Source organism: Malania oleifera, chromosome 3, assembly GCF_029873635.1.
Source record: "Malania oleifera isolate guangnan ecotype guangnan chromosome 3, ASM2987363v1, whole genome shotgun sequence".
NCBI lineage: Eukaryota > Viridiplantae > Streptophyta > Magnoliopsida > Santalales > Ximeniaceae > Malania > Malania oleifera.
This window is the reverse complement of record NC_080419.1, coordinates 98468180-98612358: the sequence shown is the minus strand read 5'-3', so window position 1 is coordinate 98612358 and position 144179 is coordinate 98468180. Positions and strand designations below refer to the sequence as shown.

General features: G+C 36.2%; 1 protein-coding gene across 15 annotated transcripts; it reads right to left on the bottom strand.

Moving 5' to 3' along the window:
• Positions 1 to 38026: 38026 nt before the first annotated feature.
• LOC131150781 (transcriptional corepressor LEUNIG) lies at positions 38027 to 112806 on the bottom strand. Of its 15 annotated transcripts, none has more exons than XM_058101730.1 (19): positions 112572 to 112806; positions 112052 to 112178; positions 111531 to 111628; positions 111313 to 111422; positions 109381 to 109818; positions 109215 to 109303; positions 108659 to 108737; positions 108454 to 108529; positions 96721 to 96770; positions 84600 to 84914; positions 84233 to 84442; positions 81432 to 81677; positions 81202 to 81346; positions 79479 to 79588; positions 79220 to 79369; positions 71956 to 72111; positions 71698 to 71814; positions 39950 to 40156; positions 38027 to 38468 (listed from the first exon to the last, which is right to left on the bottom strand). In XM_058101730.1, the coding sequence occupies exons 2-19, from the start codon at positions 112081 to 112083 to the stop codon at positions 38325 to 38327; spliced, it is 2772 nt and encodes a 923-aa protein (XP_057957713.1). In that variant the 5' UTR covers positions 112084 to 112178; positions 112572 to 112806; the 3' UTR covers positions 38027 to 38324. The 15 variants fall into 15 exon arrangements, with proteins under 15 accessions (XP_057957713.1, XP_057957710.1, XP_057957708.1 ...); XM_058101727.1 differs by having other exon boundaries at positions 112508 to 112704; XM_058101725.1 differs by having other exon boundaries at positions 108659 to 108740; positions 112572 to 112699.
• Between the last annotated feature and the right edge of the window lie 31373 nt (positions 112807 to 144179).

Genomic DNA, 144179 nt, shown 5'->3' with positions numbered 1-144179 from the left:
CCACTCTTGGGATTGCACCAAAGCTAACAGTATGTTGGAAATGTTATTATTTCAAAGAATATGTATGGCATTTCAGTAATTTTTAGAAGACCATAAAGGGTACAAATGTTAAAGAAATTTCCAGTAAATTATAATATGATAGCCAGTGCAAATGCTGAGATATGATAGCCGGCGCAGATGCCGCGATCAGTTTTATTTTGATGATTTATTCAGAAATTATGAAACGACAATTTTTATTTAGAAGATATGTAAAAGCTAGATTTTATTACAAAAATATGAAAATGTTATTTACGAACAGAAAAATATTATGTGAAATGTATTATCTCATAACAGAACTCGGATGGTTACGTATATTAAGAGAACGATAACATAGCTAGTTAATCAGATCAGTGTAGTAGGATACCCACTGAGTGCCAACCCCCAAAGGTTGTCAGTGAGTAGGTAGGGCGGACCAGATTGGGTATAGCCAATAGTGCAACCACACTATTTAGGAAGTGTAGGATGGTGGCCGATTTTCCTGGAAGTGTAGGCGGTGTAATAGGATACCCATTGAGTTACTGACCCCTAAAGGTTGTTGGTGTAGTAAGCAAGGTAGGCCATGTTAGGTGGGAAATTGTGCATAGTTATGTTATGTTTGACTTAACCTAGTAGGCCAGCCAGCGTTAAATCAAGCCTACGGGACGCACAACCCGGTTCATGAGGGGTGGAGTCATGATACACATATTTACATCTAGGGTATAATTTTAGTAAAATATAGATTTACTAGATGATTTTTAAGATACAAGCAATTATATCACAATATATAAAATATAAATCTTGCACAAGACATAAAATAAAGAGCATAAGGAAGAGAATCTTAACACCAATGTTTTAATGTGGTTCGGCACCCAGCCTACGTCCACGCCTTGAGACACACTCAAGGATTCCACAATCTATCCACTATAAACTCCTTCACCGGCGGAGAAGCCTTTACAACCCGGGAACCAATCCCTTAGCGCTCACCAAGAGCTGCAAGGTTCACCAAGAATCTTCACATGGGAACCAATCTCTTTTGCTCACCAAAATCTACAAGGTTCATCAAGAATCCTTGCAATTTGGTTCACCAAGAACCTTCAATACAACAAGACGATGAAAAATGATTTACAAAAAAAATGCTCCTTGAATGAGTTGATAATTGATACAATCAAAATCTCACATAAATCCCCCCAAGAAATGATTCATAACAAGATTAATAAGCAAGATAGATGTTGAGCACAAGAATGATGAACTAAAATGAAGTGTGCTTGTGAATGATATGTAATAACTAAAATCAATGTGTAAAAAAGAGTCTTTGGACTTGTATTTATAGGCAAAATGGGTTACTAGCCATTTTATCGTCGTTGGGCTTGTAAATAACTGCTTACTTTAAAAACTAGTCATTTATAGTCATTGGGAACTAAATCCCGATGTAAATCGTCAACTATTTGACCCAATTCATAGACTAATTTACCCAATTCGTCTTCTAATTACCCCAATTAGTCAACTATTTCAGCTGGAATATATTATGCTTGAAATCGTCTACTAATTAACCCAAATCATTGATTAATTACCCAAATAAGAAAAAGTCAACAACATGAAAGTTGTGGGTTTTTTTCTTGGTTTTCCATAGATACCAAGATTGCTTTTTTTGAAATTTTTTAGCAGAAGTTATGCTTCAAATACAGAAGGGTATATAGGAAATTTGACAAGTGCATAACTGAGGTTTTAAACCCAACCATGACCAAGTTTGTAAAAGATTATAACACTAATATGATTTAAAACTTGTCCTTATGAAAATATACTTAATTTTCTTGAATCTTTAGGTACATAAAAATAGTTTTGACTCAACTGGGACCAAGTATATTAAAGTTCACAATACTAAGACCACTTAACACTTGTCCCATTATTAATCAAAGTTGAGTATAGGATTTTTTCACATAAGTCATGATTTTTCCTTCAAAAAATCGTAAGTATGAAACAATGAAAAACTTTTTTTTTCATTTAAGTAATATCCTATATACTCTTATATCCTAGTATGCATATGCAATTTGCTAAACTCTTGCTCAATAATCATGCGTGAAACAAAACCGCAAAAGTTACAATAGTTCCTATCTCAAACACTCTCCAGTACATATAATTCTATATTAGCTTCCTTGGATGTGCTTGAGTTCTTCCGAGTGAGTTTCTTTTTGATCTTTCCTACTCAAACATCTACTCGGTTCGATCTTTGCCTTTGAACCAGTACCTGTACTTAATGTGATATGCAAAGATAGGATACACTTGGAACTATAAATAGGTTAATATCATCAAAACAAATTAAATATGATTATGTAGTCACTAAGGCTAACAATCTCCCCCTTTTTGATGATGTCTAACATATTAAGACTTTACTTAATCTTTGCATTTGAGTTTGTACTTATCATAGCTTGATATGCCAAGATTAGTTTACCTAAAACCACCAATGGATTGTTATCATCAAAACATGACAAATAAGATCATGTAACCACCAAGGCTAATAATCTCTCTCTTTTTTATGATGGCAAACCATTGGTGTTTTTACAGGATATTATTGAAAGCTCCCCTTTAATTTATCTATATGATTTGAATAAGATATAAGTTTTGCTCCCCCTTACTATATGGATATAAGGCACAATTAAATCATTCAACTAGATATTTCATATCTATTAGAGCTATAGCATGCAATACATTATTAGAAAGTTCATTTAAGATAAAACAATAAGCAAATTGAACTTTCATCAGAGTTGTACTTAATACACCAATCTATAATACACTTATCCCCCCACATAACAAACATCACATAACTTCTCCTCCTTTGATCATCATAAAAAAGAGAGGTACTACTCATTTAGCTTAAAATGACCTAAAAGCATTTCTAAGACCAGTTTCCATGTTGGTGAGGCGAGTATGTGTTAAACTAAAATGTCAACCTGCCTCGATTGATTTCTGTCAACGATTTTCTCAAAAACCGTCGACGGTATGGTGCAGAACCAAACCATTTGAAGTACTCGATTGGCTTTAATGAATATTTCCATAAATGATAATGCTACAAAAATTAGAAGAATAAGGATGATTGATCAAGGATTGATTAAATGCTTTATGAGTGGGGCTTATAATTAAAGTATGGAATAGATACTCTTACAAAGGATATTTCAACAAAGGATAATAAGAGTATTTAGAAGAAATTCTTTCTTCTTTTTGAATCAACCATACTTTGGTGAATGCTTTGACAATTATTTGCATTACACAACATATTTATGCCCATGGTTGAGTATGGGTTTTATTATATAAGCATTAATGTTCATTTGAAGAACCCACTAATGCTTTGAGATGTTGATGAGGTTATTTCCTTCTTATTCTATGGAGTTTCATATATGATTCCCAAAGCGACACTTTACATGATTCAAGTGAGTTAAGGATAAGATCTAGTCCGCTCATCACATAGCAATCAGAGGTTTCCATTATTTCCACTGTAGAGGACAAATTTTCCTCTAACGGTAAGAGACAATGATTTATGTGGCAAGTTAGTAGCTCTAGAATATGCCCTTATAAGTATTAGAAAAATATATGATATTTAATTTTCCCAAGTATTTTGTTGGGCACTTGAAGCTTTTGTTGAGTAAATATCTTACAAAGTGAATCTTAGATGAGAGGTAGATAATTCCTATGTCAAGATAACCTTTTATTGAATTACTTTGATATTGTTTCTAGATTAGCATCCAAATAATGGGTCATATATTCCTTTGGAGGGAATGCTTATCATTTTTGAGTATAGCTCAAGATCTATTTTGCCTATTTAGTATATTATCATAAATGGTCATTTTCTATAAAGACTTCATGCTTGTGATTTAAGCGTGATAAGTTTGTCCTTACAATTTGGCGATGAGCATTCAGGGATATACAAAACTTTCTTTAACAATGCTGTTGATTAATAGGAGACATGTTCTCCCAATTAGCCAATAATGGGAAGGTACTCTTGAAACTAAACATATGCTCACAATTTGATCAAGAATATCATACAACAAATAGATACTTCATCACAAAATTAATTGTAATTTGGCAAACCTTTTCCTATAGAAAAGAATGCTCTTGTATTAACAATGGTTAAGGAGTTTTTCATAGGTCAAGCATAGAGGGAACATTCTATCTTGAGTTACTATAGATGCAAATAGGAACTCCAAATTAAATGCCTCTAATTTAGCAAGGAAGGATGTCTATTAGTATGCACTCGCCGATTACTGCTTTAGAATCGATCATGATGATTAGTGCTTTTATCTAGAATTCACTAGTAGAGTTTGATATGTTGATTTCTCAGTGATGAATCATACAAAAAGATGAGTTTAGGATTGGATGGTGCGTAGTGCCCATGTTGTTATGATTAATTCCCCTAAAACTCAACTTCATGTATATGAGGGATAAAATATGCTATACCTTAGATATATACTCACTATGTATCCAAAATTAAGCATATATCATCAAAAAATATATAACTAAGGAAGTCATCTCTTGTCCATAAGAGATACATAATCATAATTAACGTGTTTTGATGATATTAACCTATTTGTAATTACAAGTGTATCATATCTTTGCAGATCACGTTAAGTTCAGGTACTAGTTCAAAGGCAAAGATCAGACCGAGTAGACGTTCGAGTAGGAAAGATCAAAATGACACTCACTCGGAAGAACTCAAGCACATCCAAGGAAGCTAATGTAGAATTATAAGTAATGGGGAGTGTTTAAGGTAGGAACATTGTAACTCTTGCAGTTTTGTTTCACGCATGATTATTGAACAAGAGTTAAGCAAACTGTATATGCATACTAGGACATAAGAGTATATAGGATATCACTTAAATGAAAAATAATTTTTTCATTGTTTCATACTTAATATTTTTCAAAGGAAAAATCATGACTTATATGAAAATATCCTATACTCAACTTTGATTAAAATTGGACAAGTGTTAAGTGGCCTTAGTATTGTGAACTTTAATAAACTTGGTCCCAGTTGAATCAAAACTATTTTTATGTACCTAAAGATTCAAGAAAATCAAGTATAGTTTCTTAAGTACAAGTTTTAAATCATATTAGTGTTATAATCTTTTACAAACTTGGTCCTAGTTGAGTTTAAAATCTCAGTTATGTACCTATCAAATTTCCTGAATACCCTTCGATATTTGGGGCATAAATTTTGCTAGAAAATTCCAAAAAAAAAAAAAAAACGATATTGGTATCTACGGAAAGTTAAGAAAAAATTTCACAACTTTCATGTTAATGATTTTTTTCTTATTTTGGTAATTAGTCCACAATTTGGGGTAATTTGTCGACGATTTCAAGCAGAATATAGCCCAACTGAAACAGTCGACTAATTGGGATAATTAGTTGATAAATTGGGTAAATTAGTCGATGAATTGGGTCAAATAGTCAACGATTTGCATCAGGATTTAGTTCCCAACAGCTATAAACGGTTAGTTTTCAAAGTAAACAATTATTTTACAAGCCCAACGACCATAAAACAGCTAGTAACCCATTTTGCCTATAAATACAAGTCCAAAGACTTGTTTTACGCATTGATTTTAGTTATTACATATCATTCACAAGCACACTTCGTTTTAATTCATCATTCTTGTGCTCAACATCTCTCTTGCTTATTAATCTTGTTGTGAATCATTAGTTGGAGAGATTTGTGTGAGGTTTTCATTGTATCAATTATCAGCTCATTCAAGGAGCATTTGTTTTATAAATCATTTTTCCTCATCTTGTTATATTGAAGGTTCTTGGTGAATTGAATTGTAAGGATTCTTGGTAAACCTTGCAGCTCTTGGTGAGCGAAAGGGATTGGTTCTTGTATGAAGATTCTTGGTGAACCTTGCGACTCTTGGTGAGCGTTAAGGGATTGGTTCTCGAGCTGTAAAGACTTCTCCGCCGGTAAAGGAGTTTATAGTGGATAGATTGTTGAATCCTTGAGTGTGTTTCAGGGTGTAGATGTAGACTAGGTGTCGAACCACGTTAAAACATCGGTGTTAAGCTTCTCTTCCCTATACTCTTTATTTTATATCTTGTGCATGATTTAAATTTTATATATTGTGATATAATTGCTTGTATCTAGCCAAGATATATATTTTGTAGAGAAAAATAAAAATATGCAAAAGAGTCCATTCACCCCCTCCCCCCTCTAGACTCTACTCCTAGGCCAACAGTTTATAACATGCAAAATTGATCCAAAATGTCAAATTACTATCTATTTGACTGCTGAAAATTATTTAAAAATCAAAGCAAACAAAAATTTTTGTTTTTTATTTTTTTTCTGAGTTCAATTTTGGTTCATCCTTTTTATTTTTTGGGCTACTGGTCTATTTCCTCTTTTAATATTTATGAATCAGCTACTCGACTGACAAATATATGCATTTATTTGTAGCGTGTTTGTATATACTATATAAATATGTAATATATACCCAAATTAAAAAATTGCGCATGTGGCTATTATTGAGTGGTTTATCTACAAAACTAAAGTGTGATGGCATGCAGTAAATTAAAATTCAAGCAAAAGGCTTAACTTTTAGTTTAAAATTGTGATTTTTTTTTTTTTTTTTTGCTAAAAGAGGGCGGAACCTCCATTTATTTATTAATAAACCCTCACTTTTGGTGAAGGAATACCATAATTACAAGTTAAAACTAACCAACCAAACTAGGACAAACAAAATTAAACATAACTAACAAAGGAGATAAAAACATAAAAACAACCAAAAACAAAACGAAATACACCAAACAAAACTCTAGAAATGAACTAACGATGAACGGAAACAAGACCCCACCTATCCATCTGAAGGATACCTTTCAGATAACGTGGTAAAAGGTGTTGTTCTTCATAAATTACATTGTTTCCCATTTCTCCTTCTTTAACAAGAAAATCAGTCGCACTATTGCCTTCCCTATATTAATACATCACCATGACATTCACTCCTTCTAACTTTGCCACGAGCTCCTCCCAAAATTCCCAAAGATACCACAAAGTACATTTACCTTTCCGAAGTCAATCAACTACAATTCGCGAGTCACTTTCAATAATCACATTAACATAATGCAAACATTTACACAAACGAATTCCTTCCCTGATTGCTTTTAATTCCGCACTATTATTCATACCATTACCAAAATAACTTGAAAAAACCGCTTTTACCATGCCATGACGATCCCATATAATTCCTCCACCTCCTGAAGTACCCGGATTGCCCCTACACCCATCACAATTAAGTTTAATCTACCCTACTGGAGGTTTAACCCATGAAATAATTTTTCCAGGCCTATCGCAAACTCCCTGATGCTTAGTTTGAAACTCATTCAAAATCTTAATGTTCGACTTCTTCAATTTTTTAAAAGAAATGGTACTCTCAGCAATAAAACTAACCCAGAATCGAACACTTCTCCACATCTGATCTGCACTTTGATAAACTCCTTCCACTCTCGCTTTACATCTTCGATTCCAAAGACACCACGTAATCAAACATGGAATCAGCCCGATTAAAATACCTTTAATAGACAATTTTTTAACATAGTGGAACCAATTTGCCATTTTATTTTTCCAAGGAAGAGATCGTTGGAAAGGAATCCCCAATGCCACACTAGCTCGATGCCAAACCTTTGAAGCCACCTCTTCTAAAGAAAGAATATGATCAATATTTTCCTGACTTCTCTGAACGCAGCAATCACAAGCCAAAGCCATCGATATTCCTTTGGTCTGAATTCTATCATCTACAACCAAGCATCTAAACCATGCTCTCCACAAACACATTAAGATTCTTCTAGGCAATAAAGACTTCCAAAACCAATCATTCCACAAAAAATTATCACTTCTGCTCCTCACTGCCTCCCAAGCCATTTTTGTAGAAAAAATTACCGTCCAGGGCAGGCTTCCAGACAAAAATATCCTGCCCATTTTTACCCGCCGGCACCTAATGCAAAATTTCCCTTATTTTATCAGCACCAACCAATTCCTGTACTAAATCAGAGTTCCAATTATTATTTAGCTAGCAATCCTTAATACACAGTTTCTTGTTCAAAATATCCTCAATGCTCACAGATAATGGGCCTGATGATAGCCACTTGTCAAACCAAAAAGAAGAGTTCCCACCTCTCACCAAAATTTTAACATTATCCATAACTTCTGGAATGGTGGCCATAATTGATTTCCAAAACCAAGAGTCATTTGGTCTCCCCTTCCTTATTAATAAATTATCATTTCTGCAATATTTAACTCTGAAAAAACCTGCCCACAAATTGTTAGAAATGAGCAATCTAAAGGTTCTAAACTTCCTTAAGATCTCTCAGGCTCAGACCCCCTTCCGAGGTAGGTTTACAAATTTTCCCCTAAGAGCACCAATGAATCTTCCTTTTATCTTTCACCTCTCCCCATAAAAAATTAGAAAGAAGAGAGTTCATGCGAGAATATGTGACCTGCGAAACCTTAATAACAGACATCAAATGAATAGGCATGCTAGACAACACATGTCTTAATAAAATCAATCTTCCACCTTGCAAGAGCAACTTAGATTTTCACCCTACAATTTTCTTTCTAATCTTCTCCATAAGAGGCTCCAATGTCCTGGAAGACAATTTTCTAGACACCAAAGGCGCACTCAAATATGAAACAGGGAATTTACCTTCCATGAAACCCGTGATTCTCAATAAACCACGCTTCCTAGCGGGAGTGATGTATTTTGAGAGGAATAATGCTAACTTGGTCTTACTGATTTTTTGACCCGACCACTTCTCATACCTTTTTAGAGCGCAAACTAAATTTCTCATAGACCTCTTCCCACCATTCGCAAAAACAAGAATATCATTCGTATATAACAAATGCGAAACCAATGGGGTCCCAATCGGATGATAAATTTACCAATCCGACCAGTCTCATAGTTTTTCCTAAGCAACCTTGTCAAAACCTCCTCCATTATGATGAATAAATAAGGAGATAGTGGATCCCCTAGCCGCAAGCCTCTCGTAGATTGAAAAATCCCTTAAAGGTTCTATTCATCAAAACAGAAAACTATGGAGACTCCACACAATTTTTTATAAGCTTGCAGAACCTCTCAGAGAAACTAAAAGCCTAAAGTACCTCCAGAAGAAAATTCCAATTCACTTTGTCGTAAGCCTTAGCCATATCTAGTTTTATCATCACATTGCCGCCAGCTATTTTTTTGTGCAAAGACTGAACCATTTCTTGAGCCAGTGTAATATTTTCAAAAATACTTCGCCCAGGAATAAAAGCGCCTTGTTCATGCGAGACCAACTTATCAACAACCTTGGTTAGTCTAAAAACAAGAATCTTGGAAAAAATTTTATAAGCCACAGAGCATAAACTAATAGGCCGGAATTTATCAAACCTAGAAGGATTATCCACCTTCGGAATAAAAACAATAAATGAAGAGGAAAAAAACTTGGAAAGAGTAGTGCCCTGAAAAAAATATATTGCTGCATCCAAGAGATCTTTTTTTACAATGTCCCAGAAAGATTTATAAAATTTAGATCCAAATTCATCTAGTCCCAGACTGCTTTCTTTGGGAATAGAGAACACCGCTCTTTTAACTTCTTCTTCTGTCGAATCAGCACAGAGTAAATTATTATCAACATCTGAAATTTTCCTTTGAATTAACTCGGAGAGATCGCATGGTTCAACTGCTGAAGACTCTGAAAGAAAATTCTAAAAAAAAACAGTTGCCTCATTATGAATTGTTTCCGCACCCTCCAATATCCTCCCATCGTTCAGAACCATACGGTCTATATGACACTTATTCCGCTTTTGATTGATAACTAAATGAAAGAATTTAGAGTTTTGATCCCCCTCAGTCAACCTTTTTTTTTTTTTTCGCAATTTGTCGTAAGCGAGATGCTTCCCTCTTCTCCCACACCTGAATCTCCACCTTAGTAGTCAAGTAATCAACTTCGACGTCCTCAGAAAAACCTGTTTGTAGTTGATTTTCTAGATATTTCATCCTTTCCTCAAGAGCTTTTAAATTTTCTACCACTCTCCCAAAGACATTTTTATTCCATGCATATAATGCAACTTTAGTTCTCTTAAGGCGAATAGCAAGTTTCAGAAGACCCGAGGCCGAGTCATTCCTGATCTAGACATCTTTAATGTATGACAAAAACATATCATGCGAGCTCTACATATTCAAGAACCGAAATAGGGTAGGGCCATACCGGGAGAAAGACGTATTTGTATACACCACCATAGGGCTATGATCTGATGATTTCTGACTCAGATATTTGAATTGAGCCGAACCATATAGGTTGGAAAAACCATTATTAATAAGAACATGATCAAGCTTAGCCCAACTATGAGCCACCCCTTCATGGTCATTGCACCACCACATTCGTGAACCTGTGTTTGATAAAGTAAAAAGACCATAATGATGTAAGCAATCATTAAACTCCATCATAGGTAACAGTGGTCTTGGATTTCCACCAATTCTTTCAGTATCTGTTCGAATCACATTAAAATCACCCATGACCAACCAAGGAAAATCTGATTGACACTCCTCCAGTTGCTGCCATAACTCTCTTCTTTCAACATAAGAACATTTGGCATAGACAAAACTCACCAAAATTCTTTGTCCATCTTTAAAAAACCACCTAGAAATTTTCTGAGTCGTGATTGAAATTACCTCAAAGGCATCTATATCCTTCCAAAATAGCCACAATTTACTGCCCTGATTTTCATTAGATATAAAATGGTGATAATTCAAAGAATTACCCAGCATTACCATCTGCTCCTCAGCCGCGAACGGTTCTGAAATAGCAAACAACCCAACATTAAACTTTTTAATTAGCATCTTTAACCTGCCTCTAAACCTACCGAACCCCCTAATATTCCAGAAAAGAATTGTATTCATCATAAATTTAATTTATGCGGTCGGATGAGAACCCTCTGAGACTTCCTCACCGAAATTTTTACAGAAATCCATCCCTGCCTTGTATCAAACTCATACATTTTTTCTTTGTCCTTTAAAACTGATATTTCACCTTCCTCCCTCTCAGATGAATAACCCTGAGCCAATTCCTCCTGTTGCAAACCTTGGTCCCGACCTTCAGTCAGTTTAGAACTATCCACGTGATCCACTTCCTCTTGAGATAGAGGTTCATCATTTGAAACTCGAGGATCATCATCACATCTGACTTCTTCACACTCCCCTTCATTCCTCTCTATCGAATCTTCATTCCCATTATTTTCTAATGCTCTTTATGGTATATCAGAGTTTTGCCTTGCATGATCCCCATTTTCTTGAACTACAAGAGTTTTCGCTATTTCAGGGCCCCTATCATTAATCTGCTTCGTCATATGCACATTACTGGATCCTCCTTCTTGCACCATCTTCTTTGCTCCTTTATCCACGTTGGAATTGGTTTCTATTACACCCTCATTAGTGTAACGACCCAAATTTTAAAAGTGGAATTTAAATAATAAAAGAAAGGGGAATGGAAACAAAAATAAAGAAGGAAGCTGCCAAGCTTCGTCGACGAAGGCTTTAAAGATTTCATCGACGAACACAGGGCCTTGTCGATGAAGAAATACCGAGAGGGGTTCTGGAGCTAACTGAATTTCGTCAACGAAGGTCGGGCTCGTCGATGAATTCTTCTGTCTATAAATACTAAAAATCTGATTTTTATTTCATTTGAAGCTTCCTCTCCACCCTCTCTCTCTCTTTTCTCCCCTTCGGCTCTCTCACTCTCTCTCTCTCTTCAATTTTGGGCTAGTTCTACGCCGGATCGAAGATTTGAGGCTACCACGACGCTCGTAGCGAAGTTCTCTGCGAGTTTGCCGGAGCGGATCGTTGGGAAAACGAAGTTGGAAATCATCCCTGGGTTGAGGTAAGGCTTTTTAAGCCAAATTAGACTTTATGGTAGTTATAGAAATTGATGTACGCGTGAAAATACTAATGTTTAATACTGGGAGTTTTGAGTTTCAGGGTATTGATTAGGAAGTCATACGGGGGTCAGGCTAGGATATTTTAGGAGCTTTCTCAGTAGCCAGGTAAGGGAATAAACTAAAGCAGTAATTTTCCATGATTGTTATTATTATTATGAGCACATTTATTTTCAGAAAAGCCTATACTATCTTTGTATATTACATATGAAATGTATGTTTGGAAAATACTGCTATTATGATGAAAATGTATATGTATGTATAAGATGCCAGAAATGATGATTTTAGAATATGAAGTAAGACTTAACGGCATATGTGTGGCATGAACATTATTTTTATGTGAAGTGAATCATGATGTGAAGGATTTTACGAGCAAAGCATATTTCAGGTATTTTGAAAGACGAGTTATGTTATGTTGAGTTTGACGAATATATAATAAATGAGTTATTTTCAGAATGTAAATACTTGAAACGTATTTGGCATGAGGCCATGTATTTATACTATCAGCACGAGGCCATATTTACTATTTTGGCACGAGGCCATGTATTTATGATTTCGGCGCGAGGCCATGTATTTATGATTTTGGCACGAGGTTGTATCTATGTTTTCGGCACGAGGCCATGATGATGTTATGTATGTTCATATATTATATGTTATTACAACTAGGATGTTAGTTTAGTTCAGTTTAGGGCTCGGTACCGTAGCTATATATGTAGATCAGATATGTACGTCATATTAGTGCTAACCATCCCATGAGGGGATGGGAGATGGATAGTCGATGTGGCTTTCAGTAGAGTTTGGACGTCCACCTAGCAGTCCGGACCAGGGTGTGGTGGGTCCATCGTACTTACAGACATATTTGATTCGGCAGTGATCGGCCAGCCATTGTTGGGTCCCGCCTTCGGGCTACACAACCTGTCATGGGGGGTAATACATGACACCAGCTAGCTATTCATCCTGGGTATATTTTTAGTATTACAATTATAAAAAATGCTTATGTATGTTATGATTTATTAACAAATATGAAAGTACATGATTATCTAGTATGATATTATGATTATTTCCAGAGTTATGAATGGTACTATATATGTATAAGCACTTTAAATGTTCATGTTACCACACAGCTGTGTTTAGTTTATTTTCCCTTACTGAGAAGTGTCTCACCCCCAACATTAAATGATTTTTCAGGAAACCCAGAGACACCGGCGGGTCAAGGCCACCGTTGAGTGAGTGGAGCTTCCCTACTAGAAGGGTAAGCGTTGAACTACGGTTAGGAGATTTTTGTTGTATGGTCTTAGTGTTGTTTTTGTCTTTTTGGAGATTGTACATATAAACAGTATATTGATGATGTAGTAAATTCTAGTATTCTGTTTGATGATTGGATGTTGAGAATTTATGTTTATTGCTGTTAGGTTTTCCGTTGTGTTTGATAGATATCATTGCTACCCATGGGTTCGGATTGATCATTTTATCTATTATGTGACATTTTATATTTAGAAATTAAGGGACGTTACAATTAGTCTTTGGTTTCCATATCTTTTTTTTCTTTATATTTTTCCCCCTCCCTTCTCTTCTTTCCCACCCTGCAAACAATCAAGGTATGTCCTTGCCTGCAACATTTAGAGTAGAAAAAACTCATTTTTCGTATTTGGCGTCTTTCCAAATACATTGTTTCGAAGATAAAACAAGAGGAAATCCCTTTACCGGATCCATTGTTAGGTCAACTTCCACGCAAATACATGCCCCCGATGCTCTCGTATGATTAATTGTTGCATTATCAATTTCAAGATAACGACCAAAACGAGTCGCTATTATTTGGAGAAAATTCATTCGGTAAAGATGCATTGGTAACCCCGGTAAGAAAATCCATTGAGGAGCCAATGGGGATTCTTTTTTGGTATCAAAATCCTTCGTCCACTTGAACATCCATAAGGAATTGTCTTCCATAATTTTACCTTCCTTTGCCCAACCATGCAGAAAGTCACGTTCATTTTTCATGTGAATCATCACGTTATAATCATCCATAACATTAATCGTTGGAATTTCCGTCACACCCCACGTTTTCACAATCAAAATCCGAATTTTATCAATAGATGGTCAATTCCTCAAAAATTTCATTACTAATGCAAAACGAAATTCTTCCTCAACCTTAACTATCTCTGCTTCTGAGAAAATAAATCTCAATTCCCTATTAATATTAACGGGCAATCTCATGGGAATTTTGAACGCAGGCATCTCCACTTTTTTACTCACAATTTGCGCATATGACTGCACCTCGAGGCTAGCCTGGACGGCATTCCCCGCCGACGGTGCGGCCATCGGCGGGGGACGACACTGTATTGCAAAATATTGAGATTAAAGCCAAACTTTTCTAAATGGAAAATATACTGACCTACATTATTTGGCGACTCCCTGAGCAGCGACGACTTGTAGTTTCCGTGATCTGTCCTCGACGGCGACGACTCGCGGTTTTTGGCACAAATTGTTGTTCTATGTTACCCCTCGTGTGTCTCCTCAGAAAAACAACAAACCTTGAGTCTTGGCTTCGCTTCGCAGCGGTGACGGTGACGGGAGAAACGCAACGGCGGCGTTGGGAAGCGGCTAGTCAAGAAAAGGTGTTGTGTTTCGAATGACCAAAACAACACTTACAGAGGAAAGCAAAGTAGGAGAAGCTTGATGGTGGCCGGTCGGTGAGGATTGAGCCTCAATGCCAGAACATCAATTTTCTGGTTGCCGAATCTGCCAACTGCCCGTGCACGACGATGACCCTGCCACGCAGCTATGGTGCTACCCATCGTCTCCCGGCAGTACCCCCAGGCGAAACCTGACGGACGACGGAGAAGCCTCACTCTCAGATCGCAAAAGCTCACGGCGGCGACTGAGGAGGTTGAAACGGCTCACCAGAATTAGATCAAAATTGTTTCGCGTTGGCACGGTCAGACTCCAGCAGCCATGGAGACGTCACGGTGGCACCAAAGGCAAAGAGCACAGCGGCCATGCGTCGGAGCAGTGGCGACGCCGCAAGTGGGTACAATGGCCTAGGGTTTTTTCGTTTAAAAATTGTGATGTTATTTTGACTACAAGTTAAGTAATGTTGTGCTTGCTTTTGGTTCAAATAACTGAATCTTCACACTTGATTTAGTTCGAACTTAAATTATACTGATTCAATCCTTGCCCTGATGCTAATGTTGCCATTGATGATTTACTAAAAGGGAGGTGTTCATCTTGGTACAATATGGGGATCTGATACTCATTTTGAAGCTTGCGTTTATGTTTATTATGAGTTTAGCTTCTCACTCGTTATGTGGCAAATTCTGCCCTTAGGATTTTTTTTTTTTCACTCACCATTTGGGTTGATGCAGTGTATGAGAAATTTCTCTGCCCAAAGGTTTCTTTAAATGATATTTCTTGTTTACCTAAGAAAAAAAAAACTTGATTCATGGTTTGAGCTATTTACAATTTAAATTCGGTTCATAATTAGTTTCTCAAAATTGTAAGTCAGATTTTGTGTTAACTAGATTTCATAATGAAATAAATCCAAATCAAACCAGCAATCACCTCTACTTTTGTGAGTCATGTAAGTAAATATTAGAAGCGAAAGTTGTCTCAATTTGGGCGTCTCCTCTCATCATTCCGCCAAGAATTTTCTTCTCAATGAGAAATGTAAAGAGTGATCCTCTATATACATATATGTATAACACATATTTATTATCAATAGACATTCAGTCATACAAGTCACACAGGCATTAGATGATTGTGTCAGCCCACCATGTTCTACACCATGTCAAAATAAAAATCTTTAATCCCTTATTTACTCCATTAGTGGCTAAGACTAGATAGCATTCTCCAGTATTAAAGAGTGTTTAGAAAAGGAATTATGGCACAATTAAATGAATCATGATGCCGTGACTTTGTGCACAAGGGGAGCCATTGACTTCCTATTGATCACCTCTTTCATTTAATTTAATCTCCATTGTGTTTTTAGATTCTTCTTTTTTTTTTTAATTTAATTAATATTATTATTCTATTGTTGGGAGCAAGTGGTCACACAATTTGTATTATAACAACATCATGTTTAGCATTGTTAATTATCTAATCACCTTTTTATTAGATATTATAGCAATATTATAATCATCTTAGAAGATTTAAGTATTTTAGGTTAGGTTAGGATTTTTGACTTCATCAAGTTTTTAATCCCTTTGTTTTTTTTTTTTAAGGTTAATTTTTAGCAACTTGACTATTTGCATGGCAACAAATGATGCATTTTTAATTATAATTTGAACACTATTATCCATTATAAAGTTTTGAAATTGTTTAGTTGGATAAAAGTTTCATATTTTCATTTTCAATATACAATTTTTAAAAAAAATTATAGATAATCCAATGTTGTTTTTAAAATTTTTCCAACATTCATATAAGAAGTGGGAAAAAAAATTGAATTTTTTTTTTTTTTTTTGTATAAATTTTAAAAATTTGAAAAGAAAAGTATCAATTTTGTAATTATTTAAAAATTTTAAAATAAAATTGAAAAAACCTCGAAACATCACGAGCTTCTATAATTATATAAATAATTTCATTTTCCATTTCGATTGGGATTTACAAAAATATTGCCCTACTTTCTAGTTTTTCGAAAGTTGCATATGAAAGTAGGAAAAATAATAATTAAAGATATGCTTCAATTATCTTTAAAATGTTGGAAAAACTAGAAGATAAGGTGCAAGATTTGTAATTATTTTAAGAATCGGAATTGAAAAATGAACATTGCTAATAATAATTGGACAAGCCTATGTTTTTCTTGTGTCTAATATCTCAATTATGGTTATTGTGATATTCAGATAGAACATTAAACTAAAGTATAAGCTAGGGTTTAATACTAGTTTCGCATTAACAATGATCATAGTAATAATGGTAACAACACATACTCGAACTCAAGGTTGACCTTGTGGGCCTCACTCCTTCATTATCTAGTATATGATGAGAAGGTTATATACTCCCACTAAGAAAAATAATGACCCTATCCAAGGGCTACTAGATGGTCCCATCATGAGCTGAGACCTTATATACAACTTTCATGAAAAAAAAAAAAAAAAAACCTTGATAATAATAATAATAATAACAACAACAACAGCCACAATACAACAAAACAACAATAACAAGCCTTAAGTCTCATTAGGTGAGGTCACTACATGAATCCTTTTCCACCAATTCTATCGATCGAAAGCATAAGAACTACTAAATCCTTCCTCATTAGCTCATTCCAATTTATTTTAGTTCTACCTCTACCGCTTTTCATGCCAAAAACAATAACTAACTCATTCTTCCTCACAGTTGCTCTACTAGACCTGTGTTTCAAATGCCTAAACCATCTAAAAGCCGCCCCTCTCTATCTTATCTTCAATTGGTGCTATGTAAATTATTGCATATATGCTCATTTCTTACTTTAACTTTCAAAGTTATACCACTCATCCACCTTGACACTTGCATTTAAGCAATTTTCACTTTTTGTACAAGTTTCTTAGTTGTGCAACATTCTAAACAATAAAGCATAGATTGTCTTATAACCGTCTTACAAAACTTTTATTTTAATTTTAAGGGTATTCTACAATCATACAACACATTAGCGCATTCCTCTATTTTACCCAGCCTGTTTTATTTTTATGTACTACATTTATTCAATTTCCCCTTCCATTTGTATAATAGATCCAAGATATATTAATTATCAAGTTTAATCTTCTTTGTATTGCTATTTCTTACATTACTGAAATTACATTTCATATAGTTTGTCTTATCTCTACTTATCTTGTACCCTTTGGACTCCAATACGACTCTCTAAAGTTGTAACTTAGTTTCCACTCCACTTCTATTATTATCAATCAACACAATATCATCTGTAAACAAGATACACCAAGAGATCTTAATTTGGACATTCCAAGTAAGTTCATCGTTACTAACGTAAAAAGATAAGGACTCAACGTAGAACCTTGACGTATACCTATTGTGATTGGAAAATCTCTAGATTTCCTTCCTACAATCTTAACGCTAGTCACTACTTTATCATACATATCCTTATTGAACTTAGTATATGTACTGCATACTCCCTTCTCTTCTAAGACCCACTAAAAAACTTCCCTAAATACTTTATCATATGCTTTCTCTAGGTTGAAAAAAACCATATGCAAATCCCTCTTCTTTTCCCTAAAATTTTCCATTAAACTTCTCAAAAGATAAATAACTTTTGTTATTGATCTCCCAGCTATAAAACCAAATTGATTTTATAAAATCTTTATTTCTAGTCTTATTCTATATTCGATTATCATCCCACAATTTCATTGTATAATGCAATATTAATTTCACTATTATCATGACAGTTTGAATATCTCCTTTGTTTTTTTTTATAAAGGAATTAACATACTTTTCCTCTATTCTTTTGTCATTTTCTTGGTTTTTATAGTAGTGTTGAATAGATTAGTTAGTCAACTATTTCCTTCATCCCCTAAACATTTCCAAACTTCAAATGGTATTTTATTTGGTCCTTTAAATTTCTAACTTTTCATTTTTTTTTTTAATGCCAATTAACTTCAAGGACTCTAATTTTGTGAATAAATATCATATTTTTAGTCTTTTCCTTATTTGTCACTTCCAAGTTCAATTTTTAATTTTTATTTTTTATTAAACAACTTATCAAAGTATCCTCACCGCCTCCCTTTTATGTCTTCTTCTCTAATCAAGACATTATCATTCTCATCCTTTTTACATTTTACATTACTTAAATCTTTGCATTTTCTTTCTCTAGCTCTCGCAGATTTATAAATGTATTTTTCTCCTCTCTTTTTTGTATCTAGTCTAGTATATAAAGTATTATAAGCTCTAGGTTTAGCTTTACTAATAGTATTTTTTGCATTTTTCTCACCTCTTTATATTTTTCAAGATTTTCTATATTTCCACAATTTATCATATTTTACACAAATTTCTTTTTTTTTTAACGGCTTTTTAGACTTCTTGTTCTCACCACCAACTTTCTTTACTACCCGAGTATCTTCCTTTAGGCTTACCTAAACCTCTTTTTCTATCCTTATGGTAGAATTAGCCATTTTATTCCAAACAATATTTGCATCTACCTTATCCCCAATTGTCCCATCAAACTTCATGATTATTTTATCTATAAATTTTACTATATTATCTCCCTTCAAGTTCTGCCATCTAGTCCTTTTGTGTTGGTTTATGTTATTTTTTTGTCTTTCGTTTTTTTTAGTATGTATATCTAATGCTAAGACTATGTTGTATAGCCAAACTTTGACTTGGAACACTTTACAATCCTTACAAAATAAACAATCCTCGTTCTTAGTTAAGAAAAAATTTATTTGGCTTTTATCACACCTACTCTCGAAAGTTATTAAGTGTTCTTCTCTTTTTATAAAGCAAGTAGTATTTAATATAACCAAATCATAATACATGACAAAATATAAGATTGCACATCGGTCTCATTTTTATTTCCATATCCATGGCCTCCACATATCTTCTTATATCCTTTCCAATGTGTCCAATCGAATTAGTTCCTATGAATGAATTTTCAAATGTTGGTATCCCTTGTAAAATACTTTTATATCTTCTGATAGATTTGGTACAACCCCAAGAGGGGGGTGAATTGGGTATTTAAAATTTATCACTTAGGTTAACTGGTTTTGTCAACAGTGTAATACAACCTAGGGTCAGTCTACACAATCAACAAATAAACATACACATGCAATAAAGGTAAAGTACGGAAATGTAAAGAATATGCACGATATGTTATCGGGGTTCGACCAACTGTGCCTATGTCACCGCCTTGGCCACACTAGCACAAGGATTACTACTATAATGCTTACTTAAACAAGTGGAGCGGCACCTAATATAACCAGGTCAATTCAAGGGGCTGACCTCAACCAACACGCCTTAACAGGATGACGCACCTAACTTTCCTAACCGGATCTAAGCCAATCTAGGACTATTCCACAGCGCTAGTCTCCCTCTTCAGGCCCACGCCTGGAATACAACCAATGAGTATAAAATGTTTGTACACGGAAATACGCTTCTAGACAAGCAGATGTGTGTACCAATACAGCTCAATCAATATTGCAAGCACAAATGATATGTAAATATGCTCAGTGCTCTAATGTGTGTTAAACACTCAATCACGTATAGATTTTCAGTCCAGATCTAGAATGTATACCCAAGTAAGATTTGAAACACACCAGGTGAATATCACAAAGTCAGATCAGGGTTTCAAATATGCTAAGCAAGTTCAATCAAACAAACTCAATACGATATTCTAATATTTAAAGCACAATGGAGTTGTTTGAAGCACTAGCTTTTTGAAAAGGATTTTTGCACACTAAAATTTAGGTTTAGGTATCTTGCAATGACAGTGCAGGAACCACAACCCTCAAAGTCTTTCCACACTAGATTTATCAAGTGAAATCGGTGGAAGAACTTTAATGCCAAACTCTCAAAGAAAATCAATCAAGCAACAGTACAAATGAGAGTTCTAGCTAAATAGGTTAAGCATAATAGCCTTAGAAATACTCACAATGCTTAGAGAAATTAAGAATGAGGAGTATATGAGTGTTTGGAAGTATTATTTTTCTAATAAAAGATTTTGGGTGTTAAGAGAATTTTTGCCTAACCAAGTTTGCTAATTTTTTGCTAATTATGACAAATGAATGGGTATATATAGGCAATGAGGATATTTTGACCGTCGGGGACATAATGGGTATAATTAAAATTGTTACAAAAGCCATTAAGAAAATTAACCCAATTTACCCCATTTAAAAAATTAGTAAAAATTATTTTAACCCGCGAGATTCGATCGCCCCGCCAGAGGTACGGGTGCCCGAACAGACATAGATTAAAAACAGTTCAGATGCCTGAAATTATGCTCAGGTGGCTGAATGAAAGTCAGTAGCCATATGTTCGTAAGTTCAGGTGCTCAGTTCCAAGTTCGATTAACCAGACTAACCACTTCGGTCGCCCAAGCCCAATTTGAACGTAATTATTCGGTCGCTCGGGTAGTTGAAAAGTACTCTGTCATGATTTCGGGTGCCCGGGGAAGACATGTTCAATTTAGGTTCGGGTGCCCGAACACCAAGTCAACATTTTGACTGATTTGGTCGCCCGAGTCGTTTCATACGGCATAGGTTCAGTCGCCTGAACCCTCTTAACATTTTTTATTTGGTTCATTTTAGTCTTGATTTGATTCCCCTGATATGATAAGTGATATTGTAGACTTTTGTACTTAGTGTAGGTACCTAGAGTCCAACTAAGGTCTGTTATGAGCATACCTACCTATCATGCATGATGTAAATTATTACAAGTCATAGGAGTGCACAGTCCATAATTAAATTTACATCCCAGAATGAAGAAATGAAATAATGAATTCAAATACACAATACAATTCTTCATTCTTCGGCACGAACACCGCACGCCATCATAATATGTCTTTTAGTCCTAAAGCGCGTACAAGGTGAACCTGCATGCAATTCTTAGTACAACTATCAGTACGAGAGTATTTGTTATAATCAAAACTGGATGTGACCTATCAGGTCAACATCTTCCCAAAACTATCTTTTAATATTTTCTGCTAAGCCTATTTGGGGAGCATAAGCACTAATGGCGCTTGTCGCAACGTTCCTGAATGCGAACTAGAAAAAAAGTGGTTTTAAAAATATTTTCATGGAAAATAAAGTGTGATGGAGTCGGCACTAACCTTTTAGTATGGTTAGAATACTTGATTACTACCTAGTTAAGGGTAAAATCGGTCTGCATTACCAGAGTCGGGATTGGGAGTTCAGTTACGCGAGGAAAAGGTATTAACACCCCCTACACGCCCATTCTCACGAATAATACCTAATTAATTAGAAAATTATCCCAAATTTGATTCAAAAAGTCTTTTATTTTACTCCCCTTGCGAATTTACAAAAAGCAAATAAATGAACAACACACAATATACAATATATACATATTCCCTCAAAACTGGGGTACGGGAAGTTTGAAAAGCTCATACCCCTTTTGTTGTAATCATCAGGATGAAATTCGAGAAAGTATTTTTACAAAAATAACTCTCAGAATTGTGTCACAAACTCCATAGAATTTTCAAAATATCAAATAGTATTTTTCAACTTTTCTGGGAGGTTTTAAAACTCATTAGGGGTGAAAAATTTACAAAAAACAATTTCTCGACCTAAAAACATTTTTCTAATTTTTCCCTATTTTATGAATTTTTTGTGATTTTTATTTTTATTTTTTTGAAATTTTTAAGCAAATAATTAAAAAAAAATACAAAAAATGAAATAAATAAAGAAAATAAGAAAGCAGATTTGAAACCAGTCCAGTGGGTCCACCGTTTGCAGTAGATTTGCTCAGACCCGGTTAGAAGAGCACCAGATAGACTTAGACCCACTTAAGAAAGTCTCAGACTGGTTCAAACCCGGTTAGGAGAACTAGGTACTCCATCCTGTGAATGAAAGATTGTAAAGGTTGGAGTCAGCCCTGTAATGTGACCTGAGTATTCCCTTGCCCAGTAAGGAGAGGGTGTTGTAATCGGTGTCGCTTCACCCGTAAGCAAGCAATTAGTGGAATCCTTTTGCTTGTAAGCTTGAGGCGGGGACGGAGGTAGTATTGGCTGAACCCCAATAACATATCTTGTGTTCGCTTTCTCTTCCCTTCGCTTTTGATTTCCGTATTAAAATTCTTGCACGTGCATGCTTATATTTAAATTTACTATGAATGTGCGCATGTTTTAAATATAGTGAATGAATGGGAAATACTAAGTCTGTTGTATCTGCTTTAAATATATGTTCAGTTAAATTGTGTTGGGTTTTGCAATTACTTAGACGGACCCTAAGTTGTGCTATACTGCTTATGATTAAAACTAAAGCTAGGAGAAAATTTTAAATACCCAATTCACACCCCCCCCCCCCTTCTTGGGAATACACCAATTCCATCAAAATGCAATAAAAGGCTCTTAAGCTAGATATATGAAATGAATATAAGCTCAAGCCTCTTTCAAGAATCCCTTACAAATTTCTCCAAAATATTATTCAAAAGAAAGTAAATGGGAGAAATTTGATTTTTGAAATTTAAAAGACAAGAAGGCTTTCAAGCACAATATGTATGAGATTAGATATGTGCACAAGCCTTTTTGAGTAACTCGCAAGATTTTCTCCAAAATGATTTTTCAAAATAAAACTAGGAGAAAAATGACTTTGATCTTTGAAAGAGAGTATGAAATGTGAGAAAGAATTAAAGAATAAACAATAAAGCTTTCAATATATTTCTCTAACATTTCAAAAGAGGTTTGGCCAAGTATTTATAGGCATTTTGGAAAAAATGGTCGTTAGGTGTCCATTGGGCATTAAAATAATAATATAATTTTAATTTTTCTGACCATTTGGAGCTCAAACTGACTCAACCGGAGAGGTTCGGTCGATGGGCCTTGAGGTCCGATCGACCGACCAAAGGGCGATTTCCTTTTTCGTGAGCTTCAGTCTACTAGGCTCAAGATCTAGTCTGCCGGATCATATGGTCGGTCGAATGGGCCAACAAAGCCTTCAAGAGGCTGATCAACATGGCCCTTATATAAGTGGCATTTGTTCAATCCGGTCAATTGGGCAAGCAAGGCTTAAGTGTGGCCGATCTATCAAACTTGTTCAAATTACAATTTTGCCCAGTTTGTCGACTAGCCCAAGTATAACTATGGGAGGCCAGTCGACTGGGCTTTTACCATTTTGGCCTTTATGCCCTCGTCAGTCGACTGGCCCAAGTATAACTATGGGAGGCCGGTCGACCGAGCCTTAACAAAAAATGAGTTTTGGCTTAGTATTTTATTTCAAAAGCATTTTAAACCTTTTGTGAAAGATAATCTTTAAGTATGAAAAAGTTTTCATTTAATTTAGGGTTCCTAAGGTCAATTTAGGTTAGTTTTGAGCTTCAATATAAATCATGTAAATATGCATGCACAAATTGAAACCTAATTACTATTACAACTTAAAAAATTAAAGTCTTCAAACTCTGCTCTCTTGGAATATGCCTTGGAATATGATCTTTTAGCTGCTTTTCAAAGATTCCATATTGTATCATCATCTGTGCTATCAAAAGGATGAACTTGTGCAAACACTAAGAATACAATGAGATGATGTGGTTTGTCATAATCAAAACAAAGGTTGGACTCAAAAAGTGAACAATATTCTAGATTGTTTCAACCAAGGCTTGACCAGGGCGCGACCAGGTTGACGCCTGGTGCAACCACGTCGACGCCTAGTCGACTTCAGAAATTTGCATCGCGAATAGCTGTTAATGAAACAGATTTGAACAGATGTAACCTTTCAAAAAATGCATAATTCTGTCTATTTAAAGACAGAATTTACTCCATGAATATATGGAAATATTCATCATTCGCTCTTTCTTTTTCTCTCATAAGGCTTTCACAAATTATAGTTTCTTCAATCTTGGCAACTATTTGCTGCAGAAATAGAATTCTAGAAATTTGGTCAAATTCCTCTAAAGGTGTTTGTGATCAATTTTTCGTTTGTGTATAACGCGAATTGATATCAAATTATATTTTGTGCTTCATTGTATCTTAGAAACATATTTGGTGACTCAATACATACTAATCTGGTGAAGGCAAATAACGTTTTAAGGAAAACGACATTATAACGTGTCTTGAAGTATTTTCTGTTCTGCAACATTTTATACATTTGTTATTCTATTAAATTACAGGGAGCTGGGTCTACTAGGACAGGGTTGTTGAGCAGGGGATTGCTAGGCCAGGGTACTGGGGCAGGGTAAATCGCCACTTGCGGGGGTTCTAGGGTGATCATGGGGTAAGGAATAAAAATGAAAGTAGGTGTAGGAAAAACCTAAAGTTAGTTTAGGCTTTAGGCTAGACGAGAGAAAATTAGGCCTCTAAGATTGGACCGCTTCAAGCAGACACCCACTATGGGCCTAGGTAGAAAAAAATAATAATAAACCCAAAATTTGGGCTTCAACCAAACACAGGCCCATTGTGTGCCTTAAGTTAAAAAAATAAGTCTAAAATTTAGGGTTCGATCCAATACAAGCCCACTATGGGCCTCAAATTAATACAAGGCCGAAGATCTTTTCGTTTAACCCTTTTTTTTTTTTTTTTTTGTAATTGGATGTTTTCCTTTTTTTTTTTTTTTTTTTCTTTTTTCTGTTGTGTGCTTGCAAATGCAAATGGATGATTGTAAAAATTTTGCAGTGCTACTCTATTGAATGGACACTTAATTGAAAAAAAAAAATTAAAATTTAAACTGATTGGAATAGTTGTGTAGTTTTGCTACTTACCATCTAGAAAAAATACAGGGTGTACATATTTATTAATTTTTATCTTTTAATGTCATACCACTCATCCACCTTAATGTTTGCATTTTAGCAATTTTTACTTTTTTTTATATGTTGTTTATTGGTTGCCCAACATTCTGAACCCTAAAGTATAACTGACCTTCTGGCCATTTTGTAAAACTTTCCTCTTAATTTTAAGGGTGTTTTATGATCACACAATAGGCCTAATGCAGTCCTTCATTTTACTCAAACTTTTTTAATTCGTTGTATTACATCTTCTTCGATTTCCTCTTCCACTTACATCATAGATCTAAGTGTTATTAATTTATTGATTATCAAGTTTAATGTCCTCTTCAATAGTATTTCTTACATTACTGAAATTACATTTCATATATTCTATCTTATTCCTACTTATCCTAAAACATTTGGACTCTAATGCAATTCTCCAAGGTTTTAGCATTTCACTCTGCTCCTACTATTATCAATCAATACAATATCATTTGCAAACAAAATATACCAAAGAATCTCATTTTTTATATTCCTAGTAAGTTCATCAATCACTTAAGTAAAAAGATAAAGTCTTGATGTACACCTATTGTGAGTGAAAAATCTCTAGATTTCCTTCCTACAATCTTAATTCTAGTCACTACTGTATCATACATATCCTTAGTGACCTAAGTATATCTACTGCATATCTGTTTTTTTGTTTTCTAAGACCCACCAAAGAACTTTCTTAGGCATTTTATCATATACTTTCTCTAGATCAATAAAAACCATAGGGAAGTCCCACTTCTTTTTCCTAAATTTTTCCATTAAACTTTTTAAAAGATAAATTATAAATTAGCTTCTGTTGTTGATCGCCCAAACATAAAACCAAATTAATTCTCTGAAATCCTCGCTTTTTAATTTTATTCATTGTACAATTACATTTTCCCATAATTTCATCGTATGACTCATAATCTTAATTCCACGATTGTTATTATAATTTTGAATATCATTTTTTATATATAAAAATATTCATGTACTTTTCTTCTATTCCTATCCCATTTTTTTCGTTAACTAAACACTTCTTTTATTCCCTAAACATTTCCAAACTTCAATTGGTATTTTATCTAATCTTATAGATTTCTCACTTCTCATCCTTTTTAACACCATCCTAGCTTCAAAGGCTCTAATTTTGCGAATAAATCCCCAATTTTTAGTCTTCTCCTCATTTGTCACTTTCAAGTTCAATCTTTCATTTTGATTTTCATTAAACAACTTATCGAAATATCTTCGCCACCTCTCTTCTATGTTTTCTTCTCTAGTTATGACATTATCATTCTCGTCCTCTATACATTTTACATCACCTAAATCTTCACATTTTCTTTCTCTAACTCTAACAAGTTTGTCGAAGTCTTTTTCTCCTTCTTTTGTATCTAGTCTAGCATATAAAGTATTGCAAGTTCTATATTGAGCTTCATTAACTAAAGAAAAACGAAAATCATTATCAGAAATTGGGGATCTAAGATCACCTTCTGGCCCTTGGGTTTAAGGCAACACAGAATTTGCTATTTCAATGTTATTTCAACAATAGCATCCAATTGAATATTTATGGATGCAATATTCAGAAGTGGTTCCATTCCTATAAATTTGAATGCAAGTGAGGGCACATTGAAGATAGTGAAGCAGTTCAATAAAAATGATGACCTTCTGCTGCTCAAGCCCAGTTCATACAAGGAGAACACCTAGAAATCAAATATTATCTCGAGTTGATCAGAGATGTCTTTTAGTAAGATTAATGCTAAGTTCTAAATACCAGTTATATTTGAGTTATGAACTGAATTAAAATCAATAAATGAACCAAAAGATTATCGAATTGCTAACAGTTAAGCACAAAATTACTTGAATAAATTTGCATAAGATCTATCCATGAAACACTTTGTTGTTGTAAGATTAAAATACTCAAATAAGTAGAGCACCCAAGTTAAGAACAAAAGTTAATGAAGGAGAAGAAGTAAAACCCAATAATAAAATCTCTCAGGTTTGGGGACTCACACTCTTGCATTTAAAAATCACGGAAAAGAGAGAGAGAGAGAGAGAGAGAGAGAGAGAGAGAGGAGATCTAATAACGTCCTTTCATGCAAAGACAAATTTGCGCCCTGTCCCTTTCGGTATGTGCCAAATTGTTCACTACACTTGTTGCTATTGAAAATCCCCACTACCATCCATGGAGTTGAAGGTCTGATGCAAGATTGAGAGGGATGGGGATGAGCAAATAGAGGTTGGTGCGAGGCAGAGAAGGAAGAGACATGCTGGGCAGAAATGCGTCGAAGGAATTTCCGACCAGGCTCTGACCAAATAAGATAACCCAATATCGTATTCATCTAGATCCATTTTAGAACTATTAAGAAGGGATGAAGGATTTTGATTGGGAAAGGAAAAGGGAAGGAAAATAGAAAGAAAAATTATTTTTCACTATATTTATATTTGCGAGTACTACTAAAAATGAAAATTTGTTTTAATATGGTTAAATGTTCAGAAAAATCAAATGTAAAAAGTGTGTAAAATCATATTTTTATTGATTAATTTGGTATGTTTTTCGTTTTCTTTCTTACTTTCCTTGATATCCAAACATGAAAAATTTGATTCACTCATATTTTCCTTTCCTTTTCCAAAGATTTTCCAAATTCCAAACAGGGACTTAAGAAATAACCTTTATTTAGAACCTATTAAGATTTAAGAGCAATCAAGCACCATCATAAGACGGGCTAAACTGATAGAATGCATTAGCATTTACAACCCATACAGGTGAGACAGGCAGTGAAGTCGGCACCCTTGACCCAGAAACTGGCAGGAACAAACTCGCTGCACAGGACTGTTAGAAGAAAATAGAAGTAAAAATGCACAACGGGCCATGTCTCATGACAAATAGTTTGACGCTTGGAGCAGATGGGTAAATAAGGATCATGTGCTTTGTGATGTCTTTTTGAAATGAGCAGTTCCACTCAAAATGACTTCACACTGTTCCTTGTGGCAAATGCACGACACCAGGTTTGTCAAAATTTTAAACATGAAATTGATAGGACCATACCCTAATTAAAATAGGAATTTTGGAGCTGAATTTCAGGTATTGCGGCTTCTCCTCCGTTACTCGCGTGCGAGAGTAGTTCTCCACAAAATTAAGAGAAAAATTCAAATGTGATTGTGGCAGTTTTTCCTTGAGTGATTAATTGCTCCACCATCTTTAATGTGCCGTGATTTTATATCCTCCTCGTATGTATTTTTCAGAAAATACATACTTAACTATCTCTCCCATGGAGGTAGGCTAAAATTAGTCGAACAATGAATATTTCGGTGTCCTTTTGTGTGTGTTTTATCTCTGTTTTTGTCCAGGTTTCCAACAAGTGGTATCAAAGCCGAGTTGGAAGGTGTCTGACAAGTTTTTCCATGTTGCTCAAAATCTCGATTCGATCTTATAATCGTGTAGATCGCGACAAGACGGTCACAACAGTGAAAACGATGTAAAAAAATGGACTCCGAACGAAGTCACACGAGCACCGCAATATCCAAAATCATTCTCTGTTTTTCATAATAGTCCTGCTGCAGGCTAGAGGTTAAAGAAGAAGCCAGCATGCCACATCATCCTCTGCTACATCACCACAAGGCCCACTACCACGTCATCATGGGGCCCCACTATCACATCATCGTTGGGACTCACTGCCACGTCATCACTGACCACACTACTACATCATCAACACCACCTCAACAAACGGCGTCATAACGGTTAGGGAATATTCCGTCAGTCAGAAAATATTCCGTTACTAAGTCAACTCACTCCAGAACATGTTTTTGGGCCGAGTCAGCCCATTTCAGGTATGCTTTTTACAAGGTTAAACTTGTTTCTAAGGTTTTGGGCCATTTCAGACACAACTGTGCAGTCGGTTTTGTGTGATTTCGCTCCAATTATATCGTTTGAGCAAGTAAGAACTAAAAACTAAAGTCCATTCTATGGAGAATTCAGGATCTGGAGTCAGGGTCAAATTTGCGACATCAAATTATACTCTATAGAGACCAAGGATAGAGGATTTCTTGAATTACAAGGATCTAGCAGATCCATTGGAAGATGAAGGTAAGAGACCCGAATAAATTTGTATTCAAAATTGGAATAAAATGAATAGGAAAAATGTTGGTTTTATTAGACAATGGATAGACCACAATGTATTCTATCATGTTGCCTAAAAGACCAAAGGCTATGCCCTCTGGAAAAAGTTGGAGGATATGTATCAAGCTAAGATAACTAGAAATAAAGCCCTCCTTATGAGATGACTAACAAGCATGAAACTGAAAAGCGGAATCTCCATAGTCGAGCACACCAGTGAGTTTCAAAACCTAGTAAACAGCTCGTCAATGTAGAGTTGAAGCTTGATGATGAAGTTCAAGCCTTATTACTGCTTAGTTCTCTGCCAGACAATTGGGAGACGTTGGTAGTATCCCTAGAAAATTCAGCTCCTAGAGGCAAATTTACCATGTCATTGGTCAAGGATTCTTTACTCAGTGAAGAAGCCAGACGAAAGGAAGCAAGCATGGATCAAACACATGCCCTTGTCATTGAAAATAGAGGAAGACCTCAAGCAAATGCGAGACAGGGCATCACCAAATCTGTGGCACAAGAGACTCGGACACTTGGGAGAGAAAGGGTTGTTCACATTGGCAAAGAAGACATCAATGTGTCTAAAGGTACACCATTAAATCCTTGTGATAATTGTTTATTCGGAAAACAGCATAGAGTCTCGTTTATTTCCTCTACAAAGAGAATATTAAAGTTGTTGAGTTTAGTACATACCGATATTTGTGGTCCCATGGAAGTATAAATTTTAGGCAGTAACAAATATTACATTTAATGATGATGTTTCGTGAAAGGTGTGAATATATTTTTTGAAAAAAAAAAGACCAAGTACTTGACAACTTCCAGATGTTTCATGCCATGGTGGAAAGAGAAACAAGAAAGAAGTTGAAGTGTCTCCGATCAAACAATGGAGGCAAGTACATTCCTAGAGAGTTCAAAGCATATTGCACTGTTCACAGTATCCGACATGAGAATACAGTCCCACGAAGCCCACAACAAAATGGTGTAGCCTAGAGAATGAATCGGACCATCATGGAAAGAGTTAGAAACATGCTCAGTTCGGCTAAACTACCTAAGTTATTCTAAGGTGAAGCAATTCATGCCGCCTTCTACCTCATCAACAGATCACCTTCTATTCTGCTGCAGTTTGAAATTCTAGAGAAAGTGTGGTCTAACAAAGAATCTTCCTACTCTTATCTAAGAGTGTTTGGGTGCAAAGCATTTGCACTTGTATCCAAGGAGCAAAGACGGAAACTTGACGTGAAGTCAACTTGATGCATCTTTGTTGGCTATGGAGATGAAGAGTTTGGATACAGGTTATGGGATCTAGTAGAAAAAAAGCTGATAAGAAGTAGAGATGTTATTTTTCAAGAAAAAAATATATATGAAGATTTTGAAAAGTCCATAGAGCCTACTAGTTCCAGCTCCGGTACTCAAAATTTCATTATTGTTCTTACACCAGTACAATTGCCCACAAACAATGAAGATTTATAGGATGAAATTCTAAAAACAGAATAGGAAGCAGATACCGAGGGTGTTGAGCAGGGGGAGCAACAATCTTCTCCGCTGGAAGCTACAAAACCAGAAGTAGCTCTTGAGTAGAGGGAGCAACAATCCTCTTTACTAGAAGCTACAGAACCAGAAGTAGCTCCGCCAGTTGAAGAGCCTCAGCCAAGATGATCACAGAGAAATCGCACATTAATTCCATCGAAGAAATATCCAGAGCCCAAGTATATTCTCCTTACTGATGAGGGAGAGCCAAAGAGTTTTCAAGAAACTCAAAATCATCCAAAAAATGGTAAATGGTTACAGGCTATGCAGGAAGAGATGATCTCTTTACAAAAGAACCAAACATATAAATTTGTAAGACTTCCTAAAGGAAATAAAGCGCTAAGAAATAAATGGGTGTACAAGTTGAAGAAAGATGGCAATGGAAAGATCATTAAACATAAAGCTCAGTTGGTCGTCAAAGGTTTTCAGCAGAAGAAGGGTATCGATTTTGACCATATTTTCTCACCGATAGTAAATATGACTTCAATACAAATGATACTCGAGTTAACAGCAAGTTTGAATTTGGAGCTTGAATAGCTGGATGTTAAAACAACCTTTCTCCATGGAGATTTACAGAAAGAAATCTACATGGAACAACCTAAAGGTTTTGAAGTTTCAGGGAATGAGCATATGGTCTGCAAGTTGGAAAAGAGTCTATATAGCCTTAAGCAAACTAAAGAGTTTGACTCATTCATGGTGGGTCATGGTTACAAGAGAACTGCGGCGGATCAATGCATCTACATTCAAAAATTCTCTGATGGTAATTTCATTATATTGATGACATGTTGATTGTTGGATAGGATGCAGGTATGATTACCAAATTAAAGCAAGAACTATTCATGTTTTTGACATGAAGGACCTAGGCCTAGCTCAGCAGATATGGGGCATAAAAATTTTTCGTGACATGAAAGTCAAGAAATTGTGGTTGTCACAAAAAAATTATGTTGAACGGGTGCTTGAAAAGTTCAACATGAAGAATGAAAATTCAGTCACTACTCCATTGGCAAATCACTTCAAGTTGATTAAAAAATCAGGTCCTTCTTCGAGGAAAGAAGTGGAAGAAATGGAAGCAATTCCATATTCGTCGGCAGTTGGTCATCTGATGTATGCAATGGTTTGCACAAAGTTGGATATTGCCCACGCAATAGGTGTTGTGAGTAGGTTTCTTTCAAATCCAGAAAAAGACCATTGGAAAGCAGTTAAGTGGATTTTTAGGTACTTGAGGTATACATCAAAGATGTGCTTGTGTTTTAGAGGAGCTGAACTAGTCTTGGAAAGATATACTAATTCTGATATGGCAAGTGATCTTGATAGTAGGAAATCTACATCAGGATTTATTTTCACTTTTGCAAGGGGAGCAGTCTCATGACAATCCAAGTTGCAGAAGTGTGTTGCTTTATCTACAATAGAGGCAGAGTACATTGCCGCAACAAAAGTTGGTAAAGAAATGTTGTGGCTAAAGCGATTTATCCAAGAACTGGGTGTCACACAGAAAGAGTACAAAAGTACATTGTGATAGTCAGAGTGCTCTGGACCAGAGCAAGAATTCAATGTATCATTCCTGAACGAAACATATCGACATTCGCTATCATTAGATACGTAAAATGATGGAACAACAGCTGTTAAAGCTAGTGAAGATTCATACAAACAAGAACCCTGCAGACATGTTCACAAAAGTAGTGACTCGCAAGAAGTTTGAGCTATGTAGAGACATAACCAAGATGAATACCAATTGAAGAATTGTTGCATGCATTCTCCTCTGATGGTATGGAGTGGGAGAATTGATAGGTCCATACCCTAATTAAAGCAGGAATTATAGAGAAAAATTCTAAGTGTTGTAGTTTCACCTCCATTACTCGCCTACGGGTGGTTCTCCACAAAATTAGGAGAAAAATTCAAATGTGATTATGATAGTTTTTCCTTGAGTGATTAATCCTCCTCTATATAAAAATAGGTGTGTGTTGTGAATGTAAAAGATCATTAGAAAATAACAGAGTTGAGGGAAGTGAGTGGGAAGGCAGAGAGAGTTGTGAGAGTTAAGAGAGTTTTGAGTGAGAATTTTATCTCCTCCTCCTCTGTATTTTTCAAAAAATACATACTTAACTATCTCTTCCATGGACGTAGGCTCAAATTAGCCAAACCACCTATATCTCGGTGTCCTTTTGTGCATGTTTTATCTCTGTTTTTGTCCAAATTTCCCAACATAAATTACTATTGTTGATTAAGGTGTAATCCCAAGAGCGGTGGTGAATAGGGTATTTTTAAAAATTCTTTGAAACTTATTTACCAATCAATTCCTATTTCTATGCTTAACTAATTAATGACTGGAATTTGATGTTGATTTGAATTACTAAATCAATAAATTCCCTTTTGCCCAATTAAATGCATGTAAAGTTATTCAACATACACAAGCAAGCATGAAATTAAAATATGATGCAGAAAATAAAAAGGATAAGGGAAGAGAAAATGCAACCACGATTTTACGAGGTTCAGCCAACCTGGCCTACATCCTTGCCTTGAGCAACCCATTCAAGGATTCCACTAAAATCACTACTCCTTAAATTGGAACGAAGCTTTCCTTACAATCTGCTGCTTACAAGAGGTACAGCTCCCTCTTAATCCGCTACTTACAAGAGGTACAGCTCCCTCCTAATCCGCTGCTCACAAGAGGTACAGCACCCTCCTAATCCCTGCTCACAAGATGTACAGTTTCCTTCTCACACCCGATTCACAACCCGAACCGTGTTTACAATTTAGGCTCAAATCTGCAAACACTCAATGTTACTTCTAACAAAAACTGGTGAGTACAATTCAAAGTCTTAGTACATTAACATATGATGTAACTTGAAGCTCAGAATGTATGGAAACGATACAATCGTTTATGTATGATATGCTTCAACACACAAATCCTTCTTTAACCAAAACTCGCAAGTAAAGAAATATTTGAAATGCTTTGGAGTATATTAGGGTTGTAGTTCACTTTGTAAAGATGCACAAATATGTCTAATGTGAACTTGATAAAAGCCTTATCTTGAATATTTTATCAATCTATATCAAAAAGCTTTCTATCAAATATTTAATCACAACTCAATCTTTGTAATATGTAAATGTACATGATATGTAATTCAAAGATCAAAATACTGAGTATAAGGTTTTCCAAACAAAATATCCTTCAATAAGATAAATATTTATGAATACCAAGGATATATATTCAAGTGTTTTAATATATCTAAAATATGAATCTTTTAACTTAATACACACTTGAATCAAACCATTCAATCAATCACACAACCTTAATCAAGTAATGATCTTGTTAAATATGTATATGTATATGCACATCCAAGATCAACCTTTTAATACTTAACCAAAAATAGATTTTTCAATAATAAGCTCTATGAACACTATATGTATATATGTATATATACTCTAGAATCAAAAACCAATCAACCAAAAGCTAAACAACTTTCTCAAGTAATGATCTTTTCAAAAACAATTTTTATATGTATGTGCACACTCAAGATCAAACTTTTCTAATGATGTTCAATAACAAGTAATGAGATGAGAAGTTCTTGAAAATAATAACTTGAATGATCAAACCTCAATACCAAGTTGACAATCAAGATGTATAAGAGAGATCCCTTTGAGATTCTAAATTGATTTGCCCAAGCTCGAAGATTAGAGATTGAAGTGTAGGCAATCGTATAGCACTAAGAGCAGATTTTCAACGTTCTTTCAACAAGGTGTGTTCTTCTCTTTCTTGTGTGTCTTACTTTAGTTCTAGGATTTAGATATTCAGTATATATAGTGTCTTACCCTTAGGATTGATCTCAATTGGATCAATAAAATAGCTTGCAAATCCTTTTAATAAAAATCTGATTTTTTAAACTTTCCCGCGACTTCAGGCAACCGAAGTGGGGTTCAGGCTTTTGAAGTGGCAAGTTCAGGCGACCGAAGTGCCTCTGCCATGTTCTGTGTTTCCCATTAACTCTTCAAGCTACCAAACTTAATCTTCAAGCTCCTGAAAAAATTCTTCAGGCGACTGAGGTGAAGTTCAGGCTACCGAAGTCCCCTTTTTCTCAATTATTCATTTCCAGTTTAAAATTCTACTTTACTCCTTTTCTTGGGTCTTTTATAAAACAAATTTTCCATGATTTCAAAAACATTTCTAAGACCATGAAGGTTCCCTAATGATGTACATGAAATGCATGAATCCTATAATCATTCTAAGTTATGTTGAGCCTCAAATTAAATCATATGACAATGTAAGTACACGAGTTCTAAATACCCATTCCCAAGATGTTCTTGAATTTTGCCGCTTGCATCTTGATTTTCGTACTCTTTGAGTTCCATGGATCTTGCCAAAATTTGTAAGCTTTACTTGAAGGCTTTCATGACTCGTTATCTTTCCGTTCATGCTTAATGTAAGTCTTGTTCACAATCTCAATGCACAGATCAAATATCAAGTGATTTGTCATTATCAAAACAAGATTAGACTCATTGAGTCAACAACTATTAAATGGGTTCACAATATTGACACAATAATATCAAAACAAACCCAACATGTGTGTAAAGGAAATGCAAAGAAACGGGAATGATTTTCTATTTTAACTCCATCTGAAAAGATTATATGATAAAAAAAATCCCAAAACTGCGTAGAAGATGTTCTTGGGAAAAATAAAACCAATCAAATGAACAAATAAGCCCACTTTGATATATCAATAAACATGTCAATTCACTTTACAGCTGCAAAGAGATTTGTTTTTGCAATTTTTGTGCATTCCTAAGGAATATGGTGATAATCATTCAGTCAAGGAATTTATCTAAGAAATTAAAATTTCAGTTCATTTAGGCAACGCACAAGGCAGACACTTGGGTGAAGCGAATCACTTATCACCTAATCGCCCTAGGGACTAAATATGACACGAGAAGGTATATTTGGTGACATAGCATTTTGCAAAAGACTAGACCATGACATGAGTGAATGTGGTTGCCTAAGGAATTAAAATGAAGAATCACCCACTTTTAGTAAGCCAAATGTAGCCCAAAGCCAAAAAAATTGGCTTGAAACTTAAGCATAAGATTCTGATCAATTCAAAACTTATAAAAGGGATGAGCTGCTGGTGAAGAACTATGGATAATTTGTTAGACTACCACTTTATCTAAAAGTTTAAACTCTTAGGTTGTGGGTCAACAATGTATATCAAGCTTTAACACTCCCCCGCACCTCCAACTCAACAACACGTTGAGAGATAAATACACAATAAAATTTTAAATACCACAGAATAAATGCAAACGACGAGATTAGAACTCAGAACCTTCTAATAACCAATTCTGATATCATGTTAGACTACCACTTTATCTAAAAGGTTAAGCTCTTATGTTGTGGGTCAATAATATATATCAAACTTTAACATAATCAACTCCACAAAATACCAATATTTAAAAGGGAAAGACCTTTTATTATTGAGGAGTCTTTCAAACATATTGTTCAGTTTAGTAAAGATCTTAAAGTAATTATGGGGGTTGTGTTTGTAACTCTTGAAGTAGACTCAGAAATGGGTTAGGACATGCCGACCACTAGCACATCCTAGGTCATATTGTAAATTCAATTGGAAATTATTTCTCCATTTACATTAAGGGTCTGTTTGGTATTATCACCACTTTCTATTTGTAGGTCAACAATGTATATCAAACTTTAACACTCCCCTGCACGTGCCCAACAACACTTTGAGAGATAAACGCACAATAAATTTTTAAATATCATAGAATAAATGCGAACGACGATATTAGAACTCAAGACCTCCTGGTAACCAATTCTGATACCATGTTAGACTATCACTTTACCTAAAATCTTAAACTCTTAGGTTGTGAGTCAACAATGTATATCAAGTTTTATCGTAATCAATTCCACGAAATACCAAATTTTAAAAGGGAAAGATCTTTTATTATTGAGGAGTCTTTCAAGCATATGATTGTTCAATTTAGTAAAGATCTTAAAGTAATTATGGGGTTGCGTTTGTAACTCTTGAAGTAGACTCATAAATGGGTTAGGACATGCCGACCACTAACACATCCTGTGCCATATTGTAAATTCAATTGGAAATTATTTCTCCTCTTACATTAAGGGTTTGTTTGGTATTATCACCATTTTCTATTTCTGTTTCTTTACAGTGAAAAAATAAATTATAGAAACACGTTCGTTTCTACTGTCAATTTTTTGTTTCTATTGTTGATTTTAAAATGTTTTCCAAATAATCAAAATCCAAATTGCATAATTTTCAATTATTTTGAAAACCTATTGTTCAATATGTGGAAATAGTTTTTTAAAAAAAGAAATTAAATTAACCAATTTTATGCACTTTAAATTAAAATCAAATTTAAATGATCATATGAACTTAAATATAATTTATATATATATATATATATATATTTATATACATAAATTTGAAAAAATAATAATAAAGTCAATTACAAAACATTTTTACTATTTTCCAATTATCTTGTCCGATAAAAATTTATTGTAAAATAAGATCCAAAAGTAAAACAACTAGATAAAATAAGTACAATAAATTTTATTTTTATTATAGTACTTTTTTAATGTGTATTATTTTTAATTTTACTATTTTAATATGTATTAGTTTTATAAATATTAACCACATAAGTTGTCCACTTCTAATTTTTTATTTCATTTCTGATTTTTTATTTTTTTTTTTATCTAATTTTTTACGATGATGCCAAACTGCCCCCAACATTTAACCATCCTGTTTCCTTTTTATACATAAAATATAAGAAGACCATTTATACACTTGCACATTTCGCATGTAAGGATGAAAGACGATCGTAATGAATGGAATCGAATTTCCTGGAAAATGTAATTCATCCTGATGGTCGATGTGCTCCACAAAAATTCAGGAACAGTTGGGAAGTACAATCCACAACTAGGAAGGAAGTGCAGATTTCTGTAGTTAAGGTTTCTAGTGCCTTTGCCATTCCGGCAATGCAGTTCAAGGCAGCCGCAGCACCAATCATAGAAAGACGATGGATACCAGGAACAAGACAATGGATGGTATATATGCCAATAGAAAACTGAAACATATAATTTTATAAAAACATTGCAGCACTACAAAAGGTCAACAGAAGGTGAGCAGCAACTTGGGAGTTCGAAGTACATGGGATACAAAGCAAGCAAGCAGTACCAGCAACAGATGACAAGAACAGTAGTAACAAGAAGATAAGCCGAAGTTTGAATCCAAAAATTAAAACAGAAGGGGCCAACAGAAAACCCAAAATACGCAGCACTTGATAGAGAGTGAAAAGCCAATTCCTCAGAAAGCCTTAGCAGCCATTTTGTGGGGGCATGAAATTCTAGAATTACTTCCAGAGCTTAACAATCTTATCATGACTGGCGGAAGCAACCAATCCTGTCACAGTCGATACAGCCAAGGCGGCGATCAATCCTTCATGCGCTGAAAGTGTCATCGTCTTGTTCTCGGTCATGTTCCAAAGCTCCAAAGACTAACAAACAACCAATGTGTCAGACAAATACCAAGCTGGTGTAATGGATTAGAACATCCTAATGTATTTTTTCTGCTCAATAAATTACTTTAATTAACGCCCACAGAACAGAAAATATAGGAGCCAACTAAACAAACTGGTAATAGAGAAACAAGACAATGCCAGCAAAACCACCAAAACACTTTCTTCTTTCCCTAAGACCCCGTTTGAAACTTAAAAAATATTAGGGAAAGGAAAAGAAAATATCAAGAAACCCACATTTTCATGTTTGATTATCAAGAAAAGTGAGTAAGAAAATAAAAATTATAAAAAAATCTATGAACAAAAAATTAATTTCACACATCATTGATATTTAGTTTTTCCTAATTTTTGGTCATACTAAAACAAACTTTTCATTTTTTATAATATTTTACATATAAGGAAAATATAAGGAAAAATAAGTTTTCTCATTAGCTTATTTTCCTTTTCTTTCCCCAAACAAAATCCTTAATCCAAACGAACCCTAAGGCTCCACTGGGGACTCAAAAAACACATAGGAAAGTTCAGGAAAATATCAAGAAATTCACATTTTTATGTTTCGTTAGCAAGGAAAATGAAAAGAAAAAATAAAAAATACACCAAATATATAAACAATATTTTGATTCTATACATCATTAATATTTGACTTTTTCATATTTTTAATCATATTAAAATAAATTTTCATTTTCAATACTGTTAATATAGAAGGAAAATATAATAGAAAATGAGTTTCTCCTTGTCCTTTCCTTACCCCAAGTAAAATTTTTTATCCAAACACATCCTAAGGGAAAAAGAAACACACCAGCTATCCTCATCTAATTGTCAAAATAATACAACCTCATTGCATTTGCAGGACCAGAGAGATTACAATAATACGCAAAGGTAATAAGCAGTGAAAGACAATAGAATAAATGTCTAGAAACATCCTGTCGATTCTTAAGAAAAATTTCAATCATCTGAAGTACAAGGAAAAACTCAATAGGACCAAAACTCAAAACTTATAAATCCCAATATTTTACTCTAGATCCATTAATTGATATATACAAACAATTTATTTACCGTAAACTCTTTTAACCATATTTGGGAACTTGGGATTTGAACCTTGGATTTGGACTTGTGTTTTAATCAAAATACAATATAAAATTGTATTGAAATTCATCTAAATTCGCACAAATTCAAATCCAAGGCCTGAAACATATGCCCCAAAACAGCCTCCAAATGCTCAAATCATAGAAATTTCCATTTATGGGAAATAAAAACCTCTAAACATAGGGATGCAGCAACCCATGCACCACTGAGGCCGTGTTCAACTTCAATACAATGTGTTATTCCTATTTTTACTAATATAAACAAGCACCAAATGGCATCAGTAGCATTCTGGTTGGCAATTTCTAAGAGGAATTGTAGCTGACAATAAATAAATAGATGCAGAAGGCACAAATAATAAAGCAGTTGTGACTTACTTGATAACAGCCAATGACCAACAATGAAGAATATGTAGGATGGAAAACACATGAGTGAAATTTGTTTCCATTACAGCTCAAATCGTGAATGCACTCTCCTTCACCCCCTGGTCCAAGTTTCCAGACTCTGACAGAGTCCTCACTGACAGATGCTAAAAACTCACCAGACGGAGCCCAACACACAGAATGGACTGGTTTTGTATGTCCCTACAAAATGCACAAGAGGTCAGTCCTTCCCAGTTGACAAGAACAGAAAAAATGAAAAATAAAATAAAATAACATTTTGCAACTACAAAACAATCCCAAATTCTACTACTACGAGCATAATATGATTTCCATGATCATCCTGTTGTAAACAATATTTTGTAGACACTTTCACCCTTATGATCATGAGGTCTTTTATTTTTTTTTAATTTCACCTGTCTCTTGATTAGTTCAACCCAAGTATCCAATTCATCATGATCCAAACAAGTTCAGCTCACAAAAATGCAAAGATACCTAACAAAGATGCAACGCAAGAGGAGGTAATCAAGACTAAACACGCCTCTTATCTTCACTTGAAAAAAAATAAAAATAAAAAAATAAGCAAAAAGAAACACAAAAAAGACCCATAAAAGAAAAAACTTTCAAATCTCTAAATTGTCAATGGTCAAAATTTGTTGACTGTAAACCCTCCTAAAGGAAAATGGAAACACTAAGGACTCATTTAGTTGTGGAAAATAGTTTTTATTTTCCATTATAATTTTCTAAAAAAACTACAAAAAGTGAACAAGCAATTTTGGCACTATTTCCAAGTGAAAATAGTTTTAATTTATATTTCTAATTTTTCAAATAATTACAAAAAAGGCACCTTGTTTTCCAATTTTTAAAATATATATAGAAAAGTTGGAAAAAAAAATTATTATTTTTCTAGATTTCTAACTCTAATTTTACAAATGGGGATTTTGGACTTTAATTTGTGTGGATCAAAGTATTGGGTTTCTTATAAATTCACACAAATCCAAATTCAAGCCCCAAAATCCAAGATTCCAAATATTACCTTGATAAAATTTGAAAATTTGAAAAACAAGTTGTTTTTTCTGTGATTATTTTAAAATCTAAAAAAAATTTAAAAGTTGTTTTGCAAATTTAAACAAACTCTTACTTTCTATCTTTTTAATAGAAATCTTGAAAAATTTAAAAATAAGCTAAATTTTTTATAATTCTTTGGAAAACAAAAAATTGGAAATTGGAAAATGTTTTCCACTACTAAACGGGCCCTAAACCTCTCAATTTCTTGAAATTTGAAAGCATGTAAGGAACCCCTCCATTTTCATGATGAAACTCCTAAGCAACAGGCCTTAGCATGCCCCTCCACAATACATTATAACCTTCCCCCTTCTAATTTTTCCATCCTAAAGGCATGAAAAGAGGGCACCAGATTCTCCAACAGCTCTGACAACTATTGTCATAAATAATGGCCTCCAAGACGATGACTCCACAACGAAGTAAATGATATCAGTAATCAACAGCCAACACCTCTTGTTTGTTGTTAGCTCCTAATCCACACTAGAGTACCTAGTTTGAATAGATATACATCATTGACCTGCTCATCTTTCCAAAAGAAGATAGTGCTACCAATCTATATCAAAGTTTTAACATCTGAAAATAAGTCTTTCCAAACATCGGTTATGTGCTTCTAGAGAACAACAATTAAAGGGCTTCTAAAGCCGAGACCAACATTTCACTGATGTAGGATGGTTCTAAGTAGCCCTAGTCCTACGGTTGACCCTCTTTGTAGCGCGCACACAATATCACAATCTATGAGAAGAATTGAATTAACAAAACATGAACATCACAAACATATTCTAATGATCACAAGTTATTGAGATTTTGAAAACATATATGATTTGGTTCAAAGCCCTTAGTTGATCATTTCATTCAAGTAATCAAGTTCACTTTAAAAGATGTTATATTAGAAGTCTTAGATCACAAGTCCTAACGTACAAATCAAATATCCCTAAGCATGGTACTAGCAAGCATGTTCATGTTGAAAATCTAGGAAGATTCAAGGAGAATGAACAAAGTTTTTCAATCAAGGCTTCGGGTAGAGTTTCAAGGCTTACAAGGTACTTTTAGGGGCTGTTTTAGATGGTCACAAGCAAGGAATTGAAACGAGCTTACCAAAAGGTTCGTAATGTCAAACAACAAGACACACGAGTACTCGATCGCACCACGAACAAGCTTGTTGATCCTTAGGAATCTTGAGACAAGAATGAATCTTGAGGTGGTTGTGGCTGTGAGTTATGAAAGAGGTGTGGGTGTGTAGTGTTGATGATGACATTGATGTTATTGTGGTCTCTCACCACCCAATCTGCAAGGAGATGGAACGTAGCTTCACACTACTCACTCACAAGGAGAGGAACAAGATTCACAAGTTCAAGAAAAAGCTTCTTTTTTTTAATTGATAATGCAAGATGCCTTTTACAATACAAGTGATGGCATATTTATAGCCTTACATGCACATGACTTGCACATGGCTTCTTAAAAGATTAAAGAAAATACAAAAGTAAAATAAAACATTTAAAACATAGGTAATGAGGTTCCTAGGAAATAGTTTGTCATAGGAAATAAGTGCTTACGAACTAGAATAATTATGATAGTGAAGTCTAGGAACTTAAAATGAAACAAATGCTTCTTGAAAACCCAAGACTCTTTGACTTGCAAGCTATCATCCTCTTTCCAAGCTAGCTTCTAAGAGAACCTTCAATTGCTGCAAATAAAGTTCACATCAATGGTGGACTTCGGGTGGTCGTCCACGTGTCACAATATCCACAAAAGATACTCGAGGTGCACATTGATCCCCATCACTCACCCACCCACTCCTAACTACAACTTATTTGGATTCAACCTTCCCCAAAGATGATATTTTCCTAGCATGAAGTGCCAAAGCTGCTGAGCTACAAGAGCCAAAGTTGGAATCTAATGCCCACAAACCTTTATTTTTATTTTTCAATGGAAAAATTATAATCCAAATTCTTTTTTATAATTGAAGAATGCTATAAATTAGAGAAAGATGTAAAATGAGGTGGATAAGGCATCCTATGGGAAGTTGGGTGAATGGGAGGTAATTAGGTACCATTCAAGAATGCAATATTTTCAATGATATCCTTTCATTCATGGACAAAGGAAACAATGAGAAGGAAGGTGATGACAACTTCCCCTAGAAAAAGGAATAGCATGGCTATTCAAGGTACAAAACATTTCTTTGCAAGTTGTTAAAAGGAAGTGGCTCTATGTTCTATTTTTCTCTGATTGAATGTTCTTACTGCAACAATATTGACACCATTAGATGTGAAGAATGCCTTCCTACATTGTGATCTTCAAGGAGGTATATGCGGAGCAACCACCTCGATTTGTTGCTGAGGAAGTCACAATTAGTGCACTGCCTCAAAAAATCTTCGTACGGCCTCGAGCAATCTCCCAAATGGACTAGTCAATTAAGTGCCATAATACTTGAGTTTGGTCCTCAGTTGTGAGTAGAAGATCACTCTATATTTTATCGTCATAATGCTTCTAATAGGATTCTACTCATTGTGTATATGGGTGATGCCAAGGTATCTAGCACCTGACATAGGCTATTGTATCAAATGAATATCCCCAAAATTTTTGGAGTGGTGTGCTTACTACTTGCTCTCTAAATAGTAAAATGTCATCCTCTGTCCTTGGTGGTAAAATCCTATATTAAGTTATCTTCCCAAAAGCTCCTTTGTTCTCACTCCCTCCTCATATACTTGGTTGTGCGTCACTATGTCCTTTGTCCATCAATTAAGTTGGATCCTCATGCTATGAAGTGTATTTCTCTAGGCTACTGAAGTACTCAAAAGGGACATCAATGTTACAGCCCTACTTTACATCAATTCTTTGTCTGTGCTGATGTCAACTTCTTTGAGTCTACACCATACTATTATGATTCCTTGTGTCATGCTCATCTTCATCAAGGTATTCAGCACCTAACATACGCTATTGTATCAAATGAATATCCCCAAAATTTTCAATCTGATGTGCTCACTACTTGCTCTCTGCATAGTACAATGTCATCCTTTATCCTTGGTGGTAAAATTTTATGTTAAGCTATCTTCCCAAAGGCTCCTTTGTTCTCACTTCCTCCTTATATACTTGGTTGTGCGTCACTATGTCCTTTGTCCATCAGTTAAGTTAGATCCTCGTGCTATCAACTGTATTCCTCTGGGCTACTATAGTACTCAAACGGGAAATCAATCTTATAGGCCTAATTTACATCAATTCTTTGTTTGTGCTGATGTCAACTTCTTTGAGTCTACACCATACTACTATGATTCATCTTATAGCCCTAATTTACATCAATTCTTTGTTTGTGCTGAGGTCAACTTCTTTGAGTCTATACAATACTATTATGATTCCTTGCGTCTTGCTCATCTCCATAAGTCCCTTCTCTACCTAACCTTCTAGATCTTAACGCATTTATCTCCACCCAATTCTTATGCATCTTCACCTGGTTTTAATAGGTAAATGCACTTGTACCTAGCACCCAATCTCAAATCTTGTTTGCTATGATTTTGGTCACTTATATAATACCATTTTGTTAGTACTTTTTCTTGTGTTGCTTTTTCAAAAATATATTTCTGAAGCCCTATCCCATTATGAATGTTGGACAGCCTCACAGCGATGTTGAAGAGATGCACACATCACTATCTCATCCGCCTAATAAGTCTATTGTTTGTTTTTGTTGCAAGTGTATATATCATGAGTCAATCTAGATGGTTGCATGCTCATTTGAAGGCCTATCACTATTAGAATGCCAACTCGAGAAATTGTTGTAGGGTCAAAAGATATCTCTCAAAGCATTGTTTGGTTGATTCACTGTTGCAGTAGTTGAGTTTGGTCTTCAGGGGTACGCAATAGACCACTCTTTATTTTATCATCATACTACTTTTGGTAGGATTCTACTCATTGTGTATATGGATGATATTGTGAATATTAGTGATGATGATAAAAAAATCTAGCACCTGATGCATTTTCTACAAACTAAATTACAAACCAAGGGTTTAGGGCCATTTAAATACATCTTGGGCAATGAAGTATATCAATCTCCTATGGAGATCATCTTGCCACAAAAAAAGTATGTTCTAAAGCTTTTAATTGAAACGAGGCTATTTGGATCCAGACTTGTTCTGCATTGGATCCTAATTGCAAGTTAGTGTCTAAAGCAGGTGATTTGTTAGATAACCAACCAAGATATCAGAGATTTTTTCGGAAGTTGAACCATCTTATAGTACTCGACCAGATGTATCTTTAGTGCATAACTATTGTGGGATAGTTTCTCAATTTTCAGAGAACAAATCCTTGGGAAGCAATCATCTATATCTTTAAATACTTTAAAGGAGGGGACTGGTAGAGATATCCTATAACAGGATAAGGATCACACTCAAGTTCAAGGATATGCACATGCAGCTTGGGCTAGGTCACCTTCCAATAAAATATCCACAACCAAATATTGTATTTTTCTTGGTGGTAATTTGGCAACCTAAATTTTGGAGAAGAAACAAATGGCGATGGCCCAATTGAGTGTTGTGTTAAAAGTTTTGAGTCATAGTCCTCACAACATATGAGCTTATTTGGCTAAAGAACATGGTAAAAGAACTTGGTTTTCCACATTCTCAATCTATGGAGTTGACGTGAGATAATCAAGAAGTCATTCATGTTGCCAACTACCCAATTTCCCATGAGCATACAAAAACATTGAAGTTGATTGGTGAAGAGAGAATATCACAAAATCATATTACAACAACTAAAGTGAAGTCTGGATTCCAACTTGTTGATTTATTTATTGAAGTCTTGGGAGGTGCTAAACTTAAATCCACTAGTAACAAGAGGAGCATTTGATATCTATGTTCCATCTTAAGGGGGAGTGTTACTAGTTGCGTGTGCTGTTTAGTATCATTGTTGTGTGTATTGTTGTGTTAGTAAGCCTGACTTCGTACATTAGTAAGTTTAATATGGTCATTGTAATGTATTTGGCATATATTATAAAATGAGGAGAGACCTATTATTGTTATTAGGCCTTCCAAGTTATCCAATTCTTCAACAAGTTATTTATAGTATTTGAGATGACACTATCATTTACAATGCGGGGGTGTAGTGTCTTAGGATACTATTTTGCAGCTTTTGTGAGGATTTCAGTTCTTAGAATACATCTAGGGAAAAGCATAATCAAGGGTATTAATATAGGCAGGATAGGGTGCTAGAGTTTATTTCTTTTGTAGCTTCTTGCCGTGTTTAGATTGGCCTTTTGTTTACCAAGGGGTTCCTTTTGGGCGGGGAAGGAAATACTGATCTTTTTTACCTTTTTGGGACCTTGTGGTGGCAAAGACGGCGAATTGTTTAGATGGGTAGATTGGCCTTTTCTATTTAGCTGAACATATTGCTCTAATTCAATCTTATCTTTCTATTGTCCCTTTGTAACTATTTGTCATTTTTAAGATTATAGAATTCCTAGGGTAAGCTAAGAAGGTTTAGAAAGTGATGATAAATTTACTTTGGTCAAGGGTGGGAGAGAAGGTCAAAAAAGCAGGGGGATCATTTGGTTAGTTGGGAGGTTGTGAGTAGGTATAAGGAGGAATGTGGTTTGAAATTTGGTAATTTGATGTTCTAAAAGCATGAACCTTTTGGGCAAATGGTTATGGTGGTTCCACTTAGGGGACATTAGGTTTGCGGAATCTTTTGACATTCCTAGGAATGATGCCCATGGCATCTCATTCCACATTTGATTGGACATGGGAATCCTATGTTGCGGGTATCTTAGCATTTCTAGGAATGAAAGATTCCAACAAAACATAGGCATCTCATTCATCCTATCCCATGGGTGTGTTTCATTGCAATCTCATTCCCAAGGAATCAACAAATTGCCCTTGTTATTTTAGCGAGTTGGACAATAATGCCCCTATAATCTAGTATTATTACACTCTATTAGTGTATTTAAAATAATAACTCATTAATAAAATGAAAGTAATATTATTATTGCATTCTGATAATGTAATCTAATTATTAATATTTAGACACCATATTACCTCTATTATTTCACTATTTGGATTTTTTAAGTGTTAGCTTTTTTATATAAAAAATAATAATAATAATTATGATTGTTTATAATTTTATGACATGGATTTAGTTAAGTGCATATTCTTCGTAATTTTTTTTGGGTTAAAAGTATAATTATTCTTCATATATTGGGTAACACATGTCAAGGGTATAATGGTCATCTTTTTGAAATGCCCGCTAGGATTCCCATGTTCAACCAAATATTGACATGGGAATTTTGTATACATTCCTGGCCAAACTAAAATATTCCCATGGAGTAGGCACCCCGTTCCAAGGAATGAAATCCCCTTAGAGGTAAACACCCTATGGCACGAAGTTACTAAAGTAAATTTGGTTTGCATGAATGGTTGGGATGCTAATATAGAGCTTAGATCCTCATCACACTCGTACCTTTAGAGCTTAAAAACAAGTTCAAAGGTCACCCAAAAACACAAAAGTCGCAGGAAACTTCCAAGACAGCGCTGCATTCTTCAAAATATCAATAATCCTTCAATATTTTGCAAAACCAACACCATACCTAATCAGAAAACCCCCTGAAATGTGGCTAGGTGAAATTTCAACACCAAAGGACCAACCACAGGCCCCCACATGTCGGCCAATCTCCAAAACTTTTCAAGAAGTTTCTTTCAATTTCATCCTGAATGCTTTAAATCCTTTGATAGACCATAACATCAAGTTGTTCTCATTGGTCATGTATATTGGTCAAAGATCCAACCTTTTTGTATTGTTCACTTGTGTTAATTCATTAGTTGTTCTTTGGAGCTATTAAGGTGATTGGTTGGTCCCTTGTGGCAGTGGCAGTGGCAGTGGCAGTGCATGTAGGCTAATTTTTACAGGCTATGGGAAAGCTATGTCCATTTGTTGGTGACTTGTTCATGGTTGAGTTGATGATTAGCCTTATTTGTGATCGTTTTGCTGTATAGGAAGTTCACCTTATTTGTTGTTGACTCGTTGGTTTAGTTTGTGAGTGTTTGGATGAAGTTGAATCCCAAAAGTATGTTCCCTTCATCACTATTACTGATAACAACCAAATAGTTGGATGGAGAGAATTATGTTCAGTGGTCTGAGGCTGTTAAGATCTATTTGACAGGCTTACGGAAATTTTGAACACTTGTTCCAATCTGAGCTCTCCAATGATAAAAGGAAAGAAGCTGGTGTTGCAAAGTTAGAGACGGAAGTGAGAAGTGGAAAAGAAGAGAACAGGGGAAGAAAAAGAAACAAAAAGAAAATAAGAAAGAGAAAGGAGGCGGTGGCAATTTCCTGGAGTTACGTACAGCTCCAAGTCTGCCCTCTTAAACATTAATAATAAAAAAGCTTGAAAGACAAAAATAACCCTACTTACACAACATAATTATTAAAATAGCCTATTTCTTCTAACACTCACCCTCAAGCTGGAGGTGTATAAATATCAACTAACCCCAAATTGTTACAACCATTACACAAGGTAGGCTTAAATAAAGCCTTCGTGGAAACATCACCTAACTAATTCATAGATTATTAGATTTCACAAGTGGAGTCCTTACAACCTCCTTCAACATAGCATGCCTCACAAAATGATAGACAACTTCAAAGTGTTTTGTCCTCTCATAAGACACTGAACTTCTAGCAATATAAATGACATATTGATTATCATAAACATATCAATGGGCTTCTTGACCAAGAATCTCATCTTTGACATAAGAACTTCAACCACATAAGCTCACTCACAATATGAATCATAGCTCGATATTCTGCTTCAGCACTAATCTAGTTATAGTAGTTTGTTTCCTACTACGCTAAGTAACAAGATTACCTCCCACAAATGTATAGTATCTAATAGCGGACCTTCGATCATCAATTGAGCCAACCCAATCTGCATCAGAGTATCCCATGATCTAACAATTTCTTTGACACTTGTACATCAAACCTCTACCAAGAGAGCCTTTGAGATACGTTGGAATCCTACAAACAGCATCCTAGTGTGGTTGTTAGGAATATGTCAGGTTTAGTGACAATCAAGTAGATCAACTTACCAACCAATTGCCTATATCGATGTTTATCTTCAAATTTTGGTCCAACATCCCTATGCAGCTTCACATTGGGATCCACACGAGTATCAACCGATTTAGCACCCAGCATACCAATCTCACTTAGTAAGTCCAAGGTGTATATTCGTTGAGATAAATCCAACCCTTTGTAACACCATACAATCTCAATACCAAGAAAGTAGCGTAGAGTACCCAAGTCCTTGATTTGAAATTTGTCTTGAAGCCACTACTTGACATCTACAATCCCACTTTGGTCACTGCTAGTGATAATGTTGATATCATGTACATAAACCTCTAGAAGCACCACACCTATCTCTTTTCGTCAAAAAAGGTCGAATGATTTGAGTAGCACTAAATGAAACCAAATGCAAAGACAGCCTCACTAAACTTGTCAAACCAAGCTCAAGGAGATTACTTAAGACCATAAATGGCCTTACACAACCTACATACCTTACCATCCTCCCCATGAGCAACATATCTAGAAGATTCCTCCATGTATACATCTTTCTACAGACCTTCATACAAGAAGAAATTCTTCACATCCAATTGGTATTAGGCCCATTCAAAATTAGCTACCAACAAGATCAATACACGAACAGAATTGAGTCTAGCAACTAGAGAGAAGATCTCAAAATAATCAATACAATATGTTTAAGCATACCCCTTGGCAACCAATCAAGCCTTAAGCCATTCAATAAAGCCATCACAAAGATATTAGACGAAGTAGATCCAATGACACCTAACCAATCCCATGTCTCCCGAGTGGCCAAGGTATCCATTTCTACATCCATTGCATGCCTCCAACCATAGTTAGCAAGCGCTTCAATATATTAAGAAGGGATAGAGACAAAGGTCATTGACAAGGCAAAATAATGCATATGACTAGGCAGGTGTTGAACAAAAACAAAATGAAGCAAATGACGACTATTTCGTACATGTTTGAGCACCTATCCATTGTGCAATCGCCAAATCAAACTGGGAGAGATCTCCAAAACTTGAAGTCGAAACAATGGAGGGAAAAAGAGGCAACAACATGGTGGTAGCAACGTCTTTGCTTGTTTTCCGTCATTCATAGACCATTAATTGTTTCTTTGGATCAATAACTAATGGATTTGGAGGAGAATCAAGATTTTTTCTAGAGGGGCAAGGGTTGGGATTGGAGGATCAATGCACGAGGGGAAGCTAGAAATCATTGATGGACTCAAAATGTATTCTTCCAATGAGGACCTAGCACTAGATAAATAAGGTGTCCACTCAAAAAAGGTAACATCTACAGTAACATATTTCTTCCAAGTGTAGGGATCATAACATCTATATCTATATCCTTTATGTGTTCTCAAGTAGCCAACAAAAACATATTTAATAGCACGAGGAGAGAATTTTTCCTAATCTGTACATGGAACATGAAAAACACATGCACCCAAAGACGCAAGGCATAATAAAGAACATGGATTTTTTTTTATACACGATAGAGAAGGGAATTTGTCCCTATAGAACACTGGAATGCATCCTATTAAGCAAAAAACAAGTTGTGAGAGGAGAATCGAACCAAATGAATTTAGGAACATTTATATGGAAGAGTAGAGGTCGTACTATGTCAAGTAAATGTCTATTTCTTCATTTAGCTACTCCATTTTGCTAAGGGGTATGTACATATGATGTTTGATGAATACTTCCTTTGGCCAAGGAAAAAGCCTAAAGCTCATGTTGAACAAATTCAAGAGCATTATCAAACCAAAAAATTTGAATACTAATGTCAATTTCTATCCTCATAGAACCGATTAAATACATTAAGAAATTCATACCTGTCTTTTAACAGATAGATCTGTCATACGTGAAAAAGCATCCACAAAAGACGAAAATATTGATGACTCATCAAATTCTTGACTATAAATGGACCCCAAATATTTGAATCAATAAGTAAAAACAATGATTTACAACGAGACTCAACTCTCGATGGAAAGGATGTCCTAGTATGTTTTCCTAATTGATATGCAGAACACTCAAAATGGGAAATAGACTTGAGCGTAGGAAAATTTTGATACAATTTTTGAAGGGATGGATGACCCAAACAAGCAGGCCATTGATCTAAAGAAACGCCACAGGTAGAAATTGAAGCAATATGACAAGAACCGGATCTACCACCACCACCATCGAAACAGTGTAGACCATCCTCCACCACCCCTCCACCAATCCTCCTCTTTTTCTAGAGATCCTGAATAACACAATGAGAAGGAAAGAAGGTCACAAAACAATTACGTGATTTAGTTAATTGACTAATTGAAAACGGGTTCAAGGGAATAGGTACATATAACACAAAAGGTAGAGGAATAGAAGGAAATGAAAGAATATTGCCACAACCAGACACTAGCGTAATCGAACCATCGTGTCACGGTCCGCCTTTTTCACACCGTTGTGAAGGGCCGTGCGGCGCTAGCTAAAGCACTCTTGCTTAACTAGCCAGCCTTTTGTTTACCAACATTCATCCACGGAACACTTTCATTAACATTCAATCAGATAGCAGCGGAAATAATAATCAATTCATGAAAGCCGTGGCAACCAAGCAGTAAATATTGAAGCAAACGTAATTCATTAATAAATCCTCCGTTGACATGTTGTACTTAGCGAGGGAGGCAAGTAGGCTAAGCACGTTGACAATTGCTAGTGAGTTTTACAATGATTGATGAACACTCACCCTCCCCTAAAGAGCTTTCTAGGCCATTCTCACTCTAGCACTAGGAAACATCAAAGTGACCGAGGAGTCATACTGCCTTATTTGGCTTACAATGAAAGAAATACTAGAAAATAACCCTACACTAGTATTTACATGATGGAAACCCATCCCAAACACACGAGATAAGCGGTCATAGGCAAGCATAATGCCCTGAACAAGCTTAGCCCGTGACATTCTCCCCCACTTATGCGGTCGACGTCCTCGTAGACTTTTGGCGGTAAGTACACTTCAAATTTGTCCACGAACAGTTGAATATCTTCCGCAGAAATCCAGCTGATTTCTTTGTCATTAAGGCATTTCCACTCCACTAGGAACTTCTGCCGCTTCTTCCTTGAGGATATGAACATTCTGTTTGCAAGGATCTCTTCAACATCATGTCTGTCAGGTGGCACTGTCTTCAACTCTACGCTGTTTGACTGACTCCTGCTCAGGTTGTTGGTGTTGGCGTTGAATGGCTTGAGGCAATCGGCATGAAATTGCGGTCTTCTCTCCTGTTCTGCCCATTTCTTCATCTGCTTAGAAGCTTTCTCCAGATAGGCTTGGGCAAAGTTTGCATTCTGTCTCCCTTCACTGGTGAAGATGTACGCCTTAGGACTCTTTCGTCTGTACGGCTCGCCCACTGTGTGAGGTAACAGCGGCAGCTGGTCTATAACAAGCACAAAAGGGCTCTTGTTGGTTGTTGAGCGCCTTTGGGCGTTGTCACAGAATGGAGCCACATCAAGTAGTTGCACGCCATTCTTCTGGTTGTCGTTGACAAAATGGCACAAGTACTCATCTAGCAGCTCTCTGAATCTCTTCATCTGTCCGTCTGTCTGTGGATGATAACTCGAAGAGATGTCAAGATGTGACCTGAATATCCTGAAAAACTCTGTTAAGAAGTTGTCAGTGAACATTAAATCTTGATCACAAATAATAACTTGGGGAAAACCCCAAAGTTTCACAATAGTCACAAGGAACAATTGTGTCGTCCCCTCTGCCGAACAGTACTTTGGTGCGGCCATGAAAGTACCATACTTCTTCCGCTCCCCCTTGTCTTGTTGGCAAATGAGACAAGTTTTGGTATAATCAACCACATCATCCCGCGTGTGCGGCCAATAATACCTTCCCAGTAGTCCTGTCATTGGAGTCATTCTCCGCGAATACCCCTTAACGAACTTCCTGCAGTAACTAGTAAGGCCAAGAAAGGAACGCAACTCCTTCACTGTTGTGGGGATCTTCCGTTCTTGAATCATCCTTACCTTCTCCATACCCCTCCGGATACGACCTTGTTCAACGACTTGACCAAGGAATTTGTTGCTCCACCGAGCGAAAGAGAAATTCTCCTTCTTCAAATTCAGACTGTTTCCCTTCAGCCTGTCGAACACCTTCCGTAGATGCTCTTCATGTTTCCTCTGAAACAACACCGATACTCCCAACGGTGTTTTGGAAGGGCGAATACATCCCGCTTCCACTTCATCAAGTTGCTTCCCCAACTCTACTATCTCTCTAGGCGCAATCCAACATGGCCTTTTAGCAGGTGGTTTCACTCCTGATAACAACTCGATCTCTTGCTCCACAGTCCGTCGTGAAGGCAAATTTTGAGGCAGCTTATCCGGCAACACCTCCTTATCCTCATCCAATACCGCTTGGATGGTCGTAGGCTCCAGCTCTTGGCCTACTTCTTTGTCTACCACCACCGTGGCTAGACGTGTCTGCTCACCCTGACCCAATCCTTCATTGAGTTGTATGGCTGAAAGGGACTTCCCTTCGTCTCCTTTCGTTGCAACGACTTGCACCATGCACGAGTGATCTCCCATCAGACACAGGGAACCAGCCGAAGGCATCAGCACTGCCCTCGTCCCCATTAGGAACTCTGTTCCTAGAATGACTGGATAGTCATCCAATGGAACTGCTGTGAAATTCGCATGACCTTCCCACTGTCCAAGCTTTATAGCCACTTGCTTGGCTACTCCCAGAGTAGGCTGGGCTACAGAGTTAACTGCTTTCACGCGTCCTGTATCCTTCTCTAAGGATAAGTTGAGTCTTCCTGCTTCCAACTGCGAAACAAAATTATGAGTAGCCCCCGTATCCACCATAGCGCGAGTACTCTTCCCATTTATCCTCAAGTCCACAAACATTAACCCTTTTGCTCGTGTAACTTTCGGTATTTTGGCCTGCTTTTCCAATGCGTTCACTAACCGCACTGAACCCACCCTCGGGGCGTCATCCTCTTCCCCATCGTCTTCCACTGCCTGTTCTGCAATAGAAGCCTGTAAGGCATTAAGTGATGCTTTGTGAGGGCACTCAAAAACTCTATGAGGACCTCGACACAAGAAACACTCAATTTTACTCTTCCCCTTTCCATTGGGTGTGTTGAACCCTCGAGACGACGAAGCTTCTTGTGAGGTTGATGAATTAGGGTCGGCTCCCCCACTCTTGGGTTTGCCATTCTTGAAAGACTTTCCACCGTTTCCCTCTCCGCCAAACCGTTTGGACGAAGTGGTCTCATCACCAGCGTAGTCTGTCAAGCGTTCTGCAGCCGCTTGTGCAGTTGACAAGTCTTGAACCCTTTGTCTATGAAGTTCAGTTCTTGCCCACGGTTTCATCCCCTCTAGAAAATAGAACAACTTGTCCTTCTCCGACATATCCCGAATATCCAACATTAAAGCAGAAAATTGTTTCACATAGTCACTGATTGAACCCGTATGCTTGAGATCTCTCAGTTTTCTCCTTGCATTATACTCAACATTTTCAGGAAAAAATTGGGCCTTGAGCTCTCTCCTCAAGTCTGCCCAACTATCAATCACACAGCTTCCATTTTCAATTTCTCTGTACTTGGTACGCCACCACAGTTTGGCATCACCAACCAAGTACATGGTTGCAGTATCCACCTTTGCCTGTTCTGAGGCCATCCTCACGACGCGAAAGTACTGCTCCACATCAAACAAGAAGTTCTCTAACTCCTTGGCATCTCGGGCACCCCCATACGTCCTGGGTTCTGGCACCTTGGTTTTGCTAACTCCCGGAGTGTTGGAGTTCCCCATAGCAAGAACCATCACATTTACCTTTGCATCCAGATCTGCCATCCGGGCTTGCAAAGTTTCCACCGTGTGGCGAAAGTCCTCTGACATGTCGCCTATCAAACCTGCTTGATGTTTTTGTGATCCCCTCACTTCATCAACAAGTTCTCTCATCTGGGCCACCTCCGCGGCCATAGTGTTGGTTGACTCTTCAACCTGTGCTTCCAGCACGCTGATCCTCTCAGCATTGTTTGGTGCCATGGTCACTTACCAAAGCTTTCCAAACCCAACAACGAAGGCAAACGAATTCACGTAGCAACTCAACCTTGGGCTCTCACCAAGTGTCACCGACTTGGGCTCTGATACCAAATGTCACGGTCCGCCTTTTTCACACCGTTGTGAAGGGCCGTGCGGCGCTAGCTAAAGCACTCTTGCTTAACTAGCCAGCCTTTTGTTTACCAACATTCATCCATGGAACACTTTCATTAACATTCAATCAGATAGCAGCGGAAATAATAATCAATTCATGAAAGCCGTGGCAACCAAGCAGTAAATATTGAAGCAAACGTAATTCATTAATAAATCCTCCGTTGACATGTTGTACTTAGCGAGGGAGGCAAGTAGGCTAAGCACGTTGACAATTGCTAGTGAGTTTTACAATGATTGATGAACACTCACCCTCCCCTAAAGAGCTTTCTAGGCCATTCTCACTCTAGCACTAGGAAACATCAAAGTGACCGAGGAGTCATACTGCCTTATTTGGCTTACAATGAAAGAAATACTAGAAAATAACCCTACACTAGTATTTACATGATGGAAACCCATCCCAAACACACGAGATAAGCGGTCATAGGCAAGCATAATGCCCTGAACAAGCTTAGCCCGTGACACATCGGCAAGAGTAACCTTCGAGTATAAAGTAGTAGGTCTTATGCATTGAAATAAATTAGGACTACCTGTCATATAAAAGGAGGCACTAGAGTCAGTAGCCCATGGTGAGGAGGATGAAGAGGCAAGAAGCCCGATTGTACTTGAATGGGCCACGGTAGCACTAGATGTAGAAGATTGGGTTTGAAGTTGAATCATGTGGAGTAAATTGCTATACTCCTCTAGAGACACGATAGATGATGCATTTAACTACCTAGTGGAATGGTTAAGTCCACTAGAAGTGTCAATCGTAGAATCACCTTTGGTAAGAGATTTATTGGCCCAAGTTGGTTTCCCATGGAGATCACAACATCAGTCAATAATATGATTGCCCTTGCCGCAATATGTGCAAATGCTTGAATTGCCACGACGAACTCCTTGTCGTGATTCGCCATTTTTTCCACGACTGCCAACCAAACCTTATCTCATCCTTTAACACTTCCCCAACCATGATTAAAAGTACTACTAACCATGGCTAAATTATCATGTGAAGAAGCCTGAGAAGAAGACCGAAAGCCATCTTCGGTAATCCTTTGGATTCTAGCATATGCTTCATTCATAGATGGAATGGATTCATCGGCAAGAATATGATCATGGATGTGTTGAAGCTTGGAGTTAATCCAACTAAAAACTTAGCAGCCAAGAACTCTGCCCATTGCCTCTTAATCATCTTAGTGTCAGAACTAATTGGTTGACAAATGTTGAGTTCCTCCTATATACCTTTTAGAGTTCTATAATACTCACTAATAGGTTTACCTTCTTGGTCATATTTTGAAAACTTCTCATATAGGTCAAAAACATGAGTTGGATTTTTATCTTGTGAGAAGCTTTCAAAGAGATCTTCCCATACGGCCTTCGCTGTTTTATGAAACATCACGTTCACAGCAATGTGGCTCCATGCTAGTCCACAGCCCACAGCCCACACAAGCAATATCTCATTCTCTTTCATCCAATCTTCATAATCCTTGGAGTCTAGAGACAAAGGAAAATGCAACAAATATTTAGACTTTTCTTTCACTTTTAATATACACGTGTACTGCTGGAGACCATAGCAGGTAGTTGGAGGATCCAACCAATTTGATGGGTGTGATCTGTATGTTAACAGTATAAGATGAAGCTCTCTTTGTAGAGGCCATCAAAATCAACCCCAATATGCTACAATAAGTGCACACCTGTGCTGGAATGAACAACACAGCAACAATGCAAAATGAGGCAGCAGACACAAGCACAGAGCAGAACTTCAATCGGCTGCTTTAACTACAGAACATAAGTTACAACATCCTGCGAGAAATTACTTGACCATGTGGAAGTGGGCAGCCAGAACAAGCACCGTGCAGGCAATTGATAAACAAACTGGCAGCACAGCATGATGGCTGGCAGCAACTAGAACTGGGTTCCAGCAAGAGCAAGAAATTAAATCTTTGAACACCAATAAAAAACATCAGAAACTGATACAAGATTGCAGCAATCAATCACGAATAGACAGCATAACCATGCTACAACCAACCAGCAAAACACCAGCACAGCAACGGAAGATAGCAGAAACAAGCATAACTTCACATCAGCAAATCACCATGAACACACACAGCATCCTGCCAGGGGTGCTGCACAGCAAAACCAAGATAAAAAGTGACCTCAAACAACACCAAACCAACCAGAAACCATATTTGAGAGCTGATTAGGGGAAGATAAGAAAGAAAATGAAAAACAGAGTATCAAGGGGAAAACTCAGAAAAATCAGTCTGACAAGACTAATGCTCTGATCCCATGTTGTAAAGCTGGAGACGGAGGTGAGAACAAAAGAAAAGAAGAGGGGGAAAAAAGAGAAGACGAAGAAAGAAGGAGAAAGGAGTCGGCAGTTTCCTGGAGTTACATTCAGCTTCAGCTCTGCCCTTTATATAATAATAATAATAATAATAATAATAATAATAATAATAATAAAATCTTGAAAGACTAAAAACCCCTACTTATACCATATAATTAATAAAATAGCCTATTTCTTCTAACACGTGGATTTAGGATGACGCACTTACCGTTTCCCTCTTATAGAAGTCGAAGAAACCCCAAATTCCATGAATGTGCATGCATCTGGATGTATGCAAGGGGATTTGGGATTATGCAAGACCCTATATTACAGGTATGTACAATCTATCCCTGGAATACTTTCAAATACAACAACGAGATAGGGGTGTCGTAGAGTACTTTGTAGAGATAAAGTGTATACATGAGGAGCTTAACATCATGTAACCCACAATTGCTCATGTTCACGAGATGCAAAAGCAGGAGCAAATGACAGTCTTTAGGTTCTAGCGGGTTGGAACCCGAGTTTTAAGAAGTTCAGTCCCAAATTATTGGTAATGCAAAGATTCCATCCATTGCCAATGTTTATTCTCGTGTACTTCATGCTTCCTCCAACACACATTCCCTAGCCCTTGCATCTAGTGTTTCAACCCCTGGTTCTTACGAGGATTACCATCAATTTTTTAGATAATAAGAGGATTACCATTGCCACACAGGGTAATTTTAGTTTTCAACCAAACAATCGCAAAAAAGTTCTTGAGGCGGGAGAACGAGGCAGAGGCCCTCCTTGCAAGTGCACTCACTGTTGATTGTTAGTAGGATAGACAACAAACTTACCATAAATTGTTCTACATTTATTTAGGAAACAAATATGTCCAACCTACCATAAATTGTTGTATAGTTATTGAGGAAACAGATCTGTAAATATCTTCCCTAAATTAGGGGTCAAAGCTTAATGTTAGGAGATGCTGTAATTAGGATGCTTAATGTTAGGAGGAGCTGTAATTAGGAGATATTGTAATTAAGGAATATATTGTAATTAGGGAAAATGACTTCTATATAAGAAAAGGACCACTTGATTGAGGGTCATCGAGCGAATCTGTCATGGTACCAGAGCCACTCTCTGAATCAACCTTGTCTTTGGTCCAATTTTCGTGGTTCTAGGCTCTGGTTTTCTGGTTTCTTGGGTGTGGGTTCTAGTTTGCAGTTTTTTGGTGAATTTCGAGAGATTCTAGTTATGGCTAACAACTCCAACTAAGAAGTCTTTCAAACTCAGTTAACAGGGAAGAATTAAGCTGCCTGGAAGTTTCAGTTTCAACTTTTTGTCACGGGAAAGGACTTGTGGGGTCATGTTGATGGGAGTGATCCAGCACCTACCGATCCTACGAAGTTGGTTCAATCAAAAGTTAAAGATGCTCGTGTGAGGACTTGGATTCTTCGGTCAGTTGATCCACTGCTCATACTCAATTTAAGGCATTACAAGACGACTAAATTGATGTGGGGGTACTTGAAAAAGGTCTATCATCAAGATCATTCCGCCCGGCGATTTCAGTTGGAAACTGAACTTGCTGCCTATTCCCAAGGTACACTCTCTGTTCAGGAATATTTCTGTGGTTTTCAGAATCTTTGGGCTGAGTTTTCCGACATTGTGTATGCCAACGTGTCGGCCGAGTCTCTCTCTACTGTTCAAGCAGTCCATGAAGGTAGCAAAAGAGACCAATTTTTAATGAAACTAAGGACAGAATTCGGGTATATTCGCTCCAACCCGATGCACAGGGATCCTTCACCATCTCTTGAGGTGTGTTTTGGAGCACTTCTTCGAGAGGAACAACGTCTTCTTACTCAATCTTCACTTCCGCAAGAGAATGTTGTCGCATACGCTGCTGAAGTCAAGGGGATGGGTCGAGACATGCATACGGTTCAGTGCTACAGTTGCAAAGATTATGGGCATATTGCTGCCCATAATCAGAAAAAACAGAAGGGGCACATAATCAAAGAATGCCCAACACGTCCTCAAAACCGACCTGTGAATGCTTATCATGCTACTGCTACTGGCCACACTTCAGATGGGGTAACCAACACTCAAAATCTCACTCCAGTGTCACCTTCCACTGCTGCTACACCTGCCTTTACACCATAAATGGTGTAGAAAATAATTGTATAGGCATTTTCCGCTTTAGCGCTGCAAGGTAAGGGTATTATACCCTCTCAATCTTGGTTTGTAGATTCCGCCGCATCCAATCACATGACCAGTTCTCCTGATATGCTTAGCAATGTTCGCAAGTACACTGGTTCTTCTAACATTCAAGTTGCTAATGGCCATCTTTTACCGATTACTGGGGTTGGTGATATCACATCATCACTTACTAATATTTTTGTATCACCTGGGCTTTCTACGAGTCTTATCTCGGTTGGACAATTAGTGGATGATAATTATAATGTTCAGTTTTCTCATGACGGTTGTCTTGTGCAAGATACGGTGTCGGGAAGGACAATAGCGAAGGGGCCTAAAGTTGGGAGACTTTTTTCCATTATACTTTTCCATTCCTAGTATCATTTCTTTGGCTTGTACTACTGTTTCCAATAATTGTGAAGTATGGCACAAACATTTAAACCATCCAAACAATGTTGTTTTATCTCATTTGCTCAATTATGGTTTGTTGGGGAAAAGAAAAATAGATTCTTCTTTGCGTAATGCTTTGTCTTTTGATTGTTCTGCATGTAAAATCGGGAAAAGTAAGATTCTTCCTTTCCCTTCTTCCGGGAGTAGGGCAAAGAATTGCTTTGACCTAGTTCATAGTGATGCATAGGGCATTACTCCTGCTATTTCTCATGCTCATTATAAATATTTTGTGGCATTCATAGATGACTATAGTCGGTATACTTGGGTATATTTTCCGCACTATAAATCTGAAGTCTTTGCTGTTTTCAAATCGTTTCTAGCATATGTTGAGAATCAATTTACCACTAGCATTAAGACTTTACGATCCAATTCTGGTGGAGAATATATGTCTCATGAATTTCTTGAGTTTCTTCGTCACAAAGGAATTGTTTCTCACCACTCGTGTCCTTGTACGCCTCAACAGAATGGAGTGGCTGAGCGCAAAAATCGACTTTTGTTAGATATTGCTAGGACCTTGTTGCTTCCATCTTTTGTTCCTCCTAAATTTTGGGTTGAAACTTTACCTACAGCAGTATATTTGATTAATAGGTTGCCTTCTAAAGTGCTAAATTTCAGCTCCCCATACTATCGTCTGCATAAACAGCACCCTAGCTTTCTTGATTTACACACTTTTGGTTGTGTCTGTTTTGTGCATCTACCTCCACATCAACGTCACAAACTCTTTGCACAATCCGTGAAATGTGCCTTTATGGGATATAACTTATCACAAAAAGGATTTGTGTGCTATGATGCTTCTTCCAATAAATTTCATATATCTCGTAATGTCGTTTGCTTTGAGCATCAATGTTTATTTCCTAGTCCTCTAACATCATCTCTTGCAGTTTCTGTTCTTCCTCACTTTGATGATTTGATATGCCCTCTTGAACGCTTCAAGCCTAGTTCTGTTTATGAACGTCGTCGGCCAACTCTACCCCTTCCTGAGTCTGATCCGCAACCTGATCCTAATCCCGTTTTGCATCCTCCTTAAAGATCTGGCCGTGCTTCTCATCTACCGGATAGGTATGGTTTCCCTCATACCTCCTTCACAACTACCTTATCAACTATGTCAATTCCTAATTCCTACTCACAAGCTAATAAACATGAGTGTTGGAGAAAGGCTTTGCAAGAACTTCAAGCTCTTCAAGAAAATCGGACTCGGGACATGGTCCCTTGTCCTATCATATCAAGCTAATTGGGTGTAAAGTGGGTTTTTTCTGTGAAACTTCGGCCTGATGGGTCTGTGGACCGTTATAAGGCTTGTTTGGTTGCCCTTGGTAACCGCCAAGTGTATGGGGTTGACCATGAGGAGACCTTTGCTCCTATCACTAAAATGAGCACTATGTACTATTATTGCCATTGCAACCTCTCAGGGACAGTCCCTTTTCCAGATGGGTGTGAAGAACGCATTTCTTAAGGGTGATTTATAGGAAGATGTTTACATGACACCTCCTCCTTGCCTCTGCTCGTCGTCAACGTCGAATGTGTGTAAGCTGAAGCGCTCTCTGTATGGCTTGAAACAGGCTCCCCGAGCTTGGTTTTATAAGTTCCGGGCTACCTTACTTCGGTTTTCTTTCATCCAAAGCCAGTATGATTCCTCGTTGTTTCTTCGTACGACTTCTGTTGGTATTGTTCTTCTTCTGGTTTATGTCGACGACATTGTCATCACTGGGATTGATTCTACTCTCATTGATCAACTCAAGCAGCATCTTCATGATTCCTTCCATATGAAGGATCTTGGTCCTCTCCGGTATTTCCTCGATTTGGAAGTTCAATCTTATTCATCTGGGGTTTTCCTACATCAACATAAATACACGGAGGACTTGATTTCCTTGTCTGGTTTGCAGGACTCCTCTTCAGTGGATACCCCTTTGGAAGTGAATGTCAAGTATCGACGTGAGGATGGGGATCTCCTTCCTGATCCCACGGTGTTTCAACAATTAGTTGGTAGTCTCAATTATCTCACTACTACACGGCCTAACATCTCCTTTGTTGTCCAACAAGTCAGTCAATTTATGCAGTCACCTCGCCACCTTCATCTTGCAGTGGTCCGTTGAATTATTCGATATCTCCAGGGTTCCTCTCACTGTGGCTTGTTCTTCTTTACTGGTACTCCTCTTCGCCTCGTGGCTTTTAGTGATGCTAACTGGGCAGGATGTCTAGATACTCGTTAGTCTGTCACCGCGTGGTGTATGTTTCTTGGTGATTCCCTTATCTCTTGGAAGAGTAAGAAACTAGATCGTGTTTCCAAATCTTCGACCGAGTTTACCGTGCCATGTCGGCAGCCTGCTCAAAGATTGTGTGGCTCCATGGCTTACTTGCTAAAATAGGTTTTCCTCAGTCTACTCCCACTCCTCTTCATGTTGATAATATGTGCTATTCAGAACGCTACAAATCCCGTTTATCACAAGCGTACTAAACATATCAAGGTGGACTGCCATTTTATTCGGGAAGCTGTCAATACTCGAGTTATCTCTCTTCCACATGTCTCAAGCGACCTTTAGATAGCGGACATCTTCACCAAAGCTATGACATGACTACATCATCAGTTTCTTGCTGGCATATTGATGCTTCTTAATCGACCAACATCAATTTGAGGGGGGGATGTTAGTAAGATAGACAACAAACTTACCATAAATTGTTCTACATTTATTTAGGAAACAAATTTGTCAAACCTACCATAAATTGTTCTATAGTTATTTAGGAACCAAATCTGTAAATATCTTTCTTGAATTAGGGGTCAATGCTTAATGTTAGGAGATGTTGTAATTGGGAGATATTGTAATTAAGGGATATATTATAATTAGGGAAAATGACTTCTATATAAGGACCACTCGATTGAGGGTCATTGAGCAAATTTGACATTGATGAGGTCATAGTATGAGCAGTATTGGGATACCCAAAGTAAACCTCCTTGTGTTGCCATCGCAATCACCACAGATTCTGCACTTTCGGGCCCAAGTGAGGTGCAGCATATTGTAGCTATGTTAGAGGACGAGTATTCCAAATCCTAGTAGTATCAAGCATCTTAACAAGCTTCCTTTCCCATTTCATCTCTTACTCAGACAGGTAACCTATAACTTGCCTATCATCCAATATTTCTAGTCTGTCTAAGCAACCTATAACTTTCCTATCATCCAATATTTCTTCTCCTAGTCCTTGGGTCATAGATACAGCTACAACTGATCATATAACAAGTATATTTAATTTCTCTTCTACCCTCTAGTATCCTTAAAATACCTTGTGTTATTCTTGTTGATGGGTCCACCACTGTCATTAAGAATAGTAACTGTAAATCCCACATCCTTGATTTCTCTTCTTCGATTTGTATATTCCAAAGTTCCCTTTCAATCTTTATATCAATTAGCAAACTAAATGCATGAATTTTTCAATAACATTCTTCCCTAATTCTACGATCATTCTAGATTTGAAGGCAAGGATTACAATTGATGGAGGGTGTGAAGTTAGTAGACTTTACCACTTCAAGTTGCAATCTCTCCTACCACCTACACTATTGCTAAGACACCACTCCAAACCCAGTATCACTCAACCATCCTTCATTCGAAATGTTAAAACTACTAGTTCCTACTTTGAGTCTTGTGCGTAGCCTTGAGTGCAATATAAGTCATGCCAATTGGGAACGAATCATCATGTCCATTCGCTTTCTAAGTCAATAAATAGGAACAAACCCTTTCATGTTAGTTCATTTTGATGACTGAATGCTAGTCAAATTGTGTCCAAGTTTATTTTTTGATACTTTGCAATCTTTGTTGATGATTATTCAACAATGATTCTCTGTCTCGAATTTCGATCTCAATTAGTTTGGCTCTATTTAACAAAAGATCGCTCTAAGTTATTTCATACCTTTCGTGATTTTTTCTTTGAAACAAAAACTCAAATTGGTCTTTATCCATTTGGATACTTCAAAGTGATAATACAATAAAATCCTTCAATACCCAATTCACTATAATATGATTCAATTTGGTATTTCCATCAGTCATCCAATGCCCACACACCTCAACAAAATATGGTTGCAGAAAGGAAAAATAGACATATGCTTGAAGTCACTCAAACCCTACTTTATCAAATGCATGTTCCTAAGGTGTTTTGTCATGTTCGGAGTGATGTTGTACTCACTGCTTGTTATCTTATCAACAAGATGTCATCCTCTATTCTCGGTGGTAAAATTCCCTACTCCGTTCTCTTCCCTAATGCTCCTTTGCTTTCCTTACCTCCTAGTATATTCAAGTGTGTGTCCTTTGCTCATTAGCTAACCCCTAGTGTGAATAAGTTGGATCCTCATGCTATAAAATGTCTTTCTGGGTTACTCATGTACTTAAAAGGGATGTCGTTGGTATAGTCCTACTCGGCATCGTTTTTTTGTCTCTGTCAATGTTACCTTCTTTGAGTCTACACCATACTACTCCCAATCCTAAGCGCTTTTGACCTCAATGAGTCTCTTTCTCGGCCTAGTCATCCAAATTCTAGTTTGTTGTTCTTAACCAATCATCCACCTGTGTCTCCACATAATTTGAGTCCTCATTGTCTTTATTGTTCTAATTTGTAAGTGTATTCACAATAGTGGCTCCAGGAACAAGTCCACTCCAGCTTCTACTGCTATACCTTTTGTTTACCTATCTATAATCATATGTCGTATGACGTTGATCTCCTATTACTATCCAAAAAGGTAAACGCACACGTACACAACATCCCATCTCCAGCTTTGTTTGCTATGACTTCTTGTCACCATCTTATTATTGTTTTATAACTATTTTATCCTCTGTTGCTCTTTTTCAATTTGTTACTAAAGCCTTAGCCTACTAAAGGTTGAGAAATGTAATGGTTAAAAAGATAAGTGCATTAAATGAAAATGATATTTGGGAATTGGTATCTCTTCCTCCTAATAAATCTATGGTTGTCGTTGGGTATATACAGTGAAAATCAATCCTGATGGTTCTATGGCTCATCTCAAGGCATGCCTTGTTGCTAAAGGATATACACAGGTGTATGATTTGGATAATTCACATATTCCCCCTAGTTGCCAAACTTACCTCACATCTATTCATCCACATGGCAACAACTTGACACTAGCCTTTACATCAATTAGATGTGAAGAATGCCTTCCTACATGGTAATCTTGAGGAAGAGGTCTATATGGAGCAACCACTTGGATTTTTTTCTCAGGAGGAGTTGAGTTTAGTGTACTAGCTCAAGTCATTATATTGTTTAAACCATTCTCCCAGAGCATGGTTTGGTCAATTTAGTGATGAAGTACTGAGTTTGGCCTTTGATAGTATGCATTAGATCACTCTGTCTTCTATCATCATACTCCATTCTGTAGGATTCTGCTTATTGTATATATGGATGATACTGAGAGTACGATGGCAATGATCAAGGTATTCAGGGCCTAAAACATTTTCTACAAAACTAAGTTTTCGAACAAAGATTTAGGACCATTGAAGTACTTCTTAGGTATAGAAGCATCCACATCTTGTCTAAGAACCATTTTTCCATAGAGGAAGTATGTTCTTGATCTTTCAAATAAGACTAGGTTGTTAGCAACAAGTTAGTGCCAAATATGGGTGATTTGTTGCTTTACCCAAGACGGTACTAGAGACTAGTTGGAAAGTTGAATTATCACACAATCACTCTATTGGATATATCTTTTGCAACAAGTTCTGCTAGCAGTTTATGGATTCTCCAAGGACAAGTCATTAGGATGCAGCAATTTGCATCTCAAGATATCTCAAGGTTGCACCTAGAAGAGCCCTCTTATATCGAGATTGGGGTCATACTTATATTCAAGGTCATATAGATGCATATTGGGTCAGACGCCTTTAAATAGAAGATCCACAACCAGGTACTATATTTTTTGTTGGTAGTCAAAGTCAAGTGTTGAGTCAAAATATAGGGCCATGGTTCACACCACATGTGAACTCATTTGGCAAAAAAAACATGTTGGAAGATTCAATTTCCCATACTCTTGGTCTATGGAGTTGATATTATGATAATCAAATTGCCATTCATATTGCCACCAACCCAGCCTTCCATGGGTAGACCAAACACATTGAAGTTGATTGCCACTTTGTTCGAGAGAAACTTGTCTAGGAGCTCATTATACTTATGTGAAGTCTAATGTGCAACCTGCTGACTTGTTTAATGAAGCTTTAGGAGGTGTTTGTGTCAAATTCATTTCTAACAAGCTAGGAGCATATGATATCTATGTTTCAGCTTGAGAGGGAGTATTAATGGTTATTTTGGTCATGTAGTATTTTTAGTGTATTAGTGTTATGTTAATAATTGTTAGGGGTATTATGGTGATTGGGGGTACTTTACATACATTATAAATAAAGGGAAAGATGTATCATTGTGATAAGGTCTTTTGTTTTACTTAATAATTCAACAATATCTAAAACCATTGCTCTAAAATACTTAATGTTCTACGGGAGAGGCAAGGAAGCAGGGAATATGACCAAAGAAGATACAATATTGCTCTAATAGCAAAGTTGCATCACCAACATTGCTCCAAGCGGAGCTACATCGCAGATATTTTTCTAACGCTGTTCTAGCAGTGTTCCAACGCCCAAAACAACGGGCTTTTTGCAGCCTACAAAGATTTTTTTTCAAATCAATAAAGAGAAAATTATATTAGCAAGGCATCAAGAGGATGCCAACCATGATACAAAACATCAACCACTATTAGAGTGTCGCAAACATCAAGAATTACAATATGATCATGAAAAATTTTCCCACTAACCCCAGTTGGAGACAGCAGCAATCCACTGGTCATTGAAAGTCTGAATAGGTGTACTTGTATCTTTGAAGGCTCTTTTATGTCTTTCTTTCCAAGCACACCAAAAGATGGCAAGGGATGAGATTCAAAGCCTTTTGCTTCTCCTTGGTGGCTCTAATGCCTTTCCACACCCAAATCTGCCCTCCAACTGTTTTTGTCATAACCCATTGCTGTCCAGCCAAGGATAGAACCAAATTCCACAAGTTCGTCATCCAGTGACAGTGGAGAAGAATGTGGTTGATAGATTCTATTGACTTTTTGAGTCCTATCTCGTTTTGATTAGGACAAATACAAAGTATCTTACCTGTGCATTGAGTATGTGAACAGGATTATCACTTTGCATGCACAGATGGTAAGGAAAACATAGAAGCCATGAGGAGTTGAAATTCAACATCACTCGGTGCATGGCATGGCTATACGAAGTGCAAAAGGAATGAAGACAAATCTTTCAAATTGTAATTGCATTTAGTTTATTTGGGTCTGTAATATTAATATGGTCTATAATAATTGCATCTCATGTATGATAGGGATGAATGCTCAATGTAAGAAGCATCTCGATTGTACACAAATTTTATATTATCTTATTGTATTCCAGGCGTGGCCTGAGGGGGTGTTGTTCCAACCCGTAAGGATCGGTTGTAATTCACGCGCGGCTTGAGTTGGGTCTTCTCCTCCCATTCAAGGAGAGGTTGTAAAGGTTGGAGTCAACCCTATTAATCTAACCTGGGGTTTCCCTTGCCCAGTAAAAAGAGAGTGTTGTAAACAGTGTCGCTCCACCCGTAAGTGATCAAAGGTAGTGAATCCTCCTACTTGTGAGCTTGAGGCGGGGACGTAGGCAGTGTTGGACGAATCCCGATATCATACTGTGTGTCATTCTCTCTTTCCCTTATACTCTTTATATTTTCACACTTTGATATGTGCACATGTATGTTTAATTATTTATTGTTTTGATCGTTCTTCATACATGCTTTGAATATTGTGGGTATTGGAATTTGTTTAGAAAGACCCTAGGTTGCAATACACTGCTTGTGGACTCGAATTAAACCTAGGAAAGTTTTAAAATGCCAATTCACCCCCCCCCCCTCTCATAGGAATACACCAATTCCAACATATTCGGCATCAGTCATACAAAGAAAACACCTATTTGTGACTATAAGCTTTCTACAGATTGTCAAGAGTTAAAATGTTTCAATGTACGGACTCCTAAACAAAAAAGGCTACCTTTGAAGGGGCCGCTGCCCTCTAAATGTGAATCCAAGGGGAGTTGTTGAGGATGAGACTATTGGAATTCTTAACCTCAGACCTGAATTTAGCCAAACTTTCAGATTTTTGTCATGTTTCTCCTCCAATCTTACCCAATTTTCCTTTTATATGGCATAACTCGAATTTCAAATTGTTCACTAGCTTTAACTATTAATGCAATGGATGTGGAAGCACCAACTCCGTTCCTGTGGACTTTTGAGATGAGAGAGAAATTGTTGGAATTCTATGAGAGAGTCTCAGGTGCAAGGATGCATGCCATTTTTAGTCCAAGCTTCTTTTACACCACAAGCTTCCACAAGTTGAGGTTCTCATGGGTTTTCACCATTCTTTCAAGGTGGAATGGGTTTTCACCATTCAATTCATATAACCAATTTTGTGGGTAGCCAATTTTTTCTTTTTGGTGCTGAAAAATCATGATTTTCAGTGTTCTTGACTCAGATTATGCCTTTTTGGTCGAGGCTTTGAGGGTTAGATAAGAATATTGGTGTCTTACTACTCAAGAGTGGAAGGAAGTTTTCTTTATCTAAAACTAGTTCAGAACATGTGGGGAAAATTATTAAAGTTTGGAAAGGTATAGAGAAGGACACTTTGGCAGCACTCTTTGCAAAATTATGACCTTTCAATAACAACTTGACCTAAAAAATGAGGATCAAATTAGACCAACAATCTCACAAAAGAATATCCCATTAAGAAAGCCCCTGAAACAAATTCATGTGCCCACCAACATGAAACTTCCATCTGCTCTACCATATAAATGGATTAGCAGCTCCCTAAATCTTAGAATTTTAGGAATTATCCCTCATTTATTCACTTACAGCCATGGAGATGGGGAGAAGATGAGGGAGAGGGGGCGCACAGAGAGAGAGGGAGAGAGGAAAAAGCAAAAAACTTACAGTCCTCAAAGACCATCAAGGGTTTTTCTGTTATGCCACAGAGCCCAAAACCCTTATATTTTCCTTGAAAGAATACTAATGAAAACACATTCATATAATCATGAAATAATGTCTAGCGATAGTCACAAGAATTCACCCATATAATTACACACATTCACAATATGAGATTGTATATAAACAACACAATTAACATGTCTATTAAGTTCAACCAAAACTAATAGAACTTTCCTAATTTTTAGTACACTTGATCTTGAAGAACAACATATTCCTTCTATAAGTGGATTCCAGGCTTTTTATGCAGATAAGGCGATGAGCCACTTGGGTGAGGGCATGTGAGGGGTGCATGGTAAACTCTGTGGATGTTAGCAGACTCATCTGTTGACAGAGTTCATGGAAGAGCCAAGCCACATTAAATATAGTGTATAGTGCAGATGCTATCTTGCTAATTTCCTTGTGCATGTTTGTTGTTTTCCCTTCATGGTTCCTTTGCAACAAATCCATAATTGTCCCACAAAAGAACCTTGTAAACACTCGAATCAAATTTGGAAACGAGAGAGAGAGAGAGAGAGTGTGTTATCAAGAGCACGCAGCATGCATTTCCTTTCCTACCATACACTCGGGCATTAAAATCCAACCATCCGTCCTTCGCCCACTCCAAACGCCCATATGCAGCACACAAACCAGAAGTTCCTAAACCATTCACCACCAGCAAAACCCAATTCTCTGCTCTGCAATTCCCACGTGCAACCTGCCAGAATATTGATTTGAATCAGTTAACATTGTCTGAGTTGCATCCAAGAGACAATGATGGTGTTGTCGCCATTGCATTGCCATTTCCACGCTGATGCATCTGCACTATCTGAAGATGCCAGAGGAAGATGGACCCAACATGCTAATGGCGCCTCTGCTTGACAGAGATGGAATCCGGTGATGCTGTTGCAGCACTATCACTCAACATGATATATTGAAGACCAACTCAAGGACAACAAATATCACAAAACACAGCTGAGGGGGAAGAAAAAGCATGTGCAGCCTTTTCAAAAGGATCTTTTAGCCCCATCCAGCCAAACTTCATTCCCTTCATCCTCCTCCAGCAACAAACCCATTTCATCCAGAAGTTTTTTAGCAACTACATCCAGGTCATTAACAGGAGCGGATTATAACCCATCCCCACATCAATTAGTCACACACAAACTTACACCCGAATCCCCCTCCTCAAAAATAGCAATATCCTCCAAACCTTCTAACAGGGGTGGAGGCACACATGAAAGAACCGCAAGTGCATCAGAAGAGTTAGAAACATAATCCATTTTTCCATGAATCTCATCCAAGAAAGGACCATAATCACAAGCGAAATCACTAACAAATTCACTGTCCTCATCTGATATATCCCCTTATTTTTTCTTCCTGAAAATGATGTCCTCCTTTATTAGAATTAGACTTAGAACAGTTCGGAGATTCCTCAACAGAAAACTTTCTCAACTCAACAATTTTAAAAACTTACCTCCATTTAACTTTGCTCTAAAATCATTAACGAGTGAATTTTTCTTACTTTTACCTTCCTTCCGTGCTGTATGACGCTTGTACACCTTTTTATCCTCAGCCATATTACATTTGTGCCACTTAACCGGATACAACTTCAAAATGCAGCTGTTAAAGCTTGATATACATTGTTGACCCACAACCTAATAGCTTAAGCTTTTAGGGAAAGTGATAATCTAACATGGTACCAGGACTAGTTACCACCAAGAGGGCCTGGGTTCTAGTCTTGTTGCCCATGTTTACTGTGTGGTATTTAAAAAATAATTGTGTTCCCTATCATGGGTGTTCTTTATTATGTGTTTCTTTCTCCATGCGCTGTCGAGCTGCATGTGCTGGGGAGTGTTAAAGCTCGATGTGCAGTGTAGGCCACAACCTAATAGCTTAAGCTTTTAGGTAAAGCATCTAACAGCACCATTGAGAATGAAGTGAGAATGGTTTTGGGATGGGGGATGGGCTAATTCGCTTTACTAAGAAAATCCTTTTATTGTCAAATTTTAAACCGAAACATTACAACACATACGCAAACAGAACCAAGACTAAGTTGAAGCTGCAAACCAAGAAAAACCTAAGAATCCACTAATTTTGGGGCAAGGGAGGGGTCATCCTTGAATCCACAAGAGAGACTGAAGGGAAAGCTCTCAAATTTAACTGGTGAAAAATATGAAACGATCCATTCTACATTTTCAAATGCCTATTTATCTTATCCACATGCGGGTGTGAACATGCATGCACACACATACACACAGAGGACTCACAATTAAAAAACCTAGCAAACATAACCCCGCTTTATAGGTAAAAACCTAAAAACTACTCAAAATATGAAAGAACTCTAAGATATTGTGTAAACAACAAAAAAAAAATCAATATATATATACACACACATTTGATGGTATTCGAATCTTGATACACAGCAAGTTTGCCAGGTTCTGGACCAACATCAAATATAATTTAATTGAGCATCAAATCCTTCACTTGTCAAAATAGAACCAAACCTGTAATGCATGTCGACATGCTTGTGTCTCTGAATCCAATATGGAAACAACATTCTCTGCAGCTGCAGCAAGATACCTTCCAAGGCGTGGTTGAAATCTCATTTGGGCCATGCCACCCTAGTCCCAACACAGAAAAAAAAAAAGGAAAGATAGGCATAACTGAGAACCAAATTCTGCATCAACCAATCGAACAACCAAAAATAGTGATGGCAGATCCAGTTAAATGTGAAAATTAAAAAAATTTGCACAAGGCTCTACCTTAAACACTTTTGTACAGCTACCATTGTTAATGCTCCAATACCGTATCTCACCATCCCCATCACAAGAACAGATGAGGTCTTCTTTATTAGGATGGAAATCCAAAGACATGACCGAGGCTGGATGTCCAACAAAGTTACGAAGCGAATATCCGGACTGCAGAATCAGTTAAATATGAAGGATTAGATTAAGAGATTATAAACAAGAATAAGAAAAAAATTTAAGTACAACAATTTCCCTTAACATGACCAAACAAGAAATTCAACTGGTGGGCAGAAACGTAATTACCAACGATATGACGGCAGATATGGACAATGACAAAAATAATTCAATCCTCCATATGATAAAGTCAAAAGTGATAAAAATAACTCAGTAATCCCATATCCAGACAATGAGAAAAATCAATACAGGTTGACATTTAATACCTAATATTAAACATGATATCCATATTTATTAATCTAATTCTTCACCAGGAAGGATATACACGAGCCAAGGCAATCTAGAAACATATAATTTATAGATTAGACAACTAAAATAGCATCAAACTTATATTCTAAGACAGTCTAGAAAAGAAAATTTCTCGTATTATCCTCATTATATTTAGTAAGAGCTTGTCTCATTATCCTGCTGAAATTCGCGATGGACTTTTGCAGCTGGCTATTTTAAAAGGTTGTCTTCTTCAGATTTTCACATGATTGAATGGAATTACTGTTATGATGCTTTTTATGCTTCTATTTTTGGTTCTCGCCTCTTATAAGGGTATTTTATGCTCCATTTTTTTCTATAAAAATATCACTGATCTTTAAGATCACTAATGTTTTGTCTTATTACCCAGAGAGAAAAATGCAAAGAGCAATGCATTGAAACCTACCGGAATCTAGTTTTTCGAAACCTACATGAGGCCAAAGAACAATCAGTTAAAAATTTACATGATTGGAAGTTTATCAAATTCAAACCAAAAAAAGCATACATTAGAGGACACGACGAAGTGAAATTATATAAGATATTAAGATAGTCCAGTCCAGTGTAACAAAGAAAAACATATGCACCAAAAAGGACCACATAACCAATCTAACAAACTCTAATCTCTGTTACAAATGAGTATTCACAGAAAATGAACATGAAGCAGTACAGATTTCAAATCTTTTGAAAGTAACTACAAAATGACCAACATGAAATGGCAGGGTTTCTAAAGTTCTCAAACTAGAAACAGGAGAAGGTGGAAGTTCCCCTTGCTTAGCTCCTGACCCAAAAAAAAAAAGGGCAGCCCAGTGCACAAAGCTCCCACATATGCGGGTTCTGGCGAAGGGGCAGACCACAAAAGAAATATTTGAAAATATATTAACCTATTTCTAGTGAAAAGCATTCACATTTTGCAGGATGGAGGTCTCTATGAAACCAAAAATTAACTGCAAGCATACCCATATAATTGTTTACACATGAAGAAATGCAAGCATCGCAAAAGTATACATCAGCCTCCTTGTAAGCCTTGTATAAAATAGATAGCAAAACAAAAAATGGCTATTTAAGCATTTTACATTTTAAACTTGTGAAGGGAAAATAAAATAAAATAAAATTAGAATTTATGTAAACCCATCCATAAACTCCTTATCCCCCTCTCCCAAAAAAAAATAAAAATAATTAAAAAGAAAGAGAAAAAGAAAAAGGAGAACTTCTCTTTCTACCAACACAAAACTGACAAATTTTCGATTCATTGGAAAAACAACTTACTCTCTCACTTTTTCAAATATTCCTCTCCTCAAGCAAACAAGATTCAAAACAAGTATAATCAAATTTTATCACATGAGCTGCATGCAGGTGCATCACAACTGTTGATCACAACTGTCCACGGCAGTGGGCTCATTTTAATGTAGAAATGCTATCTCCAGTCAAATGACTCAAACCTGACAACTGTGGGTCACAGTGGCCCAATGCTGTTTTCCCACAGTGGGCCCTTGTGGTGCCCACTGCCATGGATGGCTGCATCCCACAGCTGCATCTGATGCAACAATAGATAGCACTCCTGAGGTAGGACAAGACCTAAGGAAGATCCTTGCCGGAAAATAATTAAGAAGAGTTGGGTTAAGGAATTGTGGGGTTAGGTTAGTAGTTTATTATGTGTGTTTTAGCATTAGTTAGTGCAGTATTAATTGTATTTGGGGGGCGTGTTTGTAATATTTGTGTAAAGTAGGGGTATATTTGTAACTTAATGTAGTTTTAGGGGTTCATGTGCAATTTCATGTGAAGAGACTTTCTTATAAATAGTGTGTGAAAGCCATGTTGTAGGTAGTTGTTGATGAATTTGAATTGAAGTGAATGTGAGTCCCCCCCCCCGGCATCTCCTCTCTCCTCCCTTCTCCTCCTTCCTGTTCTAATTTCTCCATGGCTGCAGAACCTTGATGCTGCACCTGCATCATCTGGTATCAGAGCCCAACCATGATCACTTTCTTCCATTTCAATTCCTCCCATCTTTTCCTTTCACTCTTCTTCTTGCCCCAATTCTTCTCTTCTTCCTTCCCCCCAGTGTTCTGCAAATTCTGTCTCCCTCTGCTGCAACTTCTTCTTCCCTTCTCCTCTGTTCTGTGACTTCTCCCTCTCTCCCTGTTGCCGCTTCTTTTCCTCCTCTTCTTCTTCTTTCATTCTCTCCTTTGTTCTGTAATTTCTGCTCCTTCTCTGCTGCTGCTTCTTTCTTCTCTTCTTGTTCTCTGGTTTCTGTTTCTGAACTCCTCTGTCCCTAACCCTTTGCTGCCCAGCAGCTTCTACCCTCTTTCTTCTTCTCTGTTTCTCTTCTCTTTTTCTTCCTCTTCTCTTTAATTCTCTCCCATAAAACTCTCTCATTTCTGAATTCTGTGGCTGTCTCTTGGTAGTTTCTGTCCAGCAACTCCTCCAATCTCCCATTTTCTTCTTTTCTCTCCTTCAATTTCTTAATTCTCTCTCACTCTCTCCATTTCTGAAGTTCAGTTATTAAAAAAAAAAAAACCTGAAAAGTATTTCTGCAGTTTCTGAACTTCTCATTAAATTCCAGCTGTGTCCCCATTTCTTCAAACACCACTTTCGAGCCACCATCCTGCAACACCACCCACACCATCAAAGACAGAACACTCCAACACCTCTTCCTTTATAATTTAATCGCCTTCCGATCACCGGAAGAGGCTCACATGCCGGCCAAACATACTCCAGCCGTCGGAAATTTCATTGCTGGAATCTCGCTGCCAGTGAGTCATGTGTCCCACGCGCCGGCAAAGCGCATGAGAAAGTCTCCCAGAGTCTTCTGCAATTTCCTGTCTCGTGAAAAATTGCCTGCAGAAACAATATTTTTGAGTTCATCCACAATAATTTGATTTGCAGCTTGATGTTTTGACTGCAGACACTATGGTGTAAGCAAGTGCAATAATTTGGCACAAAACCCTAGAAAATGTCACTGCAGCATAAAAAATCAGGTTTTTTTGCAGTAATTTGTGAGTTTTCTTTGTGAATTTGTTTCATTTCAGCAGGACGATCACTGTCAAGGTGAATTAAAGATAGTTTTTTTTGAGAAATTGGGAGTAAGGCTTGTGGGAGGGTAGATCGTTTATCATGCAAGGATTGTAAAGTTATTCCAGGTGAAAGCCAAACCACACAACATAGAATCTTAGTGTTAGATATATGTATTAAAAAAAATACAAAAAAAGGATAAAATAAACTAGTGTAGGAGAACTAGATGGTGGAACCTAAAAGGAGGAAATATAATAAAATTTAAAGATAAAATGATCAAAGATGGGGATTGGACCATAGAGGATGGGATAGATACAAATACTCTTTGAAATAGATTAGCTAGCTCTATTAAAAAAATAGCAAAAGAGATTTTAGGTGAATCAAGGGGAAGATTCTCGAATAGCAAAGAGAGTTGGTGGTGGGATAAAGATGTACAAAAAATCATAAAGACAAAAAGAATTTGGTATAAAACATGGCAAAAATGTAGAATAAGAGATAACTTTGAAAAATATAAGGAGACAAGAAAAGATGCAAAAATGGTCGTTAGTGAAGCTAAATATAGATCTTTTAATAGTTTGTACGATAGATTAGGTACAAAAGAAGGGGAAAGAGATATATTTAAACTTGTTAAATTAGGTACAAAAGAAGGGGAAAGAGATATATTTAAACTTGTTAAAACTAGAGAAAGGAAGAGCAAGGACTTAGGAAATGTAAAACGTATAAAAAGTGAGGATGATATTGTCTTGATTAAGGACGAAGATATTAAAGAAAGATGGCGAAGTTACTTTAGTAAGTTGTTTAACGAAAACCAAATAGAAGGCTTAAACTTAGAATTGTCAAATAAGGAAAAGACTAAAAAATATAAGATTTATTCGCAAAATTAGAGTTACAAAGTTAAGTTTGCACTAAAAAGATGAAAAATGGGAAAGCTATGGGACCAGATAACATCCCAATTGAAGTTTGGAAATGCTTGGGTGATAACGAAATTATATGGTTAACTAATTTATTTAATACAATTGTAAAAACTAAGAAAATGTCAGATGAATGGAGGAAAAGCACTTTAATACCTATATACAAAAATAAATGAGATATTCAAAATTGTAATAACTATCGTGGAATTGAACTTATGAGTCATACGATGAAACTATGGGAAAAGGTAGTTGAACAAAGATTAAGGTTAGAAACGAAGATCTCAGAAAATCAATTTGGTTTTATGATTGGGAGATCTACCACGGAAGCTATTTATCTTTTAAGAAGATTAATGGAAAAGTTTAGGGCAAAGAAGAGGGACTTGCATATGATATTTATTGACCTTGAGAAAGCATATGATAAGATACCTAGGGAAGTTCTATGGTGGGTTTTAGAAAAAAAGGGTGTATGTTGTACGTATACCGATATCATTAAGGATATGTACGATGGAGTAATGACTAGTGTAAGGACTATAGATGGAGAAACTAAAGAATTTCCAATTACCATAGGTGTACATCAAGGATCTGCTTTGAGTCCTTATCTTTTTGCTTTAGTGATGGACCAATTGACTAAGAGTATTCAAAAGGAGGTTCCATGGTGTATGTTGTTGCAGATGATATTGTATTAATTGATGAAACTAAAGACGGAGTAGAGGCTAAGTTAGAATTATGGAGAGAAGCTTTGGAATCTAGAGGCTTTAGGATAAGTAGAAATAAAACAAAATATATGAAATGTAATTTTAGTAATGATAGGAGGAATATTGGAGACAAAGTTAAACTTGATGATGAAGAAATAAATAGCACTTCTAGATTTCGATACCTTGGATCTATTATGCAAGCTGAAGGAGAAATTGACGATGATGTAATGCATAGAGTTAAAGCAGGTTGGGTAAAATGGAGAAGTGTTTCAAGTGTGCTATGTAATCGTAGAATACCCTTAAAATTGAAAGGGAAGTTTTATAGAACAGCTATAAGACCAGCTATGCTACATGGATCGGAATATTGGGCGACGAAGAAAATAATATACAAAAAGTAAAAGTTGCCGAGATGAGAATGCTTAGATGGATGAGTGGTATAACATTGAAAGATAAATTAAGGAATGAACATATTCGTGGTAAGTTAGGTGTAACTCCTATAGAAGATAAGATAAGGGAGGGACGGCTTAGATGGTATGGACACTTGCAACGTAGGCCACATAGTGCACCTGTGAGGAAGAGTAACTTAATTACTGTGGGGGGTAGTAGAAGGGGTAGGGGTAGACCTAAAATAACTTGGGGGGAGATAGTAAGTAAGGATTTAATATCCTTGAATCTATCAAAAGAAATGGCCCATGATCGAATAAATTGGCGGAAAAGGATTCATATAGCCAATTCCACTTAGTGGGACTAAGACTTGGTTTTGTTGTTGTTGTTGTTGTTAGTTGAGATATATAAATGCAGCATGTATAAGCATAAATTCAGCAACATGGAGACAAATTACAGGGAAAAGGAATGCTATTTGCCAAACATTGGGCACAATTTCAGGCTTTTCAACACCTTTCTCAAATGTGGAGTAAAGGTTTGCAAAATCATCATTTGATGGGAGATGGCCAATGAATGTGATTTCCTTAAATGGACTCATTTGTATGCGACTTTATCTGGAACCCCATCCATAGCCTTATGACATATCTTGGAATGATAACACTACCTTACATGTTTATGAAAGAGGTTTGGTTCCTATCCAAAAGGGTGCTTACTATGATAATGTTTGGTGTGATATCATACCTTTGAAGATTGGCCATGTATTCCTTGGTTCTCCTTGGTTGGATGATTTGGGTATGACTCAAGGGCTTGAGAACACATATGTCTTCCATTGTAATGGGAAGAAAATCGTTTTGAAGTCTGCTCTACCAATTAACCAAGACAAAAAATCTGAGATTATTGATCATGTTGAAGTTACTCAACTTAAAGACACTACAACTAAGGCCATGAATGTTTTTGAACTTTGAAGACATCCAAAGTCTTTCAAACATTCCTACTGTAGAGTTTGCCATCCCTGATGAGTTCATTGATTCTAATTCTCAAGTCAAATCTATGGTGCTGCCAATGGAGCATGGGTTCTTGCCTTATTCAAGCACTAGCTTTCAAAGAATCCAAGTTTGCTTCCTAATTATGAACCTCCACAACTTCAAAATTCGAGGCTGAATTTTTTTGTAACTGGGGGAGAGTTGATGTAGGACAAGAAATAAGACCTAAGGAAGATCCTTGCTGGAAAATAATTACGAAGATTTGGGTTAAGGAATTGTGAGGTTAGGTTAGTAGTTTTTTATTATGTGTGTTTTAGCATTAGTTAGTACAGTATTATGTGAATTTTGGGGTTGTAATATTTGTGTAAAGTAGGGGTATATTTGTAACGTAATGTAGTTTTAGGGGTTCATGTGTAATTTCATGTGAAGAGTCTTTCTTATAAATGGTGTGTGAAAGTCATGTTGTAGGTAGTTGTTGATAAATTTGAACTGAAGTGAACGTGAGTCTCCCCCCCCCCCCCCGGTATCTCCTCTCTCCTCCCGTCCCCTCCCTCCCTCTTCTAATTTCTCCATGGCTGCAGAACCTTGATGCTGCACTTGCATCAACTCCTCTTTTATTACCTTATCATGAAAACAAAATGTGGCCAAACAACCAAATCATACACTTTAGTAGTAGATGATAGATCTAGATCGGTTGGAAAATAAAACATAAAATGCTCCAGCAGAACATTCAGAAGCAATATCTCTCTGTTCAAAGAAAAAAAAAAGGAAAATAAATTATCCAGATGAATCAGGAAAGGAAAGAACACCCACTAACATTGTCAGCATCCCAAACCCGGACAGTTTTGTCAAAAGAAGATGTTGCAAGACGTGGCATGCTCGGACTGAAACGGACATCCGTAATCAATGCTGAATGTTCTTCCAGCACTGTTTTTGGTTTCAAAGAATCAGCATACCACAATACAGCCTGCATCATAAAACCATCAGTAAAACCTAGAATGTTTATTATTCAACACAAGAAAGCAATACAATCTTCCAGTAACATATTTTAAATAATTTTGAACATCTGCGCTCACTTTTTTATCATGGCCACCAGTTGCAAGCAACTTTCCATCTGATGAGAAGTGGCAACAGTTAACTTTGCTTGTACTTGCTCGAACAGAATTGATTTCCGTAAATGCAAACTCTGACATCACAAGTAGAAACTGTATTTTCAGATTAAATGGTAACAGATCAACAATACTACTCCTCCAATGCATACTAGTTTCCATATGTGGTCAGAATTAAATGCTTAAGCCCATTTTGGGAATTGGATCCAAAACTGTGTGCGCGTGAATACATAATTGAAAAGGAAAAATTAACCGTACACCTTTATACTACAGAAGTAGGGAAATAACTATATGATGGTCAAATGGAAAATGAAACATAAATAAATAGTTCGATTACAAAAGAAACAAAGATGTAAAATGACTAAAATGAGTCAATACAGTTATATGACATGTGGTGATGCCTTCAGACAAGAGAGAGAGTTATAAGGTAAGCTCCATGATTTCTCATAATTCTAATTTAATAGACATGAATTAAATGCACACAAAATCCTCTTCCTCAAGGGAATTTCCTACTAAAAACATCTATTCCAAAAGAACCTAGTAGACATATATAGTCCATCCCACCCATACTTCAGTTCAACCAAGTACAATGGAGCAACAAGGTACCCAGTCAGCATTTTTTGTGGTTGAATGAATCATCCAATGAGCTTCATAATTTTTTTTTTAAATGAATGCAGTTGAGCTTAGAGAATAAGATTCTATTTCCAAGAAATTTAACCAAATTGAGTGGCCTGTCTGCCAAATAGAATTTTATCCCACGTACTTAATGGAACCAATCAAATAATGAACCTTGATCTAAAGTGGGGTGCTAACATGATGGTGCATGAATCCTACAAATGCATCGTCCATCGCAAGGAAAATGCAGGTCCATGTTGTTTATTTGGAGTCTCATAATATTCTGCTGCTGCTCTTTTTCAAGTATTCGTTATTAAAGTAACATCGAAAGGCAACTACATTTTATACAAAGAGACATCACCTCTCGTTGAAGTTTCGTTTATTATGTTCTAATGACACTTTATGCCAAATGCGACATTGGAGTGCATTTCCTAAGATGTAACTAACCATTTGGAATCTATGTTAAGGGATCAATGCAAAATTTTCAATCATCAAAATAGTATCACTGAAAATGAATGCTTCAATTCGACTTATCAAATATGAATCCTCGTACACTTGGACCTAGAAATTGAGCCCCAACAAAAGGCATGTCCTTTGAGCCAATTGTGGTGCACATGAAAATCATCAAATAGGATCCAATTAATACGAGTCATCCTCAATTATTACGCTCCAAACTAAAATACAAAAACCATAAACTTTTAGATCTCGCACACGACCCTAAAGTGCAATATGGAAGTTCTCAAATAAGGCAATATTTCATCCTAAAATTATTTTTACCGTCAAAACTTTAAGCCAATAAGCTCATAAAATCCTTCAATATCAACCTCGCACAAAATCTGTGGACTGTTCAGATACACAGAATAAGAATTATCTGAATGTCTGCAGATAATTAAATAAATTTTCATGGCAGTACTCGCATTGTTATTTATGAACAATCTTCAAAATTCCATACATAAATCAAAACCAGAATAAGTTCTCTTTAAAAGCATTATACAATTCAAAATATATACAGGTTTAGGAAAATTCTCTCACAATGTTCATGCCATAAAAAAAAAAAAAGTAATGTCGACTGCACCTTTGCCCACATCCATACCACGACCAACTGGATCTCTAGGGTCTGTATCATCATGGGACAAAAAAGACTCGACATTATCATCAAGAGACCCATCCTCTACAAAACGATCCATATCAGCCTGCAATTCAAGATCCTTATCACCCCACTGCCAAAATAGAATGCAAATGAGAATTCATGCAAATAAAGTAATTTTCTTCCATCAATACCAAAAGATAAAAGAGCACACTCACCAATTGATTTGATGGTGACGTAAGAGTTCCAGTACCATCAGTGCCAAACATAATTAATGGCTTTGAAGAACTACTACTATGTGGCAGAGCAGGCATTGAAATCACATCTCCAGGTGTCTGTGTTGAGGGTGTTGATGGCGCTGAACTCGGGGAGGGTCCAGCTGTATTTGCAGTTCCTGAGCTATTCGCAGGACCTGAAGATGACACAGGCTGCTTTCTCTTTCTGCCATTCTGGTTTTTTGAAGCCTTAAAATGCATTAAGGGAATTGTGTTAGGAACCCGCAAAAATTTTTGTAGGATTAAGAATCAAGATTCATGAACCTATTGGATACAATTCCTAATATTGAGACTATACCAATACCCTATCATATCTTGTTAAAGAATATATGAAAATTTCCAAATAAGGAAAAAAATAAGACTTGCATATATCAAATATCTTATTTTAATTAATAGATTTTTTTCCTAATGAAAATTATATATTATTTTATTTTTTACCATTACACCTAGAAATTTATATAAAATTATTTTTGTAGATCCAAGCCTTTTTTAGAAGGTCATTTATGAGACCTTATGCTTCTCCTTTATAAGCACTTCCCACACCCTGCCAATTCTTCATAAGTCAGTTTAGCTGACATGGCCTTGCTAAAAGGCCCTTGTGGACCTGCACTGTGACTTCGGCAAAATTTTGCTCAAATCTGTCTGTCAACACAATACTTTTTTTTTTTTTAAAGTTAAAACATTCTTATTTTGATTTAGATAACAAACCAGATAATCATTTATCAATAAAACAACTTTGCAAAATAAAGAAAACAAATATCAATTTATTAGTTTTCTTTGATTTTCAGTTCGTCATTGATAATGCACTTTGAAATTTAGTTTTGTTTGGTTCAGTTTAAGTTCCCTTTAGAAAAACCAAACCAAATGAGCCAAAAACAGTCCCTAGTTTGTTTATCGGAAGGACTTTAACAGAAAATATTTTCTATAATTTCCAGTGTCCCACTCATATATATTTTCATTTAAAGAAAGTTGCTTCGTTGGTCAAAACAAAAAGTCTCTAAAAGGCATAAGACAACTTCCACTAAGGCTCTGCTGATTTCATTGAAAATGAAGTCCTGTTAAAAATTATTTTGAGCCTAAAAAAATTCCTTCAAGATATTTTACCCTCTTGTAGTTTCGGATTTTAAAATGTCTTGAAATTTTGACATATTCTTCAAATTTTCAATAATTCAATTGGTGCTCAATCAATAACTTTAACAATTACTGGTTCAGATCATCAAATCCAGACAAAGGAAACAGCAACCAGAGGTTAACTGGCAATTGACACTACTGTCAGCAACTAATGAATGATGATTATTGTGTGGTGAAAAGTCCCGACTCCCAGGTGGTAAAGCACTCAGCTATTTCCATAAAACAACTCTAAAAGTGGAAGTCATTTTCTGCTAGATAAGCTTTATATACCACTAACTTGAAAAATAGTTTTAGTTGATCATATTTTTAAAGGCAAGCCAAAAGCAGGAAATGCAAAAATAAATAAATAAATAAATTTCAGAAAGTTATTTTCCATGAACAAATGGAGCCTAAGTGGTAATTGCTTTTGGAAGTCAAGTTCCACGGACAAACATGCAAGGTAAAATTGGTTTTCCTGTCAATGTTTTCTGCAAAATAAATGATACCTAATTAAATAAATAAGTGGTCAGGTAACGAAGACAAAAAAGGAAAAAAATAGGGGTTTAAGGGTGGGTGTAATTCCGTGCCTACAGTTTACAAGACAGGACTGGGCTGGCCTGGGTATAAAAGTCCTCATATTCCATGTTTGATTTGCCGTCTATAAAGGATAAAACTTCATGAAAAAGACCAAAATACCCTCAATAAAAAAATTATTCTATGAGCACAAAAATATACTGGCATATAATGTACAAAAAATTAATTGCACGTCTGCAGGGAAGGTTGTATTTTCAACCTATCCCCAATATCATGCGCCCATAATTTACATGTATGAACACATAAAAAAATATAAAATAAAATAAACATCATCTTAGAAACCCTAATGCCCAGTTGATTGCCGAGAGATAGAAGAAAAATAGAAGTGATGAAAATATACATTCAGAAACTTAATAATTTTCATCTTCTTGGGACGAAAGAAAACAAAAACGCCATCCATCTGAGCCTACCACAACAATCAAGCTCAATAGAGTTCAAATCCTACTTTCCTTCCCTCATATTTCTCAACAACCACATGAAAGGAAAATTTAGAAAGAGCGAAAAGCTGAACCTCTAGATCAAGATCCCGACAACGAGATCAAAATTTCCATCAGAGTCGCCATGTCAAAGAAGATGGTGGGAAACAACTGAAGAATCTCCAGGAAAATTCTCAAAGTTATATTCTGGCAGCCTATCTTCAATCAATGAGAGAACACACAATCACTAAAATCACATGAAAATGGGCTAGATCCACAGAGAGAAAGAGTGGGAGAAAGAAGAAAAAGACATAAGCCACGTCCATGGTCATCCAGGGCAGCCTTGCCCATGTTTCACTTAGCTGGGGCTGGTCCGTTTTTTTTAGCAGGTGCTAGGTTCCCCCTTCTTGGCCTGTCCTATTCTATTATGTGCTGCACCAAACATCAGTTAAGAGTCCTTAGCCTAGCATAGCCACTAAATCAAACACATCCTAAGAGAACAAGAGGGAATGGAGGAAGGAAGGGAAAATAAGGACGAAGAAAGAAGGAAAAAAATCTTTTTCTTTTGTAGGGGGGAGGAACTGAGGGTCTGAATGTATTAGATGTAGCCAGAGAAAGGCAGACCTGATCATTTCCTCGAATGGAGTTTGACATGCTACCATCCACAGAGATGTTGCCAGCAGCCCCAATTTTATCTTGCTGATGAAGATTGTGAGCCGAATTCGGGATTTGCTGACTTGAAAGAGCATGATGCTGAAGCTGTTGTTGCTGCTGTTGATTACTGTTCTGTAGCTGCTGCTGCTGCTGCTGCTGCTGCATCTGTGCCATTTTTAGCTGCACAATGAATAGAACTTCAGGAACTAAATGCCATCGATGTCTATGGGTGTCTATGGCCACATAAAGAGACATAAGGGGAAAAAAATACATGAAAATATGCAACAATCCTGCCCTAAATGCAATCATAAAGTTTGATTGACAGATAAAAAAGCACCTTGAGCAGTATCTCTGCATCTCCACGAGGCAGGTTGGGAACACCAGCTTGCAGAGGTGAACCAATATTTGAAACCACATCACCAGCAGAACTTGAAAGGCCATCCTTCCCCAATCCAATATTTCGATTATTTAAAAGCATTCTAACTTTTCTGCTTTCAAGATCATTAGCAGATGATGAAGTCAAATTTTGTTGAGCAAGCAATAGCTGTTGTTGGTGTTGCGGCGACAACATTTGAAGCTGATGAAACGGCTGGGGAGACTGTATGAAAGGTTTTTGCTGCTGAAGAAACCCAGAACGGAGCGGCTCCAGCCCCTAACAAAGAGGAAAGAGGACAAGCATAAAAAACTGAACTTGAACATCCTCAGTTGACGATTTCCAAATAGCATAGCCAAAATAATCATATCGGTAGCTCGCATAAACAACACAATTTTCTATCAACAATCAAGCTATCCATGCACAAGCATCCAACAACACCATAAAACATAACATTGAAATGTCATGTGCTAAAAGGTAGTAGGATTCATTTTCCGGAGACGGTCACATGTCTACTCTAATCACTTCAGAGATAGGCACAAGAACAGAAAATTCTATTCATTCAAGTTTTTATGAAATGCATGCACTGATTTCTACATCAAAATCCCACGGATATGTTCCATTACAATACGCTTGAAGGGAGCTATTCAACAAAAACTCAAAAAGGATTGCCACTGATGCAGTGCTGATCTTATTATGGGATCACCGGTCTGCTTTTGCGTCAGTTTTATATCTTGAATCTAGCTTTAATTTTTTGTTAAGCTGTTCCAGTTTTATTTCAATCATTTATGTTCTTTTTTATGGGCATTTTGGCTGCTAAACATTTATTTTAAAAGCCATGTGATTTTCAGCAAGTCATGTCATGGTTTCACGATGTTCTGGACATTTTTTATGTTTTGATTTCTGCTAGAAAGATTTGCAGGCCCTAAATTAAAAATACCAAATGAATGGCCATGATGGTTTTGCTTCCAGGACAGAGAGTTGCTGCAAGTTGTAAGCAGTTTTTTAGATGAATCAACAATAACATCAGCCTGCAAAAGCACAATTCTTCCTCTCTTTTTCTATAGTTTGCAAGGAGAGCCCTGCCCTAGGTGTTGGAATGCCTTGAATGCAGGAATACAGTGGCCTGAGCAAGGGTTATCTCCCACTGAATTCAACTCCATTCTCCTCATCTTTGCTCTTCAAGGATTGAGACATGGGTGTCCTAGTTATCCATACTATTATTACTCAACTCTCTTCTACTTTTGTCAGTTGCATCAACTGTAAGGAAGAGAAAGAGAGCCATCACCTTACACAATCTTTATCAACACAATTTTATGCAAAATTTGATTCTGCATTTCATTTTCAAATTGATTGGAGTACCTATCACTAAATTTAGCAAACTAATCCTAGGGTTTTTTCTTCTTCATTCACCTATCGTGGTCTGCCCCTTCCCAGACCCCCTCATATGCAGAAGCTCTGTGCGCCAGGCTGCCCTATACCCATCTAACAAAAATCTTACATAGAACATACAAAAATCCAGTTAATGTAATGGCAGTGGGATCATAGGTTGTGGGGATTTTTTAGCAACAGGATTTATAGACAAAAGTTTTTTAAATTTCAGTTCCAGCTAAAATTTCGAGGCTTCAAAGGTATGAAAATTTCAATTGAAATTTGAATGTGGATGTCAACTTCAATTTCAAATCTAAAGTACGATAGCAATGAGCTTTAGCAACTACTAATGCCCATAAGATTGCATGATTTGGAACTAAATTATAGTAAATAAATACATCAATGATAAGTATGCTTCTGTATAAGGTACAGTATTTGTTTCAATCATAGTTTTTAGAATCTTACAATTCGCAATTCGATACATACGATTCGTATCAATTCCACACCAAATTCTTTTGAATCTTACTTGTGAATCTAAAAACAACTAAATCATTGCTGAATATTTTGTGAATCTAACACATCGATCTGAATATCAAACGATTCTATAACTATCACATCCTAACAGTCCTGGCTAAGTTTAAAGCCCTAAAAACAGCGTTATTTTTTTAATTGCATTTATTTTTACACGATTATCTTCCATTGCTTGTCTACATCGGTTTATGCAAAGAAAAAAAAAAGAAGAGAAAATAAAACTTTTTCTTATGTCGCTTTCACAAAACCATTCTCCACTCTTGCAGGAGTAAAGTGTTCTGCCATTGAGAAAAGGGGCAGAATACTCATCGGCGGCTAAGGTGGCATTCATGTTTCATTGTGTTTTTAAGATTCAAAAGTTGGTTTTTTTAGTTGTTTGCTCAATTATTATCATTTTTTAAGGTTCGTTACTTTTCTTTTTTTAATTGAAGAAAGAATATGTATGAAATATTATTTTTTAAATTTGTAAACACCAAAACCAAAGTTTTTATTTTTATTTTTTTCTTAATTCCTTCCCTTTAATAGCATAAAGTTCATTTTTTATTAATATTTCTGGACCCATTCCCTATTTTTTCCATTTGTTCAGGGAAAGCATACACATGAAATATGATTTTTTTAGTCAAATTTTAAATGTATTTTACTATTGTGCTCGTTTTTCATATATCAATATATGCACATCATTTAGAATTTATTTTGGAATATAATTCAATCCAATTTTTGATTCTCAATTCCCAAAATTGGAATTTCAATTCATGATTTGAATCATGATTTGACAACTATGGTTTCAATTAATTTAAATTATATCATGTAAATATCAGTTATGATGCAAATACAGATCTTTAAGAGATAAAAGGCTTAATAAAATGTTTCAGCTAACAACTAAATTCAATTTTGCAAATAATTCCAAAAGTTTGGAAGTTATCATTCATATACTTCTTGTCAGTCTTTATTTTGATAAAACAGGAGATTTATTAAAAGATAATTTTCAATTTTGAATTCTGAGCCACAAATTTCAATTTCATTAAAATTTTGTTTCATATTCAACTTTTTCAAAAAAAAAAATTAGAAGTAAAAAATTTGATGAAAGAAGTTATACTGGGGGAGAAGAGAGAGAGAGAGAGAGAGAGAAGGAAATTACAGAGTATGCAGGGAGATGAAAAGCTCAAAAAGGAAAAAATAAATAAATAAAAACAAAACAAAAACAAAAAATAAAAATAAAACTACACAAAAATTAATCAAGAAAACCTGTCTTTAAACCCTTCCATCATAATTCGCTGAACACTTCAAATTTGCTAATTCCGTCCGACCCCTCTTAAGCCTTAGATTTACCACCATATATCCGAATTTCGATTCCTCCACAATCTAACATGCAAAGACAATTCATCCAACAAATATTGAGCTTGAAGATTCTTCGCAAAAAACTCCTCTAACCTCATTTTCAAAAATACTAATTCCCATTAATCCTTCCAATGGGGAGTTGGCACATAAATTAAATCCCCAAGCACATCAGAAACAAAATCATATTGTTCTCAAATATAGTCCAAGAGAAAACCCCATCAAAATCAAAACCATTTATGTCAATGCTGTCACTATCTGAAAAATCCCCCTAATTATTTTTTTCCATGCCACTACTCACCCCTCACTAGTACCACCCTTTTGAACAAGCGGTTCTTCCAATGTGCCTAAAAATTACCTCCTCCATCTCTCAAAATTTCTCTAGTTATTTCAACAAAAGCAACTTGTTTTTTCTTCAAACTTTTTTTTTCATTTCAACACCCATATGCCCTATATTCCAATGAGGGTCTTGATCCCTAAACTTGTCAAAATTTTATTCCTTATCATTTGACTTTTGCCCCAAAATTACATTATTCACTTGCCTCTTGACCTCAGAAAAATTATGACTTTTATAGAACCCCTTCCTTTATCAACCTCTTTAGAAGACCCAATGAAGGTCTTCTACAAATGGAAAATCTCTTGACCCACTTTAAAGGGAAAAAAAAAAAAAAAAATTCATGAATCAAATCTCCAAAATTGTTTCAAACAAGACTATACCTCGTCGCCTCTTTCTTTCAAAACCCTTTAGGGCTCGTTTGGTTTGGCAGAATAGTTACTCCTTGGAATAAGATGGAATATAGTTTAAATTTTGAAAATCAAGGGAATAGTTATTCCTTGTATATTTCTAATTATTTCATTCAACATTTAATAAGAAAGAAGCAGGCATCCCCATGATGAAGTTTGGGAATAGTTATTCTTTGTCTATTCCTTATTATGAACTCATAAAATATTTCACATTTTTATTTGCTTTATATCAACAACATAATTCCTTGTATAACTAATTGTAACTAATCTACAAACACTAAAGGAATAGGCATTATGCAAACCAAACGTAACCTTAGTATTGTTGCTTTTCTCTAAGGAAGATGGAGTATCCTATTGACCATCATGAGTTTAATTATAAAATGAACATTGCAAGATAGGGTTTGTACCTAGAATCTGCTCGTAAGACAACATACTAACTTAATCCCTTGGCTGCCTACACCAGTTAATCGGAGAATACCAAGCTCAATAAGGAGGCATCTCATGAACTCCCTTAATGTCACCTCCAATGTTAGCTATTGCTCCGTCTAATTGCTTTTGTTAAAACTCATCCTAAAAGTTCTCATTTTAGTCCATCACTCCCAGCCAAATATCCCCAATTTTTTAGGTAAAAAACAGCAAAAGAATCCTCTTGGGCCTTATTTGAGATCTAAACACTATCATCTAGGGCCCTATCAATATGATTCAAAGAATGGGCCTGTTTAGAAGAATGTCCGAGAATGAACCATCTGAGAAGAACGCTACTGTTTCCAAAGAATGTCTTGAATCATTTTTACCATGACTATGGGCCTTTTCAATTAACTAGCCTAGCTTGGTTAGAAAAAGAAACTCCTCCTTTTTCATTTATTTAGCCCAAGTCCAAAACGAGAACAAAGCATCCTGCCCCTAGCCCAATCTTCTTTGTTGTTAGTTTCAATGCTCCTTCCAAAACCTAGTTATCTTATGGCCATTCAAATATAATCAAGGATCTGTGATTTTCGGTAGCGAAACCCCAAGTTCCTTCAAGCAACTCTCCCCCACATTGAAATCAATTTCTTGTCTTCCTCATACACCACACCCTAATTCCCTATTTGGAAACGGCTTTTACAACCTTCACCTTCGCCCTTCTTCCCTTCTGTCACCACCTAACTCCACAAAAAAGACTTTCTTCACCTTTGCCTCCAGATTCAGGACAAAATTCCTAGCTATCTCACAAAAGTAACCTGCAAAGCTTCACCACCCACCACCTTTGGCTCCACCAAGGACAAATGCTGAAAATTTCTTAACATTGCACCCTTGTCCTAACTCCAAAAACCTTCCCACCTTTGTCCACCTAATCCAAATCCAATAATACATGTTTCAGCAAAACACTTTAAAAGCCACTCTCCATTCAACCAAAAATTGATAAACAATCAGCATACCAAATGACAACCTATTTGGAGAATCTTACCCATCTATTACAAGAAATATTGTTCTCAAACATGACCAAATAAGGAGTCCCCAACCTTGTTCAATCTTTAGAGCAAAGGTCCCTCCTTCCATCAGAAACAAACAATTATGCATTGTCTACTGTCAAGGTCATGGTTCAGCCTGTGAGAGAGGAAAATTTCCAAAAAGAGAGAGCGCACTGCCCATAGCAAATTTTATTAAGAACCAAGAAAAGTACAAATATTTTGAGGACAAGGCGTCCACATATAATAGTGATCAACAACCAAAATGATTAACGAAGAGCTACCCAACAATCCCTTTGAATGTTGAACAGCGATAATCCCCAAGTAAAGCAAAACACTCGACCCCATAATAAGCGTGGTCAAGATGAGCCCACGTCATGGTTTTAAATAAAGGCCGCGACCGTTACGTAACGCCGTTACGTAAAGGTTTTTTGGGTTACCGATACCGTTACATACCGCGAAATCGGTGGGAAGAAAAATCACGACCGTAGCGGCCGTTACGGACCGCGACCGTTACGTAAAGGCCGCTACGGCCATTACGTAACCGCTATAGGACTGTTACACCAAAAAAATATTTTATTTTTTACTTTTTCTTCTCACTTTTTCTCTCTCTTTCACATATCATTCTCAATATTCCAAGTGGCAAGAGGGGGAAAAGATTATAATGAGGATGACAATGATACAAAATTTACTTTTTCTTTAAATACTCATAATAGATGCATTAATTAACAATTTCGAAATACTAACTTGTTAGGAATTTTTTTTTTTTAATAATATTAGTAATGTGATATTTATGTTCTTTATTTTTCAACTTCAACCTTCTTTCTTTTCTTGCTATTTTATATTTATATTATTCATATGTCTTATGTGTCTAATAGATTAATGGAGTGTATAATGTATTTTATTTTATTAATTCATTTAGCACACATAAGAATTTATCACAGATAAGAACAATGAGAAGTATAAATACGTGCACACACATAATTTTCTATCAATGATGGTTTAAAACAAATGTAAACTTGTTGCCCTTACCAAATAACTTAGTTACTCGAACTAAAGGGTCCAAAATACACTAAAACCCTTTCTAAGAATGGCCAAAAGCTTAAAACATGCAAGTACGGTAATATGCACAAGGTTGTGCGTGCTTCAAAAAAATTCACGGCCGTTACACCCGCTTCCCGTTATGTAACATCCGCTACTCCTGCTTCCCATTACACCTGTTACCATTACGTTACGCTACCCGCTACCGCGATTTAAAACCATGGCCCACGTGGTGGGTTGGGGCATTACATTGGGTCTCAAGCCTGGTAGAACACGAAGGATTGTCATCTATTTTCTCTACTTCTGCATTTCACGAACGTTGACAGTTATAGGTTGCACAACATTCCGCTCCTCATGAATAAGCTTTATCTCTCCAAAATTATCTGCAATACTCCTATCTCCTTGTTGTAACTGAAAAATACCCCTGGGATAAATCATACATACATGTAATGTTACTAGAGTATAGAAGTTCGACATTATCCCAAATCTCCTTGCACGTATCTAGATGCATACACATCCGTGCAATCTTGGGCTCCATCGAATTCCATAAAAGAGAAAAAATCAAGGCATCTTCTTGAACCCACACGTTTTTTTCTCTTTTCATCAGAAGGATCAGATTGGAACAAATGGTCAAATTTTCCTAATCCTTCTAAATAAACCCAAGCAGCTTTAAAACATTGAACATAGTTCTTTCCATCCAACTTTTGAGTCGCTATCTGTGGCAACCATGTAGGAAACAAATTTACGGGATTCATAGATTCCATCCCAACACTCACAAATCAGCAGCCACACCAATGTCAAGCGAGAAGAACAATCAAAACTAATCCGGACAATCACAAACCATGTGAAGCACCGACACAACAACAGACGAGGTGAACAACTCACCAACGGATACAGAACTGCCACAGCCTTACAACTGGACATAGGAACACTGCCACTGCTCCAAAAAAAAAACCTCACAAAAAAGCCTTCACAAACCCATAACAGAGATTAATGGAATATCACGAGCGTGTGGTCGAAAAAAGGTTGGATTTTTAAGCAAAAAAGAGGTCCAACAGCTTGATAATATTGTCTAAAGAAGGAATCAAAACAGGGAAGAGGGGGGAAAAAAAGGTGGCTCGAAATTCACTCACACGAAGGCACGTGGGGTCAGCATTGCCGGCATTTGGCTGGCACATGGCAGCTCCTTTGGCGATGGGGTTTTGTGGGATTAGGCTTCAAAAGGTTCTGTTGCTAGGTATATGGCTGGTTTTGTGAAATAATGAGGGGTGGAGGTGGATCTAGGAAGGACAGCTGAGGGAATGATTTTTCCGGTGATGGCTAAGGGAAATAGGGTTTAGGTTGGATCACGCTCTAATAACATGTTAAGATTTTGATAAAATGAATGACCTAACTTGATATAGGTCTCTCCCTCTATTCATAATACAAATTAAACACATAATGACAATAATACCTTTACTAACTCTCACTAATTAATATATTAATACAATAATAATAATGCTAAAAGCCATAAATAACCTCTATCAACAACCTGCCAAGGTTTTGAAGCTTTATAAATCCCTAATGCTCGAATTAATACTTGCTATCCCACTTCTTATACAAGTTAATCTTTAACCCCAAGATCTTCTCAAAAATTTCGAGCAAGGTAATGGCCTAATCATAATGTTTTCGTCGAGAAACAACACAGTATCATCCACAAACAGGAGAGAAACCTCCACCTCCTCCCTCCCAACTCAAAAGGCTTCCAAATCACCCCCAAGCATGCAAAGCATCCTACTCAAGGTGTCCACCGCTAGGGTAAACAAAAAAAGGAGACAATGGGTGCCCTTACCTAAGTCCCCAAGTAGTTCTAAACCACTCTCTAGGTTGACCATTGACAATAACTGACAAATTGGTTGAGCTCAAATAACCCTTGATTCACTTTCTTCACACCTCCACAAAATCTTTCATACGCATTACACTATCCAAGAAGTCCCTATTAACCATATCATAGACTTTCTCAAAATTGAGTTTGAATAAAAATCCCCTCCTTCCCCTCCTCCTCACATCCTCCACCACCTCATCAACCACAAGCACGACGTCTAAAATTTGTCCATCTTGAATAAACAGAAATTGCACCATGGTCACTCAAACCCCACCCCCCTTTCTCAAAAACCTCTCGAAGTCTCTTAGCTAAGACCTTGGAGAGAATCTTGTAGAGACTAGTGACAACACTAGTAGGTTTGAACTCCCTCACTCTCAAAGATCTCTCCTTCTTGGGTGTTAAGACAATGAAGGTAGAATTCACAATATACCCACCCACCACCCATTCCGATGAAACTCTCTAAAGAATCTCAAGATGTCATCCTTCAAAACCTCCCAATTCTCCTAAAAATAGGCCTCCATGAACCCATCGGGTTCAAGAGCCACATCCCTACTCATCTCAACCACCATTTCTTTATTTCTTCAGTCTTGAAAAATCACTCAAGTCACTAAGTAGAGCTCGCCTCAATTGAGCTCCAATCGAAACCCTCCACTATCAATTTGTTCCAAAGCTACTCAAAAATTAAAATTTTTTAGATTTGATAAGTTTCAAATGATTTGTGGAAATTTCAACAAAAATTCATAAGATTGAAATTGATTGTCATTATCGACCAATCCAAAGTTTTAGTTCAATTCTTTTCCTCTAACATTTTTTTATTAGTTATGATGGGGAATTATCATATCATAATTTTATTCCCAAACATTAAAATTCATATCTCTTCTAGATTTAGAAACCCCTCAACATCCTCTCCAAAACATACAAGCATCATTACACGTTTTTCACCAATTTATCTATACAAGTATACCCCTAATTTCCATATTTTAGAGTGTGTGCCATACCATGACCCAGTTTCCATTTTGTAATGTATAGACATTTTAAGAAGTAGAGGTTTTCTATAATTAATTCTTGTCGTGAACCAGTACAATCAGAATAAAAGTTTGCCATGGCTTCCAAGCAAGCTAGTGTGGGGGGTGCAGAACTTGAAGTTCTGACCCAGTAATGAAAGAAACCCGCCATTTCCTAGCCCTTGCTAATTTTTTTTCAATAAAAGCACCTCATATGCGAGGAAAGAAGGAAGTCCTTCAACTCATGCTCGAAGGAAAAATAGTTGACCTCCTCATACTGACCAATATATCAAGGGACAAAGAGTTTCCCTCTTCTTATTCTTTTTTCCGTTTTTCTTTTTAAGTAGATGACTTGGTTTGGCTCCTGCACTCTAGGTCAAAGATTGGACTCATCCATGAGTAAGAAGGAAGAACAGTAGGGGCAAGATTCTCCTATAACACCTGATGAAGAAGAATTTCTGAAGGCTTATAGTGCCTTTAGAGATTAACACAAGACTAAAATTGATCAGCTTCCTTGAAGGTTGTGGCTCAAAAGGATGGAAGAAAATTTCAATCATATCGAGGAGCTTGGAAAAAGGATTTTGCTGAAACTGAGAACCTTTGGAGGTGAAGTTCCCGATCAACCTTTGGCAGACCTTCCCCCACTGCCAATCCCAAAAAGAAAACAACAACAAAGAAACAAAAAAACTAAAGAAAAGCAAACACAAAGACAAAACTCAGCTGCAAAACCCACCTCAAGATGGGACAAAAGCACATAAAAGGCTCACAATACTCAAATCTCGCCCACACTGCTGCTGCTGCATTAGCACCTCCTTCAGGTTTCCATCTGGTCCAACACCAGAGGGATCAGAGTTGAAAGGTCTCATGGGAAAGCAACTGAACTGACGCACCCATACACATGCATGGCGAAGAAGGATAAAAAGTGTGGAGAAGAGATCTGCAGCACTACCTTCAATTTTCAAAATAATGAGGCTTGTTGTCTACAAGCCCCCCACCAACAATTTTAAAAGAGCTTTGGAACAGTCAAGACCATCAGGAACAAAATGAAACCCATTTACAAGAACCACCCAACTGTTTAAGACAGCTCAGAGTCGTCTTTTACAAGTTAGCTCACCTCACCTTCTGAAGTACCCTTACAACCAACAAGCCCATTTAGCCGTAATAACTCCAATCCTCTGCCTCGAGATTCTTCTTCCTCTGATGGCTTTTAACATATGACTTGTAATATAAGAACTGGAGATAGATTGGTTTGTTGGCATGATATATGGTCGGGTATCAATCTTTAATCTTTCCCAATGTCTTCATGGTGGCAAAGGGTAAAGAAGTTTTGGTGACATTTTGCTTTATCACCAATAATAGTGGAATCTCTTGTAATGTGAAATATGAAAGGTATGACCATAGTTGGTAGCTATAACATTTATATTTCCCCCACATAATCATTTTTAATGCCTACAGAGAAGATAGAGTCAGCTGGAGATGACAGTAGGAAAAGATTCACTATTAGAACCTGTTTACAAAGAAATTTTCAAAGCAAAGGGTAGAGGGTCTAACATTTCTATTAGAGGAGGATCTAGAAAACAAAATGCCCTATTAAGGTGGCTTTCGTAGAATGGAAAGTAGCACCAAAGAGAATTTTAAATATAGATAACCTAAAGACAAAAAGGTGGAATTTGGCAAACATATGCTATCTAAGCAAAGGTGGATTTGACAAAAGTCCAGTACATCCTCACACAATGCATTGTGGAACAACATGGTATGGATGTGGGTATAAGCATGATGGGCAACAGTAGTAACAATTGAGATTATCGAGAGTGCTTTGAGAATTTGGGCCGAGCAAGAACAAAGACCAATGTAACAATCTTGGGCCCAACTCGTGAGGCATTGTCCGCTTTGACTCACTAACCTCGCGAGTTTGTCCTATAAAAGACGCCTCACTTAGTTGGAACTCAAACCCTCCTTGTAAGTGCAAGATCTCCCTAGTACACATTCGATGTGAAATCGTGACAAGCTCTCCTGTCCAATCTTTGACGTCCTCATCAATGTGATTTCCCTAGTACACATCCGATGTGAGACCGTAACAGACCCTCTCGCCCAATCTCTAACCTTGTCGCAAAGTGGCTTACACCTCTGTATAGAATCCACTCACATGATAGTACCCCCAGGGCGGATCCACTCAGATAATAGTACCCCTAGGGAGGCTCTGATACCAAGTGTAACGTTCTTGGGCACAAATCATGAGGAATTGTCCGTTTTGGCCCACTGACCTCATAGGTTTGTCAAATAAAAGGCGCCTCACTTAGTTGGAACTCAAACCCTCCTTATAAGCCCAACACCTCCCTAGTACCCATCCAATGTGGGACCGTGACAACCAGTAACGAAAGGAAAAAGCAATCAACCTTATTCCTCTTACCATATTTTAGAATGTGCAGAGAGGAAGGAACAGGAGAGTCTTTTAGGGGACTACATCACCTGGCAAGGTAAATATGGATAAATTGCTAAAAAAATTTATTTGTTGGGATGTAGTTGAGCCAGAGTATGATACCATGATCAGGAAAATGAAAAACCATCTTGAAGCATAAATATTGAATCCATGCAACAAAACATTATATATTTTCACAGCATATAAATAAATCACATAAAATAAATTCAATAACTTCATAAATTCAGTTACAACAAATCTACACATTAAAAACAAAGAACATAAAAACTGTGAAGATAGCTAATTAGAAAATCATGAAGAGACTTACAGTAAGTGGCCATCCTTTCAAAGGTAAATTGTTACCAGCTTGATTTGATCCTGAAACAACGTAACCCTTCACGTCAACAAGATGCAACTCAAGCAACATTAGTTAAATAACATATCAAATTACAATTGCAAATTGTTAAATTCCTGTTTACTACATTGAAAAAGAAAATAAATAAAATAGGAACATTGATACATCCAAGACTCTAAGGATAGTCTGTTATGAGGTTAAATAAATTGTTTTGTCGGTTACAGAATTAGTTATTAATTAATTACAATAGGGGGGGCTATTTATCAAGTCATTACTCATTAGTCATAAGGATGCTTTAGAAAATATGATATGTATCTTAACACTATTTGGGGGTCAGGATGGTTAGCCCTCTCTCCCTTCTTCCAAGCCTAATTTTTAGATAATGAAGAAGATACATTAATAGAGAAAGAAGATACAAGCAATAGAGGATAAGGAATCCTAAAGGAAAATAAAAACTAAAAATAAGACCACTCCAGACCAAAACTGCCTACAATCCAAACCACTAATAACCTCCACCCAAGACCCTACTATGCCTAAACAAAACTCTACCTAAGAAAGCTTCTTTTTAGATCCTTCCCATCGTAATTGATGGAACACTGCAAACTATCCAATTCCCATTGCCCCTCCTAACCTTGATTCTGCCTTCATCCAAGCAAACTTCCTTCCCTTTTAAGTCTAATAGCTGCATAACTATTTTATCCAACATATGTTGAATACGAGACACAATTATATTGATCTAATTTTGCTCAATCTTATCTTCTGCCTCTTCTAAGTTGCCATTCCTTGAACCAAGAATTCCTCTAAATTAGCCATTATAGATGAAGAATGAGCCTCAATAAAATCAAAAGCATCTGATCCATAACCAAGTTGTTCACAACCCTTACAAAGAAAAGCCCTTCATCAAAATCAAAATCACTAACCATATCACCATCCTCACCTAATACGTCTCCCCACTTCTTCCACAATGAAGATTCCACTAACTTTTTTATTTAAGACTGTTTTTGTTCCATTTGAATCTTCAATGTGAAAATTACCATCACTCTGATTTTTTTAGGAGCTTAACTGGCCTCCAGTCTGCGCTGAAAACTCATCCCAAATGAGTCATCCCTACTTTTCCATACTCTCCTGCCTCCCACGAGTATAAACCTTTAATGTTGCTGCCTTATCAGCAACCTCATGCTCCTTTACCCCATCCATACTTGCCTTGTCATTACTAAAGCTTGCAACATCTTGACTCCCCTTTCAGAAATTCAAACTATAATCCTCTTACACCCATCCTCCATAGGAACACCACTGGTGAACTCATCTATCTTCAATAAACCCCTTCCCCATCAATCTGTCTACTGATTAACTTCCCGTGTTGCTCATACCCCAATCTTCCCCCGTTGTAGAATAGTTGCCATGATGTTGTTTCTCCTCCACCTCCTTGCTTTGCCCAAAATGAAGTTTGCAGTGCCCAATTGTGTCATCACCCATCTAGCAGCTACCTCCTCCATACTTTGGGCCTTGTTATAAGGTGATTTACAAAAAACCAAGGGCTGCTCAATGGAATTCTCCAATTGGCTCTGGGCCTGATATCTAACAAAAAAACCTTGCAAAGCCTGAGAAAAGTCTAGGGCTTGCTCTGGAGAAAACAAATTAGTTGGAGCGGATTGCTATTTAAATACATTTGGGCGAAGCCAAATAGCACCCAACAGCTGATCCAAATTCAAAGCAAATGTGTCTAATCCACAGCGCACGCAACTGTAAGCCTACTCTCCTTTAACCTTGGGCTCATAACTGTCAAACCCCTCCATACTGCAAACCCTAGCTGAAGCAATATCCACTGGACCATCTGCTGCCACCACCCTCACCAGAGATCGTGCCGATCCTCACTTCCTCCATAGTTGCTGCAATGCCACCCACCCTTCTGAACCTTTGGCAACAATTATCTGACCAAGGCATCCCTCTAACTCCAACGACTGTTTAACATAGTATCAAAGCCTTAATGTCTGATCCTACTTAGGTTTTCTGCCATTTTCCTCCTCCCGTGTTTTCTTTCAAATCCTTTCTCCTTCACTGCTTCTGGTATGAGAGCAGCAGAAGCAGCAGAGAGCAGAATCCTTCTCATCTCTTGTTCCATCATGCACAGCAACCTAATTTATTGGCTCGTGGTTATGCGGCTTTTGTGTGATCCAATTGACTCTTTTTGTATGATCCGGGAAAGAATCTTAAGTGTTCAAAGTGTAGTGAGTTTCTGTTGCCCTGCAGATCACTGCTCCAATTTAGTAACAAGCAAACTGCTGAGTTTGATGTATTGAATGGTTTGTTTCTCATCAACTGTGATGTGTAGAGCATCTGATTTACTTTAATCTCTATGGAAGGGAATCTAAAGATGAGGAGGAGAGATGATGTTGCTTTCAAGTAACAAGAGCAATAGTGATGGATCACAGAGGACAGCAACACAATCTGTATGAAGCTCAAACTTCATGTGGCTGCTGAAAGAGTTTCAGTTGCTACAGGGAATCCAAGATTCTAAGGGGCCTAGTTCAGTTTCTGGAAAACAGATTTTCTCCATATAATTATAAAATGCCTTCTTTTGAATTTTTTCCAAGATTTATATAGAAAATCAAGAAAGCAATAGAACGATGTTCTGACTTTCCCATACAAATTAGGAAAAATGGAAAATAGAACTGGTTTTTCCACAACTAAACAGAGAGTAAGAGTTGGGGATTCTTTTTCTTTTTCTCAAGGATTTGACCATAAGGTTGTTAAAAGACTCAAGTGAACAAAGAGGGGGTACTTATAGGGGGCTTCATCATCCACTGAGGATGCGATGTCAGGGTGCAGCCAATGAGAAAGGATGTAGTTGCAGGCCGATTTTAGGAAACAATACAAAAGGTGTCATGTATATGAATGATTGGATAGCAAAAGGAAGGGTTAAGGGGGCCACCAGTTCTCCCTCAATAAATCCTGATTTGAGCCTACCAAATCAAAACAAGTCTCTTGAACATCCCAGGGCCATAAAACTACAATGTGTCCCATGACCAATCTCAGGCACAAGGACCGCAGGTCCAGCCTCCTTCAAAGAGACAAGCATGCAATAATCAGTAATTAAAAAATAATTGTATAAAATCAGAGTCCTAAAACCAGAACAGACCAGCCAGCACAACCAAGTTGGACCAGAATCATTACTTGTTTGGGTAATGCCGCAAAACAGGTAATGGCATGAACCAGAGTCAGCTCAGCCTGACCCAGTGAGCCGGGCCGATTGGCCCAAGATCTGATTATAAAATACAAAAATAAAAATAAACAAAAGCTTGTAAATTCTGTGAGGGTGGGTGTTGAACACAGGTCCACCTGGTACAAGGACAGATGCTTGCCAGCGGCCAGTTTTGACTTATGATTCTTTGGTCAACAAATAGTAAACATAATAAAATTATTTAAAATCCAAAAAATACACATACACTTGCACAGGAACATTAAATGCATGCAATTATATATAGATGTAATCAAATTTTGAATTTCTTCTAACTTAAATCTTAAACTCTTTTACCAATTACCAAATTTAATGAAACAACACCTCTCATTATTATTTAATATTTGTTTGACTTGTCATAATAATTGTCATCACCATTTTCATATACATACACACGGATAAATATGCATACATATATAGGCTGGTTTAAATCTATGGTATAAACATAACTGAGAGTCTGAGACCTTAGAATTAATTCAGAATTGAGGCAACTGTAAATTAAGGCATCTACAAACAGAAACTTGAAAATGGGCTATTCCCTCCTCTATCATTCTCTCCTAACTAAGAAAAATGTGGCCTAGGAAACAGAAGGGGGGTTGGCAAACGGAACTGGGCACAAGGTCCCAAGTCATCTTAGCATCTGCAATAGGGGTGCAGCTCATAACAGAAAGACCCATCAACAAAACATAAAAAACATGCATGTCACAAGCATTACAACATAACCTGAAAGCAACTCCACTCAGCACCAAATCCACATCAACAATGCTATCACCAAACCACATCTGATAACCAGAAGCAATTACTTGAGTCCCTCTTGCATCACATGGATCTTAAAGGGATGCAAGCCTAATTGGCAAACAACATGATTTGATGTAAAATTAATTTCAACCAGTGCCGATAAGAACACATAAGGACTGATGAACTTCCTAGTGGGTGTCTCTTCTAACATGCTTCAAGGGCACATTCAAGAGGAAAAAGGAGAGAGAGAGAGAGAGAGAGAGAGAGAGAGAGAGAGAGAGATATAGAGAGCCTCACACCAGATTTCCTCATACCCTACAAAGAACAGTATGGATTTGTATCAAAGGTGACTATTCACCTATCACCATCCAATGCCTCCTCTCGCATTCCTCTCGCATTCGGCACAATCTAGTGACTCCTATACATATTCAGTCCTTTACAACTTGGACTTCTCCTCCGTCTAATTTAAATGTTCCTTTTTGGAGCATTGACAATACAAATGACCATTCTTACAACATTCATAACAATCCAAGAAAGGTTTGTCAGGTCTTTTAATCAAAATTGGCTTGAGAAGTGTGGAGGTGATGTAGAACCAATGCCCAACAACTTAAATTCTCAATCCCAGTCTTTGAATAAAACAAATAGATAGGGGTTCTTTTATAGGCTTACATTGTTCAAGTTATTGGGAGTTGTTGAATTGGGCGTTCAAAAAATTTCCTCAATAATTAATTGAAAAAAAATTATTAAGCAAGTACAAAATGCAGAAGCAAAGAAAATTCACCCATGCAATCAAACAATCACAACAATACCAAAGTTTATAGTGGCTCAGTCAACTTGACCGACATCCATTCCCAGAGTAAACTGCTTGAAATTTCCAATATTTTTTTTAATAGCAAAAGATGAAATTTCGTTGATAGATTAAGAATTTAATTTAAGCAGAATAAGACATCTCCCTATAAAAATCTGGGACAAACCAAAAAGAAAATAAAGGAAAACGACAAAAGAGAAAAAATGTAAACAAACAAAAAACATATCCTATAAACTAACCATCAGATTATGCCCCATCCTGCTGAACATGCAAAAAGCTCTCTCCAATGAAATGCCAATAACCAAAAGGATGCCATGCAATGAATCTTTTCCCAAACCAGTAACTAATTCAACTTCTTCACCGAAAAGATTCGTGCATTACATTCCAACCATAACCCCCACAATACTGCAAAAAAGCCACATTAATGCAGCCCTGTAATTTCTCCTTACAAAACCCGCGAACGAAATAGCCAAAAATTCCTCCACCCATTATGGATAACCCCAACTTTCTCCCAAAACACCAAATGACTTATTCCGCACTCTCCAATTAAAATCACAATGCAGAAAGAGATGAGATGCTGTCTCTGAATTTTTATAAAGAAGCACCCAAAAACCTAGAGAAATTGCCTTCAATGGTCTCCTAATCTGCAACAAGTTATTGGTATTGATTCTATAAAGCACGACCAACCAGATAAAAGGCTAATAAAGAGAAAAAGAAGTACTAGAATGGGTCAAGAACTCACCAAAAATGATTTACAATAATATACCCACAAATGAGCCAAGGACCATGAACGAGAATCCATTCCCAAAGGAAGATGACAATTATTCAACAAAATCAACAAGGAGGACAGCTCAGCCAACTGCCTATCATTAAGAGGTATTCTAAAATGAAAATCCAAAGAAGCCAAAAGACCACCCGAATCTACAGCAGAAAAAGAAATAACAGTATTCTGCTCTAAAGCACAAACAGAAGAGACAAGGATAAGAGGTGGATAAAACAACATTCCCTAACCAAAGATCGTTCCCAAAAATGAATCTGAGAAACCCTTCCACCACAATTGTAGTGTGGGGAATGAATAAGGGATAACTCTGAAAGATAGCTATCCACAGACTCTACAATGAACATCTAAAACTATAGTATCCCGCCCTTCTTAATCAACCCAAACTTGCTTCTAATGATTATGTTAAAGCCATTCAGCTTAGCAGTGTATATTGACACCAACTTTCCAAGACCAAACCAAACCTCCAATATTGACCTGCACAACACATCCCAACTCACCAAATGATCCCTGTGACCCCCAACTCCAGACCACAAGAAATCTCTCATACTTCTCTCAATGGAATCTTAAAAATTGGCAGGTAACACAACAAAACAATATTACAACAAACTGAGCAAACTGCCTTGGACACACCTTGTCCAAAGTCCAAACTCATCAGATACACAACCCAAAACGACCACAAGCCAACAAACACTTTCGGGTAACAACCCAATTTGGCTAACCTAACCACCCATGGCTTAAACAAGCCAATCACAATACGGACTATAGTGCCCTCGGATCACCTAATCCAATCTTGTCAAAAGACATATAAGATAACAATAAGACAACAATCAAAATTCAGAAATCTCAGGCTTTTACTTAGTCAACCCAAAAGATGAGTTCTTAGACAAGCTCAATTGACTAGTGAAAGTAAACTGTTTTCAGTCTTTTGAGAGGAGAAAATATAATAAATAAAAGCACAACTTTCTTCTCAATAATACAAAGCTTCTTAAGCATGGAAAGCCTCTAGAAAAGAACAAAGTAAAAGACACCCAGTGTTTAAGGACTTGTCTCATGAAAAACTCAAGTGCTCTCTCTTTGAATAAATTCTCAATATGCTTGGATGTTCTTTCTTGTGTTTGTGTTCGTGTCTATGTTCCTTCTGTAAGACAACTCAAATTAGGCTTTTTGGCTTAGCTTGTGGCGATCATTCTTGTAAGAAGACTATTATTCAATTTGAAATTTTATAAATTCAAATTATTTTCCAAAAGATTCCGAATTTAAATTGTGATTGAATCAACCAACAACCCAAATTTAAATAATCTGCCATTCAAGAAATATATGTGAAATCTTTAGCGCAATAATTGATTTCACAATAATAATTAAATCCTCCAAAATTGACTCGAAAACTCAAAATCCAAATATTAAAAAAGTCAACACTTGAAATTGAGATCAAAGTCAACTATGCCCCATAAGTGTAATATATTTATGCAACAAATGAGATGTAAGACAAGTTCAAAATGCAAGTATCCAGTATTCAAGCAAAATTCAGTACATAAATAACTTACAGCCATGCAGAAGATGCCTGATAAATCGTCTTATGGTAAATCTAACAAGTCATCTAATAGTAAGTACATAACATGTAAATTTTGACAAAAGCTAATCCAAGATATATATGAATGTGTTTTGAAAATCATCAAAACTTAAACTACATCAAATATATTAAAATTAAACAGGCACACATAGTTAATATTTCAACATGTTTCAACAATCTCCCCTTTTTCGTGATGACAAAACAACTTAATAAAACCTTTGAAATGCTCCCTCTAAGTTTATGCCATCAATCAAAAATTGTGGAGAAGGACAATCATCATCCAATAGATGCACTCAATATTCATCTCAACAAATTTAGCAATAGTCTACAGACTACAGCAATATATAGATAACACGACACATTATCAAAAGCAAAAACTAAATATATCAAGTATTATGAAAACCACATTACCAAATAATATCATAACAACCTTATCAAACAACAATATCAAGTATCACAAAAAGTAGCATCAACACCAAGAGTCCAAGACCTCTCCCCCTTTTTGTCATCAACAAAAAGGAGGGATGTAGCAAAAATAAAAACAAAAACAAAAACCAAAACCGCATGCAAATTGTTTGTTACGAACAACTTGTTTTAAACCAGAATCTTTAAATTCACAAGATAGAAGTTGCAGTCAGAGCAGGGATAACAACTCCTCTTGTTGTTGGATGATGAACTCCTCACTTTCCATGATTCGCAAACAATATCTCTGGACATCTCCCCACTTAGACTCAACACAGCCCAGCTAGAAGGAAAGAGAATGCTGTTTACGATCAACAACAAACATTCTAGCTTTGATTTGTTCAATATGAGTAAGAATATGTGGGATCAATTGCCAAGGAAGGGTAATCAAATTATAAGGGGATAGGCTGAGTAGCGAGGAGGGGCAGGAGGATTTGAAAATGAGGGTACTGATGAGGTAGAAGGAGTAGAGAGACTCCCCCTTGAGGATTTCGTCTTTCTTTTTTCCACCCTTTCTCGGTTTTGATAAACCTCATTGGAATATGATTTGAGGGTTGGAAAAGAGTCTTCTCCACAAAGATCAACCCCAGCTCTAATGAACAATTGAGATAAGACACAACAGTAGGGTAGGGCAAGTCCCTTCCTCTAGGTCACCCCGATCATACGAGATAGAATAAAATTAGGGAAGTTCAGAAGTCGATGTTTAAGCAAGGAAAGAAGACATAACAATTCAGTGTCTTAGAGCATTGTCGAATACCCCCTTACAGGATTGGAGAATGCGGACGATTATATGATGCAGCACCCAATTCTCGAAAGAAGGTTGAGAAGTATCTAGCTTAGCATAGGAATCACCAAAGAGCCTTTTTAAAGCTTTCTTGCCCTTATGGGCAATTAAAAAAGTTAATGCCAGCACTTGGTAATGACATTAGACTAGACAAGTTGTCTAAAGACAACTCTAATGCCGTGCCTTTCACAAGGCTTTTTAGTGATGGATTGGAATCAGAACTAGTGATTTATAAATTGGCATAGAAATGTTTAAATAAGTTGGGGTAAGTTGGACCAAAGATACAAGCAAAGTTGGTCGATCCTCAATGATCAGAAAGAGATTTCAAAATTAACCCTTCAGATTCAAAGAAATTGAAAACAACATTCTAGGGAATGCAAAACTTCTTGTTTTGATAAAAAACATACCAAACCACCCCTTGGATCAAATAAGGGAAATTTAAATTCAAGCATTCAAACTTGACAATTTCATAGCAATAGCGCTTTCAGTTTCAAAATTGAACCTAAAATTTTTGTTAAAGCCAAAAATGATGAATTCTGGATGATAGCCATGCAAAAGGAATTAAATCAATTCAAAGACACAGTGGAGTGATGGTGTAAGAACAGCGGTGATGACAATCCTAGGCTTTAATATAAATTAATGCAAATGCACTATAAATAGGTAAAACCCAAACTCAAGCTCAATAAGTCCAATCCCATAAAATCCAAACCTTAATGTGCTTACGACACATACAAGTATGGATAATACTTTCCTCAAATCAAGAGAACATATTCATCTAAAATAAAGAAGTGGGAAAAAAAATAAATCAAATAAATTAAAATTAAAATCTTTTCCTAAATCTCTTCTCTACAATGGGCTATCCTGTCCTCTATTCAACCTAGGATATGTGACTAGTACTAATCCATATCTTAACCATTAGATCAAGAAGAGTATGAGCCAAGAATAAGTCCTTGCAAGCCGCTTCTACAGTTTTGCATTTAGGTCAAGGCACAACCCTTAAATTCAGAGTAGGACTGGAGAATATCGCCGGCTCCTTTTACCCTAAATCAAAACACACCCCATTCAGCAAAAGCAGGAGCTAAGAATAGTACTTCACCAGCTCCTTTTACCCATGGCCTATCATAGTAGTCAAATAACTCAATTAAAGAGAATTTTAAATGCAAATTGAGAAGATCGTCATTGAATTTAGAAAGGGAATATAGAATTTTCATTGACTGTGTTAGATTACAACTTAACATCGTAAGCTATTAGGTTGTGGGCCAACAATGTATATCAAGCTTTAACACTACCCTGCACATACGACAGCATGTGGAGAGATAAACACACGATAAATAACACCTATCATAGGGAACATAATAGTTTAAAGTTGTTACAACAATGTATATCAGGTTTTAACACTCCACACATGCAGCCCAACAGCACGTGGAGAAATAAATAAACGATAAACAACACCCATTATAGGAAATAAGATAATACTTAACAAATAAACAATAAACATGGGCAACAAGACTCCACAATCTCCAAGTAACTTGTTCTAATACCATGTTAGTTTAACACTTCACCTAAAAGCTTAAGCTGTTAAGTTGTGGGCCAACAATATTATATCAAGCTTTAACATATAGTATTTTTCAAATGTTCTACTTTTCAGGCAAAAGACATTCCTTTGTGGATGTTCAAATAGTACTACGTTTCAATTTTCATTGATACTATTTTTCAAATGTTCAAACTTATGCATAAATCGTTGGATCCTAACAGCAAGCAAGTGTCAAAATATGGGTGATTTGTTGGCTGACCATGAACGACACCAAACACTAGTTGGAAAGTTGAACTATCTCACAATTACTCGATCAAATATATCTTTGGAAACAAGTGTTGTGAGCCAATTTCTTGATTCTCTGAGAACAAGTCAAGACGCAATCATTCATATTTTAAGTCTTGAGATACTTGAAAGGTGCATCTTGGAGAAGTCTCTTACATCAAGATCACAATCACACTTATATTTAGGGATATACAAATGCATATTGGGTCGGGTCACCTTTCGAAAGAAGATCCATGTATTGTCTTTTGTTGGTGGTAACTTGGTATCCTAGCACAGTAAGAAACAAAACATGTAGGAAAATCAAGTGATAAGACAGAGTATTGAGCCCTCGACCCAACTACATGTGAACTAGTTCAGCTAAAAAACATGTTTTATTCGAGAGAAACTTGCACAAAAGCACATTACAACAGCTCATGTGAAGTCTAAACTCCAACTTGATGATTTATTCACTGAAGCTTTGGGGGATGCTTGTGCTAAACCCATTTGTAACAAGCTAGGGCCAAGGAGCATATGATATCTATGCTCCAGCTGAAGTCATTTATCATTATTACTATGTGTTATTTCTATGTTAGTAAGCACATGTGAGTAATGGTATTATGGTCATAAGTTCATTGTTATGTACTTGACATAAATTAATATATTATAAATAGAGAGAGAGACTTATCCCTTGGGATTAGGTCCTCCAATTTACCTAATACTTCAGCACTTAAGGGCAGAAAACAATGTAAGTAACCATCTTCATTGCCGGTACTTGCCCCAAAAAAAAATAAAAAAATAAAAAATCATTCATCACTAAGTGCAGAAGTACAGAGCTATGGCACACACAGCCTGTGAGTTGATGTGGTTCAAATGCAGGAATTCAGCTTTTCCCTGCCATCAGCATAATAATGTATTATGATCATCATTCATCAGGTTGCCATCTTCGTTGCTAGTACTTGCTAAGAAAAAAATCTTCATTGCTAGTAATGTAGAACTTCCATAAAAGGGTAAAGCCCAATGAAGACGATGTAGCAATATAAAAGAAGATTTATACACCCCCTCTGTTAAGTTTTTAGAGCAACTCACTAATGTCTCTGTCTCCACCAAATCTCTTAGGAGGGAACATTTTTTCTTGCCTGTGTAGCAAGCTGTGCAACGGAAACACATATGCCCCCACCTTGGGGGGAACATTTGGAGGTTAAATAAAGGTGTTGGTTGGTGAAGGGCTTCACTGCTAATTAACTACAGTATGGGGTTATTTGCCATGTTGCTAGTCATAAGGGTGTTTTCATAAATATAATAAGTATCTTAATATTATATGAAAGCCAGCTCTGCCAGAGTGAAATGAGCACTCCATTTCATTCTCCTTACATTAACCCTTTCTTTTTCCTCCTCCTAACAACCTAAATCATGTAACAAGTCATCCTAGAAAAAATCCCAGATAAACAACCATTATGCACGTCACAAAGAATGGCACAAGTTGGGCACAAGATGGTATTAGTTTTTTAAATTTTAAAAAATAAATACCAGGAATTCCTATCAATGGCCCTTCAGGACCCGCAGCTCTGGGGTTCAGCACTGGATTCATCTCTGTTTTTATGTCCTGTTTCCACAGGTAAGTTGGAAATGTGGAAAAGGATAAGAGAACGAGAAAAAATAATATCACGGTGAAATAGTTAATTCAATATAGAATGAGAAAAGCAAAAATGTTACTGTATGATATTTTACATACCTGCGTGGACCCTGGAAGTTGCTGATTTCGAGCTTGAACTTGTGGAGACATACCACTGGCTGTACCATGCAGCACTTGCCTGCTATAAGGAATTCAATGCAAATAAATTACACATTGATGCTACAACTAGGCATCAAGTGCCACATTTTGCTAAAACTGTTTAATGCATAACTGGATATTTTACGGTTCCATTTTCAATGGCATTTGAGACACAAATTAAGATTGGCACTAGTAATTACGCAAGCCATTGTGAAAAATTATTGAGGCAAAATTTTGTTAAGTCTCATTCTCATTTACTGAAACCCTGCAGATGATTCCATGCAAGCAACAAAGTGCTTACCTGTCTCCACCAGAAAAAAAAAAAAGAAAAAAGAAAAAAACAAACAAACGAACAGAGCGCTTGTACCAAATGCATAGAATGCAAAACAAACTAAACTCTTATGCTAATATATTTTTTACAATAATAGTGGAAAAAAAGTCTCTTCCCAGTGTGCTAAAATGCTTCATATAATTAAATGAAAGAAATAATAAAGATCGAATAAGCATAGAAAAGCACCCTGAAGGCTGGCCAGCGGCTGCAGCTGACTTCAATATTGAAGCATGATTTGAATCCAGAAGCTGGCCCACATTCTCACTGAATCTTTGCTGTGAAATAATTTCTCAAAATAGTTAAAAACTGGAAAAATGTCATGCCTGTCAAAACCCTGCTTCAGACCAAATACCTTCATAGTTGCATCATCCAAAGAATCCCTTTGGAGCGGCAGTTTCAATCTTTCCTCATACATCTTTGCAGCCAAGGCAGTAGCAGTTCCAGGGTTTTGTCGCAAAAGAGGGTCATTCCCGACAAGACCGTTGGCAGTGCCATTCAAGAGGTGAGCACCATCTCTTCGCTGCTGCGGCTGCTGCTGTTGTGACTGCTGCTGCTGCTGTTGCTGCTGCTGCTGCTGCTGCTGCTGCTGCTGTTGCTGCTGCTGCTGATGCTGCTGCTGCTGCTGCTGCTGCTGCTGCTGCTGCTGCTGCTGTGCATGCCTTTGCAGTAATAGCTGCTGCATCTGCAGTTGCTGCTGCTGCTGCTGCTGCTGCTGCTGCTGCTGCTGATGCTGTGGCTGCTGGGGTTGCTGTTGTTGTTGCTGCTGCTCTCTTGCTTTAATTAACTGAGTCTAAAATTCTCAAATCCGTATTCTATAAGTTCCATGGGTACAGGAAAAAATTAAAAATATGACTAACAAGAAACATCTAGCAGGGCCTTGAGCTTCTACAAGAAATTCTTTGAACATATGTGCACATGTGTGCATATTCAACAATTAATTAAATTTTTTATATAAAAAAAGAAGACTAAATTGAGGTGAAGAGCACAAGTTCATGCTTCTGTAGCTGTAGATTCCTATCAGGGAAAGTGCTTTATGGAATGAAATTCAAAAGCCAAAGTTTAAGATTTGTTAAGAGCTTAAAAAAGAAACTATTTGGCTAGTGACACATAGCATTTTGTTGACCTTAGCTACAATTTTCCCTTGACTCAAACGCTACCATAGCCTGTGAACTTGGCCTTAATCCAAAGGCATTGTGGAACAAAATGGTGCGTCTACATCATCATTCTGTGAATGCACACTGCACAGCTATGTAAAAGGAGCCACGAGAAATTTTTGAATGCTTGAATGGTTAGCTAGCTTTATAGTTTTAGGAGAAAATTGAAGCATCTTGGCCAAGCAGGGTCAATCCCATTTAACCAAAACATTGTCCATGAGATGCACATCCACTGGAAGCCAGTTTTATGAGCCACTGAATACCAAGAAGTTGGCACAGTAAGTGCCATGGATATGAATGTAGGCTTCAACCCATGCTACAAGGAACTAAGAATGAATGTTTAGAATAACAGAACAATGGAGGGCAGATAGTAAAAAATCAAGGAAATTCCTAGAGACTTTATAAACATGATAAATAGAAAATAAGGAACTAATTTATTAAAATAAATGCAACAGATAAAAGGAGGTGCAAATGGTGTTTTTTCTTCAAGTGCCATTTCATCATTAACTTAATCGTTGATATGCTAGAAAGGGGTTGGAAAAAATGACCAGAATTGCATAATTACAGAGACAGGAAGTTTTTGCTTTATTTTCTTCTCTTTCTTGCTCTAATACATGCACCCACAAACACGCACAAAGACTGAAAGCCTGTTGCAGGTGGTGAGGCAATAAAATTTCTCATAAGAGCAGAAACCACTACTAAAAATAGAGTGCCCCTTTGATCTTCTTAACACATTCTAGTTTCCATCTTTATCAGTCCCTCATTCTTGTATACAGAGAATATAATAACAATCGAAACAGAGTTCAAATATTAACAATAAATTCCCAAACAAGATATTGGCATAGTTTAGTTTGCCTAACTTTTATAGAAAAAAAAAAGTGAACCAAGAAACATGAATTTCTTGAGAAGAAAATTGCAGTAAATAATTCACGAAGGATGCATGAAAATTCCTTATAATTGGACATCTCCTGAAAGTGAAACGCTATCCTCCTTTGAAAAAGAAAAATAACAAAGAAGCAGCCGTTTCCCCCCTTAGCATCCTTTAGCATTGTCACCTAAGCCAGTAACCATCTAGAGAGAAACAACCAAGAATATCAATACAGATAAACATTCCCGAATCTCAAACCAACCTCAATGTAGGATGCAGCAACTTCTGAGTGCTTTTCATTAGTCCTGGCAATAAATATATCCCAGAAAACCGACCACCATTCAAAAAGAAAACCACCAGGAGCATCGATAGCTGAAAATAAAATGTCCCAATTTAAAATCATTCACATATAAACATGAAAATCTAAGAACCCAAAAGGTTTTTCTTCTGTTTTAATTTATAATTCCTGAAAAAACTCACCAACAGGGTCTGAAGATACTTTTCCTTCAGCTTGAAATGCCTGAGCAGAAGCCTTCAAGTCCCTCTTCACTAAATAATCATGGATGTACACATCTAACCTGTTAATCAAAGGCACAAAAAGCAAATTGCACCAGTCAGCAGGAGGGGAAAAAATTGGAACTTTACCTCGAACAACAGCTAAAACAGCCATAGCAGGCTTAGCAGCACAAGCACAAAGCTCAGGACAACAATATAATAAAAATGCCTCAATAATAACTAAGACATCAACACTAAATAAAACACATCCTCAGATTCCCAAATCCTACACTTTAAACCTAAAAATTCGGCAACCCACAAACCAAAATCAGCCGTTACACAAATTTTAACCTAGAAAAATTCAGAAAGCATGAACCCCAAGATCTCTCCCTCTCCAAATCTAACACGGGCATCGAGAAAATGCCGGGGAAGACGAGCAAGAGAAAATCCCAGAGAGAAAATCAAAGCAGGAAGAATAACTAATCAGTAATGCGAAAAAGGCATACATTTTATCAGCTTCCCAGTTGGTCTGAGACATGGTCTTCAATCCAAGACTTCAAACGAACGGTGAATGGTACTGTTAGAATACTCCTTCGGCCAGATTCAAAGGCAATGGTCGCGGCTACTTCCCTTCTGCTCCGAAGATAATCAACCCATAGAAAAGAACAGATTATTTTTGTTACATGAAGTTATAGAAGACGACTCCAGAGTTAGAGAGAGAGAGAGAGAGAGAGAGAGAGAGAGATGCACTTGGGGAAGACAAACAAAACTAACCAATAAAACAAAGCAATAGACGAAAAGCAAAGAGATTTTTGTTTGGAGAAATGGGTGTCCTAAAAATTCCAGGAGAGAGGCAGAAAATTACAGAGAGGGAGAGAGAATTGAGGGAATAGAAGCAAAACAACTGTGGCTAGCTCAGTGGCCAATGAGAAACACACACAAAAAAAATTAGCATCATTTACCAGCATTAATTGATCATAAATGAATTAATAAATAAATGGGAAAGACGGATAGAGATATCCCTACAGGAGTGAGTATACACCCCCAAACCCTTTTCTCTCCTTTGCGTCTTTTAGCGACCCCTTTTTTCTCTCTTCTCCATTTTCTGTGGTTTTTCTTTGGTGGGTTGTAGATTTCAGGTTTGCAGTCTTTCTGCGGTGAAATCACAAAACAGCCCTTCTCTTCTTGTCAAATTTTCAGGATGAGACAAAGTACCTGACGCCTCTTTTACTGGGATTTCCCCATATGTTTACTCTTCAATATACCCCAAAAAGCTGTGTGCAGTCTTTATGGAAGGGTGGAGTTTTTTGTACTTTTGTTTGGCTTTCCGAACATCCTAGTACCTTTTCATTGTGGTACTTATGTTTTGCTGTATTTGTAATTCGCCCATAATCCTTGTGCTTTTTATTTTGCATTCGGCTCCCCTAGCCTCGCCTTTATTCGATATTCATTACGAATAAAATGACTAATTTGACCCTAGGGGATGGGGCCCCCGCCATCTGCCTCAGTTTTACCCTAATTAAAGGTTCGAAGGCCAAGAATTTAAATTTATAGAAAATTTAAATAAAACGTAATATAAAATTATATTAAAATTATTTAAATCCACTTAAATTTAAATTTTAAATTTTAAATTCATCCTTTCGAACTCAAGTTTATGAATTTAAAATTTTAATTTAAATAAATTTTAAATATTATATTTTATCCAAATTCAGTAAAAATTCAAATTGAAAACATCTCTAAGCATATGGTCACATCCCCTTAAATTTGATTTAAAAAAAATATAAACCTCTCTTAGAATTTGAGAAAAAAAAATGCAAATTTTTTTTGAGGTTTCAAAAGTTTTAAAGAATTCTTTTAAGTATGCCCAAAAAAACAAAAATTTATAAGTGATCCAAAGATCAAAAGTTAGGGGAATTTTTTAGGACTTCATAAATCTCAAAATATATCTATATTTTTTTGTAAAATCTTAAAAATATTCAATTTTTTTCATAAATTTTATTCCTTAAAATATAAACGGGGTCTCAAGTTTGATATTGGATTTACTTAATTTTAATTTAAATAATCTTATTAATATACTTATTAACCAACATATAAAAATTAATTTTTTAAAAAAATTATCAAACAAAAACAATTTGTATAAAAAAAGACCATTACATCGTCATAAGAAGTAAAAAAACTACTAAAAGTAGGGATGTTAGAAGTTTTTTTATTATTATTTTTAACCTTTTGGAAGAATATATAATAAAGTTATTACACAAAGTTTGAGATTATGTTTAAGCTTCCTTTTTAGTCAAAATCATGCTATTCAAATAAGGTGGGTTAATATTACGTCCATAACACACGATATCTAATTACGTACAAGTTAACAATTTTGTGTTCACGTGTATTTAAATGAGCTTGTTCCGTTAAAAAACATATACAAATACCCGATACATCTAATAAGGACATATCATGACACGTGTTTATTTATTTTATTTATATATGTATAAGGTACGTCCCATATGAATTAGGTACATTGTTAGCTCAGTTGAAATTTTAAAAAATTTAAAAGTGGGGTCCAAATGTTTAAAATAAAACTTCTTAAATTTTTATATAGGTTCAAAGTTAACTTTTAAAAAAGCAGTTATGTTTTATAATGTTCACATTATAGGTTATGGGATGACCCAAAAATATATATACGATTAAAGTACAATAATAATAAAATAACAAAAATGGTCATTAAGTTAATATCAATACAGAAGTGTTTTTCTGTAAGATCATTGATTCTATGTAATATCTTGTTTTCCAATTTTTAGATCCTTTGAAAAACAAGATTTTGAACACTTGAAGATCGGTCGATCTAAAACTTTTGAAAACTTACTTTGATCTAAAAGCCTTTGAATATTTCTAGATCAGAATTTTTGTTGAAAATCGTTAGATCTGGAAACTTTTAGAAAATTTCTCAATTTCAAAACTCTTTTGGATATTTCATCAATGTTCTCTCTATTCTTTTCTTCTCTACTAAGATTTTGAGATTAAGACTATTTATAGAGACTTTAGAAATCATCCATTACTCCCAAAGATTTCTAAAATTCATTTCCAAATATTTTGAAATAAATATATTCAAAAACGTGGTTCAAAAAATCTTCTCGTTGAGAAATTTATTGCCAACGTTCAAGTGGTAGTCGCCTGCCACGACTTGGTAGTCGCCTGTCACAAAGCAACTCTCAACACAGAATGCAGGTAGTCGCCTGGCTTGTTCATGCTGGCGTCTAGTCAACACGAAAAGAATAGTGTTATTCTTCTTAACCTTACTTGTTCAAAATTATCAGACTTTCAATGGTACAAAGATGTTTTTATTGCCAAGGTTATAAGCAGACCAGATGGAAGATCTGGCTTCTGGAAAGAAAATTTTATTAGTGGATTACCAAAACTCTTTGCACAAAGGGTTAGAGATCGTGTTAAAGAAACCTTAGGAACAAATTACGAATCCATCACCTATGGACAAATAGTTTGTTCTCCAATAAATTGCCTAAATCAATTGTTTCTTTTTTAATAATTGAGTAATTAACTTGAGGACCAGACCAGGCTCCTGAGTGAAATCTAACCAATGTTTCTTTTGAATTAATTCTTTGTTTAAGAATACCTCCAAATCCTTCATTTGAGGCGTTAGTTTCAATAATCATAAAAGCTTTAGGATCTGGTAGACAAAGACAAGGGAGTGTTTTGACTAAAGCTTTAACCTTGATAACAATTTGAGTACATTCTTCATTCCAAACTGGAGGATTTTTCTTAAGTCTTTTAAACAATGGTTTAATTAAAATTCTAATATTTGGAATAAAGTCTGCAACATAGTTTAAACATCCTAAAAATCTTTGTAATTGATTTTTATTGGTAATTTCATTTGGAAATTTATCAGCACATTCCAAAGATTTTTGAATTGGGGTAATTTTATTTTGATAAATTTGATGACCTAAAAATCTGACATTAATCTGATAATAATTACTTTCAATTTGCTCATCCTAAATCTTCTTGACAAGATTCTTCCGAAAAAATTGTTTGATCAGAAGATTCTGAATTTGAATTAATTTCGTTGATAAATTCTCCATCAGAGGATGATGAATCTGAATCTGAGATTTCTGATTCTTCTGATTCATTATCAATGATTAGATTAAGCATTTGTCTTTTTAATTTCTTTCCAATATTAAGTTCTTTAATTTCTTGCTTAACTCTACAATCTCTTGCATAATGACCTTTTTTCCCACATTTGAAACAAGTCTTTTGATTCTTAAATTTTTGAGGTTTAACTTTTCTCTGAGATTTTGAGGTTTCTTTAGATTTTCTTCTCCTTTTCTTGTAATATCTTTTGTCGTATTTTTTGTAATAATTTTTTGAAGATTTGTGCATCTTATAAATTTTCTTTTGATGTTTTCTTGATGGTGCTTGAATTTTTTCATAACCATACTGAGCACAAAAGTCACCAAGTTCTCTTTTATTTTTCTTAAATTCAGCCTTCATTTGAGATTGGATTTTTAATTCATTACATAATTTTAATCCTTCATGATTAATTGAACAAACTATTTGTCCATAGGTGATGGATTCGTAATTTGTTTATAAGGTTTCTTTAACATGATCTCTAACCCTTTGTGCAAAGAGTTTTGGTAATCCACTAATAAATTTTTCTTTCCAGAAGCCAGATCTTCCATCTAGTCTGCTCATAACCTTGGCAATAAAAACATCTTTGTACCATTGAAAGTCTGATAATTTTGGACAAGTAAGGTTAAGAAGAATAACACTATTCTTTTCATGTTGACTACTTTGTTCTCCAATAAATTGCCTAAAGATTGACCAAATAAGTGCTGCAACAGCATCACTTTCTTGAGTGGGTACTCCATTTTCTTCTTTGACTTTCTTTGATTCGTAACTTTGTCTTTTGTCAAGGGCAGTGAGATAATGATCTCGTCATTCTCTAAGGGTTGCAGTAAATCCATGAGTAAGAAGGGAAACAATCTGTTATTCACTAGCTTTATTTGAATGAAGTCTATAGGCAGTTGCTGCCATAGCCATTTGATGTAAAAAGGAATGAAGTTGATGTTCTCTTAACCCATCAATTCTCCATTCATGAATTTCATTACCTTGAAAATTTATTTGAGGAAGAAGATCATTTGATTCTTCTGATAAAAGGCTTGGAGGTGTAGGTTTTTTGTAATAAGTTCTTTGTCTTTGACTCTTCCAGTCTTTAATTTTGTTTATGTCAAAGCTTTCTTCTGTAAAATTTGACTCAAGAGTGTTAATGGCTTCTTTTGTTATTGTGTTAATCTTAAGATTTGAGGTTTGATTAACTAGTTCATCAATTCTTTTGATAAGTAATTCATTTTGTTTGTCAAAGTTAAAATTCTTGAGGTTATGATCTTGTTAGAATCGGTGTATTCCCAAGAGGGGGGGGTGAATTGGAATTTTCAAGTTTATCACCTAGGTTAAATAAAATGCTCGTATAAAACAACCTAGGGTTGGTCTATGTAATTCCAAATGCGCAGATATAAAAGATATGTGGAAATTTAAGTTAAGCGCATCATTCACATAATAACATACGCGTGCGGTAAATGTAAAGTGCAGAAATGTAAATAAACACACGATATGTTATCGAGGTTCGGCCAATAGTGCCTACGTCCCCGCCTCAAGCTCGCAAGCTAGAGGATTCCACTAATAGCTCACTTAAGGGTGGAGCAGCACCGTTTACAACCAGGTCAAATTAACACAGGGCTGACCTCAACCTTAACCAGGTCAATTAGCGGGGCTGACCTCAACCTACACGCCTTAATAGGACGATGCACCTAGCTTTCCTAACCGGGTCTAAGCCAATCCGGGACTATTCCAAGGCTAGTCTCCCTCTTCAGGCCCGTGCCTGGAAATACAACCAAAGTGTATTACAATGAAATGGTACAGTGATTGTGCTTTCAAGTAAAGCAGATATGTACCCAAATTCGCGTAATGATATACACCACAGTATGATTCAATATGTAAGCTCAATGTGGTCTAAAATGTCAACTCTCAAATAAATTTACTATCGTTGTAATGAGTGCGTGAGAGTGCAAACCTAAACGATCTTTGTATCACAGGATATTCAATCTAAGTGCTCAAACAAAGATATTAATCAAACTTCATATATTTCAATCAACGAGTTTTCTCAGTACATATATGTATATGAAGCTCTAGTAACGTATAGGTTTGGTTTGCAAAAAGGATATTCAATCTTTGTATTCAGCAAGGGATATATGAGTTAACGAACATTGCAACAAAGATTTTATCACACTAGCAAATATCTCATCAAATATTTTCAAGATAAAAACACAGTAGATATTTGAAAATGTTTTTACAACCAAAATGCAAATACTAACTTCTTAAGAAATTGCAATGACTATGCAATACTCAGAAGTTTTATATAAGTCTTCTTAGGAGAGACTTACTAACAAAGTCCCCTAAGAATACTTAAGGTTTGGCTCTCAAAAATAAATCCGACAATCCAGAGATGGGAGAACAAACCAATTACAACAAGCACTCAAAATCAACTTACAAATGATGTAGGCAATATGAGAAGGTAAGATTGAGTGTGTGGAGCTTGGAAATGAGTATTATAGGGTTTTGGATTTTCAAAGAATTTTCCCTAATCAAAGTGGCTAATCCCTCATTAATCTTTGCAAATGTACCCATATATATAGCCATGGAAGGAAATATGACCGTTGGGGACCTATAGGGTATTATTAGAAAAGTTTAATGACGTTTAAGGCATTTTAACCCTGTTTAGAAAAATATTAACCACGGTAAAAATTGGACCAACCCGAGAGGTCCGGTCGACCAAAAGTGGTTCGGTCGACCAGGACTCAAGTGGCTCGGTCGACCAGGGGCATTTTGAACTGAGTGGTCGGTCGACCGGGCAACGGCGATTTCCAAAAATACCAAGGTTCGGTCGACCGGGGCCTTTTTGAACTACAAGGCTCGGTCGACCATACCGCTGGGAATTCTCCCAAGACCCCTCGGTCGACCAGGTCGTTGGAGTACAAATCTGGTCGGTCGACCGGGAGGTCAAACTGTTGACTCCCAGGTGGTTCGGTCGACCGAGGTCAAATGACCTATAAGGGCTCGGTCGACCGGGACTGGGTCAAATAGTTGACCCGGACCGGTTTCGGTCGACCGGGCCAAATTGAACTGAATTGGCCGGTCGACCGAAGGTGCACCAAGTGTGCATTTCGGTCCCGTATCTACCCAAACAATTTATATTCAAGTGCCTAACAAATATATGTGAATATGTGTGTGTCCTAAGGTCACTTTGGGGTCCAATTTGAGATCACCGAAAAAGTCCGGTGTCGGTCGACCTAAGGTTCACCCTAAGGTCTTTTTACGATTCGGTTTGAGCTTGCAAATTAAATCATGTTTGTGATGTGTGTGCTTATTACAAACTGAAGAACCCTAATTACTATTACAGACAATTTTACTGAAAATTATTACAATTAAGAGTTATGAAATTGTCTTCAAGCTTTTCTTGCTTTGTGCACATCTTGATCTTATCATTCTTGATTCCTGCACAAAACTCAACCACTCATTAGATACAATGAGTATTTGTCATAATCAAAACCGGGCGTGACCAATAAGGTCAATAGATCTAATATGTTAAACTTAATTGGTTCTTCAAGTCTTTCTTTCGATTTACTTGATTCACCTTTCTCATAAGTACTATTAATTTTTATCTCAAGGAGATTTTCAAGTTGTTCCTCGATTCTTGTTGATTGAGTGGTCATTGATCTTAACATTTGGTTTGTATAATTATTTTGACTAATTAATTGGTCAATATATGTTTTCCCTTTTGATTCCTTAAAAGGTGAGGCTAGGATTTCTGTTCCTTTGTAATTAAACCTGAATGAATTTTCTGGAGAATGAATTGATTTGACAAAATAATTGTCAGTGGTTTTCCAATTTTTTATAGGGTTTTGAATTACATTAATTGTTTGTCTGTCTTTGACAAATTTAAAGAAAGGGATATTTTCTTGTAACTGTTCCATCTTTTTAAACCATTCTGATTTAATTTGTTTTCTTTCTTTATGATTATATTTTTTGATAAATAACTTTCTATTTTTCTTATTAAGTTCATGGTAATAACCTCTTTCAATCATTTCCATGTTTGGTTCAAATTTTTTATTGATAACCATAACATTCTTTCTTTGGTTTTCTTCGTAAAGGTTTTCTCTTTGTTCTTCTGTTAAAATTCGTGATTCAGTTGGAGAATTTGATTCAGGGATTTTTTGATAATAACCTTGAGCTATTTCAGAGCCAAAATCAACTCCTTTTAGCTTAAGATTTGTAAGTTTTATCAACAAATTTAACATTTATTTCTTTTATCTTTTGTCCTATTTTATATTTGAAACCTAATAATTTTTCTTTATTATAAATTATTTCTTAACTAAATTCTCCAATTTGTTAAATTCTCCATTCACATTTCACTTAATTTATTTAATGAATCACAACAAGCATAATATTAATTTCCTATTTAATGGAATTGTAATTTTCTCTTGCACACATGTTTTATTTTTTCTAAATACATTCTAAAATTTAAAAAGAAAAAAGAAAAAAGGATCTTCATCTTTTATGGAATAATTGCGGGAGTATTTTCATTTATTTATTTTTTTGTATTGTCTTTCCACAAAAATGTAGCTAAATAAAGTTGTAAAATGTTGACGTTTTATGAAATTATTTTCTTAGTTTTAAATTAAAAATAATTGAATTTTGAAGAACAAATTAAATAGATTATCTCATATTTTAAATTTTTTTGTTTAAAATCATAAAATTTGACATTATCCAATCAATTTTTTTGTAAAAATTAATTTATGACTTTAATAGAAGAAACATAAGTAACTAATTCTTGTACAATTTTCTGATTTCTTAATTTTTTTTGGTCCCTTGGATACCAATATCATATTTGGACTGCACACTGAGATGTACCTCATCCTCATGTCTCATACTCATTCCCACCCATTTAGGATTCAAAACTAGTATTTCAAATATAAATGTCCCAACTTAACTATTGAGATATGCCCTAGGGAATGATTCCTTCGTTATTCTTGAATGTATGCCTAACTAAAATGTTATTACTATTAAAAAACACAGCTAATTAATTTTTTAGTTTATTATTATTTTTTATCCAAAATCACTATATGAGTTGGCAATTTTATAAAGAAAATATTTTAAAAATTAGCTTAAATTTAATATGTAACTACAAGTGTGAACAAATGTTGAAGCACAAAAATATGATTTGCTTCAACTTCTACTTCACCTGAATTTTTATATTTGAATAAAATTTGCTAAAGTGCACTATAACAATATCACAGTGCAATAAATTATAAAAAGGCAAATAAAATATTTTCAATTAACAAAATTAATTTTTGATAAAATTTTTCTAACATTGATGGAATTAGGTTTTAATAATATTTTGCTTTACACTTTTATGTAATTTATCCTTAAACGAATATAATTTGTTTTACCTTTATTTATTGTATATAAACCTTTGCGTATGTATTACATGTTGCAACGTCCCTGAGAAAAGTCCGGAATGACAATGAATAATAATATTGAAATTTGATAGAGTTGTTACTAACCTGTTATTTACTTAGGTGCGATTAGTTTACCTAATTACTGCTCGTTGATTGGTCTCTAGTAGGGGTGGCAAAACGGGTTCACGGACCGATTCTAGGCGGGTTGTAAACGGGTCGAGTGATACACGGGTTGAGTCGTAAATGGGTTGAGGTTAATTAAACAGGTCACAACCATGTAAATCTGTTGACTTTTTGAGTTCGATCCCTGTTTTGATTATAACAAACAACAGCATCTCATTTGTATACTTAGTGAACATATAGGTTTATAATTCTAGAAGTACAAGTGAAGGATGCAAAATGGAAGCTGTAAATGCACTTCAAGCTTGCACCAATTGGCGTATTCCATGGAAATCAGGAGAGCAAGCTTGAAGACTTTTTTTATGGGTTGTAATAATTAATTACGTTTTGTACATGCATCTCATGATTTAATTTGAAGCTCATACTTGACCTTAGACTGACCTTAGGCACTTTATATTTCATGGAAAATCATTTTACAAATGTGCAAAAATTATTACAAGTGCAAAAATCTTTTTTTGAAATGAAAAACTCAAAAGCAAGCTTTTCAAGGACCCCTTCATGTTTCTTCCAACTCATTGATGGGCGATTTTATTGATCATCCATTCTTATATTAAAACATGTTCAACACAAAAGTTGTGAGATTTTCTCTTAACTTTCTGTTGCCACCAATAACATTCAATTTGAAGTTGTATAGAAAAAGTTACGGTCAAAACACTGAAAGGTATTCGTAGCAGAAAAACTTCCTCTATGTTTCTTCCATCTCATTGATGGGCATTTTTCTTAATCCATAAATTCTTATCTTAAAAAGTATTCAACATAAAAGTTATGATAAATAGCTTTCTGTTGATATGAAGAATGTTCAATTTGAAATTGTATAGAAAAAGTTATGGGGACAAAGTTGAAGGGTGTCTGTGCAAAAAGCTCCCCAACGGCCAAAAAACAACTAGTTTTCAAATTAAATTATATTTTAATACCCCAACAGCCATAAAATGACTAATTTTGGTTTTAATATATAATCTTTCATATATATATATATATATAGTGCTTAATAGCCCTTTTATTTTCATGTTTTCCAAATGCCAAAGTTTCTCCTCTACTCTTCATTTGAAAATATTTTTGGAGAAAAATATTTAGGGGGGTTTTGTTTTAAAAAGTCTTGAGCATATATATTCAAGTTTATATATATATATTGCTTGATAGCCTTTGTATAATTTTCAAAAATTAAATTTCTCGCATATTCTTTTATTTGGAAAATTATTTTTTAGAGAAATTTCTTGTGAAAAATGTCTTGAAGGCTTGGGGTAATATTCTCGCTCATATATTTTGCTTGAATGCCTTCTTAGGATTAATTTTACTAAGGTAAATCATTTTGATAGCAAAATCCTAATTTTTTCTACTTTTCTTGAAGTATATTTTTGGAGAAACTCTTTGGGTTATTCAAGAGTTTTGAGCATATATTCATTCTCAAACTTTTTTCTTGGTAGCCTTTTTGATTTGAATTTGAAAAGGTCAATCATTTTAGAAAAGAAAATCATTTTCCAAACTCTCAAGTTTTTACTTGAAAAATATTTTGAGAGAAAACCCATACTCTACATGAACTTCATTTCAAAATCATATGAGAGTGTATATTAGAATTTAATGTTGTACATCTCTGCTTAATTTAGAAGCATTTGTTTGTACACAAATTCTATTAAATATCTTTATATTCCAGGCGTGGCCTGAAGAGCGAGACTCGTCATGTGAAGAGTCCCAGATAGATTTAGATTCAGTTAAGAAAGTATCGGATTGGTTCAAATCCGATTAAGAGAATCAGGAGCACCGTCCTATAAGGTGTGGTAGTTGGTTGGGTTCAGTCCAGTAATTTGAGCCGTGGTATTCCTCGCCCCGTAAGGAGAGGGTGTAATCAGTGTCACTTTACCCATTAAGTGAGCATTAGTGGAATCTTTGGGTTGCTGGCTCAAAGCGGGGACGTAGGCAAGATTGGCCGAATCTTGATAACAAATCTTCTCTCTCTCTCTCTCTCACACACATTTAAATTATGCACTTTAATTGCCGTATGTGTATGAATGTTTATTTGTTGTCATTCTTATTTTTCATACATACTTTAATCCTTAAATGAAATTTAATGTAGTGAATCGGTGAAGTTTAAATTAGTAAAATATTTTTAAATCCCAATTCACCCCCCTATTAAGATCACACTATAAGTCTCAAAACCCTAACCTACTCGTTTAATAAATGGGCGGGTCACGGGTTACCCGTTTTAAAATATATTATATATTTAATTTTTTAATTTATTTTTAAAAGAAAAAGTACTCCTTATTTTATTTATTAAATATTTTTTTAAAAAACGTAAAATGTAAAAAAAAAAAATTGTTTGCATAGACCGATGAGAGAGCTGAGATAAGGGAAATTGAGGTCTGAGAGTGAGAGTCGAGACTCGAGAGGGAGACCAAGAGTGGGAGGGAGGGGAGACTGAGGGTAAGATTGTGAGAGGTAGACTGAGGTTGTGAGTGAGATGGAATTGACAGTGAGACGGACTGGGGCGACTGGCAAGAGGATTTGCAGAGGCCTGAGAGGAGAGTAGCGGTGAGAGGCGAGAGGATCCACCATCTCTGAGGCTTGAGTTTTGAGAGATGGCGTTAGTGTGCGGTGACGACGTGCGGGTGCGGCGTGCTGGTGCTGCGATGCCTAGGCTACTTGGAAGAGGAAGATCGAAGATGAAATCTTGGTGTGGGGTGTAGGGTGGCATGCTAGGTAGAGCGGAGGGCAGTGGGTGTGGGTAAGAAATTAGGGTTACTTGTTTAAATGTATATATATATATAGGCAAGTAAACAGGTCATCTGAAGAGTGATCCTACTTGAATCCGAGTTGGCCTTTTTATAAACAGGCGGGTCATGGATTGAGCCGTTTATAAATGGGTTGACTTTGCATAACCCCGAACCCATTTTAAATAGGCGGGTCATGGGTTACCTGTCGGGTTTTGACCCATTTTGCCACCCCTAGTCTCTAGACCAATCTTAGGCCAAGGAACCAATAGTCTCGATCTGCTTTTACTAGAGTTGGGAACGAGAGTTTAGTTATGTGAGGGGAAGGTATTAGCACCCTCTACACACCCGTTCTACGAACGATACCTAATTAATCATGAACTATCCCTAAATTGAATGCAATGATTTTGAGTTAACTCCTCTAAATTAAATAAATAAATAAATAAAATTTTAAAAGGAAAATGAAAATCACAATGCGATTTAGAAATGTCTAATAAGACCTTCAAATGAAGGGATCTTGTTAGATAAACCACTCTTAGAACTAATATAGATGAGGTATGAAATATATACTTGTCACGCCCCGAACCCGAAAATGGAACCCGGGGGTGAAAATGTAATCTAACATGTCCTTGTATTCGTTAAAACATCGAAAGATACAGTACAAAGGATGAGGGTTCGACCCCTTGGGGTTCCCAAGCACCTTAAACACATCCAACACAATAGAATATACGCAGCGAAAAAGGTCATTCTATATATATATATATATATATATATATATATATATATATATATATATATACGGTACTATACTAGAGTCTATATAAGAGCAGAACATGGCTCTATAAAAAAACGTACAAACGGGTGCCCAAATACATCTCAAAATGGTAACCCACCAAAAATACAGTCCTAGCACTTACCCAAGCGCTAACTGCAGTACGCCGTCCACTACGCTCCCTACACCAGGACGCTAGTTCCGATTACTCAAAAGACCTGTAAAAATGTATGTACAACAGGGGTGAGACACCTCTTAGTAAGGAAGAACACATGTTATATTGGTGTGTGGCATTTGAGTGTTATCATGATGCAACATACACGCAGTTAATTGCAATCTAGTACTAGTTTATACAGCGCATACATGCACACATACACATGATCAACAATCTTGGTGTCGTCATACCCTTCGGCCCGAAGCCAGCCCGCCACATACAGCGTTGGCCCGTAGCCAACCCACGAACACGGTGCCACTGGCACATGGCTAGTCCTCGACTCCCATGGCATCGTACTGATGCTAACTGGTGGATCCACACCCTTCGGCCTGATCTACTGGTATAGGCTCACGCCCTCGAATATAGAGCCGGACACTCTTGCTTACGTGGTAGACAATAAACACATGCCCTTGAATATCGAGCCGGACACTCTCAGTACCTGGAACAATTCAAAACCCTGTTCCTACTAGCATTTCAATAGTCACATATACTTGCATGTTCATATAACCAAACAAACCACACCCATTTGGTAATCTAAATCATGGTTTTCCAAACAAATATAGTTTAAACAAGTTAAGGCACGACCATCCCAATAATCCAGTATAAATCAATATATATACGCGCGGTTTTCAACAAAACTAGGGATGCAGCCCGTCGCCCCCTTTTTTCCAAAACTGTAATAATGAAAAACCCATAGTTTTCCTCGTTAGATCCCCCCAAATGAGTAGCCAAAAAACACATAGGACCATGAACCACAGTTTCACTGAGTCCGATTTCAAAAATAACTAATATAAACATAGTTCCCCTTACTTTTTCCCTAAATAGCAAATCCCAAACTCCAAGGCCCCTAAACAGCAAACCAAGTTCCAAAACCTACAAATCACAGTACAGAATATACTCATAAGACTGTTTCCTACAAAACTACCGAATCAGAATTGAAAATTGAACCTTACCTTGATATTACATTGAAACCCGAAAATCTCCTAAACGGGATTCCGATCTGTAGAACTTGTAGAGAATCCTTCCACGATCCTCGTGGTAACTTCAGATTCTTGATTCCAGCAACGATCGGCGAAGAAATTTAGAGAGAGTGAGTGAATCCTGAGTTCCTAGAGAGAGAGAGAGAGAAAAAAAAAACCATTACTTCACTACTAAGCAACTCAAAATATCCTTTTAAAGAGCCTTTGACTCAGGTGAATTCGTCGATGAATTGGCGTCCTCGTCGACAAGGCTGATATTTTAATTTCTCTAGGACCCTCGGCATTTCCTCGTCTATGAACCCGTGAATTTCGTCGACGAGAAGGAGAAGGACTTCGTCGATGAAATCTGGCTTTGTCAATGAGGCCTGCTCTTTTACCAAAATGTCCCTCTCTTAAATATTTAAAACCATTATCAATAGTCGGGTTCTTACAATACCTCTTTACCCTTTGTTAAATCATTTGGATGCACGCACAAAATATCAAATAAAATCATCAAATTTTAAGCAAAAGAGTTCTTTAGAACATTCCCAGATTTTTTCAAAATTTTATAGAAATTTTCTGAAATTTTTTTAACATTTTCCTAAAATTTACTAAGATTTTTAAATACTTTTCCTTTTTTTTTTTTGATTTTTTGATTTTTGATTTTTGATTTATTTGAGTCAATATAACTCAAATAATTTTTATTTATTTTTCTTGATTTTAAAATATTTTCTTGATTTTTTTTCTAATTTATTATTATTTTTTCCCAATTTTAAAAAATTAAAGATCAATTTAAAATTTAAATTAAAAAAAAACTTAATAAAATCAGTGGCTCAGAAATGAGACTGGTTCAACCCGATTGGGCTTAGTAGGCCATGTGTCCACCCATAGTGGTGACACGTGGCTCACTTGTTTTTTGTTTTTTTAAATCACTGTAGCAGGGTGATGTCAGCATGACGTCACCTGCCATGTGGCGACTTCCTATGCTTTTTTTTTTTTTTTATAGAAAATTTCTCCGCAACAGGGTGACGTCACCCACCATATGGAAAATCTTGGTTAACTATGGGTATTTGGATTTAATTATCTCGGACCCAATTGAGCTTTGGGCAAGATACAAGATCAATAGTTAATGGACCCAAGTCCAACTTAGACCTGAGTTTTGGGTAAATGAGCCGAATCTAATCTAATGGGTCCTTAGTTGACGGGGCGGGTCCAACCCAATGGGTTGGATCCAATTCAATGGGTCAGATCTGGATCGGTTCCAAAACAAAATTTGGTAATTCAAACCACCAGATCTTCAAAAATTTGTGCAATTTAAAAGCAAAATTAAGCACAAAAATAAAGTCAAAACCAACCTTAGTCTTCAACTCCTTCGGTCATCAGATTCAATATCATGTCTTCAATTTTTATTTGATTCAATCTGCAAACCTCAAACCTCAAATTCTGACTTTTGAATTCCAACCAGCTTCTTTCTTTCACAAAATCTACAACTCCCAAGCTCTATAGCTCACCCTTGATTAAAACTCTTTGATTTTCTCACATGTGTTTGTATGATTTCTCTCTGTGCTTGTGTCTCTGTGAATGTGTGTCTCTAAATGTGTGAATGTGTCTCTCAGAAAGCCTCTATTTATAGGTTTGGGAGCATTGGTCAACATTAAATTTGATTGATAAATCAACATTTAAACTCAATCAATTAAATCAAAAAACGGATCAATCAAATTAGAAAATAGATCAATCAATCTTTATTCCTGATTTCCTAACAACTTATTCTTCCATGTGTGTCCTATCTCTCTAAAAAAGCTTCCATTTATATGCTTGGGAGCATTGATCAGCATAGATCAACATTTTAACTTGATCAATTAATTTTTTTTAAAAAAACAGATCAATCAAATTAAAAAACAGATCAATCAATATTTATTGCTGATTTCTTAATTGTTTATTCTTCCATGTGTGTCCTATCACTCTCAAAAAGCTTCCATTTATAGGTTTGGGAGCATTGATCAGCATAAATCAACATATAAACTTGATCAATCAATTTTTTTAAAAAAAAATGGATCAATCAAATTAAGAAAGAGATCAATCAATATTTATTGCTAATTTCTTAATTGTTTATTCTTCCATGTGTGTCCTATCCCTTTCAAAAAACTTCCATTTATAGGCTTGAGAGCATTGATCAGTATAAATCAATATTTAAAGTTGATCAATCATTTTTATTGTTGATTTCCTAATTGTTTCCTTTGTGTGTGCATGTAGGTGCCAACATGGAATTGGAGAATTTGAATTTTTTATTTTTATTTTTTGTATTTTTTTATTATTTTCAATGTAAAACTTTATTTCCCTGTATTTTTTTTCCATTTTATTAAATTAAATTTTTGTCCAATTTTTTATATAAACCCCAGACAAATTGGGGTGTCTACAATATATATGCTCATATCTTTTGTTGGATGACTTTGTTTTGTTTTGTTTTTTTTTTAAATAGGCATTAAATCAACAAATTCACAAAAATATAATATATCCAATATATATATATATATATATATATATATTTTAAAAATTTGTACTTGTAAGTACAAAAATTTATGTGATAAGTATAGTTAGGAATCTTTATCATGTATAATCAAATTTATATTTTAATTAAATAAAATTGAGAATAAAATTGTTAATGCAAATTTTTTTGGTTTATTCTAAAATAATTAAGTTATCAAATTATAATAAAATACGAGAACAATGTAAAACATTGATGTCTTATAAAAAAATAGAAATAAAAAATTAGATGTTATGATTTTTTAAAAATAAATCTAGTTTCGTCCCGGCTCCACCCTCCTCCTTTTAAGAAATCTTAGATTTGCCAATACTGTTGATGGCTGTAGAGAAAATGTTATAGTCATGGACATCCAAATACACAGTTAGAGCTTAGTAATGTGTAGACATGAAGGTGAAAACTAATAAAATGATTATTTTGAATTGGAATATTTGGAAAAGGAAAAAAAAAGATTGTCTCAATTAAAAATTATCACAATCTTAGATGTTGGTGAGTTGGCCAAACCTAGCGATAAAACTTATGAAAATTAGAAACTACTAAATAATAGATAAGTATGTTGTTATACCAGCAATTTGGTTTAAGATAATGTCCATAATCATGTGGCTGTTAAAATTGATGCACACTGAATTTAGACAAAGTTGGTAGAGCTTTATACTAAAAATAGGAGAAAATAAATTACGCATGATCCAGAAGTTTATGTATTTAAAATGCAAGGATAGTAATATTATTGATCATTTGAACAAAATACAAGAAATTATAACTTAGTTGGTCTTCGTAAAAAATTCCTTTGATGAAGAGATGTTTATTGGATAGTTGGGGGACTTTAGAGTTTTTATCCAAAACTTGGCTTTTAAAGGAGTTGTGTCTATGAGTTTGATATAAAACATCTTATTAAATGAAGATACAAAAAGAAAAATTGAATGTTCTTCATCCTCTTGGCCATAAATTATTGTCATAGAAAAAAGGAAGAAGCAAAAGTAGAAGTCTTTGAAACCATGAGGAATTTATGCGCAAGTCCTTTCAAGGAAATACATTAAATGCTTTGCTTGTGGAGAGAAATATCACATAGAGAAATTCCGTTGAAACTGGAAGAAATAGCATATGAAAGAAAAAGATCAAGACGACAACAAAGACAAAGACAAAGACAAAGACAATGATGCTAGCATTTTTGATGGTTTTTTTACAATTTATGATAATGATGAAATTAATATTTCTTAATAGGAGATTAGTTCGGTGGGTAATAATGGTGCCTCTATTCATTCTAATTCTAGAAAGGATTTCTTCTCATCATATATACAATTTTGGTGTGGTGAAATGACAAATGATGGCTTATTTACAGATCTTGGCATGATATATGTGCACTTGCAAACTAATGATGGCATGATAATTCTTAGATATATGAAATATATTCCACTTATCATATTGATTTTAATTTTATAGGAAATCTTGATGATGAAGGGTATTGTAATGGAAGCTTACTAAAGGTTCTATGATTGTCATTTGAAGAAAGAAGTGTTTCTCTTTTCTTGATGCTGACAAAACTCTTTTAGGGCATAGTTAATATAGTGGGAAATGATTCAACTCTAGAGTTATGGTACAAAGGCTTAGGCACATAAGTAAGATTGGACATGATTTTCTAGTCAATAAAAAGTATTCTTCTAAAAATGAAAGGTATGTAACCAAAGCCACGTGAACATTCTTTAAAAGTGCCCAATCAACCTTGAAAGTCTATGCTTGGTGCATTCAGATTTTGTGGTCCTATGAAAAATAGAATGTTTGGTGATGAATTATGCTTTTTCACTTCCATTCACGACCATTTTTAGGTAAGCACAAGTTTGCATTTCGAATACCAAAGATTAAGGGTTGGATGTGTTTAATCAATTTTGAGACAGTGTTAAAAAAGAGAAATGTGAAAAACTTTAATGTTTTCAGAGCCATTTGGTGAGCTAGCATCGAAGAGTTTAGGGCAATCAACATTAGACAACTCCTTCAACTCCACACCTCCCCAGTTGAATGGTTTGGCATAAAGGATGAATGAGACTTTGGGAGAGAGTGTGACGTACATGTTATCATATGCTAAGCTATCAGGATACTTTTAAGGTGAGACGTTGAACACATTAGTCCATTTGATAAAATATGCATTCCTTGCATGTGACATGCCAACAAAAATGTTTGAAGTAGGAAAGTTGTTTTTCACAACCATTCGTAAATGTTTGCTTACAATGATTTTGTGCACATTCGTAAGGATGAGAGGTTAAGCTTGATTAGAAAAAATCAATGTATTTTATTGGGGTAGAGACTCGACAATATTTAACATAAGTTGCATGATTTACTTGAAAAGAAATTGAATAGGAACAAGGACATTGTATTTGTTAAAGACATTGAAAAAGTTGTTGAAAAAACATAGATTCAAAGTAATGATTTTAATCGAGTTCATTTGCTTTTGAGTTCATATTAAGTATATCATGATAGGTTAATTCAAATGATGTGTATTCACTTATAACTTGTGAGTAGGTAATTGAGTTAGATGAGCATCCATTAATAGAACGCAAAACGCTACCAGTTTCATCTAATAAATTGTTATGGATATCAATAAGGGACTACCGATCCTTAAGTAGGTATCTCCTGCATGAATATATGCTACACATTGATATAAAAGAACTAGAGAGGCTATCAAAAGGCCATACTTATGAGCACAAATGTTAGTGTTTAACTAATGCACAGAAGCCGTGTCCGCATTCCAGACTTTACCCTGATTAGCGAGACTTGAGGGCGGAGGACGCTGATCTGTAGGTTTGGTGCCGTACCAAAGGGTCCAAAGGGCTCATTGGTGGCTGGAATTCCTATGTAATAATAATAAAAAAAGTACATGAAAACTAAGTTGATATAAAATCCTGACCTAAATTTAAATGAACATAAAGTTAACTGATTTGTTTGGTTCAACTTTGGTTAATCTTTTTTACTATTTTAGATATTGATTCAATTTCAATTTTAATGTTCTGATAATTTATAGTTACCTGAATTGAATCAATGTATGTATTTATTTAAAATATATGTTTTTTACGATATATATTGTTATATAACAATAAATACGTCATATCCTAAAGTTACAAAATAGTATTGGTAAATATTTTTGGTTGATTGGTTTATATAAATAAAGTGCGATTTCACACAACAATCAAAATTAACAAAAAAAAAAAAAAAGAAATCTATTATTCACTTAAAAAAAAAAAAAAATACTATCATGTTGTGAGAATTGGTTGGAATTAGTTTTGACTCACAAAAACATTGAATCAAAACCTTCGGTTTGGTTCGATTTTTTGTATTTTGGTTCAAGTAATCAAAACATGAACTTCCTTATTAATAGTAATTTTCTCTGATTACTATTCAATTTTGTAACTATATATATTTATTATTTTGAGACAAAGGAGAAGGATGTGAAGATTAGTTTTCTCCATGGTGACTTTAAAGAAGAAATCTACATGGAGTAACAAAAGTATTTTCAAGTAAAAAGGAAAGGAAAATTAGGTTTGTAAGCCAAAGAAGAAATGTGACTTGAAAGCAGCATATAGGGTAATGGGTATAGCAATATTTTGGGCTTGTCCATTACCCATGACCAACATCCAACATGGCAGGTCTTGGGTCCATCATTTCTGAATCATGGGCCCGCTTATCATCAACACCCTTTTGTGGGTAGCCCATATGTGGAGAGCCTCGCTTTGGATCCAAACTGAAAAAGCCCAAATCAACTTTTCCTAACTTTGGACATCCTCAAATAATTGGCCCAATTTAGTCAAAAATGAAATACATCCTTTATCAATTACTTGGGTCAGGTCCAAAATGAGAAGCACGCAGCCCAGCCCAATTCTCTTCATTGCCATTTGCCTCCTCCCCAAACACAAACCCTAGCCGCCTCTGTGATCGTCTTTACTTACACCAGTTAACTGGAACCCTAGCTTCCGTCTTGCTTCCCTTAATTGAATCCAACAGATTCGCGACGGCTCTAGGTTCCTTCTGCTGCAGCTCCTCTCCACACCAGCGAAACAACTCTTGTTTCCCAGCCTTCAGAGCCTGCTCTACAGAATGGACTTGACTATCGCCGCCATCTCCTTCACGATTTTGCCTCCCAACGCCACCTGACACCACGATTTGTGTCGCGAAGAGTTATTTGCTCCCACACTCCCAATATCCTCGCGAAAATCCTCATCTATCTCACAGAAAACACTCGTGAAGCTTTCCCACCATTGCCTTTTTGAAAACTGAAAGCTTCTTCCCTTTCCATCCCAACCCTAGCCTCCAAATACTTACCTTTGTCCATCTAATTGACGTCCAGAGCTTTGTGATACCCAATAGAACAGATCGAATTCCCCTTTGCATGCGACTGAAAGTAGACATGCCATCAACGAACCAAAACACTGCCCCTTTGGAAAACCAAACCCACCAGCTACGTGAGACATTGTTCTCGACCACAAGCAAGGATGTGATCTCCCCAACTTTATCTAATTGAAAATCCAAAGATTTAGCTTCCGGGAAGGATTTAGAAGCCCAAGAAATAATGGATAAATTGGTGAAAGTGAGCGATGCTAGAGTAACAGAAGTGTGTTTTGTTTGGGGTAAGTTCAACATTTTAAGTGCTCGGCGAATTACCATGGGAAGGTTTTTAAAATGGGTTTCTTTGGTTAATTGTTCTTTCTGTTTTTCTATTTTGTTTTGTTTTTATTTATTTTATTTATTTTATAATTTTTTGAGTGAATTTCTTGCCCCCTTAGGTGGTAACTTCTGATTATTGTGTTTTCATCAAGAAATTCTATGATGGTAATTTTCTCATTTTATTACTGTTGACATCAAATTTTGTCCGGGATGAGATTCTTTAATCAATTGAAAAATAGGAGATAATAATTGACCAAGCAAATTTAATTGACGTTCCTTTATCTTGCCCTAATCCATTTTGTGTTCAAATTCAAAATTTGGGTTCCCAATTTCACTTTTAGAGGATTTAAGGACTTTAATAGAATTAATTGTGAAGTTATCCTCAATTGGGCGAATTTTTTTTTTTGATTATGATGGAAGAAACTTGTTGCCAAATGCCTTTATAAGACAAGGAAGGGGTTTCCTTGTTTTGAAAGAACTTTTTTGAAATGGGGAATATTAGGGCAACCTATTTTCTCTTATTTTTCTACAAAATGAGGCAAAACTCTTGGGGGGAAGGATACTCATTTAACCACAAGGGGACACACACGTTTAATCAATGGGGTTGACAAGAAGATAGTCGTCCTGTTAGCTTTGGTGCAACCCCAAGAGGGGGGAGGGGGTGAATTGGGTATTTAAAATTTATCGCCTAGGTCTACTGGTTTAATAATAGTGTAACACAGCCTAGGGTCAATCTATGCGATTAACAAATAAACATACATATGCAGTAAAGAAAGTGCGGAAATGTAAAGAACCCGCACGATATGTTATCGAGGTTCGGTCAAATTGTTTATGTCCCCGCCTTGGCTAACATGCACAAGGATTACCACTATAATGCTCACTTAAATGGGTGGAGCGGCACCTAATACAAGCTGGTCCATTCAAGGTGTTGGCCTCAACCAACACGTCTTAATAGGATGGCGCACCTAACTTTCCTAACCAGGTCTAAGCCAATCTGGGACTATTCCACAGGGTTAGTCTCCCTCTTTAGGCTCGTGCCTAGAATACAACCAATGTATATAAAAGTTTGTACACGCAAATTTGCTTCTAGACAAGCAGATGTGTGCACTAGTATAGTTCAATCAATAATGCAAGCACAGATGATATGTAAATATGTTCAATGCTTTAATGTGTGTTAAACACTCAATTCATGTATAAGATTTTAGTTTAGATATAGAGTGTATACCCAAGCAATATTTGAAACACACTATGTGAATAATGCAATATCAGATCAGGGTTTCAAAATATGCTAAGCAAGTTCAAGTAAACAAACTTAACAATATTTTCTAATATTCAAAGCACAATAGAGTTGTTTGAATCACTAGCTTGAAAAGGATTTTTGCACACATAAAATTTAGATTTAGGTACCTTATAACAACAATGCAAGAACCACAACCTTCAAGGTTGTTCCACACCAAATTTATCAAATGAAATTGGTGGAAGAACTTTAATACTAAACTCTCTCAGAAAATCGATCAAACAATAATACTAGTGAGAGTTTAAGTTACGGATATTAAACACAATAACCTTAAAAGAAAACTCACAATGCTTGGAGAAATCAATAATGAGGAGTATGTGAGTGTTTGGAAGTATTATATGGCTAATAAAGGGTTTTGAAAGATGAGAGAATATTTGCCCTAATCAAGTTTGCTAATCCTTGCTAATTAAGACAAATGAATGAGTATATATAGGCAAAGAGGAATTTTTGATCGTTGGGGATATAATGGGTATAATTAGATTTGTTTAAAAGGCCATTAAGAATAGTAACCCTTTTTTACCTCATTTAAAAATTCAGCAAAAATTATTTTAACCCGTGGGGTTCGGGTGCCCGACCAAAGGTTCAGGTGCCCGAACAGACATAGTAAAAAATACTACTTTTAGTAGTTCGGGTGCTTGAATGATGAGTCGGTCGGATGAAGCAAAGTCAATAGCAAATGTTCGATGATTCGGGTGCTTGACTCATAGTTTGGTTAACTGAACTAGGCAGTTCGGTTGTCTGAGCCTCCATATGAACGTAAACCATTGGTCGCCGGAGTGGTTGAAAAGTGCCCTGACAGGCTTTCGGGTGCCTAAGGAAGGTACGTTCAAAAAGGTTCGGGTGCCTGAATACCAAGTCAACATGTTGACTGGTTCGGTCACTCGGGACGCTTTACACGGCAAAGGTTCGGTCGCCTGAACCCTCTCAGTTGTTCCCATTAAGTGCATTTTATCCTTATTTTGATTCTCCTAATTAAGATAAGTGATGTAGGGGACTTTGTGTCCTTAGTGTAGGTACCTAAGGCCCAACTAAGGTCGTTTTGAGCATATCTACCTACCATGCATGATACAAATTATTACAAGCCATTCACATGCACAGTTCATAATAAATTACAACCCAGAATGAAGAACTAAACAAACGAATATAAATTACAACACATAGATCTTCATTCTTTGGTACGAACACCGTACGCCATCATGATACGTCTTTTAGTCCTGAAGCGCGCACAAGGTAATCTTGCATGCAATTCTTAGTACAACCATTAGTACCAAGGTATTTGTCATAATCAAAACTGGGTGTGACTTATAAGGTCAACAATATCCCCCTTTTTGATGATGACAAATACTTTATGCAAAAGTGGGTTTAGCCAAGAAAAGGCTCCCCTGACTTTATGCATAAAGATAGTTAAAGTAGTAGGTAACAATGGATTAAGCATAATTGAGCACAGTGTCTTATCCCACTTTTGCCTCTTCTCCCCCTTTTGGTAACAGCAAAAAAGGTTAAGCAAATAAAGTGCGAAGGCAAGAGATGTCATAGATACGGAAGGTATATTGGGAGGAATACAAAAAATCGGCAGCATGCTGTTTGAAAAAGAGCATTCCCAAACATAACCCTGTACCTAAGTGACTTGTTTGGAGTTCCCATACACAGTATATAGCAAATTTTAATTAAGTAATCCAAACAGAATGTTCATCAAGGAAGTAGGAGAAATATTTAGCATATGATACCAATTTTGATGTTCTATACTTCCCCATCGGATGATTATGCAAGAATGAAGAGTAAATTCTCATTTGGCTTTCACTCATCATTTCAAAAATATTTTCACGTAAATTTTGTCATAATCATCTTTTGTTTGCCAAAACAAGCTCAAATTTCCACAAGGTATAGTAAATGAAAATGTGTTGGCAAGATACCAAGTGACATACTTTTGTGATAGTGAGCCTACCAACTATAATCATGCTAACTAATAAAAATACTAATATTTGAAAAAGCATGATATTTTGAAGTGAGCATGATATCGAATATAGATGTTGTCAAGACACGTACATTGATATCACCTAGTTACTGTATTTGCCAAATGATATATAGGATGAAAGAACAATACATTTCTATTTCTTAGGGCCTAATACTTTCAATGTTGAGTGACTCCCCCTAAGAATATGCATTTTCCTAAAAAGTCAACTTGAGTAAAATTCAAATGATATTTTGGAAACAAACTCAAGCTTTAAGAAGTTTAGCTTTTAAAAAATGATATATGATTGTGTGCAATAATTAAAGAAAAATTTGGCAGCATTTTGTTTGAAAATATGATCAATCCATAATAGCCTGCTAAAATCTAAGCACTTCAAATATATACGCATAACCAGCTCCAAGGAATTTAGAATTTCAAAGCAAATGAGCTAAGCTTAAATACTTAAAGTCTAAGATCAAATTGCATTTGCACACAAGATAATATATAAACGATCATTTCAATTATTTGGGCAAATATCTACAGAAAATTTGGCAGCATGCCGGCTGTAAACAAGACATTTCTCAAAATTTACCTGCACAAAAATGATTCTCAAACAAGTAGTATTTCAAGAGTAAGGCATGCGAGAACCTATAATCTATCAGCAGACAATTCTCATCCACTGCATCCGCCATGTAGGAGGCTTTCTATACTAAGCATGCATTTTAACACAATAGACATTTGAGCACAGACACATGCAAACCAAAATACTGCAGATATATATACCATAATCAAAAGCACAATCACCATATCGTAGTATCTACGTGTGTGTGGTGAATGTGATCATCAAAAGAAACAAATATAGAAGCTGTTTTTAAAATACATATAGACCAAATAAAAGTGTATCTGAATAAAACACAACAGATGATCAGATAAGGAACTGGAGCATGATGAAATGGATCCTCATGAAGCACTCCTAGGTCTCCCCATCATCATGATCATCATCCTCCTCCTCATTGCTCACCTCCATCTGGTCATCCTCCCCAATGTCCTCGTCATTCATCTCTCGCAGCCGCTCACCAAGGATATGGAAGTTAGCTCGTACCTCAGACTGGAATCCGGTGAACTCGTTGTAAAGGGAGTCAAGTCTAGCCTATGATGAAGACACTTGCTCAGTCATGGAGACTCGAAACTCCTGAAATGAGGCAGAGAGATTCGGTGATAGTTGCCATGATCTTGGTGCTGGATGGTACATGAGGCAACTCTTGTGGGACCTCTTGAGCTCCTGGGTCTCTCTCGTGTGTAGTGGGAAGCCACATGTTTCCTGTGAGCTCGTATCCCATCAACTTTAAGGTGGTGGAATTGAAGACGTCAGATGGCCGAACTTTTTTGATGGTGGAAAGTGGTGACCTATTCAGCCTTTCCCTAACAAATATCCTAGAAAAAATGCCACCATAGGGTAGAATGATCCTCTTTCCAATGGTTTTTACGAACATCCACCGTAGGATCAATCTAGGAAGGTATAGCTTCTTTATGGTGAAGAGGCACCACATCACGAAGCAGTCCAAATAGGATACATGGTCCCTAAATCCTGACTTGGGCAATATGTTGTAGGAAATTAGGTGGTGTACCACCTTTGCCTCTAAATTCAAGGATCTGTAGCTAGGGGCGTGGGTCAGATCAACCACTGGATTTGTCATAACTAAATTAACAAACGTACTCATAATGAAGTCCTGCTCGGCTATCTAGGTGGAGGAAGAATCGGGGCAAATGAATTCGCCACGTTGGATCTCAAAGGTCTTTGCTAGGTAGGCATCGTCAAAATGAAGATCCGTCTCGAGCACCTTGGAGTAGTAGCCCTGCCCATCTTGAGTGAGATTTGCATAAAAGGGTCAGATGAGCAGCAGGAACATCCCTCTCGACTGAAAGGCTATAAACTCATACCATCCTTGATATCGAAATATGTTAAGAACGTTGTTGAAGTGAGTTTGCATGAATTTGATATCAAGAATTTTTCCCAGAATGGGATATCTAAGGTGAAAAATTTTCTCATACTTAATTCGCCGACCGGGTGTGGGAAACCACTCGTCTAATGGAACACCCGCGGCAACACGTCTCTGTTCTCTGGACATGGAAACAAATCTCAAGTAAGACTAGGCTAGGATGTGCAAGGAAAAATTAAGAAGGCTCTCAAATTTAAAGAAGAAATGAACCAGTTTTCGCGGAGAACCATATATATATCATCGCGGTTCGAGTGCCTAAGCATGAGTTTGGTTGCCCGAAATAAATTTAATTACGAGAGCCCACTGAGTCTTTTCGGCAGCTCGAGAATAGGTTTGGTTGGCTGAATTTTAGGCACCATTTTGTGTTTTCGAGGGTCGGCCGCCTGAATTAATTTTGCACTATGTGAACCAGTCGCCTAAAATTATCTGCTCAGTTGCCCGAATAAGTTCGGGGATCCGAAGAAGTTCGGCAACCTGAGATTATTTGAACTTGAAAGTTCAGCCGCCCGAAGTGTGGTCAACTGCTTGGTCAGACTTCAAGTTTGGTCAGCCGAAGTGCAAATGCACTGAGGGGTTCGGTCGCCCGAGCTTGGTCCACTTGTTTTTATTTGGCTGGATTTTCAAAGCCAAAGACCCTATGGTTTATCTATGATATTTAGGGCTTTGATAGGGCTTCAAGGTGAGCTTAGGACAAGATTTTTGACTTTAATTTCTAAATCTCACAGTTGTACGACGGACAGAGTATGCTTAACGTTAGATGTTCATATTTAAGTGAGAGTTAAGCACTTGAACTTTAAATGCAAGGCAATCATGTCGTGTCCATTTGAAAGTGGTTTTCTATTCAAACAGCCAAAGATTTATATTCTAACCAACAAGTATATTCATTTAGTCCAGATTGGTTTTGTAATTGAACTCACATATTGGCTTGTTTCTTCAAAATACTCAGTCTACAATATTTTGAATGGTGGGTATACAATGATGACACATTTATCAGCCCCAAGCCACTTCCTAACCCCTTAGAGAATCCTATCCCCCTATAGTTAATCCTAACTTACTAAGGAAGAGCTTTGTGATCATGTAATTCCTGTGTGAGCAAGTCCTTCCTTGACTTTCAAGGGGTTTTCCTTCTTAACAACCCATACCATTTTTCTTCCCTTTATTTTCGATGAGTTAGGGGTTGATGATTCCTTAATTTTCCGTACTTGTTTGGGCTTCACACATTTTCTTTTAAATTGACAATCAAATTTTGTGTGCCCCTTCTTTTTACATAAAATGCATGTGGTGTGAATATACAGTCCAGACGAGGTACTAGCATAATATTTTGATTCTTTAACATAGTACCCCATGTATAGGTTTTTTCTTTTCTTATTTTCAATTCCATTATAACCTATACCTTCCTTATCTAAGGTCATCTTTTGTGCACCTAGTAATTTTTCAAAGTTTTCCTTACCTTTAGTGAACGTGTAGATGATCTTAGATTGTTCTTCTATTTTCTTCTCTAAATCTTGAATTTGTGAGTTTTCCTAATCTTTGCAAGCATTTTGAATTTTTAAAAGTTCTTTAGACAAATTGTTTGCTTTATTTTCAAGATCTGCAATCAAGTGGTTCTTTTCATCTGATTAGAAGCTTTAGATTTCAAGCCAGCCAATTCCTTTTCTAATGATTCATTCTTGCTCTCTAGTCTTTTAATTTGATTTCTCTTTCAACAAGAATTTTTGAGTCACATTCTTTAATGCATGCATCATACTTGTTTTTCAACACAAAGTATTTCTTATTTGATTTTACAAGTAATTTATGAGTCCTCATGTATTCAATTTGCATTTCCTCATATGATGGCATGCTTTCACTATCACTACTATCATATGATTCATAATCAGATACAACATTCAAATCAGCACATAAATCATGTTCATATTTATCTACTAAGACAGAAGGAACTGAGATAACCTCATCATTAGTCAAGGCCACAAAACACTGGTTACCTTCCTTATTATCAATGGAGCCTAAGTCGCATGGAGAGATGTCTTCCTTTTGCATGGATGCACCGTATCTCCACTCAAGCTCATCCCAAATCTGCTTAGCATTACTACACACCATAACCTCACATAAAACATTAGAGTCTAAAGCATGTAGTAAGGTATTCATGGCATCAAAATTTACCTGTACTAAGTCCCTATCATGATCATTTAGTTCACACTCAGATTTAGGAACATCACTACACCCAATAGATTTAATAGGCACACAATCACCCTGATCAATGACTTTCCACAATTTCCAATTCAAAGCTTTCACATACACAGTCATTTTAAATTTCCATATAGCATAATCATTACCACAGAATACAGGTGGGTGTGTGACCAGTCTTCCCTCACATGAAAGGGATGCACTAATATGACCCATCATGATCTTTTACTAAGTGATGTTTAGGTCTAAGTTACGAGGCTTTGATACCACTTGTTAGCTTTGGTGCAACCCTAAGAGGAGGGGGGGGGGTGAATTCCGTATTTAAAGTTTATCGCTTAGGTCTACTGGTTTTAACATGAGTGTAACATAGCCTAGGGTCAATCTATGCGATTAACAAATGTACACGTGCAATAAAGAAAGTGCGGAAATGTAAAGAACACGCACGATATGTTATCGAGGTTTGGCCAAATTGCCTACGTTCTCGCCTTGACTAACAAGCACAAGAATTACCACTATAATGCTCACTTAAACGGGTGGAGCGAAACCTAATACAACCAGGTCAATTCAAGGGGCTGACCTCAACCGACACGCCTTAATAGGATGACACACCTAGCTTTCCTAACCGGGTCTAAGCCAATTCAGGACTATTTCCCAGGGCTAGTCTCAAAATCTATAATCCCAAAAATGACCATAGAATACATTTGAAAATTAAATGAATTATGTCCACTAACATTTACAGGTGGAGTGAATGACAGACTTATTAAGCTTATCATCATAAGATATAGATTTTTTTCCCAAACTTCATCGCAATATTTTTCAAGGTTTGAACTAAAAATCCTCATCATAAAAAGGTTTTGCACGTGAATTTATTTATCGAAAATGACTATTATTTAGATTATTAGATATAGCAAGAAATTGCTTTTTACTCCATCAAGATTCTCTTTTCTAAAAGAAAATAAAATATATTATCCAAAAATGCAAGTCTTAGTAGTCTTTAACTTTATAAGAAAAATTAGCACAACCAAATTAAATGTCCATTATCACTAGTGATTCAAGCACCTTTCCCAATCAAGTTATTTCTTTGAAACAGTAAATATCAAATCTCAATAATAAACCAGAGTTTCAAAGATGCTGCAAATATTCAAAACAATTCAAAATATTTTCTTCAATGTAATATGCTCAAGAGTTGCTTGAAAGAATAGTATATCTTGTTAAAAATATTTTGCACAACAAAATCAAGCAATAGGAATCTTTGTAATGACAATGCAAAGATCCTTAAGTTACTAGGTTTTTCCCAACACAAGATTTATTAAATGAAATATGTGGGAAAACCTTACTTAACTCCCCAAAATCAATATCAATCAACCAAGTAAAGCAATGAGAGTATGAGCAATACTACTAAGCAATAACCAAATCAAGAACTCTCACAAAGTTAAAAATAATCAATGAAATGAAGGTGTGAGAGTGTTTGAAAGTATTATATGCAAAATGAGATTTTGGGTTTGAGAGAATTTTGGCTAATGATTTTTCTTAATCTCTACTTAATCCTCACAAATGAACTCATATTTATAGACCAAGGCAAAAATATAACCGTTTGGGACCTATTGGGTATTATTAGAAAATTTTCAAATGGTTTAAACACAATTAACCCAACTTAACCCATTTTTACCTTAGTTAAATTAATTTTAACTCGGCAAGGTTCGGGTGGCTGAACCTTGGTTCATTCGCCTGAACAGACACATGGATAAAAGTAACTTAAATGAGTTCAATCGCCCGTGTCGTGCTTCGGCAGCCCGAATCAAAGTCAGTAGCATTGCTTCGTGACTTCGGGTGCCCGGTCCTTGGTTAGGTTGCCTGAACTATTGTGTTCGGTCGCCCAAGGCTCAAATTGAACTAAATAGTTCGGTCGCCTGAGTTGGTGGTATGTCCATTTCGAGGGGTTCGGGTGCCCGAGGACAGTATGCACATTTTTGGTTTGTCGCCTGAGAGCCTAAGTCAATGGTTGACTTTTCAACAGTTTGGGTGCCCGAGGAGTTTTGAACTCCAAGGGTTCGGTCGCCAAAGCTCTCTCAATTTTCCTAATTATGTTCAATTTCAGCACAGATTAAACACTCTTATATATTATATGATATGTGTGTGAGTGTTGGGACGTAGAGTCTCACTAGGGTTTTTTTGAGAGCCGTTTTGAGATAGTCCCAAAAATTTAGCGTTGGTCGACCAAATGGTGCCCTAAGGTCATTCAACCCCTATGGTCATTTTACGGCCATTTTAAGCTTACAAAACCAACATGCATGACATGCAAAGATTATTACAGACTGATATCTTAATTACTACTACAGACTCGAATAGAGCAAATATTTATTACAACAAAAGAAGTCTTCAGGGTCTTTAGACTTTGAGTCTTCATGTGCCATTAGTTGATCTGCTAATTGTGTACCTGCACACAAACTCGAAAGTTATCAAATATCAAGAGTATTTGTCATTATCAAAACTGGGTATGACCTATCAGGTCAACACACATGCACAAGGAAAGCGTGCTGAGAAAGAAACAAGGAAGCTGGACTACAAGAAGAAACATTTGATGATTTGGTCAACGGTTACATCGACGGTTTAGCGTCGGGATGAAACCGCCGACGGTTTTGTTCAAAGCTATTTTTGAATTTTGAATTGGGAAGATCGGTAGGTTGGGGATTCAGAGGTAAAACCTCTGGCAATTGATACAGGGGTATTTGAGGAACTTCCTAATCCCTTTGTAAGTGTAGGGTTAGCATATATATAATGTTATAACCTTGATTTTTTTATGATAGTGAAAATCAGTCGTTTGTTCCCACAGACGTAGACACATTATCGAACCACGTTAATTTCTTGTGTCATTGTTTATATGCTTTCCTTATTATCTGTGTGTAAGTGTTTTGGTATTGTTTATCATTGGTTGCTGCATTGTACGATTCGAACATTTTTTTGGTGCGCGTTAATTTGCACAATAATTTTATACTCATTCCAATCCACATGCTCCGACACTTTGAAATATCCGGGATTTTTTATAATTAGACTATATGATCCACAGAGTTGTAACATACTAAGCTTACATTAAAAAGTTGATGTTTAAAATCATGACCCAAATACACATGATCTTACTAACTATGGGGTATCTTGTGAAGGCCCAAATTAGTTTGAGCTCAAAGCCCAGAAAACTGAAACATATTTTGAGAGTTAGAATAGATTTACATTTTTTTTTTTACAAAAGAGAGAGAGAGAGAGAGAAAAGAAATAAAGGGTTCGTGCTCTATATAGAGAAAGCAACATTTTGAATAGTAGAGGAATATTTGTAAGATACTAGACTGATGATAACAGTAGTGGGGATGGAGATGATCATTGTAAAGTCTCTCTCTTCCAATGCTATTTTCTTCTTGGTTCGGCCAAGACTACTATACAGCATCTGCATGCAGCTAGCTAGCTGTAGAAACCAACAGCATGCGGCCTGCCCCACTGATCTGAGATGAGAGTACTGGGCCCAAAATCAAAGAGAAAAACAAGAAAATAACAAACAACTCCACCCACCCACCCACCCTTGGAATGCAGCAAATGGAATTTCAATTCCCTTTTGCTCCCCTTTCCCCATCATCATCATCCATCTATTTCTTCCAAAAACAAAGAGG

Bases quoted from the DNA above. Each gene is read 5' to 3' on its own strand.
- LOC131150781 (XM_058101725.1), bottom strand. From the start codon at position 112,083: ATGTCTCAGACCAACTGGGAAGCTGATAAAAT. The intron at 111,423-111,530 runs GTGAGTTTTTTC...TTTTATTTTCAG, and splicing joins AGTATCTTCAGACCCTGTTG to CTATCGATGCTCCTGGTGGT. The intron at 84,915-96,720 runs GTAAGTCTCTTC...CCTCTTTGTTAG, and splicing joins TGAAAGGATGGCCACTTACT to GGGCTGGAGCCGCTCCGTTC.